The sequence below is a fragment of the Jaculus jaculus genome, chromosome 8 (genome assembly GCF_020740685.1).
Source record: "Jaculus jaculus isolate mJacJac1 chromosome 8, mJacJac1.mat.Y.cur, whole genome shotgun sequence".
In the NCBI taxonomy this organism is placed as follows: domain Eukaryota; kingdom Metazoa; phylum Chordata; class Mammalia; order Rodentia; family Dipodidae; genus Jaculus; species Jaculus jaculus.
In genome coordinates, this window is record NC_059109.1 from 85,193,658 (window position 1) to 85,337,836 (window position 144,179).

At 40.9% G+C, this 144,179-nt stretch overlaps 1 protein-coding gene, 1 non-coding gene and 2 pseudogenes across 4 annotated transcripts; 1 reads left to right on the top strand and 3 right to left on the bottom strand.

Moving 5' to 3' along the window:
• Nucleotides 1-14,948: 14,948 nt before the first annotated feature.
• On the bottom strand, nt 14,949-112,082 carry Gpcpd1 (glycerophosphocholine phosphodiesterase 1). Of its 3 annotated transcripts, none has more exons than XM_045156440.1 (20): nt 112,029-112,082; nt 98,783-98,858; nt 97,155-97,251; nt 90,442-90,526; nt 80,998-81,073; nt 79,257-79,298; nt 77,088-77,211; nt 74,365-74,596; nt 64,712-64,874; nt 64,100-64,232; nt 61,386-61,440; nt 50,202-50,294; nt 46,805-46,882; nt 46,038-46,077; nt 43,040-43,101; nt 39,651-39,716; nt 37,705-37,841; nt 36,712-36,847; nt 35,814-35,974; nt 14,949-16,308 (listed from the first exon to the last, which is right to left on the bottom strand). In XM_045156440.1, the coding sequence occupies exons 2-20, from the start codon at nt 98,829-98,831 to the stop codon at nt 16,119-16,121; spliced, it is 2,019 nt and encodes a 672-aa protein (XP_045012375.1). In that variant the 5' UTR covers nt 98,832-98,858; nt 112,029-112,082; the 3' UTR covers nt 14,949-16,118. The 3 variants fall into 3 exon arrangements, with proteins under 3 accessions (XP_045012375.1, XP_045012374.1, XP_045012376.1); XM_045156439.1 differs by lacking the exon at nt 112,029-112,082 and adding an exon at nt 111,716-111,870; XM_045156441.1 differs by lacking the exons at nt 80,998-81,073; nt 98,783-98,858; nt 112,029-112,082 and having other exon boundaries at nt 97,155-97,208.
• Nucleotides 31,682-31,732, bottom strand: LOC123463252. Its single transcript, XR_006638840.1, has one exon. It is a non-coding gene; the product is annotated as a small nucleolar RNA SNORD77 (small nucleolar RNA).
• A 22,640-nt stretch (nt 112,083-134,722) lies between the features above and the next one.
• Nucleotides 134,723-137,142, bottom strand: LOC101618213 (annotated as a pseudogene).
• A 4,985-nt stretch (nt 137,143-142,127) lies between these two features.
• On the top strand, nt 142,128-142,876 carry LOC101593622 (annotated as a pseudogene).
• The last annotated feature ends 1,303 nt before the right edge of the window (nt 142,877-144,179 follow it).

Here is a 144,179-nt window from a genome sequence, read left to right on the forward strand (position 1 = left end):
ATAAATAAGACATATGGAAACCTACTTTTTTGGACAATGGTACACTCAGAAGCCATAGATTGTTACTAGAAAATTTTCAGTGCCAGAAATGGGATACCTTCCATTGAGTTGTTGGCCAAGGAGGTCCCAGACACCCCAAAACATTACAGGCTATTGCCAAGGTCCTTGGTTTCCCACCAGGAATAGATTGTAAGACCCTACTACTGAAGACTACACATACTTGGGCTGCAAGGTCACTGAGAAATCCTGCTGGAGCTGAGCTGAAAACCTCCTCCATGTAAACCAGCTGACAGTAAATTGGAAAAAGCCACACTGCATGCAGTTTAATGGGAGAGAGAGAAATTGCCAGGGAAGATACCAAACAGTAGATACTGTAAGCCTTATATTTGGCCAGCCAGACCAAATGAGCCAATGGGTGCAATAGTGGCATGTCTGTCATGGGGGAAACCATCCATTCTCTAATTGTACTGGAGGCCCACTCCATGAAAGGAAATACTTCCCTGATACTGAAAACCTACAACAGAAGTAGTCATGGGCCCTAGGGGTGTAATGTCTGCTGTTGTCTGGCTAAATGTATATAGTATGATCCCCAAACTGCCCAGTAAGCACTTTTCTTAATGTTCATACCCATATATTAATGCTACTCTCACTTTTGGTTAGAGAAGCTTCTCCTTTCAAATGGCAGTGACCTTGGGATGACTCAGAAGGTACCATGGTGCTGAGAAGAAGTCACAGAGGTTTGCTTAGCACTGAAATATCTCTGTCATACCTTCCTAGGCTCAGGGTCCATTGCAGAAGAGGCGACAGAAAGAATTTAAGAGCCATAGGAAGGTAGGACTACTTATAACAATCTCCTTCAGACACAAAATGGCCTGGATATCCATGACCTTGAAGTTCCTGACACTACCTACATAAGACAATCATAATAGGATGAAAAGATCATGACATCAAAAAAAAAGAGAGACTGACTGAGAGGGGGAGGGAATATGACAGAGAGTGGAGTTTCAAAAGGGAAAGTTGGGGGGGGGTTACCATGGGATATTGTTCATAATTATGGAAGTTGTCAATAAAAAATTAATTATTAAAAAAATCACAAAGCAAGGTACTGTAGAGATGACTTAATGGTTAAGGTGCTTGCCTGCAAGGTCAAAGGAATAGGTTCAGTTCCCCAGTACCCATGTAAGCCAAATACACAAGGTGGTGCATGCATCTAAAGTTCCTTTGGGATAGCTAGAGCCCCGGTATACCATTCTCCATCTAACTACCTGCCTCTTTGTCTATAAAGTAAATAAATAAATAAAATATTTTTTAAAAAATCACAAAGCAAACCTGGCCACAGTGGCCCACATCTTTAATCCCAGTATTTGGGCAGCCAAGGTAGGAGGACCACAGTGAGTCTGAGGCCAGCCTGAGCCCACATAGTGAATTTATGTCAGCCTGGTCTAGAGTGAGACCCTCAAAAACAAACAACAGAAAAACAAAAAGCCAAACAAAAAAAATCACAAAGCAAGGCTGGAGAGATAGACCACCAGTTAAGTTCCATGCCTGTAAAGCCTAACAACCTGGGTTTGATTTCTCAGTACCCACATAAAGCCAGATGTACAAAGTGGTGTATGCATCTGGAGTTCATTTGCAGCAGCTGGAGGCCCTGGCATACCCATTCACTCTGCCCCCTCTCCCTGTGCAAATAAATAAAATATTAAAAAATCAGAGTTGGAGAGATGGCTTAGCAGTTAAGGGACTTGCCTGCAATGGCTAATGTTCTGAGTTTTCTCCCCAGTACCCACATAAAGCCTGATGCACAAAGTGGCACGAGTGTCTGGAGTTTGCTTGCAGAGGCAGGAGGCCCTGTCATGCATATTCTCCCCCCTGCCCCAAGTAAATAAATAAAATATTTTCAAAAATCACAAAGCAGCTGGGCATGGTGGTGCCTTTAATCCTAGCACTTGGGAGGCAGAGGTAGTAGAATCACCATGAATTCGAGGCCACCCTGAGGCTACATAGTGTATTCTAGGTCAGCCTGGGCTAGAGTGAGACCCTACCTCGAATTTAAAAAAAAAAATCAGAAAGCAAAGGAAAATATTACAAAAGTGTAATTACTGTAGATCTTGGTATGAAAGTCGTTTATGTTTAAGTTATGTCTTCAGGCATACACTACATATAAGAACCCATAATACCATGTTCCTTAGGTTACAATGCTCAATAGTATACTGGATACAGTGAAATACTCTGTGTGACAATGACCAAAAGAGAGACAAAGAGGGCTAGAAAGATGACTCAGTGGTTAAAGGCACTTGCTTGCAAAGTCTGCCAACCTGAATTCAGTTCCCTAGTACCCACATAAAACCAGATACACAAAGTGGTGCATGTGTCTGGAGTTCATTTGCAACAGCAAGAGGCCTTTTTGTTCCTATATTCTCTCTCTCTCTCTCTCTCTCTCGCTCTCTCCTCCGTCTCTCTAGCAAATAAATATTTAAAAAGAGAGAGCGAGAGAGAGAGAGAGAGAGAGAGAGGGCTGGGGAGATGGCTTAATGTTTAAGATGCTTGCCTGTGAAGACTAAGGATCCATGTTCTACTCTCCAGATCCCACATTAGCCAGACACACAGGTGAGGCAAGCACAAGGTCTCACATGCCCACTAAGTGGCGCAAACACCTGGCATTAGATTTCAGTGGCTGAGGTCCTGGCATGCCAATTTTCTCTCTCTAAAATAAAAATATTAAAAAAGAAAAAGAAGAGAGAGAGTCAAAGAAAGCCTTCAATGATATTTAGAAAGAGAGAACATATGATGATTAATCTTCATAGTCAAATTAACTGGATTTCTAATTACCTAGTAGAAAGACCTCTGGATGTGTCTATGATAGCATTTCCAAAAGAGGGTAACTGGGAAAAGACCCACTCTGTATGTAGGTAGCACAATCCCATGGGCTAGAATCCTTAGCCAAATGTAAAGGGTAAAAGGAGAATGTGAGCTTGGCATTCATCTTTCTACCTCCAGATTGCAAACTCAATGCGACTAGCTGTCTTCCCCTGACCTACACCATACCTGCTTCTACAGCATGACGGACTGTACTCCCTCAAACCAGGAGCCAAAATAAGTCACTCCTTCTTTAAGTTACTCTTTGTCAGTTATCTTAACATGGAAATGAAAGAAAAATTCCAAAAACTGGTACCAAGGAATGGGGCTATTGCTGTGATAAACCTAATTATGTGGTATAGTAGTTTGAATGTAAATTTTTCCCATAGTCCCAAGTTGTTGTTTTTTGCTTGTTTGTTTGTTTTTGTTTTTTGAGGTAGGGTCTTGCTCTAGCCCAAACTGACATGAAACTCACTCTGTAGTCCCAGGCTGCCCTCAAACTCACGGTGATCCTCCTACCTCTGCCTTCTAAGGACTTGGATTAAAGGTGTGTGCTTCTATGCCTGGCTATCCCAACGTATTTTTTTAAAATATTTATTTATTTATTTGAGAGCAACAGGCACAGAGAGAAAGACAGATAGAGGGAGAGAGAGAATGGGCATGCCAGGGCTTCCAGCCTCTGCAAACGAACTCCAGACGCGTGCGCCCCCTTGTGCATCTGGCTAACGTGGGTCCTGGGGAGCCGAGCCTCGAACCGGGGTCCTTAGGCTTCACAGGCAAGCGCTTAACCGCTAAGCCATCTCTGCAGCCCCCCAACGTATTTTTGATGAAGCTTCCTTGTTAATCCTTAACTGGTGGAGCCTTTGGGAGGTGCTGTTTTGCTATAGGTGGTGTGTTGTTGGGGGAGACCGTGGAGTTGAGGAACCCAGCCTACTGTGTGTTCAGAGCCAATTTGTGCTTGCTGTTCTCTCTGCTGTGGATGCAAGATGAAGTGAGCCAGCTTCCTCTGCCATGGTGAGTTTCCCTTGAAACTGTAAGCCTGAAATGTTAATCCTTTCCTCTCATAAGCTACTTTTGCTTGGGTGTTTTGTCCCAGCAATGAAAAATTAACTGTAACATGTAGTTTGTAGGCCCTGGGAACTGGTTTGCCAGAGGAATGTTGAATAGTTTGGAGCTTTGGGACTACAAAAGCCAAGAGTACTATCAGCAGAGCTTATTGGGGCATTCTGGTGGGAATTTGAAAGGCCAAAATGTCAAGAGCAATGTGTACAATTGAGGTCCACCTCATGAAATGTCAGAGGAAACAAGGAGTCCATCAGGAACTGGGCATGGCATTTTCATTCATGAAGTGATGTGTTTTTTTAATTAAAAAAATTAAACACTTGTAACTGCAATTAGTTAGGAATAATATGGTTGAACAGTTTGCAAAACTAGGAAACTACTGAATTATACATATAAAAAAGAAGGTTGGAGTTGTGTGAGACTTGAACTAAATGCTTAGCTTCTCCATTTCAAATCATGGCACATAGTCACATTATTTTTCCAGAAAATTTCCCTAAGAACAGTGTTTTTCAAATGATTGCACTTAAATCTAGCAGGCTTGGTGTCTTCTGGGAGAAAATGCCGAAAGCATCTCAGCACTGGTCAGGACAAGGTGGGGTGGAAGGAAGAGGGGCTGGGTGGCAGTTTGCGTCACAGTCTTCTCCGTGCTCCTTCTGGTGTGCACAAAGGAGATAGATTTAAAGGACAGTCATCATCTGGCTGCAACAGTGTGGAAATCCTCAAATAGGCAAAGATGGCAACTCTTGCATGCTTTCAGCTTAATGGCACTGCGCTCATCCTCTTACCTCAGAACTTGTCTCAGTGCGATCCCAAGAGACGTAGCAATCTGGTTCCAACACTGCACTGGATTTATTCTTGCTGCCCTTTCTTGTTCCTAGGTGGGCCCTACCAATTTTCATCTGTATGAATGGGTCCCACTAATCTAATCACCATCTGATTAGACCAAGTGCTACATCTTCTCATGCCTCCAGTGTCCTATCTCAGTGTACCTGAGCTTTATAAACTATGTTTCTGTTGTCCTTCATGAAACAACCTGGTAAAGTTGGGCGTTGTGGCACACACCTTTAATCCCAGCAGTCAGGAGGTAGAGGTAGGAGGATCGCCATGAGTTCGAGGCTACCCTGAGACTCCATAGTGAATTCCAGGTCAGCCTGTGCTAGAGTGAGACCCTACCTCAAGGAAAAAAAAAGAAAGAAAGAACCTGGTAACATGGGCGTTATTTGGTTTCCTTTCCCGAGTAAGCTTTGCCACCTGATCTTCATAGACCTGTGAGTAAAGTGAATCAGATAATGTGCTGCTCGTCCTGGGAGGGATTTATCCCAGTTAAGATTGGTCAGAATACATGCCTCTGCTGGAGCGCTCACAGGACCCCATGTTAACAAAGCCTTGGTTGGATGAGGGACTGGAAGCATTTCTGCATGCTTTAGAGGCTGAGCAGTTGCTAACCAGTTAAGATGCAAACCAGGCGTGGTGCGCACACCTTTAATCCCAGCACTTGGGAGGCAGAGGTAGGAGGATCACCATGAGTTCAAGGCCACCCTGAGACTACATAGTGAATTCCAGGTTAGCCTGAGCTAGAGTGAAACCCTACCTCAAAAAAAAAAAAAAAAAAAAAGATACAATCAGGAGTGGGCTGCCCTTTTGGAAATCCTAGTGCCTTACTCTCTAAAGTGCAACACGATCTGGAAGACACACTGTTGGATAAGCAGGCATTAGATTTCCAGGTTAGGAGGTCACATACGCTGGGCACACAATGGGACATGTGGTCATCTGTGGAAAAATGGGAAGCATGACACGGAGATTCACTGTTTCCACAGGCCCCGAAGGCTCAACACTGCCAACAAGTGTGCATCTCCCTGAGTCACATTACTTCCTTCTTCATAGAACTCAGGGAAAACACAACCATTGACAATTGCGAGATTCAATTGTGATAAAGATTCAGAGGAGCTGGGTGTGGTGGCACACTCCTTTAATCCCAGCACTCAGGAGGCAGAGGTTGGAGGATTGTCATGAGTTTGAGGCCACCCTGAGACTCCATAGTGAATTCCAGGTCAGCCTGGGCTACAGTGAGACCCTACCTCAAGGAAAAAAAAAAAAAAGATTCAGGGGAAGAGAGAGAGGCTCGTTTCTTCTGGGTCACTAATTATGTCAGGTAGGCAGGAATCTGCTGTGATTAAGGCAGTGAGCAATGTAACAAGAGCTCTGTCTTGTTAACTGAGTACAGGGATTGGGTTGGCAACTGCTACTGAAAGAATTCATGGTATGTTATGGCACACAAAAAAAAAAAATCCAACTGCACTCTGTCCATATCCTAAAAATGTTAGTGAGCTTGAATTCAAACATAATAGAATAAGTTGTTAGGCAGAAGAAATTAGAAGACAGCATAACATTCAGGTTCTTGTTCACAGCATTTATGAGAATTCAAAGTAGTAAGATATGAAAAATGTGCAATTTGGTGAGGGAAGGAACACAAGTGAGTTCAAAGTTGTGGGCAAGGAGGGGCCAGACAAAGCATCTGTAATTTTAAAGAGATTATCACAATTAAAGAGAACCCTCTCACTTGGCACTGGGACACAGGACAGGACAAGACTCACCTAATGAAGGCTGTAGCTTGTAAAAGTGAAAGTTTATTTGAAAGGAAACTCAACTGAGAACACCACTGGAGTGGTTCCTTATCCATAAACAACTACCTAGGGATGTACTTCCCAGGTTCAGACATAAAGGCATGCAAAAGCCACTACAGTTATGGTAGAAGGGACCAGACTACATCTCTATCTGGAAGCAGTGTGGCAGCATTGCCTGTCATTTTGCAGGCATGCAAACTGTAGCAGTTATGGAGTAGTCATAGAGTCTTGAACTAAGATTCCAGAAGTTGCTGAGACCAAGCAAGCATGGCAGAGTAGGATTCCCTGCAATGTGGCCCTGAGATGCTATGTGTGAAGCTGAGAAGATGAAGCTTAAGTTGCAATGGATACACCAAGAAGTTGAGAATGGAAGAGCTGTCAAATGTCTGCCAAAGAAAGCTATAGACATGGAGTGGAGCCAACTCAGAAAGGCAACCATAGGTGGCAGAACCAGAGGGATAACTGTTGGAGCCCAGATAATGCCAAGAATTCCAAATGCTGACAACAGAGCTCCAGGATCTGGTGTTTGCTCTGCTATGCTTTGGCCTAATCCTTCCTTGCTATTTCCCCGTACCATCCCTCCTTTATAGAATGGGAATATGTATTCTGTGCCACTATGTATTGGAACTAAGTAACTTTTTTGATTTTAGGTGGTCACAGTTAAGCCTTGAGTTTCAGATGAGCCTTTGGACTTTAGAACATTGTTAAGACTGTTAAAGACTATGAGAACTTTTAGAGATAGACTAAAGGCACTTTGCATTATGAGATGAACATGAGACTTTGGGGACTAAAAGTGGAATGTATTGACTTAAAGTGATGTGTTTGGAAGTCAAGTTGACAGGAGGTAGGGCTGTGATGGTTAATCTTTATTATCAACTTGACAGGATTCAGAATCTCCTAGGGAAACACATCTCTGGGTCTCTATGAAAGATTGTTTCCAAAGAGATTTAATTCTGTATGTGGGTGGCACCATCCCACAACCTAGGGTCCCAGAGTGAATAAAAAGGAGAAAATGAGCTTAGCACCATTCACCTTCCTCTACTACCTGAGTACAGACACAATGTAATAGCCATTTTACAATCTCCCTGCATCACTTTCTTTACCATTATACTGTACATCCTCAAAACAAAATCCACTTTCCTGCAAAACTTGTCTGTTGTCAAGTATTTGACCACAACAAGAAAGGTACTAATACAGAGCACTGTGTGAGACAGAATAGAATATTCTATGCTGATTTCTTTTTTAAATTTTTATTTATTTACAGAGAAAGCGGGGAGGAGGAAGGGAGGGAGGGGGAAGGGAGGGAGGGAGAACAGCCACTGCAGATGAACTCCAGTGCATGTGCCACCTTGTGCATTTGGCTTACATGGGTCCTGGGGAATTGGACCTGGGTCCTTTTTGGCTTTGTAGTTAAGTGCCTTAACCACTAAGCCATCTCTCCAAGAGCCCTCTATGCTGATTTCTGATGGAACTATTTTTTTAACTCATAGCTCTGCTGAGAGAGCTCTAGAACACGCGGGGGTACGGGGTCCAGCTCGGCTCTACGTGGAGGGTTTCTGAGCCTTTTGAACCTTTAGCACAGCTCCTGTGCTCTTCATTCAACTACATATAGACTCCTTGTTTTTTCCTCATTTCTTTATAATGGTTTAGAAACATAATATATACATATATATATATATATATATATATATATATATATATATATATATATATATTTCACTCAAGACCACAGGCTCTCTAGGAATCTTCTAGGCCTTCAGAACCAGATTGGGCTGCTGAGGTATCCAACCTTGAGGACTGAGCAAGCTACCAGGTTCTCTGACTCTCTACTCTGCACACAGCTAGAGTTGGACTGCCAAGCCCACATTCTGCTTGCACAGGAGCTGTGCTGAAGGTTCGAAAGGCTCAGAAACCCTCCACGTAGAGCCGAGCTGGACCCCATTCCCCCACGTGTTCTAGAGCTCTCAGCAGAGCTATGAGTTAAAAAGACAGTTCCATCATTCGGTAGGCTAATCCGTAAGCTAATTCTTTATAAAGAAAAGATACTCATTTTATCATTTTTATTCCTCTAGGAAACCCTGCAGAGTACAGCCCTAATCATGACTCTTCATGTTAATGACACGTGGAGTGTATGAGTTCTCACAGAGGGAGGCTTTGCTGGTCCGTGAATCCCAGTGGTGCCTACCTGCCAGCCAGCAGTCCCAGGAGTAGCTGCTGCACAGTCCTTACTTGCACGCCAAAATATATGGGACTTTGTAAAATGTATTATTACAACTAATTTTACCTGTTTGTTTTAACATGGCTACTATAAAACTCATGTACACATATACACAGTGTCATTACATTTCTATTGAGCAGTGCTGGCCTAGAGAAGAAAGACAAAGGAACTCTGGAGAAAGGTTGAGCACAAGGCATTTCACTGACAAGGACCAAGTGACAGAGAGAAAAGCTTTATGAGTGGTTGAGGCTGGAGAGAGAGGTCCAAGTGGAAGATGCATAGTCACATGGGGATAAGGGATCCCAGAGTCTGGATTGAGTCAGGGACCTGTTAGTTCTGTTAAAGGAGGCAGGGAGAAGCATCCAACAGGAGATGAGCCAAACTGCTCCAGCTCAAAACCGGTCCTAGGGCTGGGAAGCAGCTCAGTGGTACAGAGCTCATCTGGCTTGCCTGAAGCCTTCAGCTCTGTGGGAATGAACTCTAGGAATGAAATATGGAAATGAACTACAGGAAGGAACAGTAGGAATATTTTATATGGACCTTACAAATAACTTTTCTGAGAATATTGCCGTGACATGCTTTTCTGCTAAATTTCCTACTTAAAACTTGCTGTTAATTTAATCTTCCAACCATGTAATCCACCCACTTAATGCAATGTGACTAGGTTTCCTCTGCCTTGGAGTACCTTTGGCCTGAACAGCACAGAGGACCAATATTGACAAGCAGTGTGTAGAGATGCTGACTGATCTTAAGCTATGCACTCTGCTCAATTTCCTCGATGGCCTGGTTGCACTACTGACCCCAGACAAGTGTGCATGTGTGAGAAGTGCTGACCATAGTGTTGAAAACAATGAGGTCAGTAACGAATTGCCCACAGAACTGCTAGAGATCTGTTGAAGACAACAGGTGGTCTTTGTGTGATTGCATTTATGAATGGAGCGTGTGTGTGTTCTGCATCAGCAGAGTCCAACAAGTCAGACCCCTAAGTCCCTTCCTCTAATAAATGTTAAAGATTATTCAAAGTCAAATGTTCTTAGCCCTTTGCCCATACAACGTTCAGCTTGTTCACATATTCCTATTTGGACTGTTCAATAAAAACACCACGCTGGGTGTGGTGGCACACGCCTTTAATCCCAGCACTTGGGAGGCAATGGTAGGAGGATCGCCTTGAATTCGAGGCCACCCCGAGACTACACAGTGAATTCCAGGTCAGCCTGAGCTAGAGCAAGACCCTACCTTGAAAAAACCAAAAAAAACCCCAAGTAAACAAACAAAAAAACCAACAAAAAACAAAACAAACAACAACAAAAATCCCACCCCCGAGTGCCTGTGAGTGAAAGCTCCAGCAGAGAGATTCAGAGCAGTGGCAACAGAAGATGCAGGGGGCTCACCCTTGGGTTTATATGACTCTAGGGTCAGCTGGATCAATGACCCCTAGAATTACTTTCTGTAATTCCAAGGCTGAGCCCCTGAGAGGGAGTCAGATAGCTCTTTTAGGCAGTTAGGGTGACTGAGGCCCTGAAAGTAAGAAACAGCAATGTCTTTGAGCCTATCCTTGCAGTCTGCACTTGCTGGAGATCAAAGGATGATCTGACTTCTTATCTCTTATCTCTTGCCTAGTTCCCGAGACCTGTTTTTCCACAAACAATTTGGGCCCCTTCTGGAAGGGCAGTTTTTTCTAGGAGTTAAATCTAATCCTAACATTGTGGTTGGTTAAGCTTATACCCTAGAACCTGACATCATGACCAGCCTCTTCCTGAAATAGCATGTAGTCCAAACCAATCACTCCTCACTCTGGTTCACCTGAGCCAGAAGGTAGGGCCTACAACCATAAAGTCATAAATATGTTTGCGAGGGGAGATCAAGCTCTCTGAGCTGCCTGACCACCTGGGAATCTCTAGCTGCTGGTGAGAGCCAGGCCAGCCAGGCTGAGACAAAGAAGAGCCCCATAGCCCTTCCTCTCCACACCGGTTTTTTCCACATGGCAGGAGCTTTTTGAACTCTCTTCTCTGTCCTCTATGGTTTTCCAGGTCTACCACATGCGTTCTCAAGCCCAGTGGGTGTGTTCATTCTCCTTTCCTTGGTACTGTACTTCCCTCAATAAATTTAATAATTATATTCTTCTCAGTCTTATTTTACTCAATGCCTTGCTTAAGGCAGACATGTACCTAGGGTTTAGCATTCAAGGACTTTCTTGAACCCTTAGCAGCCCATTACACCCAACTGAGCATTTGGTTCCCTCATGTGATGACACATTGTGTCCAATACCATAAACAAGTTACTGGCAGAATCAGAACCAGGTCTCAAACCCACTTTCCTTTTTTTGTTATGGTAAAATTACAAAAAAAAAAAATGAAAGGGACAAAATATATACTTATCACTGAGCAACAATTGTAATAATTACCAACACATTACCAATATTGTTTTATCTATCCTCATCCTTCAGTAATATTGGAACATTTCAAAGCAAATATAAGTATCTTGATATCACATTTTTTGTAAATACTTTTAACATGATTTTCTAACTAATAAGAATGTTTTAAAGAAATACAAATGCCCATAAAGAGTTGGGCAAATTAGGCTAGAGAGATGGCTTAGCAGTTAATTGCTTGCCTGTCAAGCCTAAGGACCTCAGTTGAGGCTCGTTTCCCCAGGACCTACGTAAACCAGATGAACAAGGGGGCACACGCATCTGGAATTCGTTTGCAGTGGCTGGAGGCCCTGGTGTGCTCATTCTCTCTCTCTGCTTCTTTCTTGCTCACTCTGTCACTCTCAAATAAATAAATAAAAATTAAAAAACAATTACAAGGAAAAAAAAAGAGTTAGGCAAATTACTCAGTCATTAAAATACTTGTTTGGCAAGCATGTGGACCTGTGCTCAGCCCCCAGTACCCACAGAAACATTAGGTATTGTACATATCTGTAATCGCAGTGCAGGGGAAGTGGAGAGAGGAAGAACCCAACTTCTGTCAACACTGATCCCTGATTATCTCAAAAGTATCTTTGTATAGCTGGGAGGTTTGAATCAAGATTAGAGCCAGTCATGATGGTGCACGCCTTTAATCCCAGCACTTGGGAGGCAGAGGCAGGAGGATCGCCATGAGTTTGAGGCCATCCTGAGACTTCATAGTGAATTCCAGGTCAGCTTGGGCTAGAGCAAGACCCTACCTCGAAAAACAAACAAACAAAAAAACAAACAGAATTACATTTGGGCTGGAGAGATAGCTCAGTGGTTAAGGCTCTTGTCTGCAAAATCTAATGACCTGGGTTTGATTTCCCAGTACCCATGTAAAGCCAGAACAAGGTGGCACATACATCTGGAGCTTGTTTGCAGTGGGTGGAGGCCCTAGCATGCCCATTCTCTATCTGTATCTTTCTCAAATAAATAAAACAAATAAATGAAAAAAATATTTTTTTAAAATTTATTTGAGAACGACAGACACAGAGAGAAAGACAGAGGGAGAGAGAATGGGCGCGCCAGGGCTTCCAGCCTCTGCAAACGAACTCCAGACGCGTGCGCCCCCTTGTGCATCTGGCTAACGTGGGACCTGGGGAACCGAACCTCGAACCGGGGTCCTTAGGCTTCACAGGCAAGCGCTTAACCGCTAAGCCATCTCTCCAGCCCAGTATTTTTAAAAAGAATTACATTTGAACATTTGTACACATGTAGATGCATGCATACATGTTTAAAGGTTTTAAACTGGGTTGCAAACTAATTCTAGCAAAAAGGACTTTACTGGGGTGGGGGAATGAGAGCATCTTAGAGAACTGGAGGAAAGACCAACTGGCTAGGTCAGAAAGTACAGGAATCAGGAATGCTAATGGACTTGACAATGCCCAATACTTATGGGATGTTCAGCCTTTTGAGACTGATACAACTTGGTCATCTACAAGGCTCACATTCAAGAATTGTGTAATCAACCAGTTCCACAGCGATGGTGACAGATACAGTGATCACTGAAAACCCATTAGAGCAGAAATCCAGAGGCTACAGAGAACTCAACAATAAGTCAGACTGTCAACAGTGGAACAGAAGATGGAGAGATTGTAAGAGCCCCAGGTGGGAAGAAATACCCTGAGGTATGCCCCCCCCCCACTACCCTAAAGGAACTTACTAAGGTCTTCATGTTCCACAGTGAAAACCATCACCCACTGAGGAGGGCCCAGCTGGGTAACAGGTGCTGGGCCAAGGGGATAAAATGTATGACCTGTTATAATTTATATAAAAGAAAAAAAATAATTGTAATCAGGATTGGAGGGATGGTCAGCAGTTAAAGTGCTTGCTTGCAGAGTCTGATGGCCTGGGTTCAACTCCCCAGTACCCATGTAAAGCCAGATGTACAAAGTACAGCATGCATCTAGAGTTTGTTTGTAGTGGCAGGAGGCCTTAGCACTCCCATACCCACTCTTTCTCTGTCTCTCTCAAACACAGAAAAATTTAGAAAAGGAAGCTCAAGAGAATGTAGTTAAAAAAAAATAAAGCCTCACTTTTATTTCCAGAAAGCATAAATAGTTTAACATAAAGTTCTACATGTCTTAATTTGCAGCAACATCTATCTGTCCCAAAGGTCAGTGTAACATTTCCAAGAACTTGCTTTCATAGTAAATGTATGCAAAGCTCTTAATTAAAAAATACAAGATACAAATTGTATCATTCCAATAATTTTATTTTCTATTGTATCCATATACTATGGAACTAAAAATGAGTGAGGGCTGGAGAGATGGCTTAGCAGTTAAGGCATGTGCCTGCAAAGCCAAAGGTCTCAGGTTCGATTTCCCAGGACTCACATAAGCCAGATGCACAAGGTGGCATGTGTCTCAAGTTCATTTGCAGCGGCTAGAGGCCCTGATGCACCCATTCTCTTCCCTCTCTCTTTCTTCTCTCTCTCAAATAAAAAATTTTAAAAATTATTTTAAAAAGTAAGTGAGATCCCTGCCTAGCAGGTGAGACTTCTCTGAAATGCACATTAAGGTCCAGTAGGAATGAGGTGCAAACACAATGCTGAGTCAAGACAAGTCCCTTGGTTTTGAAGTTCTGGCAGGAACACAGAAGAGCAAGGTAGATGGAAAGCACACAGGCACAGAGCAGGGGGCTGGTCACAGACATAGCAGGTCTGCAGCAGAGTGAAAAGGTGATACAGTTTATGAATATATCAGTCATCTACTAACACTGGTTTCTATGTCAGGAAAAGACAGGACAGTGGCAAGGTTCTTTGCTGTAGTAAGTAGTATTCTAAACTCTTGTTTGCACATTAAATTGTTTTGAAGCCCACACCGCCCCACCACCAATTCCTTTGCTTATTTTCTTCTGCATCCTCTTCCTTTATGAACTGCTTCCCTCTGTCCTGAGATGATCTTTATCACAAAGCTACAAATGGAAAGGTATGAGAAGGAGTAATGGAACAGAACCAGAAATGTATACATGGCTGATCAAGTCACCATATGGGAGTGGTCCCTCTACTACAAAGGTAAGGGGGAAAAACCTTTTCTTTAAAATATTTTTGTTTACTCATTCATCTATTTATTTATTATATTTGGATGTGTGTGTGCATGTACCAGGACCTCTTACACTCCAAAGATATATCAGATATTACTGTCATATTTTGAGTCCAGCTTAAGTGGATGGCTTAGGAACTGAGTCAGCAGGCTTTGCAGGCAAGTGCCATTAACTGCTGAGCTACCATCCCAGTCCCACTTTTTCTGTTTTTAAAATACATTTGCAGAAGATTCTATTTCCTAAACTATGTTCAAGTAAATTTCAGTGTTACAGATACAGTGTCATAGGATTTCAGACCTATCTTTATGCAATGAAGACCTGGATAAAAACTGCATGGTTAAATTAAGACACAAATAATATAAATGCATCTGTAAGTCTTAGGTTCTCTGCTACTACTAAAATGTATCAATGCAGGAGTAAACTGCCTCAGGAAGAATGCACCATAAAAGGTGCAAATACACCAGCGTTAGGATGAACAATAAACCTCTAATCTCAGAGTAACATAAAACCATTCTTCATAAGTAACACTGCTTTAATCCTAGTACTTGGGAAGAAGAGGTACAGATTGCTATGAGCCTGGGAGTACATAATGAATTCCAGGTCAGCCAGGGCTAGAGTAAGACCCTACCTCAAAAACAAATAAGAAATAAAAAAAGTAACACCTTCTTAAAATTCCATGTTATAATGAAGAAAATAAATCTGTCATTTTATTTAACATTCATTCTTAAGTTACAGTTATGTAAATACAATCTGCTTCTAATGAATTTTAGCAGAATCCCAAAAGCATGCATATACATATGGTAATATCTACATTCCGAATAAATTACATACATGATATAAATTAACCAATAAAGAATTCCAATTTTAGAATTCAGGACATTTATTTTTCTGCATGGAGATTTAACTACCATATCATACACACCAAAACACACAGAGAAAAGTTCTCAAAGTAATAGTGTGTAATAGGTAGTGAAAGACACTAAATGAACAGATTAGATTGCCTGCAAACAGACCTTTTTGTTTTAGGCAACAAGACAGTTCCTGTCCTTGGATCTTCTCACACTCACCTAGCACCACAGATGCAAGGACTTGACTTAACAGTAAACACGTACAGACCTAAAGCAAGCATTGCATCAACTTTACACATTGTGATCTACTCTACTATGTGTGCAAACATACTTCTCACTAACATTTTTACATTAAATTACCCTGCGGCATTCTGGAATTTTAACATTTATGCATACCAATTTTTGAAAGATTTATGAAGCAAACTTCAAGGTTCATCTCCAGGCTGGCTGGTTAAGTGGGAAGATGGCAGCAGTCTGAGGTCACAGTGAATGACAATGGTGCAATTCATGTCAGTCCACGTAAAAATACCTATATACACACGGATGGCACAAAGATCTGTGCAGCTGGAGTCACTAGTGCAAATGCATGCATCTGAGGTACTTAATTTTTCCATGGTCAGGTATAATAAATTATACACAGTCATTTTCCCCAAGTACTAAAGATTGCTGACCTAGTCTAATGAAAAGCTGGAATAACTATAAATAAGAGATTTTTTAATAATTAATTTTAAAGCACTAAGCTTTTAGTGAAGATTTACTTAACATTATAAACTTAACATTTTTAGTTGAAAATATTTCCTAATACATTTTCTCACTGTGGAGAATGACTGGCAATTATACCTGGCCAAGTGGTAAATAGCATACTTGAAATTCTCGCAAGAACTGTAGTGAAAGACTGAAATACTTCATTATTGCTTCATTGGACTGAGAAACCCGAAAAGCAGAGCTCAACAAGGCTCAGTGGTGGAAACTGAGTATCAGGACAGCGTTGTGACCCCAGCAGTCTGCACTAACTAAGCATGCTCCACGTGATCAATGCCGTTGGCATCCACGTGGATATCGGGCTCCCCACACAAAGAAGGGGGGGTAAAGTGGCTAACAGTGGGACATAAGCAACTCTTAAGTTCTGGTAATTCTTGCTTCAGGCGCTCCAACTGCTCCACTTGGAATATATTTGGCTGTTCAGGCATCCAATCATATATCCTATGGTGAAACAAACACAAAAAATATAAAAGTGTAATTTCATGATTAATTTAAAACTGCTTGACTCATATGTTCAAGACACTTCACTTACAAATGCCTAGGGGCTGGAGAGATGGCTTAGTGGTTAAGGTGCTTGTCTGTGAAGCCAAAGGACCCAGGTTCAATTCCCCAGAACCTATGTAAGCCAAATGCACAAGGGGGCGCATGTGTCTGCAGTTTGTTTGCAATGGCTGAAGATTCTGGTGCGCCCCTTCTCTCAGTGTCTGTCACTCTATCTCTGTCTCTCTCTCTGCTTGCAAATAAATAAATAAAATTAAAAAATTTTTTAAAAATGCCTGGGACAATTTTTAAAAATCTTGGGTCCCTTTGGCTTTGCAGGCAAGTGTCTTAACCACTAAGCTATCTCTCCAAACCCTGGAACATCTTAATTATGGAGCTTTTGCTTTGCTCTATTTTTAAAGATGAAGTTCTGTTATATTAAGTTTTTTCTTTTTCCTAGCCTTTCTAAAATTGTGTAGAGCAGCACTGGCTTTTTGTAACCCTGCTTAGAAAAACATGAAGCAGAAAAGAGATCTGAAGTTTTCTAGTGGTTTGAAAGCACTGCTTCCCCAGTCAAGCTTTTGTAATACCATATTTTACAAATGAAAAGGTATTAAGAGCTGAACTATCCCGAGATCTGACTTCCAAGTCACTAAGTGTCAAAATCCAGAATGGAAAGACCAGGAAAGCCACTGGCAATCCATGGCAGCAAAGGCACTGCCAATCAGCACAGCCAGCCTTGCATGCCACACTGGAAAAGCCAGGCAACAATGCAGGGCACTACAAGAGAAATCTTTATGGCATCACACAGGAAAGAAATTCTTAAATAAGATAAAACAGGCTGGGGAGATGGCTCAGTGAATAAAACTCTTGCCATACATGTGTGAGGACTGAATTTAGCTGTGTAGCACTCACAAAAATGCAAGGATAGCGGGGAGGGAGGGACTATCTGTTAGCAGATCCCCAGGGGAAGCTAGCTAGTTAGACTAGCTGAACTACTGAGCTCTGGGCTGAAAGAGACACCTCAGGAAAATAAAAACCAAGGAAGGCACAACAGCAACCTCTGGTTTCCAGATGTGCACACACATGGATGTGTAACACCCCACATGCACACACACATACACATGCAAAAAGAAAAGAAAAAAAAATAGAAAAATTTCAAGGTCATCCACAACTTTATACTAAGTTCTAGGCCAGTCTGGGCTATGTCACACTCTTATCTCACAAAAAAAAAAAAAAAAAAAAAAAGGGAGGAGGGTACTGAATAGATTAGTATTGTATATATGTAAGTAGAATGATTAAGATGGGGAGATAATATGATGAAGAATGGAATTTCAAAGGGGAAAGTGCAGAGGGGGGTATTACCATGGGATATTTTTTTTTTAAATCATGGAAAATGTTAATAAAAATTGTGAAAAGATTAAAAAATAAATAAAGCTGACTGTGGTGGTGCACGCCTTTAATCCCAGCACTCAGAGGCAGAGGTAGGAGGATCACCATGAGTTTGAGGCCACCCGGGGACTGCATAGTGAATTCCAGGTCAGCCTGGACTAGAGTGAGACCGTACCTCAAAAAACCAAACAACAACAACAAAAATAATTTAAAAAAATAAAAATAGAACAGGACTGGAGAGATGGCTTAGCATTTAAGGCGTTTGCCTGTGAAGCCTAAGGACCCAGGTTTAACTCTGCACAACCTACATAAGCCAGATGCACAAGGTGACACAAGTGTCCAGAGTTCGACTGCAGAGGCTAGGGGCCCTGGTGAGCTAATTCTCTCTCCCCTAGAAAAAAAAAAAAAAGGCTGTAGAGATGACTTAGCTGTTAAGGCACATGCCTGTGAAGCCTAAGGATCCAGGTTCAAATCTCCAAGTCCCATATAAGTCAGATGCACATTGTAACACATGCATCTGGAGTTTGTTTGCAGTAGCTAGAGGCCCTGGCATGCCCATTCTCCTTCTCTCTCTTTCTGAAATAATTTTTTTAATAAAGAAAAAAAAAAAAACAGAACAAAGCTATACATTCTATCAAAACAAAGGTTTTCTATTAATGTTCCAATCTGGCCTCTGCAGGTGAGTTTATGGGGTGCTGCAATGGCACATAGAGGTGCATACACCACACATATAAGGCTTTGGTGGCAGTAAGCACTGTTTGCTTCCCACTGGACCTTAAGAACTGAGTAAGATGTCTTTCAGAATGGAAGATGACAGGACCAGGTGAGAGTCTGAATATTTAACTTGTAAGATTACCACCACTATGGCTGAAGAGAAGGCTCAGTAGTTAAGGCATTTGTTTGCAAAGCCTAATTACCTGGGTTTGATTCCCTAGTACCCACATACTCTTAGATCCAAAGTAGTGCATGTGTTTGTGGTTCGTTTGTAGTTACAAGAGGCCCAGATGTGCCCATTCTCTCTCTCCCTCTCTCCTTACAAAGAAATAGAAATTTTTTTTTAAAGATTACCACCACTGCCACCAGCAATAAGTGAATTGAGAATTGTGAACTAGACCAAATTTAACAACAGAAGCCCCTTCCTATGCCAGCTCTTCCATTCCTCATGTATATTTAAGTATGGATCAGCCAAAACGTGAAGTTTTGTATCACCAGTGTCAGAAATGTGAACAAGCAGCTAAGATCCTCCCACGGTGAAGTGCAAAACAATCCCATTCTCACACTTGGAGCTTCCAACATGCTTATAGTGCTCAACAACAAAGGAAACCTCCAAAGACAAAACAAAATAACCAATCTAAATAACTTGAAAGTGATAGTATTTCCATCAAAAGAATTATAGAATATTCCGTATAGCATAAAAGATACTTTCAGAAAATAAAAGTCCTTGGAAATTAAACAACAGTAAATGGTGAAAAAGTTTAGGAGTTAATTAAAGTAAATTGAAAGGAAAAGAATTAGAAGTCTGGTGTGATGGCTCACAGCTATAATCTCACTCAGCACTGGGAGGCTGAAGTTCAAGGCCAGTCTTGTTAATTAAAGTAAATTGAAAGGAAAAGAATTAGAAGTCTGGTGTGATGGCTCACAGCTATAATCTCACTCAGCACTGGGAGGCTGAAGTTCAAGGCCAGTCTTGGCCACGAAGTGAGTTCCAGGTCAACCTGGCTACAATGAAACCCTGCCTCAAAATAACAACAAAACAGGGATAAAAAGAATTACAGTTATAGCCTAAGTGAGATTAGGGAAAGAGATTGAGTAAAGAAAAGGTAGAGGGAGAGCTAATCAAAAATCTAAGAAGATATAAATAAGTCATATAGAAACATACTTTTTTGGATAATAGAACACTCAGAAGCCATAGATAGTTGCTAGAAAATTTTCAGTGCCAGGGATGGGATACCTTCCACTGAGTTGTTGGCTAGGGAGGTCCCTGATGCCCCCAGAACATTACAGGCCATTGCTGAGGCCCTTGGTTTCCCACCAGGAAACCCTATTGCTGAAGACTCCACATACTCAGTGACTGCAAGGTCACTGAGAAATCCTGCTGCAGCTGAGCTGAAAGCCTATTCCATGTAGACCAGCTGACAGAAAGCCAGAAAAAGCCACACTGCATGCAGTTCAATGGGGGAGAGAGAAATCACCAGGGAAGATACTAAACAGTGGACACTCAAGCTTTGTATTTGGCCAGCCAGGCCAAATGAGCCAACGGGTGCAATAGCAGCATGTCTGTTATAGGGGAAACCAACTGCCCTCTAATTTGGCCTGCTCCATGGGAGGGAATACATGCCCAATACAAAAACCTAAGATGGGGGTATTCTTGAGCCCCAGGGATGTAACATCTGCTGCTGTCTGGCTAAATGTATATACTATGCTCACCAAATTGTCCAGTAAGAACTTCTCTTAATGTTCATACCCATAGATTTATGCTACTCTCACTTTTGGTTACAGAAGCTTCTCTTTTCAGATGGCAGTGACCTTGGGATGACTCAGAAGGCACCTTGGTGCGAAGAAGAAGTGACAGAGGAATGCTCAGCATTGAAATATCACTATCACACCTTCTAAGGTTCAGGATCCATTGCAGAAGAATTGGCGGAAAGAATGTAAAAGCCAAAGGAAGGGTAGGACTCCTTACAACGTGCTCTTCCAGATGCAAAATGGCCTGGATATCCATGACCTCATAGTGCCTGACACTACTTATACAAGATCATCATAAGAGGAGGAAAGGATCATGACATTAATGGAAAGTGGGAGGAAGGAGGAAATTACCATGCGATATTGTCTACAATTATGGAAGTTGCCAAAAAAGGGGGGCGCTGGAGGGATGGCTTAATGGTTTTGTTTGCCTGCAAAGCCAGAGGACCCAGGTTCGACTCTGCAGGACCCACATTAGCCAGATGCACAAGAGGGTGATGTGTCTAGAGTTTGTTTGCAGTGGCTGGTGGCCTTGTTGCACACATTCATATTCTCTCTCTCTCCCCCTCTTTATCTGTCAAATAAACAAATTAATTAGAATATAATATTTTAAAAATCCAAAAATAAAATCACTACTTAAAAAAAAAAAAAAGCTGGGTTGGACTTCCGGTTAAGATGGCGGCGTAGGTAACATGCCAAAGCAGCCTAGGGGGGAAAAAGACCAAAAAACTCAGCAAAATACACGCTTTTACTAAAAAGTGAGGTGTATAGGAAGTTGAGGCGGCAGCGGAGAAGTAGAAGAGTTATAGAGCATCCAGAGTCCGCACAGGCGGGATAAGCGGCTCCAGCGGCTCAGGCAGCTCGGCCAAACGCCGCAGCCGCGGCGCAGCAGAAAACCGCCAGACCAGCTTGAGCCACAGGAAAAGCCAGGTGCGGGATTTTCCCCTCACACCACGCTCTCTGCAACTCGGGAAACGTGAGGGGAGAGCGGCAGCGAGCAGCGGAGAAGACCGCGAGTTAGAACACGTGGAGCAGCGACACAACCAGAGCAGCCGCGGCTCCCTCCCCTCCCCCACCGCCTGAGCCCAGCTCCAGCGAACACAGCAGCGGCCCGGGACCGGCCACGCCAACTTGGGCTGACAGCGGGACCCAAGCAGGAGCAGAGTTCGGCAGCAACTTCAGCGGCTCCAGCACCGGTACCAGCGGCCCCAGCAGCAGCGGACCCAGTTGTGGCAGCGGTGGCTTGGGGGGGGGGGGGAGCAGCGGCGGTGGTCACGGCAGCGGCAGCTTCAGCAGCGGTGGTGGCTCCGGTGGTGGCAGCTATAGGAGCAGCAGAGGCAGCAGCAGCGGCTCGGTTTGCCCCGTAGGAAAAGCAAGTGCCCAGCTCCAGAAATCAGAACAGCAGCCCGACGACCCAGGCAGCAACTTGACTGAGACCAAAATCACCCAAGGTAACTGGGATTGCACCAGGGAAGGGTCTCACTTGGTCACAAGCTGACTTGGATCCCTCAACAGACCAGAAATCTAAACCTCTTTGCTGATAGAAGATCTGGTCATTATAATAACTACTCTTGCATACATACTGGGGGCTGTTTTTGATTGAATGTGTTCAGTGTTTAGTTAAATTTTAGAATCTACCTGTATTTTATTCCACTCAGCCTGCTTGAATACTCCTATAGCAGGGAATCTCAACCCCTAAGAACATCTTTGTAGATACTCTGAGAGTCTTAAGAGCAACACCTAATACCTTAAGGTCCTACCCTGAAAATATATTACATCAAATCAATTGATACAGCTAAGAATACACAGCTAGCTAGAAAATCCAAGCATAAACTTAATCCAAGATGCAAAAATATATACATTATAACACAAGAAACACTAAAAAGCAAGATGATATAAATCCACCTAAAAGTATTAATGCATCAGAAATGTCCTCCAGAGAGAAAGAGTTAGAGGAAATGCCTGAGAAAGAGTTCAAAAGAATAATTATAAATATGTTCAAAGAGGTCAAAGAACACATGAAAACAATCAAGGAAGAAATCAAAGAGGAAATCAAAGAGGAAATCAAAGAGGAAATCAAAGGAATCAAAGAAGAGGCAGGACACCAATTTAATGAAATAAAGAAGGCAATACAAGACATAAATAGGGAAATAGAAATAATAAAGAAAAACCAGTCAGAATTACTAGCAATGAAGAACACAGTTAATGAAATAAAAAACTCTGTAGAAAATCTCACCAGTAGGATGGATGAGGGAGAGGACAGAATATCTAAGCTAGAAGACCAGGTGGCAGACCTAATGCAGTCCAACAAAGAGGAAGACAAACTTATAGAAAAGTATGAGTGGGAACATCAAGATATTCGGGACTCTATGAAAAGATCCAATATAAGAATTCAGGGCATAGTAGAAGGAGAAGAACTCCACTCCAGAGGCATAGTAGGCATCTTCAACAAAATCATAGAGGAAAATTTTCCCCAAATTGGGAAAGAGGTGCCAATACAGATACAGGAAGCCTTTAGAACCCCAGCCAGACAAAACCCAGAAAGAAACTCTCCTCGCCATATTATAATCAAACTTCCAAACACACAAACCAAAGAAAAATTATTGAAAGCAGTTAGAGAGAAAAATCAAGTTACCTACAAAAGCAAGCCCATCAGGATTACAGCAGATTATTCAACACAAACTTTTAAAGCCAGAAGGGCTTGGAGTGAGATATTCCAAGTTCTGAAAGATAACAACTGTCAACCAAGGTTACTTTATCCTGCAAAGTTATCCATTCAAATAGATGGAGAAATAAAGACATTCCATGACAAAAGCAGGTTAAAGGAGTATTTGAAGACAAAACCAGCTCTACAGAAAATACTTGATAGAATCCTCCATGCTGAACAAAAGGAAAAGCACACATATAAGGAACCTAGAAAAAACAAGCTATACTCAAATACCAGTTAACAGAAGAGAGCACAGGTAGAACCAGTAACACACACACACACACACACAAATGGCAAACATAAATACACACCTTTCAATAATATCTCTTAATATCAACGGTCTCAATGCCCCAACGAAAAGACATAGATTTGCAGACTGGGTTAAAAAGCAGGATCCTACAATTTGTTGTCTCCAAGAAACTCACCTTTCTACAAAGGATAGACATTATCTTAGGGTGAAAGGTTGGAAGACGGTGTTTCAAGCAAATGGGCCTAGAAAACAAGCAGGGGTTGCTATCCTAATATCAGACAGGGTAGACTTTAGTCCGACGTTAGTCAAGAAAGATAAGGAAGGTCACTTTATATTGATTAAGGGCACACTCCAACAGGAGGACATTACAATCCTAAACATATATGCACCTAACATGGGGGCTCCCAAATTCGTCAAACAAACACTATTAGAACTAAGGTCACAGATAACACCAAACACAGTGGTGGTGGGTGACTTTAACACCCCACTCTCATCAATTGACAGGTCATCAAGGGAAAGAATAAACAGAGAGGCATCTGGACTAAATGAGGTCATAGAAGGAATGGACCTAACAGATATATACAGGACATTTCATCCAAAGGCTGCAGAATATACATTCTTTTCAGCAGCACATGAAACATTCTCTAAAATAGACCATATATTAGGACATAAAGCAAATCTTAACAAATTCAGGAAAATTGAAATAATTCCTTGCATTCTATCTGACCACAATGGAATTAAACTACAAATCAGTAGCAAGAAAGGCTATAGAGCATACACAAAATCATGGAAACTAAACAATACACTACTAAATGATGAGTGGGTCAATGAAGAAATCAAAAAGGAAATCAAAAAATTTATAGAGTCAAATGATAATGAGAACACAACATACCAAAATCTCTGGGACACAATGAAGGCAGTTCTAAGAGGTAAATTTATAGCCTTAAGTGCCTATATTAAGAAATTAGAAAGGTCGCAAGTAAACGACCTAATGCTTTGCCTTAAAGCCTTGGAAAAAGAAGAACAAGGCAAACCAAAAAGTAGTAGACGGGAAGAAATAATAAAGATTAGGGCAGAAATTAATGAAATAGAAACAAAAAGAACAATCCAAAGAATTAATGAAACAAAGAGTTGGTTCTTTGAAAGGATAAACAAGATTGATAAACCCTTAGCAAATCTGACCAAAAGAAAGAGAGAAGAGACACAAATTAATAAAATCAGAGATGAACAAGGCAACATCACAACAGATTCCAGAGAAATTCAAAAAATCATAGGGACATACTACAAAAGCATATACTCCACAAAGTATGAAAATCTGAAAGAAATGGATGATTTCCTTGATCTATATGACCTACCTAAATTAAATCAAAATGAGATTAATCACTTAAATAGACCTATAACAAACATGGAGATCCGAACAGTTATCAATAATCTCCCAACTAAAAAAAGCCCAGGCCCGGATGGATTCACTGCTGAATTTTACAAGACTTTTAAGGAAGAGCTAACACCATTGCTTCTTAAGCTTTTCCAGGAAATAGAAAAAGAAGGAATTCTACTAAACTCCTTCTATGAGGCCAGCATCACCCTGATACCAAAACCAGGCAAAGATAGAACAAAAAAAAGAAAATTACAGACCAATCTCCCTCATGAACATAGATGCAAAAATTCTCAACAAAATATTGGCAAACAGAATACAAGAGTATATCAAAAAGATCATTCACCCTGACCAAGTAGGCTTTATCACAGAGATGCAGGGATGGTTCAACATACGCAAATCTATAAATGTAATACATTACATAAACGGGTTGAAGGACAAAAATCACATGATCATCTCATTAGATGCAGAGAAAGCATTTGACAAAATCCAACATCCCTTCATGATAAAAGTCCTACAGAGACTGGGAATAGAAGGAACATATCTCAATATAATAAAGGCTATTTATGACAAGCCTACAGCCAACATATTACTAAATGGGGAAAAACTGGAAGCTTTTCCACTAAAATCAGGAACAAGACAAGGGTGTCCACTGTCCCCACTTTTATTTAATATAGTTTTGGAAGTCTTAGCCATAGCAATAAGGCAAGAGACACACATAAAAGGGATACAAATTGGAAAGGAAGAAATCAAGTTATCATTATTTGCAGATGACATGATTCTATACATAAAGGACCCTAGAGACTCTACTAGCAAGCTGTTAGAGCTGATCAAAACCTACAGCAATGTAGCAGGATACAAAATAAATACACAGAAATCAGTAGCCTTCATATATGCTAACAACAAACACACAGAGGATGAAATCAGAGAATCACTCCCATTCAAAATTGCATCAAAAAAAATAAAATACCTTGGAATAAACCTAACCAAGGAAGTAAAGAATCTATACAATGAGAACTTTAAAACACTCAAGCGAGAAATTGCAGAAGACACTAGAAAGTGGAGAAACATCCCTTGTTCCTGGATTGGAAGAATCAATATTGTGAAAATGGCAATCTTACCTAAAGCAATCTACACATTTAATGCAATCCCTATCAAAATTCCAAAGGCTTTCTTCATGAAAATAGAAAAAACAATCCAAAAATTCATTTGGAATCACAAAAAACCTCGAATATCTAAAATAATACTGAGCAACAAAAAAGAGGCTGGTGGTATCACCATACCTGATTTTAACCTATACTACAGAGCCATAGTAACAAAAACAGCATGGTACTGGCACAAAAACAGACATGTAGATCAGTGGAACAGAATAGAGGACCCTGATGTAAGCCCAAGTAGCTATAGCCACCTGATATTCGATAAAAATGCCAAAAATACTCATTGGAGAAGAGACAGCCTCTTCAGCAAATGGTGTTTTGAAAACTGGATAAATATCTGGAGAAGGATGAAAATAGATTCTTCTCTCTCGCCATGCACAAGAATTAAGTCCAAATGGATTAAAGACCTTAACATCAGACCGGAAACTTTGAAACTGCTAGAGGAAAAAGTAGGGGAAACCCTTCAACATATTGGTCTTGGCAAAGACTTTCTGAATACAACCCCAATTGCTCAGGCAATAAAACCACAGATTAACCACTGGGACCTAATGAAATTACAAAGATTTTGCACCGCAAAGGACACAGTGAAAAAAGCAAAGAGGCAACCTACAGAATGGGAAAAAATCTTCGCCAGCTATATATCTGATAGAGGATTAATATCTAGGATATACAAAGAACTCAAAAAGTTAACTAATAAGGAATCAAACAAGCCAATCAAAAAGTGGGCTATGGAGCTAAATAGAGAGTTCTCAAAGGAAGAAATACGAATGGCATATAAGCATCTAAAAAAATGTTCTACGTCACTAGTCATCAGGGAAATGCAGATTAAAACTACATCGAGATTCCATCTCACTCCTGTCAGATTGGCCACCATCATGAAAACAAATGATCATAAATGTTGGCGGGGATGTGGAAAAAAAGGAACCCTTCTTCACTGCTGGTGGGAATGCAATCTGGTCTAGCCATTGTGGAAAACAGTGTGGAGGTTCCTAAAACAGCTAGAGATTGATTTACCATATGACCCAGCTATAGCGCTCCTAGGCATATATCCAAAGGACTCATCTCATTTCCTTAGAAGTACATGCTCAACCATGTTTATTGCTGCTCAATTTATAATAGCTGGGAAATGGAACCAGCCTAGATGTCCCTCAACAGATGAGTGGATAATGAAGATGTGGTACATTTATACAATGGAGTTCTACTCAGCGGTAAAGAAAAATGAAGTTATGAAATTTGCAGAAAAATGGTTGGACCTGGAAAGTATTATACTAAGTCAGGTAACCCAGGCCCAGAAAGCCAAGCGCCACATGTTCTCTCTCATATGTGGATCCTAGCTACAGATGACTGGGCTTCTGCGTGAGAATTAAAATACTTAGTAGCAGAGGCCAGTAAATTGAAAAGGAGACATAAAGGGTGGAGAAAGGAGGGGAGGAGGATACTTAATAGGTTGATATTATATATATGTAATTACAATGATTGTAATGGGGAGGTAATATGATGGAGAATGGAATTTCAAACGGGAAAGTGTGGGGGTGGGGAGGGAGGGAATTACCATGGGATATATTTTATAATCATGAAAAATGTTAATAAAAATTAAAAAAAAAAAAAGCTGGATATGGTAGCACATGCCTTTAATCTCAGCACTCAGGAGGCAGAGGTAGGAGGATTACCATGAGTTTGAGGCCACCCTGAGACTACATAGTGAATTCCAGGTCAGCCTGGGCTAGAATGAGACCATACCTCAAGAAACAAAAACAAACAAACAAAAATACTTGGGCGTGAGAGATGGCTTAGCAGTAAGATACTTGCCTGCAAAGCCAAAGGAGCTTGGTTCGATTCTCTAGGACCCACTTAAGCCAGATGCACAAGGGGACACATGCCTCTGGAGTTTGTTTGTAGTGTCTGGAGGCCCTGGTGCACCCATCCACTCTCTCTCACTCTCTACGTCCTTCTCTCAAATAAATAAATAAAACATATTTTTAAAAACTAAAAAATAAAATGAGAGCTGGAGAGATGGCTTAAGATGGTTAAGCCCTTGCCTGTGAAGCCTAAGGACCCCAGTTCAAAAAGGCTCCATTCCCCAGGACCCACACAAGGGGGCGCATGCACTTGGAGTTCCTTTGCAGTGGCTGGAGGCCCTGGTGTGCCCATTCTCTCTATCTCTATCTGCCTCTTTTCTCTCTCTGTCACTCTCAACTAAATAAATAAAAATGAACAACAACAACAAAAAAAATAAATAAATAAAATGAAAACAAAAAAGAATTATAGTTGTAACAAAGGACTTTTATAAAGAAAATCAATCCAGGGCTGTAGAGATGGCTTAGCAGTTAAGCGCTTGCCTGTGAAGCCTAAGGACCCTGGTTTGAGGCTCGATTCCCCACCACCCATGCTAGCCAGATGCACAAGGTGGCTCATGCATCTGGAGTTTGTTTGTAGGGCTGGAGGCCTGGAGCGCCCATTCTCTCTGTCTCTCTGTCATTCTCAAATAAACAAACAAACAAACAAAAAAAAAAGGAGGAAATCAATCCAGAAATATGGGTCAATAATCACAGAATTACTTTACAAATGTTCCATGTATATATATAAATATATATATATATTGGTTTTTCAAGGTAGGGTCTCACTCTGGTCCAGGCTGACCTGGAATTAACTCTGCTGTCTCAGGGTGGCCTTGAACTCATGGTGATCCTCCTACCTCTGCCTCCTCAGTGCTGGTATTAAAGACATGTGCCACCACGCCCAGCTGAATGTTCCATATCTTTTCTTTCAGTGCTAAGGATAAGTCCAGGCCCTGTGTGCATACAATGGCAAGTACTCCATCACTGAGCTACTCCTCATCCTGAAGCTACACAACTTTAAGGGCATGTATCTTCAAGGCTATAAAGAATACCACAGACTCAGAAACATGGGTGAAACTGTCTCTAGCATTTAAGAACACCAGTGACAGAGACAAGATTCTCTGTTTCCACAGGAGAAACAAATTATACTTGAGGGAACAGTAACCAACATGGCCTCACAAACCTTCGTGGCTACATTACAAATGGAAAGATGGTGGAGAAATGCTTGTAAAATTCTAATGGAAGCTCTGGGAAGACTTGCTTGCAAAGCCTGTCACCTGGAGTTCAATTCCCAAGTTTGACACACATTTGGACCTGACAATTGTTTGCAGTGGCAAGAAGTCCAGGTGCACTTATCCCCATACAAACACATGTGGCAAATAATAAAGTATTTTAAAGAATTCTAATGGCAAATGATTTCTAATACTGAGTCTGTGCCTAGCCATAGCATTTATACACAAAGACAATCTGAAATCACTTACATTACATGTCTTCCCCTCTTAGGATCATGTAAAGGATGTGTTCCATATAAATAATAGTGAATCGAGAGTTTTGAAGAAGACATGGGCCAAGAAACTGTGCAAACACAGGAAATGCCCACAAGTGGTTGACTCTCCCGATGGCTCTTAAGATGATACAAGTCACCCAATCTGTAACTGAAGTGGTCCCGGTCAAAAAGTCCACTGACACACCAGCAGCCTTGACTAAGGAGTGCACTTGGGGTGCATCTGAACCTCAACCTTGCCTGGATATTGTTTGAACCATGGGCTCATGCAGAGTCCTCACTACCTGCCAGGATCTAAGCTTAATCCCACCGAGAACTGGTGGTAGACAACAATAAAGAAGGAAACAGATGGGTCTATTCCAGGTCATCACAAATAGTCCTGCTAAATTTTCCAATCCCTAATCCAGACACAGATGCCAAATTTGGCTGAACTAGCAACTTTGTGGGTCAAAAAATCAGTTTAGAAAGCCAAGAATTGAAGATGGGCATGGTGGCAGATGCCTTTAATCCCAGCACTTGGCAGGAAGAGGTAGGAAGATCACTGTGAGTTCAAGGATACCCTTGACTAGAGGAAGATGCCACCTCAAAAAAAAAAAAAAAAAAAAAGGTCAAGAATTGAATTTCATAAGCACATACCACATTGTAAATTTACAGGGAACATTTATTTCTATTTTGTAGACATAAATATCTCTATGTGTATGGTGCAATATAAAATGTGTTGATTACAAAAGAAAAAAAAAACAAAGAAAAAAATGAGTTAAACTTGCCAAAAGTTTCAACATTCTTAAATAAAATAGAGAAGTACTCTGTGTGAGTAGGAAGAAAACTCAGTAGCAAAGGCCAGTAAGCTAGAAAGGAGATATAAAGGGAATAGAAAGGGAGGGAGGGGTGACTTAGTAGGATGGTATTGTATATATGTAAGTAGAAGAGCAGATTAATGGGGGTGAAAAGGCCTACATGAGGTCAAAGGAAGGGACTGAGTAAACGAAAGGTGGAGGGAGTGGTAATCAAAATCTATGAAGATAGAAATAAGTCATATGGAAACCTTCTTTTTTTGGACAATGGAACACACAGGAGTCATAGATTGCTATTAGAAATTTTCAGTGCCAGAGATGGGATACTTTCCAGTGAGTTGTTGGCTATGGAGGTCCCTGATGCCCCCAACACATTATAGGCCACTGCCGAGACCCTTGGTTTCCCACCAGGAATAGATGGTAAGACCCTATGGCTGAAGACTCCATATACTCAGTGACTAAAAGATCACTGAGAAATCCTGCTGGAGCTGAGCTGAAAGCGTCCTCCATGTAGACCAGCTGACAGAAAGCTGGAAGAAGCTATGCTGCATGCAATTCAATGGGATAGAGAGAAATCACCATTGAAGATACCCAACAGTGGACACTGCAAATGAGCCAACAGGTGCAATAGTGGCACGTCTGTTATGCGAGAAGCCAACCGCCCTCTAATTTGACTGGAGGCTTGCTCCACAGGAGCGAATACATCCCTGATACTAAAAGCCTACAACAGGGGTAGTCATGAGCCCTCAGGGTGTAACGTCTGCTGCTGTTTGGCTAAATGTACATGCTATGCTCACCAAATTGCCCAGTAAGCACTTTACTTAATGTTCATACCCACACATTTAGGCTACTCTCACTTTTGGTTAGAGAATCTTCTTTTTTCAGATGGCAGTGACCTTGGGATGACTCAGAAGGCACCATAGTGCTGAGAAGAAGTGACAGAGGCGTGCTCAGCACTGAAACATCTCTATCACACCTTTCAAGGCTCAGGGCCCATTACAGAAGAGGTGGCAGAAAGAATATAACGGCCAAAGGAAGAGTAGGACTCCTTACAATGTGCTCCTTGCTTTGCAGGCAAGCACCTTAACTGCTCAGCTGTCACTCTAGCCCTAAGGTCACACTTTTTTTTTTGGTTTTTCGAGGTAGAGTCTCACTCTAGGTCAGGCTGACCTGGAATTCACTATGTAGTCTCAGGGTGGCCTCGAACTCACGATGATCCTCCTACCTGTGCCTCCCATTACCCAGTGCTGGGATTAAAGTCATGTGCCACTACACCCGGCTAAAATGACACTTTTGAAGAGAGCAGTAACTTGCTAAATGCTTGATCTGAGGGCGGTGAGGGAATGGGATTATGCCAAAGCTAATAAGGACTTCAACTCCATTTCTTTTCTACCCTACCTCCCTTCTGTTTTGTGTTGGTGATGTGATGGGAACTTAACCCAGGGCCATTCACAAAGTAGTCAAGTGCTCTGTCACTGCGCTGAGCTATATACTCCCAGCCTCTAGAAGTCAATGTTTTAATTTTTCAACTTGGAACAACTGCTGGTGTAGTGGTGTATGCTTTTAATTCCAGCACTTGGAAGGCAGAGGAAGGATAGCCGTGAGTCCAAGGCCAGCCTGGCCTAGAGTGAGACCTTACTTTGAAATACTAAAAGAAACAAGGCCAGTATTAGCTCCTATACCAACACCAAGCAATCATTTGACAAAGACCACCCTAAATGCAAAGCTTCCAACAAAATACTAGAAAATCAAATGCAGTTTATGTGAGATACTATATCACAAAACCAGGGCCAAATATATAATCTGTGTGCAATGCCTCTATTGAGAGGAAATAGGGCTTTTTTTTCCCAGATGCAAATGGTATATCTCTTTACAATTTAATCTGATGAACTATGTAACCATTATAAGAAAATAAGTTTTATCAAAGCACACACTAGTATCAACTTCACAAGAACCCCATTTAAATCCCCAGTCACTCAAAACCTTCTTTGTGTAAATATGACACAGAAAATATAGAGCATATTATTTAAAAACACAAGCAAATATAATAGCTCAAAAATAGCAGCTAGATGTCTGCTGATTTTCACTGTAAGGCTTAGAACTATTTGAATAAACAAGTACTTTGATTACATTTAGAAAGGAAATAGTAGTAGTAATAAAAACGTTTCAGGTAAAAATCCACTGTAACATAACCTACCTCGTCACTCATCATACCCTCAGTGCCCAATGCCAGGCTAGCCTTCAAAACCTCCATACCTTCAATAATCCTACCCTATATCACGCTCTGGCCTGTGCCTCAAATATGAATCCTGTCAAAGTGAACTGAACCAGCCTCAAATTTCCAGCTGCGATCTTCTCCATGAAACTGGCCAGGAATAACTTTCTTTCTTTCTTTTTTTTTTAAATTGTTTATTTTTATTTATTTGAGAGTGACAGAGAGAAAGAGACACACACAGAGAGAATGCGTGCATCAGGGCCTCTAGCCACTGCAGACAAACTCCAAATGTCTGCGCCCCCTGTGCATCTAGCTAACGTGGGTCCTGGGGAGTTGAGCCTCGAACCAGGGTCCTTAGGCTTCAGCAGGCAAGCGCTTAACCGCTAAGCCATCTCTCCAGCCCCAAGGAATAACTTCCTTTAGCACTTGTTACAGAGAATAGATTATTCTGTATTAAATGGCAACATTTGGTTTCAACCAACCAAAGCCCCTGAGAAGGGTCTAAAATTTGTATTCCATATAAAGCCACATGATATAGTCTCACACTACACTTTTCCTGGCCAAAAACATTGTAATCATTCCTTCCCCCACATACCCATATCTAGCCCATTAAACATATACATACATATACAATATAAATGTTCAAACGTGCTAAAGTTAGAATTTCCATAAAATTGTGATTTTAAAATTTTAGTTAGGTACAGAAGGTTACACCTATAATTCTAGCACTAGGGAGGCTGATGTAGGAGGATTGTCATGAGTTTGAGGCCAGCCTGGGCTACACAGTGAGTTCCTAATCACTGTGGGTTACAGCAAGACTTTGCTTCAAAAAAATCAAAACCATTGTGATGGGGAGGTAATATGATGGAGAATGGAATTTCAAAGGGGAACGTGGGGGGGGGGGAAGGAGGGAATTACCATGGGATTTGTTTTTTATAATCATGGAAAATGGTAATAAAAATTAAAAATAAATAAATAAAATAATAAAAAAAAATTAGAAAAAAAAATCAAAACCAGCCGGGCGTGGTGGCACACACCTTTAATCCCATCATTTGGGAGGAAGAGGTAGAAGGATTGCTGTGAGTTTGAGGCCACCCTGATACTACATAGTGAACTCCAGATCAGCCTGGGCTAAAGTGAGACCCTACCTGAAAAAACAAAAATCAAAACAAGCCATATGTGGTGGTGCACACTTTTAATCCCAGAACTTTAGATCTAGCAACTGCCATGAGTTCAAGCCCACCCTGAGACTATATAGTGAATACCAAGTCAGCCTGGGCTAGAGCAAGACCCTTCCTCAAAAAACAAAAAACCAAACCAACCAAACAACAACAACAACAAAAGGCTGGGCATGGTGTACACCTTTAATCCCAGCACTCGAGAGGCAGAGGTGGGAGGATCACTGTGAGTTCAAGGCCACCCTGAGACTACATAGTGACTTCCAGGTCAGCCTGAGCCAGAGTGAGACCCTACTTCAAAAAACTTAAAAAACAAACAAACAAACAAAACAGGAAAAATGATAAAGAAACCAAAAACTAAAACTTTAACTTTACATAACTAGTTTAAGACACCTATTAAAAGACAGAGTGCCAGGCATGGTGACACATGCCTTTAATCCAGGCACTTGGGAGGCAGAGAGATAGGAGGTTCACTGTGAGTTCAAGGCCACCCTGAGACAACATAGTGAATTCCAGATCAATGTGGAGTAGAGACTATACCTTAAAAAGTAGACAACAAAAAGACAGAGAGCAAGGACAAAAGAAGGTAATGAGGGGGGATTATGATCAAAGTACATTATGTACATGTTTGAAAACTGTCAATAAAAAGTTTTAATAGGGGCTGGAGAGATGGTTCAGCAGTTAAAAGTGCTTGCTTTCAAACTTGAAGGCCTGGGTTCAATTCCTCGTAAAACTAGATGCACAAAGTAGCATGAGTCTGGAATTTATTTGCAATAGCAAGAGAACCTGGTGCGCCCATGCTCACTCTCTCTGTCAGCTCCTCTCTCTCTTTGCCTCTCAAATAAATAAATTTAAATGTATACATATGTGCATGTGTGTGTGTATACACACATACACACACACACACACAGTCAATGAAGTGAGGAGGAAGAGCTTTAATAAACAAGAATAATAAAATAATAATAAAAAGACCTACAGGTCATAGCATTTTATGAAAAATTAACCAAATAAGAAGGGGTAGTCAAGCGGACACGATGTGGGCTACAAATGAAACTCTAGGACGAGCCAAACATGATGACATAGAGCTGTAATCCCACTGTGCTGGAGGCCAAGAAAGAAGGATTACAAATTCCAGGCTAACCTGGGCTACATAGCAAGATTAAGGCCAGCCTGAGCTACATAGTAATACTCTCCTTGTCTCCAAAAATCAAAACAAACAACAAACAAATCAGACTAATTCAGACAAAATAGTGGAGAAAGTCTTTATTAAAAAAAGTGATAATGTTTCAGGACAGAATAATGTGAACTAGATCCATGTAAACTATTTATAAAGCAGGTCTGATGAGAATTTCATCCCTTCCTCTCTGTATGACATGCAAGAAATTCTGCCAGCAAGTAAATGACATTGTTTCCAACCCAAATTTTCTTTCTAAAAAACCAGCGATTTTTTGTCTCTCATATTAGCACCAGTTAAACCTATATCCTAAATACTCAAAGAGCAGATTTAAAAAAATTTAACAAATACTTGAGTTCCTACTGAGTATTATACATCATGCTAACATCTGGAGACAGTGAAGAAAATAGGCAAAAGCATTACCCTGGTGCCTCATAGGTTCTTGTTTGTAAATACAAAGAAGGGGCTAAGGAAAAACACCAGGGAGAAAAGCAGACAAGTCATGTACATGTTGGTGTCAGATGGCGATCCGGAAGCGGTCTGTGAACAGAGGAAACTATTTAAAATAAGCTATTCACTAGAGGCCTCATGGAGGTGACTTTTCAGTCTTTACAAGTCTTTCTCAGAAGCAAAGAGAAACAGCAGATGGGAAAAAGTTGTGGGAGAAAAGGTCAGAAAGGTCAATAGTGTTGGGAGGTGGTATGGGGAACAGTAGGGATAGGAATCACCTTAGAAAGATTGTGGCCTCTCCTCTAGGGGGCACAGAGAGCCACAGGAAGTTCTGAGTAGCAACATCATCTGGCTGCAGTGAGCACACAGACTGGAGGCAAGGGTGGAGTGGCCACCAGAACCAGGCCTCTTCAGTGTGTGTGAGATGAGGTAGCTTAGCCAACAGTAACAACTGTGCCCAGACTTGACTAGATCTTGAAGGCAGCATCAGTAAGATTTTCTAACTGGATATAAGGTATGAGCTAATAATAAGCAAGAGTCATAGAAGGCTTACTGGACTTGGCCTGAGAAACTACAATAACTACAGTGGCCATTTATGCTGAAATCAAGATAACAGAAAGAACAGCTATGAAAGTGTTGAGATGAGGGGAATGATCTGACATACAATGGTGGGAATGCAAAAGGATAGGAAAAAAAATTAGATGGAATCACAGAGAAAATTTGGAAAGACAAAGAAAAAGTCAGACAGCTTCCTTGGTTCCTTGATGACTCAGTACATCTGGGTTAGGGCCTATTTATCTGGTTTCTCAAGTGACTGATACTTCAATGTTTGATAATACATGTTAAAGAAACTTGAGGCTAAACTACAAAATTTTAACTTACCTACATTTAATTTTATTCAATAGTTTATAAGATGAAAGCTACACTTTTTCTAACATTTCATGAATTTTTTTTACAAAAAAAAAATACCTATCATAAATTAGACCATTAACTCCGAATTCCTTCAACTTCCTTCTGTTTTCAGGGTCATTGGTATCATCGCCCCAGCAGAATATGACCAGTCCCTTAGCTTTTGCCTCTTGGATATAGGATGGGTTTCTGAGCAGGTCTTCAGTGTGTGCATTTATCCCCTAAAAGAAGAAATAGCAGTTTACAAAGTCACATACTGGCTGTAAATGCTAAATGATCATACTCTAGGCCAGTACTCTCTTGAGTAGACCTTGGAAGAAAAATAGGACTTTTGCCGGGCGTGATGGCACACGCCTTTAATCCCAGCACTCGGGAGGCAGAGGTAGGAGGATCACTGTGAGTTCAAGGCCACCCTGAGACTACAAAGTTAATTCCAGGTCAGCCTGGACCAGAGTGAGACCCTACCTCGGAAAAAAAAAAAAAAAAAGAAAAATAGAACTTTTCTTTCTTGTAAGCTCTTAATGGTTACTTTGTATATACACATATTCACAACATATTACTAATCTAGTAATTCAACTTATAAACACAGGTATGTTGAATGTATATTCACCCTCACTGCTAAGTAGAGCTACTTGTGTGTTACACAATCAAATTGTTAACTATCAGGTGTAGAACAATATAAAATCTTATTTAGTACTTATCTTAAACAATCATAAGTTTAAAAAAAATGAAGTACAGGACTGGAGAGATAGTTTAGCCATTAAGGTGCTTGCCTGCAAAGCCTAAGGACCCAGGTTCGATTCCCCAGTACCCACTTAATCCAGATGCATAAGGTAGTGCATGCATCTGGAATTTGTTTGCAACGGCTGGAGGCTCTGGCACATCCATTTTCTATCTGCCCCCCCCCCTCATAAATAAATAAATAAAATAATTTCTCAAAAAGTTAAGCATAACTTACCAAGAGATTTTCAAACTGGGCGAAACTCATTGCAATTGGGGTTGTTCGAGATCTGAGGTCCATCAGTTCAGGGTAAATGTCAGATTTTCCTTGGGTCAGAAATAATATGGGATATTTGTTCTGCTTTTGCCGAACCCTAAAAGACAATTTTAAATTTTGAATTTGGAGATTAGTTGGAAAGAAGGGATTCATTGGGGGGTGGAGGTGGGAGAGGAAAAAGGGAAGGTAGGAGGAGGAGTTTATGATCATGTATGTTGTCAATGTGTTAGAAGTTGACAATAAAAAAGTTATAAAAAGTAGGGCTAGAGAGATGGCTCAGTAGTTAAGGCACTTGCCCATAAAGCCGAATTAAACAAGTTTAATTCCCTAGTACCCATGTAAAGCATACACATGGAGTTCATTTGTAGCACCTAGAGACTCTGGTGCACCCATTTTCTCTCTTTGCCTGGTGTGGTGGTGCATGCCTTTAATCCCAGCACTCAGGAGGCTGAGATTGGAGGGCTGCTGTGAGTTCGAGGCCAGCCTGAGAACTAAATAGTGAATTCCAGGTCAGCCTGGGCTAGAGTGAGACCCTACCTTGAAAAACAAAACAACAAAAAAATGCCTCTTTAGAAAAATATTGTTTTGAAATTTTAGAGAATACTAAAATACAACCCAGTAATAATGATGATGATGATGATGATAAAGAGCCAGGTATTGTGGATTATGCCTATAATTCCTGAGCTAAGAAAAGTGAGGCAGGGAGGAGAGATGGCTCAGCAGTTAAAGGTGCTTGCTTGCAAGCCTGCCAGTCTGGGCTCAATTCCTAGTACACATGCATAGCCAGATGCACAAAGTGGCACATGCATCTGGAGTTCTTTTATAGTGGCATTCATATTTTCTCGCCTCATTCTCTCCTTGCAAATAAATAAAGAAAAATACTGAAAAACAAAAAGAAGGGTGAGGCAGGGAGGGGACTGCTATGACCTCAAGGCCAACCTAATTTTTACTCACATGGTACAAATATCTGCATCAAATGAAGAAAACACTATTCTCCTGTTCCCAGAATTTTCTAAGACAGTTTTTAAAATTATATCCAAAAACAGATTCATGTCAAAATATGTTGATAAGTTCCCATCCCACACTCCATCCTGTATGGAAGCAAAAGGAAAATGAAAAACCATTACCACAGAGTTAGATAAAATTGAAGGACTTGTTCATCCTCTGCATCTACTATTTGTTCACTTGGACCTCCATGTCTTTTACTCCCTCTGTCCCTAGTAACCAGTGTTGTTCTCTATCCATTTTACATTTAAAATTATTTAGATCCCACAAATAGGTGAAATCATGCATTTATTTTTCTCTGTTTGGCTTATTCTCCTTAATAATTTTTTTCCTCCAAGCTCATCTATGTTGTAGCACAAGGCAAGAACTCATTTTTTCCATTAATGGACACTTAGGTTGTTTCTTTATCTTGATTACTTGGCAAAATGCTGCAAAGAATATGAGAATGCAGTTATATTTTACAAGGTAGTAATTTCATTTCTTTTCCATATATGCTCAGAAAAGAAAATGCTAGGACATATGGTACTTGTTTTTAATTTCTTTAGAAACCTCCTTATGCTTTACAAAGCTATGTTTCTACCCAACATTGTTTAAGTTCCCTTTTTACCATGCCCTGGCCAACATAAGTTATTTTCTTTTTTTAATTGAGTTATACTTACAGACAATAAACCATGATAATTCCCTCCCCTCCCTCATTTTCCCCTTCAGAAATACATACTCCATCTATTTTTGTTGTTTATTTTTGATCTTTTTTCAAGGTAGGATCTTACTCTAGTCCAGGCTGACCTAGAATTTACCACGTAGTCTCAGGGTGTCCTCAAACTCATGGCAATCCTCCTGCTTCTGCCTCCCAAGTGCTGGGATTAAAGGCATGCACCACCATGCCTGGCTATTTCTATTTTTTTGATAGTGGCCATTCTAAAGGGGTATGGAGGGATAACTCATGGTGATTTTGACTATCATGTCAAAGAAGCAGAAGCCAAAGGCCAGGAAAAATTGATTTGCTCAAAGCCACAGTATTATGTAGCACACATTCATAGTTTAGGTACTGAGACTATACAATGAGAAATTAACTAAATCTCTGCCAGGCAAAATTAAAGCTAAATTTATAGAAATTTGCAATCTACTGACTTTAAAATATTCTGATACAGCTGGGCATGGTGGCACATGCCTTTAATCCCAGTACTCGGGAGGCAGATGTAGGAGGATCACTGTGAGTTTGAGGCCACCCTGACACTACATGGTAAATTCCAGGTCAGCCTGGGCTAGAGTGAGACCCCACCTTGAAAAAACCCCCAAAAACAAACAAAAAAGAAAAACCAGAAATAAGGCCCATCACAGTTTCTCAATAAATATTTGAGGACAAATGAATGATTAGATCTAGGAATGACTACAAATATGTCTGTGGAAATTACTTTTCCTGAGTAGTTATAGAAAGAGTGCTCAGAAAACTATGTAAAATATATGTTTACATGGGGAATTGGAAAATAAAAGCTTAACTATAGAGTTTTGACTATAAGTATATCTGGAAACAATTCATATCCAGGCATGGTGGCACACGCCTTTAATCCCAGCACTCAGGAGGCAGAGGTAGGAGGATCACCATGAGTTTGAGTGAGACTACATAATGAATTCCAGGTCAGCCTGGGCTACAGCAAGACCCTACCCACACCTCAAAAAACAAAACAAAACAAAGTAAAAGGTCCCATACATTTCTGTACGAATAAGGTATGCTTTACTTAAAAATCTAGTAAGCACTATCCTTCAATAGAGGAAGCTACATAATTTCAGTTTTCCTTAAGCCAATTTAAACAAAAGGGTAGTTTTAATATAAGAATTAAGAGAAGAATTTTTAAAGTGAGGGTAAAGAGGGATAACTGGAAAGAATTACTTACCCTTTGTTGGCATATCCATTTTATTTCGATGTTAAACCCTACATCTTCTGGTAATGACTCTAAAACCTGCAGTTTGTTGTTGTCATTGTTGATGATGATGATGAATTGTGTTTTGTTTTGGTAAGATAGAGGACAAAATAAGAAAACAAAGCCAGAATTATTACTATAATCAGTAAGCATATAGTACCAGTACAAATAAAAATGTTTTGTGTCTTTAGTGTAAATCATCACTCAAGCTGAAAACCTGGTTGATGAGTATAATGTTAAATAAAAAAGTCAAAGAAAGCTGGGCATGGTGGTACACACCTTTAATCCCAGCACTCTGGCAGTACAGGTAGGAGGATTGCTATGAGTTCGAGGGCAGCCTGGGCAAGAGTGAGACTCTACCTTGAAAAATAAAAAAAAAAAAAAAAAAACACCAAGAACAACAAAAAAGTCAAAGAAATTAAATGGCAAAAGCAACAGTTTCATGAACTATCTGTGATAACTGAAAATTTGCACCACAAAAATGGATACTAAATGTAAAATCCTTTCATTGATCCTTTTAAACATGAACTGTAGGCAACATGAAGATTCAAGACATCAGTCACCGTTTTCTGAGTGACATTTAAGTAGGTTGATATATTTGATTAAGATATAATAGCTACATAAAAACCATGAGTTTTAGCTTGTCTTGAAGGTAAGGATACGTAACAAATACCATGCTGATAATCCCCAGAAAAGATATTATGCTACCTGCAAGTATGCTAAGGTCCATAAATCAAAAGACTGTAAAGAAATTGTTCATTTTAAAGAAAACTGGGCTGGAGAGATGGCTAAGTGGAGAAGGTACTTGCTCATAAAGCCTAAGCCTAAGGACCCAAGTTCTTTTATCTTTTGTTTTGTTTTTTTGATGTAGGGTCTCACTCTAGCCCAGGTCGACCTGGAATCCACTATGTACTCTCAAGCTAGCCTCGAATTCACAGCAATCACTCCATCACATCTGGTTTGATGATCCAAATTCTATTCTCCAATACCCACATAAAGCCAGATACACAAAGTGGTGCATGTATCTGGAGTTTGTTTGCAGGATCTAGAAGCTCTGATATGCCAATTCTCTCTTTCTCTATTGGGTATGGTGGCACACACCTTTAATCCCAGCCCAAGGTAGGAGGATTGCTATGAGTTCAAGACCACTCCGAGACTACATAATGAATTCCAGGTCAACCTGGGCTAAAGCAAGATTTTACCTCAAAAACAGAAAAGAAAAAGGCAAAAAGAAAATTTCCCAGAACTTTTGCCAGCAGATTATTTTGGCTGCCATGACTAGAAATATAGACTGAAAATATGAAGCTTGATTACTGACCTGGGGAGATAACTAAGTAGTAGTGAACATGCCTAGCATATATGAGGTCTTAGGTTCAATTCCAAATACAAGGTAGGGGCAAGAACTAACTTGGTTACAATAAATAACTGCTTTGGTTATGGTTAGGCCAATATATAACCACAGTCTGAACATACATACTTTAGCATGTATGATAGTGCTTATTACTATAGCACCAGCTAAAACAGCACAGGAACAGCGGCAGGAATACTGCCTGGGAGTGTGGTGCCAGAGCTCCAGCCCGGGGTTACAATAATCAGGTACTTGTAAAGCACGGTGCCTGAAACAATTTGTGCTCAATTTTGTGGGGTACACTTTTCCTCCTACATGTTATTTATATAATGCACTGTCACGTTTTCAAAACAAAATTAGGAATATGAGGCAAAAGTGTTGAGATTGTGAAACATGAAGTTTACCAAAAGACTATCCTCACAAAAAGATTATAAATTGGGGTGGGGGGTAGGGAAATGGCTTAGTGATTAAGGTGTTTGCCTGTGAAGCCTAAGGACCCAGGTAAGCCAGATGTACAAGGGGGAGCATGCATCTCGAGTTCATTTACAGTGGTTGGAGGCCCTGGTGCATCCATTCTCTTTTCTCTCTTTCTCTCTCTGTCTTCCTCTCTCTCTCTCTCAAATAATAACTAAATAAAATATTAAAAATGTTTTAAAAATATAATTGGCATTTTTTGAATTTTAATTTTTTCAGATTAAATAATGGTGATGGCCCAGTGAATGAATTGTTTATGAATATATAACTCATAAGGCTAAATAAAGTTGCCAAGTACCTAACATATAATTAAAAAAAGGTTTTGTTTTAAGAATTAAAATTCTTGAGAACCATAAATTTTGAGAACCAAATGATTTTAAAATTTGGAACTGGAATGGCACTGTTAGGCACTATAATTATATGAGAAGTTATAAATGCAGTTTCAAATGTAGAATGGCAATGTCTACTTCACTCTTCACTGAGATCTTTTATGCAGAATAGCTACTTAAGTTTATACTTTAACCAATTAACATTTTCTTTAATAATTTAAACTGTTTTATTAACTCCTTGCGCGATACATACCTGAAGGTTTCAACAAAATAACTTCAATAAATATTGTCATTTCCTTCCTTTCTAAATCATATGCTTTCTTAGGTCCTACACTCAGACATTCCACCTCCCCTAAATACATTTCCACACCATGAGAAGCTGAGATCACAACCTCCAAAAATAGCCGTGAGGAAGGCAGACATTTGGAAGAGAGGTTCTGGGGAGTCAGACCTAGTGTCTCTTTAGCACCTGTTTGGGGATTTCTGACGCTGTAACAGACTCCCATATGCACTGTGTCTTTTTTTCTCTCTGTTTCACAAGTAAATAGATAAATAAATCTATCTCTCCCATATCCACTCTTTCTGTCTAAAATGTGTCTAGTTTCTACATGCCCATGCTAGTCTTTGCTTAGCTCTTGCTTGTCTCTTATTTTAAGTAGTCAGGATGCTTTTTCAGTTGGAAAATATTATTTCACCCCCAAAAGATAAGGAAGTTTTATATCCTATAAAACACCTCTCCTACACATCATTCTGTGCTAGCTCCTTTCTGTTCATGAGTATGTGAACTTGCTGCTGTGCATGGGAGGTGGAAGTAGGAGGATGAGTCGAGGTTATCCTACAAGGTGAATTCAAGGTCAGCCTGAGCTACAAGAGACCTTGCCTCAAAAAATTTAAGAAGCAGCCAGGTGTGGTGACACATACCTTTAATCCCAGCACACAGGAGGCAGAGGTAGGAGGATCACTTTGAGTTTGAGGAAAGCTTGTGACTACAGATGAGCTCCAGGTCAGCCTGGGCTAGAGTAAGATACTATATTATGCAAACAAAAACAAAAACAAAAAATAAAACTAAAAAGCATCCTTCCCGACAAACCTGCACGAAGGATAACTTTACCACAATCTCTTTAGTGCCTAGTTAAAAGAGCAAAATAACTCATTCAAGCAATATGAAAATTAATAAGACAGCTTTGTTGGGGTTTTCCTCAAGAACTTACCATTTTCAGAGAAGGAAATGGCTGGTTTTCAGACAAAGAATTTTCCTCTTCAATCAGAGATTCTGAAATTTCAAATTACAAAAGTTCAGTAAATAAAATGCCACTAGATCATAAGTTTCCCTAAACCCTAAGGAAGAGATGAATGCTGAAGTAACTATGAGGTCAGGACTTTTTATGTTTAGTATTTCAGAAAGCTCTTGAATCTATTATCTTTAACTATGATGAAACCCATTTTCTAAATAACTATTCTTCACAAAGACTAACTTGTAACACTTAAATGTAAATGCCACCCTTCACATTATACATGTTTTTATAGAAATGAAACTACTATTCTCTGAACAGCAGTCACAAGTAGTGATTTATTTCTCCAGGGAGTTTAGAGCCGTTCCATTTGTTAAGACTTCTACTAGAAACACCAAAATCAGCTAAGAAGTTAAGATTAAAGATAATCTATAGCTACTTCTGTTAGCATCATCATTTATTCCAAAATAGGTAACATCTTAAATGAACAACAGGGTCTGGGGAGATGGCAAAATCAGTAACATGCTTGGTTTGTAAGCATGAAGACATGAGTTTGATTACAAGAAGCCATGTCAAAAAGTCAGCATTGGGGCTGGAGATATGGCTTAGTGGTTAAGCGCTTGCCTGTGAAGCCTAAGGACCCCGGTTCGAGGCTCGGTTCCCCAGGTCCCACATTGGCCAGATGCACAAGGGGGCGCACGCATCTGGAGTTCGTTTGCAGTGGCTGGAAGCCCTGGCGCACCCATTCTCTCTCTCTCCCTCTATGTGTCTTTCTCTCTGTGTCTGTAGCTCTCAAATAAATAAATAAATAATGAACAACAACAACAAAAAAAAAGTCAGCATTGGTGCTGAGTGATGGTAATGTCAGGGCAGTGTGGGAAAAGAGAGGAGGTGAAGACAGGTAGATACCTGAGGCTTATTGGCTAGCCAGACTAGCCCAATTGGCTAATTCTAGGTAAATAAAAGACCAGAGATTAAAAAAAAAAAAGTTGGAGGGCTGGGGAGATGGACATTGGTTAAAGGGGCCTGCCTGCAAAGCATGCTAGCATGGGTTCAATTCCCTAGTACCCACATAAAGGCAGATGCATAAAGTGGCACAAACTACTAGAATTCATTTGCAACAGCAAGAAGCCTTAGCATGCCCTCTCCATCCGCTCCCATCTCTCTCTGCTTGCAAATAAATAAAAATATTTTTAGCTGGGTATGGTGGTACATGCCTTTAATCCCAGCACTCTGGAGGCAGAGGTTGGAGGCCACCCTGGACTACATAGTGAATTCCAGGTCACTTTGGGCTAGAGCAAGATCCTGCCTCAAAACAACATCAATAATAAAATTATATATATATATATATACATACATACATACATACATACACACACACACACACACACACACACACACACACACACACACACACACATAATTTTTAAAGGTGGACCATGCCCGAAACTAACAATACCCGAGGTTGCCCTCTGGTGTCCATATACACAAAAAATTGTTTCTGCGACTAGAGAGATGGCTTGGTGATTAAGGCAATCCCTGCAAAGTCTAAGAACTTGGGTTTGATTCTCCAGGACCCACTTAAAGCCGGATGCATAAGGTGGTGCATGCATCTGGAGCTTGTTAGCAATGGCTAGAGGCCTTGGTGCACCCATTCATATTATTTCTCTCAAATAAATAAATAAAATATTTAAAAAATTATTTTTAAGAAAGAAAAAAGTTGAAATAATCAAGTTTTTCATTCCTTTTTTTGTTTGTTTGTTTTTCAAGGTAGGGTCTCACTCTAGCCCAGGCTGACCTGGAATTCACTATGGAGTCTCAGGGTGGCTTCGAACTCACGGCAATCTTCCTACTCTGCATCACGAGTATTAGGATTAAAAGTATGTGCCATCATGCCTGGCTCATTTCTTTCTTTATATAAGAGAGCGAGGGGACCAGATAGACAGAGACAGAATGGGTGCACCAGGGCCTCTAGCCACTGCAAACAAACTCTAGACATGTGCTACCTTGTGCATCTGGTTTCATGTGGGTACTGGAAAAATCAAACCCAAGTTCTTAGGCTTTGCAGGGATTGCCTTAACCACCGAGCCATCTATCCAGCCCAACCTTTTTATTTCTTAAGTCAATTTATATGTATTATAAATGATAAGACTAAAATTATGTTTAAAAACAGTAAGATGCATTTAACAGTTTATAGTCATGAAATATATATAAACTCTATCTCATCACAATTTATTTTAGACATACTCTTTGGAGTCTCAAACATCTCAAAGTTCCTTCACAAAGGTATTCAAACTTTTGCAAAACAACTAATAAGTACTGACCTGTTACAGAGCACAGTGTAAATCTCTAACCCTATATATAAAATCATTTTCTTACCCTTGAAAGGCTAACATTCTAGCTGAAGAAAGAGACATAAACAAAAATAAAAGGTTTTGAAGGAGGTACACTAAGCCTCAAATAAACAGTAAAACTATTAAGCTCTATGGTGTAAAAGGGAAGTAGATTTACAAAGGGATGTAGTAGGCAGAAAATTCTTTGAAGAAACTGATGCACAAAGTAGGCAGTCAAACAATCTAAGCTGGGTGTGGTGGTGCACAACTTTAATCCTAGTACTTGGGAGGCAGAGGAATGAGGATTGCTCTGAGTTTCAGGCTACCTTGAGACTACACAGTGAATTTCAGATCAGCCTTACCCTACCAGGAAAAACCAAAACAAACAAAACAAAACAAACGCCCAAGGCCATAGCAAGTACATGATAGAGCTGATTCAAATTCTAGGCACTATAGCTACACTCTGTAGTCAATGGGCTCTCTAATATGTAATGGTTAAAAATGTTTGGAAAGATTAACAAGTGCAAAAGTATAAAGAACTCTGATTATCAAGCTAAGTAAAGTAATAAAAATGTTTTCTGCATATATGGCATATATTCAGTTGAAAATTTGTGTAAGACAGCATTTCTATACTGGCACCTTACCTTTCCGATCTTTAGATTTTAGTGCAGTCACATGAGTAAGCTAGAAAACACAAACACACAAAATCCAATTAGAAAAAAGGCCATACTTATGTAGACAGTTAATTCAGTAAGGTAGAAATGACATAAATGTAGAATTATCAGTTTAATAAGAATAAGCATTAGCTATTATATATATTAGTGCATACATATACATAAAAACATGACGAAATACAGAGAGAAAAAGAAAATAAAAAATTTAAGTTTGGAAACTAATTATACTCAACTATTTAGACACCTAAAAGTTCTGAGATAATGAATCATGTAAAATTACACAAGGCAACAAAATATACAAAGATCCTAGAAGTAACACATATGAAACCAACTACGACATAAAAGGACTGTTGCAAGCAGGAAAGGTTATGCGACAGCTGGTAGGACCCATGCAAATAGTACAGTGCAAAATGATTTCACCAAATGAGAAAAGACAACAAAAGTATACTCTATGCATGCTGAATGCATAGTCATTCTTATGCAAAGAAAATATTAACTACATTAAATAGTAAATAATAAGCTGGGCGTGGTGGCACAAGCCTTTAATCTCAGCACTCGGGAGGCAGAGGTAGGAGGACCACTGTGAGTTTGAGGCCAGCCTGAGACTACATAGTGAATTCCATGTCAGACTGGGGTAGAGCAAGAACCTACCTTGAAAAACAAAACAAACAAACAAACAAACAAAAAAGTATCAATAAAGCTAGAGGAAAATTCACACTTTATGCTACTGTTAATACCTTTAACAACTGGAGCTGGTCAAATGTCAATTCTTTTACTGGGATTTCAAATAATTCAACTGGATCAGCATCAAATTTCTATTAAAACAGAGACAGAAATGGACCTTATTTCATTATTTCTGAATGTATACACTAAGGAGACCTACATTTCAATTTGCTGATGGTTGAAAATAACTATTAGGTTGCCATCATGACCCCATGCATACAAACCCTTCTAATCTAACACTATCTCATACAGTCTTTTTTTTTTTCTTATAGGACTAAGATGAAGGCCATGACCCTGTGCATGTGGGCAAGGGCTCCAACACTTACACCCCCGCCCCTGACTTGTGGTTTTACTGCAGGCAGCTGAGTGTCTGGAAGTGGTAGGGTGGTGACAGAGCATGGTGTCAGACGTCATTTCCCTGCCTTCTACATGCGGTATACATTTTATTTGACATACATTCATGCCACATGCCTAGGAAATCAACATGCAAGTCTTAGCTTAGAGATTAACTGCTGCCTGTAAGCTTCTAAATTTTTTGAAGCCTTTTAAAATTTAAGCTTGACTAAAATTAGCAGCCACATAAATAAATTGCCACAAAACTTGCCTGATTAGCTATAAGCAATATTTAAGAACAACCCTGATCTACCATGCTTCCTCCACAAGCAAATTTACTTCCAGGTTTTAATGCCATAGCAATTGTCACTGTTAGAAGTACTACTGTCCTGGGACTGGACAGATGGCTCAGCAGTTAAGGCACTTGCTTGCAAAGCCTGCCAGTCCCGGTTCAACCCACATAAAGCCAGTGGACATTCACTTGAAGCAACAGCAAGAAACCCTAGCGCATCCACACGCACAAACACACACATGTGTGAATAAGTAAAAAAAATTATGAAAAGAGAAGTCCTACTATTTTAAGGCAGTCAGTTAAGATACCACCAATAAATCATCCGTTCAACAAGCACATTGAAAGCCACTGCACACATATATTCACTCATGAACAGTGGTACAAACCTGTGTATGTAAAAAGTTTTTCTGGAATGATACACAAGAAACTATTTAGAGTAAGGGAGTGAAACCAAGGAAAAGGGGAAAGGAAGGTTTATTGTTCATTTCATAATCTTTTGAACTACGTGCATTTTCCCCTAAAAATGGTTGTTTTTACATGAAAAATTCCAGCTTGAAATTAAAACTCAATATAAAAATGCATAAATGTTGAGCATGGCCGTGCACATCTATAATCCCAGCACTCAGGTGGCAGAAGAAGGAGGGCTGCGTGAATTCAAGTTCAGGGCCTGCCTGGGATTACACAGTGAGTTCCAGATCAGCCTTGGCTAGAGTGAGACTCTACGTTGAAAAAGCATATAATTCCTTACTTGAATTTCTCAGTGAACTCATTCAAGTTCAACTTCAGAGAAAGACAGTCTGGTCAATAAAAGTGATCAGTAATACTCTTCAATAAACCCTCTATGATATTATTAGAAGTAACATTCTTCCAAAGCAACCTGCTCCCTTTCTCTTTAGTTATTCTGTTTCTGTCATATGAATATCTCCTTCCTTCCCACACTCCTGATTCCATTTAATAGGTAGAAGCATCTTTGTCTAACAATCCTAGTAAACCAAGCCCCAAGGAGCATGCATGGTATCTTCTGATGCTCTATTAGACAACATGTGCAACATGATCTGATTCAGGTGTCCCCCATAAACTTAGATGTTCTGAATGCTAGATCCCCAGCTGATGGAGATTTGAGAATTAATGCCTCCTGAAGGCAGTGTATTCTTGGCAGTTGGTTTATGGATGTTCTAGCCAGTTTCCCCATGCTAGTGTTTGGCACACTCTCCTTTTGCTATTGTTCACCCGATGTTGGCCAGGGGGTGATGTCCACCCTCTGCTCATGACATCATTTTCCCCTGTCATCATAGACTTTTCCCTCAAGTCTGTAAGCTAAAATCTGCTCTTTGTTGGGTGATTTCTGCCAGCAATGCAAACCTAACTGCAACAGTAAAGTTGGTACACAGAGTGATGTTGCTGCTAGACACCTGACTGTGTGGCTTTGGCCTTTTGGAGCTGATTTTCAAGAGGAATGTGGAATGATTTGAAACCTTGGACTAAGAGATGCCTTGCAGGGGTGGAAGGTGGTGGTGTGATCATAAACTTAGGTGTTTTGGATGTTAGGTTCCTCAGTCAACGAAAATTGGAAATTAAAGCCTCCTGAAGCCTCTGCTCATGCCATCATTTTCCCCTGCCATCACGGAGCTTCCTCTTGAGTCTGTAAGCCAAAATAAACCCTTTTGTCCCAAAAGCTGCTCTTGGTCAGGTGGTTTCTGTCGCCAATATGAACCTGATGGCAACACCATGTTGGCACACTGACCTGAATTTCAATCAAGTCGCTCAAATATGAGATGAACCTTCCTAACTGAAGTCCTTGAGAAATCACCTGGACAATTTGCACACTAAAATTTAACAGTTATTTAAAAAAAAAAACACTAACAAATTCTAATTTAGATGCATTTTAAAATCTCGTTCTGGTGGCTGAAGAGATGGCTTAGCAGTTAAGGTTCTGAAAACCTTACGTTCAATTCCCCTGAACCTATGTAAGACAGATGTACATGGTGGCACATGCATCTGCAGTCCATTTGCAGTGGCTAGAGGCCCTGATGTGCCCATTCTCTCTCTCAAATAAGTTAATAAATAAATACATAAATAAATAAAATAAAGTTGGGCAGCTGGGCGTGGTGGTAGTCCAGCTTGAGCTGGAGTAAGACCCCACCTTGGAAAAACAACAAGTTGGACAGTGCCACACTTTGTGTCCCTGATTCTACTTCACCTGTGGCCTCTATTACAGTGGGCATCTACTCTGTCTCTCTAGAACTCTTACTACGTCAGCTACCAAGAACAATTCTCTGAAGTTTAGTTCTAAACATTTCCCTTCTCATTCACAAAGTCATTCCTACCTCCTGAGATAGTCCAACTTTCCTTCAATGAGGCTTTCAATTTACCGACTGACTCCTTACCCTTTTCTTCAATTTTTCACTGTGATATCTCCATTTTTCTAAATCATGCTAACTGAAGAGGAAATAGGTTAGAGCAGAAACAGATAAGGGCCTACAGAAAATAAACACCGGTAACTTCTCCTCTTCTGCCTCAACAAAGTGACAGTGGCAGGCTGATGCACAGAATACCTGGAGGGTTGCTTTGTTGGTAACATAAGAGAGCACATTCAGGAATAATGAATACACCAGGAAATCAGTATCTCTATTCCTGCTCTCTTCAGTACTGCAAGGACTTCACAGAGAAAGGTGATTCATCAAGAAAAATGAACTAACTCTAATTAATACCTAAAAATATCACAAAACTTATTGTTTAACTTTCTTATCTAATATTAAGTTTACAATGAAAGAATTTCAACATACCTTTTTCATTGTCAAACAACAGGTAAGGTCATGATATACCACAGGTACAAAGTCCTTTGATAGATGAACATCAAATTCTACAAATGCTGCACCCTGAGAGAAATAAACAAGGCAAATATTTGAGAATCATTTTCAGGAGTAAACCACATTCAAGATCAGTGTAAAATTATAGCTCTGTATACAAAACCAAACATTTCTTCATGAATACCACATTTCAAAATTTTTCTCATTTTGTCTTCCAACAATTTTTCTTTTTGCAAAAGCCCAACTTTTTCTGGGGGGAAATGAGCACCAGGGCATCTGAGAGGCAGTGAGACAGTTTATCATGTTATCTCTGACAATGCTACAAACAAAAGTGGATTCCAATAGTAGGCACATTCTAATCAGCATATCATCAGAGAGAAGGTGAGGAAAAGAACTGGCTGAGACTTCCTGTTAAAAAAAACAGCAAAATATACTCTACTACTAAAACGTGAGGTGCATAAGAAATTATCAACTATAGCAGAGAAGTAGGAGAGATCCAGAGCATCTAGAGCCCACAGAAGCAGGAGAAGTGGCTCCAGCAGCAGCAAAACCAGGTTGGTGCAGCTGTGGCCACAAGGCTAGGCTTGAGCCACAGGAAAAGCCAGGTGAGGGGACTCCCCACTCACACTGACTTCCTGCAAACTCAAGAAATGTGAAGGGAGGACCTCAGCGACCAACGGAGGAACTGCTTGTGAGGCAGAGGGTCACACAGACCAGCGAGAGAACTAGAGCCACAATCCACAGCCTCTCCCCAACCCACCACCAGTGCCAGCAAGTACCAGAGACCTGAGGAATGGAGCATACCTACACAGCACCCTGCACCAGCAATGAGAGCAGTCATCCAGCAACCCAGCCAGCCTAACTGAGGCCACAGTGTAAAAAAGAGGTAACCAAGCAAAAGCACACCATAACTGAGACCAAAACAATCCCAAAAGGTAACTGGGATTACAGCAGGTCAGTACCCACCAAGTAAGCCTGGTGTATAAACTTTAATCAGAAGTGCTAATTTTACCTTCCATGTCACAGAAACCTGATGGATGGTCGGATCTGCCATTCTTAAATAAGCTATATTTGGGGCTTGTCATTTGCTGCTGAATGATTTATAATGCTTTGTTTACTCTTCTGTTGTTTATTAGGGAAGGGTCTCACTTGGTCACAAATTGACTTGGAACCCTCAACAGACCAGAAATCTTAGCCTCCTAGTTGACAGATTAAGGGTGTGGGGCAACATACATCCTAAGGGGCAGTGACTTTGTTAAAGGATCTGGTTGTCATAATACCTACTCTTACATAAATACCTGTGCTGTTTTTCATTGAATGTGTACATCGTTTAGTTAAATTTTAGAATCTGCCTGTAGTTTGATCCACTCAGCCTACTTGAATATTCTCTTAGCAGGCAAACGCAACAACTAGGGTCACTTCGGTAGATACACTAAGAGTCTTAAGAGCCACACCGAGCACCTTAAGTTCCTACCCTGAAGATATATAACATCAGATTGATTGATACATATAATAACACTGCAGGTAATTAGAAAATCCAAGCATTAAAAAAATCCAAGATGCAAAAACATATACATTATAACATAAGAAACAATAAAAATCAAGACAATATAAACCCACCAAATAGTATTAAAACATCAGAAATGACCTCCAGTGACACTGATTTAGAGGAAATGACTGAGAAAGAGTTCAAGTGAATTTATAAATATGTTCAAAGAAGTCAATGAGGAAATGAAAAACAACACAGGATACCAATTTAATGAGATAAGGAGATCAATACAAGACATAAATAAGGAAACAGAAATAAAGAAAACCCAGTAGGAATTAGTAGAAATGAAGAACACAGTCAATGAAATTAAAAACTGTAGAAAATCTCACCAGGAGAATGATTGAAGGAGAGGACAGAATATCTAAACTAGAAGACCAGGTGGCAGATCTAAGAGTCCAACAAAGAGAAAAACTAATAGGAAACAAACTAATAGGAAAGTATAAATGGTAATTTCAAGATATTTGGGACACTATAAAAAGATCTAATATAAACATTCAAGGAATAATAGGAGAAGAATTTCACTCCAAAGGCATAGTAGGCTTTTTCAACAAATCCTAGAAGAAAACTTCCCCCAATTTGGGAAAGAGATGCCAATGCAGGAAGACTTTAGAACACCAAACAGACAAATCCTGAAAACAACCTTGCCTCGCCATATTACAATTAAATTACCAAACATACAAACCAAAGAAAATATATTGAAAGCAGTTGGAGAGAAAAATTAAATCATATACAAAGGCAAGCCCATTTGGATCACAACAGATAACTCAACACAAACGTTAAAAGCCAGAAGGGCTTGAAAGGATGTATTTCAAGTTTTGCAGGATAACAACTGTCAATCAAGATTACTTTATCCTGCAAAGCTATCCATTCAAATAGATGGAGAAGTAAGAACATTCCACAACAAAAGCAGACTAAAGGAATATTTTTTATTTTGTTTTTTTTTATTTTTTAATTTTTATTAACATTTTCCATGATTATAAAATATATCCCATGGTAATTCCCCCCCCCCACCCCCACACTTTCCCATTTGAAATTCCATTCTCCATCATATTACCTTGCCATTACAATCATTGTAATTACATATATACAATATCAACCTATTAAGTATCCTCCTCCCTTCCTTTCTCTTCCCTTTAGCAGACTAAAGGAATATTTGAAGACAAGACCAGCTGTACAGAAAATACTTGACAGGGTCCTCCATGCTGAAGAGAATGAAAAGCACACATATAAGGAACTTGGAAAAAAACAAACCATACTCAAATACCAGTTAATACAAGACAGCAAAGTTAAAACTGGAAAAACTACAAAAGAAGAAAAATGGCAAAAATAAATACCTTTCAATAATAACTCTTAATATCAAAAGCCCCAATGCCCCAGCCAAAAGGCATTCAGAGGTATATACAGATTGGGTTAAAAAGCATGATCCTTTTAAATTGTTGCCTTCAAGAAATGCACCTTTCTACAAACGATGGACACTATCTTAGGGTGAAAGGTTGCAAAATGGTGTTTCAAGCAAATGTGCCTAGATAACAAGCAGGAATTGCTATCCTAATATCTGACAAAGTAGACTTCAGTCTAACATTAGTTAGAAGAGATAAGGACGGTCACTTTACATTTTTTCAAGGTACATTCCAAAAGGAGTACATTACAATCGTAAACATATATGCACCTAACATGGGGACTCCCATCTTCAAACAAAAGCTATTAGAACTAAGGTCACAGATAACACCAAACACAGTGGTAGTGGGTGACTTTAACACCCCACTCTCATCAATTGACATATCATTCCGGGAGAAACTAAACAGAGAGGCATCTGGACTAAATGAGTTCATAGAAGAAATGAACCTAACAGATATATACAGGACATTACATCCAAATGCTGCAGAATACACATTCCTTTCAGTAGCACATGGAGCATTCTCTAAAATAGACTGCATATTAGGACACAAAGCTAATCTTAAACAAATATGGAAAACTGAAATAATCCCTTGCACTCTATCTGATCACAATGGGATCAAACTACAAACAAGAGCAAAAAAAAAAAAAAAAAAAAAAAGCCATATAGCATAAACAAAATCATGGCAACTAAATAATACACTACTAAATGATGATTGGGTAAATGAAGGAATCAAGAAGGAATTCAAAAAATTCATAAAATCAAATGATAATGAGAACACAACGAAACAAAGAGTTGTTTCTTTGAAAGGATAAACAAGATTGATAAACCCTTAGCAAATCTGACCAAAAGAAAGAGAGAAGACACACAAATTAATAAAATTAGAGAGGAAAAAGGCAACATCACAACAGATATCAGAGAAATTCAAAAAATCATATGGACATACTATAAAAACATATCCTCTAAGTTTGAAAATCTGAAAGAAATGGATGATTTCCTTGATTTATATGACCTACCTAAATTAAATCAAGATGAGATTAACCACTTAAATAGACCTATAACAAGAATGGAGATCCAAGTAGTAATTAAAAAAAAAAATCTCCCAACTAAAAAAAGTCCAGCCCCAGATGGATTCATTGGGGAATTTTACCAGACCTTCGTGAAAGAACTAATACCATTGCTTCTTAAACTTTTCCATAAAATAGAAAAAGAAGGAATCATACCAAACTTCTACAAAGTCAGCATCACCCGGCTAACAAAACCAGGCAAAGATAGAACAATAAAAGAAAATTACAGACCAATCTCTCTCATGAACATAGATGCAAAAATTCTCAACAAAATATTGGCAAACAGAATACAAGGATATATGAGAGAGATCATTCACTCTGACAAAACAGGCTTTATCCCAGAGATGCAGGAATGGTTCAACATACGGAAATCGATAAATATAATATGTTATACCACATGATCACCTCATTAGATGGAGCAAAAGCATTTGACAATATCCAACATCCCTTGATGATAAAAGTCCTACTGAGACTGGGAATAGAAGGATCATATCTCAATATAATAAAGGACAAGTCTACAGCCAACATATTACTAAATGGAGAAAAACTTGAAGCTTTTCCACTAAATTAAGGAACAAGACAAAGGTGTCCACTGTACCCACTTTTATTTAATATAGTACTAGAAGTCGTACCCTTAGCAATAAGGCAAGAGACACACATAAAAGGGATACAAATTAGAGAGGAAGAAGTAAAGTTATCATTATTTGACATAGATGACATGATTCTGTATATAAAGGACCCTAAAGACTCTACCAGCAAACTGATAGAGCTGATAAATACTTTTAGCCATGTAGCAGGATACAAAATAAACACTCAGAAACCAGTAGCCTTCCTATATGCTAACAACAGACACCCAAAGGATGAATTCAGCGAATCACTCCCACTCCCACTTGCATAAAAAAATAAAGTACCTTGGATTATAAACCTAACCAAGGAAGTGAAGACCTCTACAATGAAAACTTTACAACACTCAAACAAGAAATTGCAGAAGACACTAGGAAATGGAAAAACATCCCTTGTTCTTGGATCGGAAGGATCAATATTGTGAAAATGGCAATCTTACCAAAAGTAATCTATACATTTAATGTAATCCCTATCAAAATTCCAGTGGCAATCTTCATGCAAATAGAAAAAACATTCCAAAAACTCATTTGAAAGTACAAAAAAATCTCGAATACCTGAAACAATTTTCAGCAACAAAAATAAAGGCTGCTGGTATAACCATACTTGATTTTAACCTATACTACAGAGCCACAGTAACAAAAACAGCATGGTACTGGCACAAAAACAGACATGTAGATCAATGGAACAGAATAGAGGATCTAGATGTAAGCCTGGGTAGCTACAGACACCTGGTATTCGATAAAAATGCCAAAAATAAGCATTGGAAAAAAGACAGCCTCTTCAGCAAATGGTGCTGGGAAAATTAGATACGTTATCTGCAAAAGGATGAAAATAGATTCTTCTTTCTCTCCATGCATAAGAATTAAGTCCAAATGGATTAAAGACCTTAACATCAGACCTGAAACTCTGAAACAGCTAGAGGAAAAAGTGGGGGAAACCCTTCAACATATTGGTCTTGGCAAAGACTTTCTTAATACAACCCCAATTGCTCAGGCAATAAAACTACATATTAACTGCTAGGATCTCAGGAAATTATAAAGATTTTGTATGGCAAAGGACACTGTGAATAGAGCAAAAAGGCAAACTACAGAATGGGAGAACATCTTTGCCAGCTATACATCTGACAGAGGATTCATATCCAGAATATACAAACAACTCAAAAAATTAATACATAAGAAATCAAACAACTCAATTAAAAAATGGGCTATGGTATGAGTTCTCAAAAGAAATACAGATGGCATATAAACATCTAAAAAAAAGTTCTACATCCATAGCCATTGGGAAATGCGGATTAAAACTATGTTGAGAGTCCATCTCACTCCTGTCAGATTGGCTACCATCATGAAACAAATGACCATAAATGCTGGTGAGGATGTGGATAAAGAGGAACTCTTCTATACTGTTGGTGGGAATGCAATCTGGTCCAGCCACTGTGGAAATCAGTGTGGAGGTTCCTGAGACATCTAAAAATAGATCTACCATATGACCCAGCTATACCACTCCTGAGCATACATTCTAAGGACTCATCTCACTACCTTAGAGATACTTGCTCAGCCATGTTTATTGCTGCTCTATTCACAATAGCTAGGAAATGGAACCAGCCAAGATGTTCCTCAACTGATGAGTGGATAATGAAGATATAACACATTTATTCAATGGGGTTCTACTCAGAGGTAAAGAAAAATGAAGTTATGAAATTTGCAGGAAAATGGATGGATCTGGAAAGGATTATACTAAGTGAGGTAACCCAGGCCCAGAAAGTCAAAAGTCGCATGTTCACTCTCATATGTGGATCTTAGCTACAAATGATTGGACTTCTGTGTGAGTAGGAAGAAAACTCAGTAGCAGAGGCCAGTAAGCTAGAAAAGAGAATAGAAAAGGAAGGGGTACTTAAGAGGATGGAACTGTATATATGTAAGTAGAACAGATTAATGGGAGTGAAATGGCCTAAGTGAGGTCAAGGGAAGAGACTGAGTAAAGGAAAGATGGAGGGAGGGCTAATCAAAATCCAAGAGGATATACATAATTCATATGGAAATTTACCTTTTTGGAAAATGGAACACTCAGGAGTCATAGACTGTTACCAGAGCATTTTCAGTGCCAGGGGTAGGATGCCTTCCAGTGAGTTGTTGACCAGGGAGGTCCCTGTTGCCCTAAAACATTATAGGCTATTGCTGAGGCCCTTGGTTTCCCACCAGGAATAGATGGTAAGACCCTATTGATGAAGACTGCACATACTTGGGCTGGAAAGTCACTGAGAAATCCTGCTGGAGGTGAGCTGAAAATCTCCTCCATTTAGACCAGTTGACAGAAAGCTGGAAAAAGCCACACTGCATATAGCTCAATGGGAGAGAAAGAAATCACCAGCAAAGATACTCCACAGTGATCACTGCAAGCCTTCTATTTGCTCACCAGGCCAAATGAGCCAACAGGTGCAATAGTGGCATGTCTGTTATGGGGGAAACCAACTGGAAGCCCCCTCTATAGGAGGGAATACATCCCTGATACTGAAAACCTACAACAGGGGTAGTCATGCACCCTAGGTGTATAATTTCTTCTGCTGTCTGGATTATGCATAAACAATGGTCATCAAACTGTCCAGTAAACACTTCTCTTAATGTTCATACTTATGTATTAATGCTACTCTCACTTTTGGTAGAGAACCTTCTCTTTTCAGATGGCAGTACCTTTGGGATGACTCAGAAGGCACCATGGTGCTGAGAAGTGACAGGGGTGCTCAGTACTGAAATATCTCTATCACACATTCCAAGGCTCAGGGTTCACTGTGGAAGAATTGGTGGAAAGAATGTAAGAGCCAAAGGAAGGGTAGGACTCCTTACAACATGCTCCTCCAGACACAAGATGGCCTGGATATCCATGACCTCACTGTGCCTGACACTACCTACACAAGACCGTCATAATAGGAGGAAAAGATCATTACATCAAAATAAAAGAAGAGACTGATTGAGAGGGGGAAGGGATATGATGGAGAATGGAGTTTCAAAGGGGAAAGTGGGGGAAGGGAGGGAAATACCATGGGATATTATTTACAGTCATGGAAGTTGTTAGTTGTAAAAAATAATGAAAATAAATAAAAAAGGAAAGAACTGGTTATGGAGGAGCAGAGAGATGCTTCACTGGTTACAGACATTTGCTTGCAAAGCCTGATAGGCCAGATTTGATTCCCCAGTACTCATGGAAAGTCAGATACACAAAGTGGCACATACGTCTAGAATTCATTTCAGGTGGTAAGAAGTTCTGTCACACTTACTCCCCCTTTTTTTTCTACCCCCTCCGTGTGCTTGAAAGTAAATATAAAAATAGAAATAGCTATGGAAATGGAGTTTTATTCAACTCTAAAGAAAGTTGAAAATAAGAAATTACATGGGATGGATGGATTTAAAAAAGATTTTAGCACATGAGGTAACTCAGGCCTAGAAAGTCAAATGCAGCATGTTTTCTCTTTTAAGTGAATCTTAGTTTCCAAAGTCAGCAGTAGAGGCCAGGAAGCCAGAAAGGGCCCATGAGGGAGGGAGGAAAAGGGAAGGCTTTAAGGGGAGGGTATAGTAAATATGTAAGTAGAAGGGCAGGATACTGGGAGTGAACTGGTCTAACTAAGTGAGATCAGAGGAGAAGGTGGAGGAAAAGAGTGGGTGGAAGGAGGGTTAATGAGAATTAAAGATGGACCAGGCATGGTGGTACACGCCTTTAATGCCAGTAATCAAGAGGCAGAGGTAGGAGGAATGCTGTGAGTCTGAGGCCAGCCTACAACTACAGAGTGAGTTCCTGGTCAGCCTGGACTAGAGTGAGACCCTACCTCAAAAAAAACCAAACAAAAATAGCTAAATAAATTTAGAAAAAAAGAAGCAATAGCTATGGGATGTGTTCACTCTGCTCCCAGATAACAATAATGATATACATGTCAAATTTCTATATGGAAGCCAAAATATAGATGAAAAGGAGTACAAGGACTATAGTTGAGAACATCAATTGTAAAAGCACATCCATCTGTCCTATGAATTAATCCAAATACAGATCAGGAAGATAATTGACACACAAATGTCACATTACTAACTGACTGTGGTCCACAGAACTGCTGCCAAAGAACAGAGAGACGCCTGCCCAGCCCTGCGGTGGTTCTAAGTCATATGCGGACCGAAGTGTAGGAATGTACATCAATCCAGACTAGGAGCAAAGAGCTCCAGCATCTGGTTATGATGCCTGACTTCCTATCATTTCTAAAGCAGAAAACAGCAACTTCTATGACTTTCTTTTTCTTTTTGGTGGGAGGGAAGAGTTTGAGCTAGGGTCTCTCTCTAGCCCAGGCTGACCTGGAATTCTAAAAATTAAAACTCTAGCCCAATGCTTTGACTAGGTATTATTCTAATCCTAGCACTTGGGAGACTAAAGCAGGAAGATGGTGCATTTGAGGCAAGACTCTTGTCTCAAAAACAAAACCACCTCTGTAGGCTACTGGAGGAGAAAGTCAGTCATACCCACTAATAGACTCCAAGAACTACACAACGAACCAGGCAGTCACGATGTTTAACAGTGGCATGGCTGTAATCAGGTAACCAACTGCTTTCTAGCTGGTTTTGAGGCCTGCTCCATAGAAAGGAATTCATGACTTGTATTGAAAACAAAGTCAAAAGCTGGGGAAGTCATAGGCCCAGGGGAGGGGGCAGGGATATAGTTACTACTGTTGTTTTGGTCAAATGGTTATGGTATGCCTATCTAATTACCATCTAAATATTTATGTTTTTGCCCAACAGACCATTGTTGACCTTTGGTCAGAGAAACATCCTTATGCAGTTGTTAACAAATGCAGAGATTCAAAAATCTGAGTGCTAAAAGCCAAGTGAGTACTGAGTGTTTAGCACTAGATGAGACATCTATATTTCTCCCTCTAAGAATCAGGGAACAGTGTGGGAGACAGGTTATGGAAGACCAGTGCATTCGTCAACTCATAGCAGCTGTGGTTACCTGTACAAGATAAGGCCAATCAATATTCTTCCATGGATAGGAGGGGCTCATGAGACCCACCCCACCCCTCCTCAGGAGCTAATGGCAGTTAATGAATGCTAGGGGAAGGGAAGTCATTCTCGTCAGTGGCTGTAGCCACTGGTAAGTGGTGGGAAGAAAGGGTGCAGATGGAGGTGGATTAAGAGAGTAATAAGAATATATATGATCAAAATACAACATATTTATATATGAAAATGTTTTTTAAAAACCCTAATACTTTATAATTAGATAAGAAATTTAGGGCTGGAGAGATGGCTTAGCGGTTAAGCGCTTGCCTGTGAAGCCTAAGGACCCCGGTTCGAGGCTCGCTTCCCCAGGTCCCACGTTAGCCAGATGCACAAGGGGGCGCACGCGTCTGGAGTTCGTTTGCAGAGGCTGGAAGCCCTGGCGCGCCCATTCTCTCTCTCTCCCTCTATCTGTCTTTCTCCCTGTGTCTGTCACTCTCAAATAAATAAATAAATAAAAATTAAAAAAAAAAAAAGAAATTTAACATAATCAAGTTGGTATGCAGAGGGTACTTTATTTTTGGTGTACAAAATAATATGCTTCACTATGATTTTTTTTATATAAACTGGTGTACCTTAAAGTATTATAAATAACTACCATCACAGCTTTCTATAAGCTTTATTTTCAAAGTGAAATCAGTCATTAGTAGGCACTTTCTCTTTTCCCAATAACTCAAGAGTATGGTAAGCTGGACATGGACATGGTGGTTCACAGCCCTCAGTCGTAGCACTTGGGAGCTCAAGGCAAGAGGATAGCTTTGGGTTTGACTGGGCTAAATAGTGAGTTTCCCCTAAAATTATTGGTTATGGTTTTTTGTTTTACACTTGAATTTTCACCAGAGATCTAAATAAATCCCCCCAAATATTTTACTTTCACTGAGAAAGGCTCAGAACAAGGATAAATATAAATAGTTCCCCTTCCCTTTTTTTGAGGCAAGCCCAACAGATTGGCCTTTTCATTCTTTTCCTTTTTTAATGAGAGAGAATGGGGTGGGGGAGGAGAGAGAATTGGCACATGAGGGCCTTCAGCCACTGCAGTCAAACTCCAGACACATGCACCACCTTGTGCACCCGTGTGACCTTGCATGCTCACACCACCTTGCACAACTGGCTACATGGGACCTAGAGAGTTGAACACGGCTCCTCAGGCTTTGCAGGTAAGCACCTTGACTATTGAGCCATCTCTCCAGCCCTTAGCCCCACGTCTCTACATCAAGAATCCAACGTTGTTTAAAGAAAGGTTACTCGGGCTGGAGAGATGGCTTAGCGGTTAAGCGCTTGCCTGTGAAGCCTAAGGACCCCGGTTCGAGGCTCGGTTCCCCAGGTCGCACGTTAACCAGACGCACAGGGGGCGCAGGCGTCTGAAGTTCGTTTGCAGAGGCTGGAAGCCCTGGCATGCCCATTCTCTCTCTCTCCCTCTATCTGTCTTTCTCTCTGTGTCTGTCGCTCTCAAATAAATAAATAAATATTAAAAAAAAAAAAAGAAAGGTTACTCACATGACTAGCAGCATTTCTTAAAGAAGCAATGGTATTTTCTTGTACTTTAGCCAGCCTGAAATACATAAGAAATAGTTAACGTGGAATAAGGAAACAAATGTCATAAAGAAGCCAATTATATTTTTAATCATGATAAGAATATACATTCTCTGTTTTGCTATCCCTAAAATATGACTATGAACACTCCTGGCTGGTATATGCAATTATTTCACAAGCAATTTCTACCAGCTACAGGTAGACATGTCCTATATGTGTACATATACTCCTTGCACTTGGGCATTTGGAGTTCTCTTCCTGGAGACAAGTGAGATGAATAAGGAAACCAAACTATTCAACAGCATGAAGAAGCAGCCACAGTAATGTGCTATGTGGATATGATTCGATACTGGCAAACTATGGGGGGAAAAGAGAAAGACTGACACACAAACAGGGTAGATGTTTGAAAATATGGCTAAGAACAAGAAGGAAAAGGAAGAAAACTCATTGTGATTAGGGACTAAGGGTGCTTCTTATTTAAATGCAAACTGTATTATAGACCTAAAATATCATAATGACAAGTCCTAACAGCATGCTAAAACAGGAGCGGGGGGGGGGGGAATTTTACAGTAGGAAGCCTATAGTATGGGGCTTGGGAAATAGGATAGCACTTGCTTCACACGTCTGAGAACCAGAGCACTGTCCCCATCATCTATGTAAAAGACTGGGCATGGTCACACCACAAAGTGCAGAGACAGGAGAATCACTGGAACTTACTGGTCAGCCAGTCTGACCAAAATATAACAGCTCCAGGTTCAATGAGAGCCCATCTTGAAAGGAAAAAATACAGCAAGAGTGCTAAGAGAAAGACAGCAGATGTTCTCCAAACATCTGGCATCAGCACCTCTGTGCACACATGCATACACATACCATATACACACGCATCACAATTCAGAGTTTAAAAAGTACTATAGCAGCCGGGCGGGGCAGTGCACATCTTTAATCCCAGCACTCAGGAGGCAGAGGTAGAAGGAGGGGCAGTGCACATCTTTAATCCCAGCACTCAGGAGGCAGAGGTAGAAGGATCGCTGTGAGTTCAAGGCCACCCTGAGACTACACAGTGAATTCCAGGTCAGACTGGGATAGAAAAAAAAAAAAATCCTTTAGCAATAAGCCATGGCACTGATTATTAACTAGGTTCAAAACAGGAAGGGAAAGACAATTTCACCAGGCTGGAAGCTGTGTCTCTTAAGGAGAGAAAAGGCACCTTTCTGATGAGGTCTAAGGTGAGCACTTTCCATTTTATAGATGAAAAAAATTGAGACCTTAAGAGAACAACTTAAAAGACAAACAAAAGGCAGACACAGGGCTGGAGAGATTGTTCAGCAGTTAAAGGTGCTTTCCTGTAACCCAGGTTCAATTCCCTAGTACCAACAAAAGCCAGATGCACAAAGTGGCATGTGTCTGGATTTCATTTGCAGGAATTCATTTACAGTGGCTAGAGACCCTAGTGCACATTCTCTCTCAATTTCTCTCTCTCTCTCAAATAAAAACTAAAATAAATTAGGCAGGTGTGGTAGTGCATGCCTTCAATCCCAGCATTTGGGAGGCAGAGGTAGGAGGAGTGTCATGAGTTCAAGACCACTCTGAGTCTACATAGTGAGTTCCAGGTCAGTCTAGGTTACAGTGAGACCCTACCTGGAAAAAAATAGTAATAATAAAATAAAGACAGACAAAAAATTTCCACTAAAGCTTTCTGCATCAAGCTTTCTTTCCTGACTTACAACTTTTAATATATTTCTCATTATCCATTTAGCTAGCACATTATTAAAAAGACTCCATATGATGGACAGTAGATTTATGAAGGGACAGTGGAAGAGGGGAGGGAATTATCATGGTTTACTGTCTATAATTATAGAAGCTGTCAATTTGAAAATGTTCAAAATAAAATAAAAAGACTCACTAGAAAGGGTAATCCCTACTGTCAATTTTAAGTCTTAGGATAATAATAAAGGCATCACCAGGGTTGGACAGATGGCTCAAAAGTTAAGGCGCTTGTCTGTAAAGCCTAAGGACCCAGGGTTCAATTCCCCAATACCCAAATAAAGCCAGAAGCTAAAGTGGTACATGTGTCTGGAGTTTGTTTACAGTGGCCAAAGGCTCTAATGCGCCCATTCATATTCTCTCTCTCTTTGCCTCTTCCTCTTAAGTAAATAAAATAGAGTATTTTTATTTTTATTTATTTACTTGAGAGAGAAAGAGGCAGAAAGAGAGCAAAAGTGAGAGCACGAAAGAGTGGGCATGCCAGGCCTCTAGCCACTGCGAACGAACTCCAGACACATGCTCCACCTTCAGCACCTGGATTACATGGGTCCTAGAGAACTATACTGGGTTTTTGGCTTGCAGGCAAGTGCCTTAACCATTAAGCCATCTCTCCAGGCCAAAATAGAGTATTTTTTTTTTAAAAGGAATTATTGCCAGGTATGGTGGCACATGCCTTTAATCCCAGGACTCAGAAGGCTGAAGTAGGAGAATCACTGTGAATTCGAGGCCAACCTGAGACTCTGAGACTACATAGTGAATTCCATGACAGCCTGAACTGAGAGACCCTATTTTGAAAAATAAAATAAATAAATTAATTAATTAAATTAAATTAAATAAAACCAGCATTATCTGACCTTCTAATTTCATCAAGCAAAAGCTATAGAATGGTAATCATATCCAAGTACTCAACCTACTGGGCAGTTGTTGTTGAGTTCCCTGCACCTCGATGTCCAACATCCAATGGTGTCCTTGGCTTCCAGTACTTGGAAAACGAAGACTTCATAGAACAGCTATATCCTGGTAATGGCTTAATGATGATAAAGTCAACTTTCATAGAAAAAAAAGGGGGGGGGGACAGACACAAAGATAAAAACTATTTAAAGGGTCATCATGAGCTCAGAAATACTTAAATAGCACTTTTAATACAGTTTTATTAATCCTCATAAAATAGAAAAGGATTAAGGCAAAATTGATTCAAAGTAAATCCAGAAAATTCAATGAATATGCTCCTCAAATTATACTAAATGTAAAGTTAATTGTAGGACCTAGAGAGATGGAAGTTAAGGAGCTTGCCTGCAAAGCCAAAGGACCCAGGTTCAGTTCCCCAGAACCCATGTAAGACAGATACACAAAATGGCTCATGTGTCTGGAGTTTGTAGTAGCTAATGATCCTGGCACACTCATTCTCTATCTGCCTCCCCCATAAATAGATCAATAATTTTTTTAAAAAAATTAATGTGTTAATTTAATCTTCACCATTCTCAAATGTATAATGTAAGCTAATGAAATTTTTATCTTAACCTTACCTCTTACTTTGCCTATGGTTTTCCTGGAAATTCTGCTCATGATGGGAAGAGTGAGGATGCCCGCGCTCTTCCCACTCTCAGCAATGGTAGATGACAATAGGCATGCTGTACCCACATGTCCAGGAAGGGCATCACCCTGAACTACATGCTCACCAAGATCTTCCTAAAAAATGAGGTGAAAAATACCCTGAATTTTTTAACACTGTCAATTTTAAAACTAAGGAACTCTTTAATGTCAGCTCAAGAGTACAGGGAGGCATGTCAGAGCTGGAGGATAAGACAACCTCAGATGTTGTTCCTCAGGAATGTCATCCACTTTTGTTTTTGAGACATCTCTATTGGCCTGGAACTCGTCAATCGCCATGAGGCTACATCGGCTGGCCAGTGAACCCCATGCGTCCACCCGTCTCCTCCTCGCAAGTGTCAGATTCAAAGAAGCACTTACCACTAAACCCGGGCATTTTCACATCAGGTCATCATGCTTGCAAGGCAAGCCCTTTACCGACTGAGCTATCGCCCAACACTGCGTTTAGTAGTTTAAATCAGCTATTAAATTTAGACATACAGGCAAAGGGCAAAGTGGCTGATAAACTAAGTAGGAGGAACTTGCAAGATAACATGTGGCACTGGGCTTGAGAGATGGCACAGCGGTTGAAAGCACCTGCTTGCATCTCCTCCATGTAGACCAGCTGACAGAAAGCTGGAAGAAGACACTCTACATACAGTTCAATGGGAGAAAGAGAAATCACCAGTGAAGATACTCAACAGTGGACACTGCAAGCCTTCTAATTAGCCAGCCAGGCTAAATTAGCCAATGGGTGCAATAGTGGCACGTCTATCATGGTGGAAACCAACTGCCCTCTAATTGGACTGGAGGCCCGCTCCATGGGAGGGAATACATCCTTGATGCTGAAATCTTAAAACAGGGGTAGTCATGAGCCCTAGGGATGTAACATCTGCTGCTGTCTGGCTAAATATATATACTATGCTTATCAAACTGAAAAAAAACTAAAACAAAAAAAGAGTACAAGGAGGAAGACTGAGTACAAAGAGTCAAGCATAGTGGCACACCTGCAGCACCAGCACTTAATCTAAGTCTGAGGCCAGTCTGTCTCAAAAAGATATGAAAGGTGGACGTTTTAATCACAGAAAACTTTCAAGAAAGTCTGAAGATACAGGCAGAGACTGGTTTTAGACTTAAGGTGCAATTAAGCTTACTATTTTCCCCCCAAAGTAGGCTCTCTCCCTAGCACAGAGTGACCTGGAACTCACTGCAATCACAAGCTTGCCTCAAAGTCACAGTGACTCTCCTACTTCTACTTCTGAATACTGAGATCAGAGGAATGTGCACCACACCTAGCAGCAAATTTTTCTTAAATCAAACAATTATATAAAGTAAATGAGCCAGGTGAGGTGCACACCTTTAATCCCACCACTCAGGAGGCAGAGGTAGGAGGATTACTGAGAATCTGAGGCCACTCTGAGATTATACAGTGAATTCCAGGTCAGCCTGAACTAGAGTAACACCCTACCTTAGAAAACCAAAAAAATAAATAAATAAATAAATAAATTAAAAATAAACAAATAAATAAATGGACCAAGGCTGTCCAACTGTTTTGCACTAGCTATGAGGATGAACCATGGGTTATCATGGATACCCAAGGAATATGAGGATATCAGGACTATGGGACGGACAGCTGCCAAGGAGAGCTGCAAGCTCAAGAAGGAGTTTCCCTAGGTTGTGAGCAGACCACATCAAGGGTGGAATTGGAACCCAAAAGACTTTGTCACTGGTTATAGATGCTTGATATTTGTGTGCTAGTTATAGATCTTGCATTGGCCCAGTCTTTCCTTCTAATGTCTTCTTTGTGCAGTGGGAATGTTTACTCTGTGCCATTACGGGCTGGATGTACTTGTGTTTTCATTTTAGGTCAGCCTGAGATAGAAGGAGATCCTACATCACAAAATCAAAAAGAAAACGACAAGACTTCAGGGAAAAAAAAATGTATGTATTGTAGATTCTTAAAAATAAATGGAATTAAGACTGGAGAGATATGGCTTAGTGGTTAAGGTGTTTGCCTATGAAGCCTAAGGACCCAAGTTCCATTCCCCAATACCTCCAGATGTACATACTTCTGGAGTATGTTTGCAGTGGCTAGAGGCCCTGGCATACTTATTCTCTCTCTCTCTCCCCAACCCTCTCTCTCTCCCTCCTTCCTGTCTCTCTCATATGACTAAATAAAAATAAATAAAATAAAGTGAATTAGCTGGGAATGATGGCACATGCCTTTAATCCCAGCACTTGGAAAGCAGAAGACAACTGCTGTGAGTTCAAGGCCAGTCTGGGCTAGAGTGAGACCATACTTTAAAAAACCAAAACAATTTAGCCAGCCAGGCCAAATGAGCCAATGGGTATAATAGTGGTATGTCTGTCATGGTGGAACCCAACTGCCCTCTAATTGAACTGCAGGCCTGCTCCATGGGAGGGAATATATCCTTGATACTGAAAACTTAAAACAGGGGTAGTCATGAACCCAAGGTGTTTAACATCTGCTGCTGTCTGGCTAAATGTACATACTATGCTTATCAAACTGACCAGTAAGCATTTCTCTTAATGTTCATACCCTTATATTAATGTTACTCTCACTTTTGGCAGAGAATCTTCTCTTTTCAGATGGCAGTGACCTTGGGATGACTCAGAAAGCATCATGGTGCTGGAAAGAAGTGACCGGAGTGCTCGGTACTGTAATATTCCTATCACACCTTCCAAGGCTCAGAGTCTAATGCAGAAAAGGTGGCAGAAAGAATCTAAGAGACAAAGGAAGGGTAGGACTCCTTACAACGTGCTACTCTCAGAACAAAATGGCCTGGATATCCATGACCTCACAGTACCTGACACTACCTACACAAGACCATTGTAAGAGGAGATCATGAGATCATGAGATCAAAATAGAAGAGAGACTGATTGAGATGGGGAGGGGATATGATGGAGAATGGAGTTTCAAAGGGGAAAGTGGGGCAAGGGAGGGTATTACCATGGGATTATTTTTTATAATCATAAAAGTTGTTAATAAAAATTTGAAAAAAAAAAAAACAAGAAAAGTGAATTAATTTTTAAAGGTGTGGTAGCACACAACTTTAATCCCAGCACTCACAAGGCTGAGGCAGTAGGAATGAAATGAGTTTGAGGCCAGCCTTGTGCTACAGAGTGAGTTCTAGGTTAGCATGCATTAGAGTAAGACCTTACAGCAAGCAAACAAACACACACACACACACACACACAGAGAGAGAGAGAGAGAGAGAGAGAGAGAGAGAGAGAAAGAGAGGGAGAGAAAAGAAACAAAAACAGACTACAGGGTAGGGGCATAGTTTGGTTGGTAACATAAGTAAAGGCTTAGGTTAAATTCCCAGCTGTGCATAAACCAGGCACAGGCACAAACCCTATCGACAAGAGGTAGACATAGTAGGGTCAGAAGCAGGGTCAGCTACGAAGACTATGAGGGGCCCAGACAGACTGCTTAGCAGTTAGGCACTTGCCTGAAAGCCAAAGGAGCCAGGTTTGATTCCCCAGGACCCATGTAAGCCAGATGCACAGGGGACACATGCATATGGAGTTTGTTTGCAGCAGCTAGAGGCCACTGGCATATCCACTGTCTCTTTCTCTCACTCAAATTAAAATAAGAGGGTGGGGGGCTGTAAAGATGGCTTAATGGTTAAGGTGTTTGCTTGCAAAGCCAAAGGATCTCAGTTCTATTCCCTAGGATGCACATATAAGCCAGATGTGATGCATGTTTGTTTGCAGTGGCTAGAGGCCCTGGTGTGCCCATTCTCTCTCTTTGCCTCTTTCCTTCTCTCAAATAAATAAATAAATTTAAAAAAAAAAAAAAAACAGCCAGGAGTGATGGCACATGCCTTTAATTCCAACACTCAGGAGGCAGAGGTAGGAGGATCATTGTGAGATCAAGGCCACCCTGAGACTACATAGTGAATTCCAGTTCAACCAGTACTAGAGTGAGATCCTACCAGAAAAACAAAACAAAACAAATAATAATAATACAAACACAGTAGCCTAGAATGGTTGCACACAACTTTAATCCAAGCACTTGAGAGGCAGAGAAACCCAACCTTTAAACTCCCACTCTGCCCCCCCCCAAACAAAACAAACAAACTAACTAGCAAACAAAAAAAAAAAAAAAAAAAAGAGTATGAGATCAGCATGGTCGGAGACCCTGTCTGAAAAACCAAGAAATGGCCAGGCATGGTGGCAACTTTAATCCAAGCAGAGGTAGGAGGAGTGACATGAATTCAAGGCCATCCTGAGACTACATAGTGAATTCTAGGTCAGCCAGAGCTAGTGAGAAACCCTATCTTGGAGGAACAAACAAACAAACAAGAAACTAGGCCAGGAGTGATGAACATGCCTTTAACTCATCCCAGCACTGGGCTGCAAAGGTAGAATCCCTCTGAGTTTGAGGCCACCCTAACACTACACAGTGAATTCCAGGTGACCTTGGCTACACACAGCAAGACCTTATCTCCAAAACAAAAGAATACAAAACAAAACAAAAAAACAACCAAACGAGACTTCTACTATAAGACACCCAAATCATTTGAGCTATACACAGTTTGTCCATCAAGGAATACTCATGGACTTCCACTTAAGACGGAGGGAGGGAGGGAGGGAGGGAGGGAGGGAGGGAGGGAGGGAAAAAACCCATAAAATACACTCTTCTACTAAAAAGCGAGGCATAAGAAATTATCAACTGCTATTTTTCATTGAAAGTGGAAATTGTTTAATAAAATTTTAGAATTTGCCTGCATTTTGTTCCACTTAGCCTACCTGAATACTTTCATAGCAGGCAAACCTAACACCTAGGATCACTTTTGTGGTTACTCTGAGAATCTTAATACCTAGCATCTTAAGCTTGTACCCTGAAGATACATAACATCAGACTGACTGACACATCTAATAATACTGCAGATAATTAGAAAATTCAAGCAATAAATTAATCCAAGATGCAAAAAATCTCTATCAAAACAATATAAATCCACAAAAAAGTACTAATGCATCACAAATGACCTCCAGTAAGACTGATGTAGAGGAAATGCCTGAGAAAGATTTCAAAAGGATTATAAATATGTTCAAGGAAATCAAAGACGACACAGGAAACCAATTTAATGACATAAGGGGTCAATACACGACATATAAGGAAATAGAAATAATAAAGAAGAACCAGTCAGAAATACTAGCAATGAAGAACACAGTCAGTGAAATAAAAAAACCCAGTAGAAAATCTCACCAGCAGAATGGATGAAGGAGAGAACAGAATACCTAAACTAGAAGACCAGGGGAAGATCTAATACAGTCCAACAAAGAGAAAGACAAACTAATAGGAAAGCATGAATCGAATTTCAAGATATTCAGGACAGTATGAAAAGATTAAACATAAGCATTCAGGATGGGGCTGCAGGGATGGTTTAGCGGTTAAGGCATTTGCCTGCAAAGCCAAAGGACCCAAGTTTGATTCCACAGGACCCATGTTAACCAGATGCACAAAGTGGTGCATGCATCTGGAGTTCGTTTGCAGTGGTTAGAGGCCCTAGATTAGTCATTTTCTCTCCCTCATTCTTTCTCTGTCAAATAAATAAATAATAAAATTTTAAAAAAAGGAATTCAGTGTATAGTAGAAGGAGAATAATTTCACTCCAAAGGCATAATAGGCGTCTTCAACAAAATCAAAAAAACTTCCCCCAAATTGGGAAGACTTTAGAACACCAAACAGACAAAACCTGAAAAGAACCTCTCCTTGTCATATTATAATTAAACTGCCAAACACACAACCAAAAAAAATATATATATTTTGAAAGCAATTGGACAGAAAAATCAGGTCACATACAAAGGCAAACCTATCAGCACAAACTTAAAAGCCAGAAGGACTTAGAAGGATGCATTCCAAGTTCTGAAAGATAACAACTGTCAACAAAGATTACTTTATCCTGCAAAGCTATCCATTCAAATAGATGGAGAAACAAGGACATTCCACAACAAAAGCAGGCTGAAGGAATATTTGAAGACAAAACCAGCTGTATAGAAAATACTTGAAAGGATCCTCCATGCTGAAGAGAAAGAAAAGCACACATACAAGGAACCCAGAAAAAACAAACCATACTCAAATACCAGTTAATACAAGACAGCAAAGATAAAACTGGAAGAACTTCAAAAGAAGAAAAATGGCAAAAATAAATACATACCTTTCAATAATAACTCTTAATATCAACAACCTCAGTGCCCCAATCAAAAGACATAGATAGGATTGCAGATTGGGTTAAAAAGCAAGATCCTTCAATTTGTTGCCTCCAAGGAACTCACCTTTCTACAAAGGATGGACACTATGTTAGGGTGAAAGGCTGGAAAACAGTGTTTCAAGCAAATGGGCCTAAAAAACAAGCAGGGGTTGCTATCATAATATGTGACAAGGTAGACTTCAGTCCAACATTAGGAAAGATAAGGAAGGACACTTTATATTGATTAAGGCACATTCCAACAGAAGGACATTAGAATCCTAAACCTATATGGAGGCTCCCAGCTTCATCAAACAAATGCTATTAGAAGTAAGATCACAGAGAACACCAAACACAGTTGTAGTGGGTGACTTCAATACCCCACTCAATTGATAGGTCATCCTGGCAAAAAATAAACAGAGATGCATGTGGATTAAATGAGGTCATAGAACAAATGGACCTAACAGATACATACAGGACATTTCATGGAAATGCTGCAGAACACATTCTTTTCAGCAGCACATGGAACATTCTCTAACCAGACCATACATTAGGACACAAAGCAAATCTTAACAAATACAGGAAATTGAAATAATTCCTTACACTCTCTCTGATCACAATGGGATCAAACTACAAATCAATAGCAAAAAAAAAGCTATTAGCAAACAGAATATATCAGAAAGATCACTCACCCAGAACAAGCAGGCTTTATCCCAGAAATGCAGGGATGGATCATTATACACAAATCAAATGTAATACATTATATAAATGGACTGAAGGATAAAAATTACATGATCATCTCACTAGGTACAAAAAAGCACTTGGCAAAATCCAACATCCTTTCATGATAAAAATTCTACAGTGACTATAGAATAGAAGGAACATATCTCAACATAATAAAGGCTTTTGATGATAAACCTACAGCCAATATAATAGTACATGGAGAACTTGAAGCTTTTCCACTGAAGTCAGGAACAAGACAGGGTGTCCACTGTCCCCACTTTTACTTAATGTAGTACCAGAAGTCTTAGTCATAGGAATAAGGCAAGAGACACACATAAAAGGGATACGAATTGGAAAGGAAGCGACCAAGTTATCATTATTTCCAGGTGACGTGATTCTATACCCTAAAGACACTACCAGCAAACTGTTAGAGCTGATAAACACCTATAGCCATGTAGCAGGATACAAAATCAACACAAAGAAATCAGTAGCCTTCCTATATGCTAACAACAAACACATAGAAGGAAATGGAATGAGCCTAGATGTCCCCAAACTGATAGGTGGATAATGAACATGTGGAGAATTTACTCAATGTAGTTCTATTCAGTGGTAAAGAAAAATGAAGTTATGAAATTTGCAGGAAAATGGATGGATCTGGAAAGGATTATACTAAGTGAGGTAACATGGGCCCAGAAAGCCAAATACACATTTTCTCTCTCCTTATGTGGCTTCTAGCTACAAATGATTGGACTTCTGTGTGAGTAGGAAGAAAACTCAGTAGAAGAGACCAGGGAGATATAAAGGGAATAGAAAGGGAGGGAGGGGGGACTTAAGAGGATGGTATTGTATATATGTAAGTAGATTAATGGGGGTAAAACGGCCTACGTGAGGTCAGGGGAAGAGACCGAGTAAAGGAAAGGTGGAGGGAGGGCTAGTTAAAATCTAAGAGGATATAAATAAGTCATATGGAAATCAACTTTTTTGGACAATGGAACACTCAGAAGCCATAGATTGTTACTAGAAAATTTTCAGTGCCAGGGATGGGATACCTTCCAGTGAGTTACTGGCCAGGGAGGTCCCATATACCCCCCAAACATTACAGGCCATTGCCAGAGCCCTTGGTTTCAAACCAGGAATAGATGAGAAGACCCTATTGCTCCACATACTTAGGCTGCAAGGTCACTGAGAAATCTTGTTAGAGCTAAGCTGAAAACCTACTCCATGCAGACCAGCTGACAGAAAGCTGGAAAAAGCCACGCTGCATGCAGTTTAATGGAGGACAGAGAAACCACCACGGAAGATACCAAACAGTAGACACTGCAAGCCTTATATGTGGCTAGTCAGGCCAAATGAGCCAACAGGTGCAATAGTGGCTTGTCTGTCATGGGGGAAACCATCTGTTCTCTAATTGGACTGGAGGCTCACTCCATGGAAGGAAACACTTCCCTGATACTGAAATCAAACAACAGGGGTAAGTCATGAGCCCTAGGGGTATAACATCTGCTGCTGCCTGGCTAAATGTATATACTATGCTCACCAAACTGCCCAGTAAGCACTTTTCTTAATATTCATATCCATATATTAATGTACTCTCACTTTCAGTTAGAGAAGCTTCTCTTTTCAGATGGCAGTGACCTTGGGGTGACTCAGAAGGCACCATGGTGCAGAGAAGTGACAGAGGAGTGCTCAGTACTGAAATATCTCTATCACACCTTCCAAGGCTCAGAGTCCATTGTGGAAGAGGTGGTAGAAAGAAAATGTAAGACTGAAGGGAAGGGTAGGACTCCTTACAATGCGCTTCTCCAGACACAAACTGGCCTGGATATCCATGACCTCCCAGCACCTGATATTACCTACACAGAACCATCATAATATATTGGAAGAAATGATCATGACATCAAAATAAAAGAGACTGATGGGTGAGGGAAGGATACGATGGAGAGCAGAGTTTAAAGGGGAAAATGGGGTGGGGGATTACCCTGGGATATTGTTTACAATTATGGAAGTTGTCAATAAAAATGAATAAGAATAAAGATTAAAATATTAAAAATAGCCAGGCGTGGTGGCACATGCCTTTAATCCCAGCACTCGGGAGGCAGAGGTAGGAGGATCGCCATGAGTTCGAGGCCACCCTGAGACTCCATAGTGAATTCCAGGTCAGCCTGGGCTAGAATGAGACCTTACCTTGAAAAACCAAAAAAAATAAAAATAAAAATAAATAAATAAATAAATAAAAATTAAAATTAATAAAAAAGCAGTACTCATTCACCAGATTTCTATTAATCCTTAGAGGCTTCTTTGGTTACAATTCAGTTATATTTAGACTTATTGAGCAGTTATCAAGACATCTACCCTTGATGTGATACAATTCGACTCTTGTTTATATATATATATATTTTTTTTTTCTAGGTAGGGTTTCACTGTAGCCCAGCTGATCTGGGATTCACTATGGAGTCTCAAGGTGGCATTGAACTCACGGTGATCCTCTTACCTCTGCCTCCTGAGTGCTGGGATTGAAGGCATGCACCATCATGACTAGCTGTAACCTCAAATTTTTCTAAGAAGCAAACCTATAAGTTTTATGAATCATAACTTTACCCAAGTTATTCCTGCATTCTTTGTCAACCTCCAACAAAATAACTACTTACCTCAAAAAAGTCAAAGATTAATTCCAGGTTATCTGGTTCCATTGTCTGTATGCTGTATTCCGTCCAACGGTCAGGCTGTAAGCCATACCCACATTCTGGCTGTGAATGCCTGCATTTGAACTCATTGTCACTTATTAAGGATATCTCCAGGCTATTGGACATTTTATGAAGAACAGTGGGAGACACCCTATCATCGTCATCTTCCTCCAGACCCTCTAGTGTAAGCTTTACCCTACATTAACAAGAGAAAAGAATGAAATATGATAAGAAAAATGTATAAGAATGTACTTCATTGCAAATTTAAAGCATGTCCACTATGTTCAAAAAGCACAAATAAGAATGCATTAAGTACCTTTGATCTAAATATAGAAATTTCTTCAGGTATTAAGGTAATATAATTGTTCATTATGCCTACTTAAGTTGTTTTAGTACATTTGCATTTAAAAAAAATGAATCCAGTAGCCGGGTGTGGGTGGCGCACGCCTTTAATCCCAGCTCTTGGGAGGCAGAGGTAGAAGGATCACCATGAGTTCGATGCCACCCTGAGAATTTCAGGTCAGCCTGGGCTAGAGCAAGACTCTACCTCGAAAATAAAAAAAAATAATAATAATAATCCAAAGAGGTATTTACTGTTGTCCAAATTGATGTGGGCTACCTCAATTTCTTATCTGTCAAATAACTGTAACTCCTGTTTACAAGTTTTATAAATATGTATCAACCACAAAACTGGGCCATACCCCATTAGTATACCATAAAATGCACATTGGGTTTGAGGGTTTAAATTAAACATTTTTTTTCTTTTTTCTCTACCTTGTCACAGTAAAAACAGAGATACTTTGTGAAATGTAAATTACTTGAGAAAATGATTATAAGGGAACAAATATATTTTTACCTATATATGAGTCTCTTTTTCTGTCTGTCCGTCTGTATCTCTCATTTGCTTTAAGATATGGTTTTGCTATATACCTCAGGACGGCCCGGTACTAAGCAATCCAGTATGGCCTTGAATTTGAAGAAACCCTCCTGCCTTAGCTTCAAATGCTAGGATAATAGGCATGTGCCACCACACACAAATTTATATACAAACACTTTCTCTATATCTGGACTTTTTATAGTGAAACTACCTAAGAATCTGTAACTCTTAGTCTTCATAGCCATGAAAAAAGACTCAAGCCAAAGGGATACAAAGACCCATCTACTTTCAGTGAGAATAAATTACTTACACAGGCACTTGTAATACTTTTTTAAAAAGCAAACTCTATTTTGATTTATTCCATCAATTGAAAGGAATAAAAATTAAATAACCTTAGTAGTATGAATTTATGAAGCAAATTACTACAAATGAGTCATAAAAATTTTTTATTCAGATCTGTATTTATTCATTCATTCCTTCATTTGCTGTATAGGAGATTGAACACAGGGCTTCAAGTATACCTACTTTCTCTTTATAACCCCTGCTCAGCCATATAAACCGAGGTCTCCCCATGGAATCAACTGTATAGATTAGAAATTACACCGTTCTGATACTGCATGCTAGTATGAAAAGTAGCATTTCAATAACTCAAAACAAAAATTATCTCTTCTCAGAAACCCATCTCCTAGAAAAATTGATCCTGTGTTAACCTGAAAAAAAAAATCTACTAGTGTACAAAGACCACAAATATACAAAAATGAGCAGTCAAGACAGCCATTCAAAAGGGAAAAGGGAAACCTGAAGCAAAGGGATACATGACAGAACTTATATTCATTTTAGTTATGTTAAATACTTTTTAGGGGCTCAGTGATTAAAGGCATGTGCTTGCAAACCCTGTGAGCCAAGGTTCAACAACCCCACACATACATAAAAGCAGAATGCAAAGTGGTGTACACATCTGCCCTTCACTTGCAGCCAGAGATGTTGAAGCATGGATGCACATATACTCGAGTGTGCACACATACATAAGTTTTTTACAAAAAGAGCAGTCTGGGCTGGGAAATGGCTTAGTGGTCAAGGCCTTTGTCTGTGAAGCCTAGGGACACCGGTTCAATACCCCAGGACCCACCTAAGCTAGATGCACAAGGGGGCACATGCGTTTGGAGTTCATTTGCAGTGGCTAGAGGCCCTGGTGCACCCATTCTCTCTTTCTATTGCCTCTTCCTCTCTATCTCTCAAATAAATAAGTAAATAAAATATTTAAATAAATTTAAAACAATTTAAAAAGCAGTTTTCAAATAGCTATATCATCTATCATACAGAAATAATCAAAATTTTCCAACTGTTTGTCAATTAAAAAAAGAAAAGTAAGGGACTAGATTAGATTAGAGATGGCTCAGCAGTTAAAGGTGCTTGCTAGTAAAGCCTGTTGCTCCAGATTTGATTCCCTAGTACCCTGGTAAAGCCAAATTCACAAAGTGGTACATGTGTCTGGAGCTTATTTGCAGCAGCAAGAGACCCTGGTGTACCCCCTACATACACTCCGTCTCTCAATAAATTAATACATGTAATTTTAAAAAATAAAATTTTCTGGTTCCAAATTTACAGGCTAAGGTGAACACAGATATGTGTGGCGGTAGCAATTAAAGGAGAAAAATAATTCACTATTACAGAACCCTACAGATACTAGAAAATGACAAATATGTGTATATTTCATTTACACACTTAGGCTAAAATCAAATAGATCAGAAATCTACAGCAACAATAAAAACAAATTGTATAAGTAATGAAATCACATGGCCATACCTACCTAAATCTAGATTTCTTAAATTTTTTCTTGGTAATTGAGACTGGAGGTTTTTCAGAATAATGCAAGCGTAATCTTATTTCAGTCTGACATGTTAGCCATCCAGAATCCAGAGTTTCAATACCATCTGGTAGAGTAAACATGAAGAACAGTAATTATACATTTTTAAAACCATCTAGTAAGTATAATACACATTAAAAATCACAGTTTACATTTATATTTTAATATATAGGAGACATACATATATATATTCCCCCCAAGCAAATATACTGGTCATCTTTTATTTGTCACAAAGAAGGAACATTTATGTAAGTTAGGGAAATGACCATTAATCATTAGCTATATGTTAGCAGCTTAAGTAAATTAAAATAGTCTTACTGAATCCATCTGAATCACCATTATACCTCAAAAAGCTTCACATGAGAAGCCCAGCTACAAGTAGCTATGCTAGTAGTGCTGAAGGTTTGAGGTCTGAAAAACTAAGAACCAGACTATGAGGCAATTAACTCTGCATTCCTACACTGACACGTTCTACCATAAACAAATGGCATAATAATGTTAACATTTTGTTAGCACTGTTTATCTTGGGGTTACTAATGTAGGCAATAAAATTTTCATCAATACCAAAGAAGTGATTTTAGACCTAAGCTTTTAAATCAACAGGACTTAAAATTTCTCTCAGGGGCTGGAGAGATGGCTTAGTGGTTAAGCGCTTGCCTGTTAAGCCTAAGGACCCAGGTTTGGGGCTGGATTCCCCAGGACCCATGTTAGTCAGATGCACAAGGGGGCACATGCATCTGGAGTTCGTTTGCAGTGGCTGGAAGCCCTGGCGCACCCATCCTCTCTCTCTCTCTCTCACTCTCTCCATCTGCCTCTTTCTCTCTCTGTCTGTCGATCTCAAATAAGTAAATAAAAAGAAAAAATTTCTCTCAGGCAAAACATAAGAATGATTTAGTAACTGTCTAATTTTAAATACTGGTTTCTTTTGGGAAATGAACAAAATCAGAGAAACCGAACTTAGTATAAAAAGAAAAGAAAAAATGAGAAGCAAAAAATGCTGCATTTAATGCCCATAATAAACATCTAACATGATACAAACATACATGTATTACAGCTAAAGAAAAAAAACCTATTCTTCATACATTCTCTATAATGTAGAGCATAAATATTTTCAGTAAACAATAGGACAAGACTCAAAAAAAAAAAAAACCCCATTAAGCTATTCAGGTATTTTACACTATATTATAATGCAATATAAACAATTTCAAAATTACTAATGGGGAAAAGTTCAATTCCTATTCAAACACTGCCATAGCTTACACATTACTAATTTGTGCAAATAAAGATGGGGTGAAACCACAACCCAAACAGTCACATCCGTTGTTGGCCAGGAAAGCAAAGTAGTCATCAGCAATTGATCTCAGGCTGAAAGTCAGTACACTACAACCTGTCCAACTTTAGATTCCTAAATTCTACTATCTATAATGGGAATACAAGTTAGCATGGTAACTTTGATGCACTGAAAATCATAGTCATGGACAAAAATTTGAATTCTGAGAATAAAGTATTTACCAAAGCATAAAATATTGAAATATGTAATATTTAATATATTTTAAAGTTATGACATCTCCTACTCTACTACAAATCAATAACGACTCAGCCAGAAATACTAGAACATTCCAGATAATTTGGATTTTATTGTAAATGCCTTATTTAAATAGAAAATGCTCAATCTTAATCTAGGAGCAACATTTCACTCTAAATATTTAGGACCATCACTATAATTCTCAAGCATAATAATGTTTAAAATATATAATAAGAATATTACACACATATAATTTCTACTTTAATGTTTGTACTTATTTATGGGGCACGATATTATAGCTCAATACAAACACACAATGTATAACTCAATTCAGAGTGATTAGCATTCCAGCTCTTCTAGGAAGTATAAACTTCTGAAGCAATTACATAGCTCATATACTTGAAACCACTTAACACTAAATGGTTAAGTCTGAAGCCATTTAAACTACTTATCTAATAGAATAAATGTATTGGATCCAGTCTCTTTTTTTCAAAATCATGTTGTATTCCATTCCCCTCACCTCCAATGAGATGTTAAGGTAACAGCTCCTTCATATCAATAAGTTTTAAAAACTCAGTCTTACTTACTGTGGATTCCAAATTGTCCATCATCAATAATAATTTCACTTTCTAGAATTCAAGGAAAATAAAAAGAACAGTTAATACTCACGACATATACAGAATGTACAATTGAAAAATTACCTTAAGGACTCTTTACAATATTAAATATGTAACTTACAAGCAGCCTAAAGTGAATAAGCATATTTATTGTAGCCCTCAATGATGAATTCCCTCATGAGGAGGCTGCCAAGCAGTACCTAGTTCTCAGAGACTTTGGTGATTGCTCACCATCATGAGAGAGGAAGCTCGTCAAAGGGTGCTCTCAAGACTCTAGAGGTATGGGATGAAAATCTGCACCCACCGAGGCCTGAGGCTGTACAGGGCAGTGGTCGCTTGTTTAGCTTTTGGTACAATTAAAATGCTTATTCTTAAATAATGCAAATTCAGAATTTTTCTAAAAGGTGATGCTTTCCAAGTCCCAACTATTCTTGCAGCCAGCTAAAAGCTTTACCAACAGCATTAACTTACCTGTGCACAGAGCTGTGAGGAGCAGCAAAAAAGAACAAGTGCTAGCATATCCCTTCTCCTGACAATTCAGTCCACGGAGAAAAGCCACAGAGCCGTGTCTCTGAGAAAAACACTAATGAGCTTTCTTTCTTAGTACTCTGCAGCTGAAATAGCTGTTCAAGTAATATGACAGCTCCTGATAAGACTCCCTGGCAAGCTGTAAACCTTGTAAGTTTAATAGCTCTATTTCCCAAAAGCAGAAAAGAATTTTCTAAAGAACAGAAATAAAATCATCGCATTTCTCACAACTCAAAACTAGATTTTAACTTCAAGATGCTTAAAATGCAAGGGATTATTGTAATTCTAAGTAGGCCAACATAAAAATTCTAAATATATTAAAATATATAAAACATATAAAAAGAAATCCAGTAAGGGGCTGGAATGAGACATCTGTTTAAACAGGATGTTTCCTTAAAATAAAGTAGAAATTCCTACTACTTTCTAATCTAAGCTGAAAAATTAGCAAGTCAGATCTTCTTAAATTTTAACTTTACCTAGGAACTTAAATGTGTTTCTTAGCAGTAAGTCAATTTATAGATATAAATGAATAATTTAACATACATAAAATGAACTTCAAAAATTCTATATTCCATGCAGAGAAGTAAAGTCAAAAACATTTGTATGAAGAGAAATGCCATTTTGGCACAAGCAAGTTGAATGTTTAAAAAAGAAAAAGGAAAGCCTAAACATCATTTCTATCACAGTCAAGAGGAGTTAAAATTAGACAGGATATATGTCAACTACAAAGAAACATAAATTCATTCATGCGAGTTTATTTAAGTATTTATAGTTTAAAAAAGTACTCTATTGGTATTCGAAGCTGAAATTTAAGAGTGTTCATTTTAGATTCTTTTCTCAAATGTTTCCTAAACTTGAGCAAGAAATCAAATAAAGCCATGAATCAGCCAAGAAGAGTATCTTATAACTTTTCTAATCACTCCAAATTAAAACAAATATAACATAATCCCCCACAAATAATAAAAAATAGGCAAGCATTTGTAATAAAGTGTATAAAGAAAGGCAATTAATAACTGTTTAGTTTTGAAAGTAAGATCCAGGAAATGCTAAGTGAAATTTGTAGCACTGATAGTGCATTGACTTTAAACTTTAGAATAAAGTTCATTAAAACCCACTAAGCCACTGTGCAGCATATTAGTAACTTTATGCATATGCCTCAAACAGATGCAGTTAATGCCCATACCTAAAGGGGTTATTGATCGTGGTTGTAGATGAGTCTCCCACTTGTGAACTATGACTTGACATGGACCACCGATAGTCTGCAATTTAAAAGTTAAATGTCTGCAATAATTTCTTATATCTTATTTTCTACCCATGACTCCATTAAATGTTCGTGGCCTAAGTCTTACACTAACTATGAGCCCAAGAAATCTTGCTAGTTATCAGTGCTATATGTCCCAAATCAGGAATGTACCCAGGTTACAAAACATGATGAAAATGCTGAAAGAAAATGAGTAAGGCAATAATAAAAAGAATTTAGATGTACTGGCACACTCTCATAAACCCATTTGTAAATGGATCTACAATACTCATATCTTCAAAGAAATTCTAATTTTGTACTAATACTAAATACTAAATACAGCGAATGTACTTCAGTATGTCAATAGTCAAATGAGTATTGTTACAGTATTCACTGGCTCTGTTTAAGATGGATGTCCTGGGTGTTCAGAGAAGGACTACCTAAGCCTACAACAGCGGAAGAGTAGGAGCAAGTACTTCAGGAACAATTGTCACAAGTTCCTCCAGACACTGTGCCATAATAAAGTCCTGTGTTTGAGTTACTCAAGATTATCAGTGAGAAGCAAGAATAGCTTTTTCTCTCTCTTTTTTCTGTTTTGGTTTTCTTTTTTCTTTTTTAAATACCATATTTTATTCAGATTTTACAAAAGAGTGCAAAAAGGTGAGGATGGGCGGTACGGGGAGATAATAGAAGGAAGAAGTACAACCAATGGAGCCCAAAAGCCCACGTGGGCCACGTGTAGCCAAGGAGTCCATGTGACCAGATAATGGATCCAGAGCTGGAAGTTCCCAAATGGTCTCTGACCATTGGTTTTTTGAAGTAGGTTCATACTGTAGCTCAGGCTGACCTAGAATTCACTATGTAGTCTCAGGGTAGCCTCAAACTCAGGGCAATCTTCCTACCTTTGCCTCCTAAGTGCTGGGATTAAAGGTGTACGCCACCACACCTGGCTAAGAACATCTTATTTCTTTAATTACCAGGACCTCTAAAAGACACAGGAAATGCTAAAAGGACACATGAGCTAAATTTGAGGAAAAGGGGCATCAAGAAGAAAACTAACATAAGTTTGAATCTTGGGTATCCCAGTTTATATATTCAAAGTGTAAATATTCCTCAAAATTGCTTCTGTTGTCAAGTTACCTTACAAATAAGAAGATAAAGCTGTACATGTTGCTAAAGACATGTAACGCCACTTTTAAACAAAGGTATCCTGAAGTCTAAACACATTCTGATTTTACATGAATCACTAAATAAATTTAACTAATTAAAATGATATGTCAAAGCTGAGCATGGTAGTGCACACCTCTAATCTCAACACCTGAGAGAGGCAAAGGTAGGAAGATCACCACGAGTTCTAGGCTTGGGACTACAGAGCAAGTTGCAGGTCAGCCTAGGCTACAGTGAGATCCCATCTCGAAAAAAAAAAAAAAAAAATTATATCCAAGACCTTAAACACATTTTGAAAGCAAAATTTTCAAACTGCAACCTTACAAGATACCTTAAATTTGCATTACATGTCTTCCAAATTTTAAGTAAATGCAGAGAACCAAAAAGAAAATGTAAAACAAACCATTACATAATTTCAGGGTATACATTATCAACATTGGACATATCTTTGAATCCTTTTCTCTATATATTACATGTTCACTTAAAACTCTGAGATATGTAAGCTTCACGGTACATCATTAGATGACATTATATATTCAACTATACAGCTTATTGGGTTTTAATTATTAAGTTTGGTAAGTGTGCCAAATGTCCACAAGTATGTGACAAATAAGGCACACCATAATTCTATGATTAATCATGTTAAATTCCCCTTTAACTTTTTTTTTGTTGTTATTTTTGACTCTCACTCTAGCCCAGGCTTGTCTTCAACTTACAGTGATCCTCCACCTCTGCCTCCCAAGTGCTGGGAATAAAGGGATGTATCACTTCGGCCAGCCTAATTTTCCTGTTAAAGATTGAAAACTGACTGCCCTCTAATTGGCCTGGAGGCCCGTTCCATGGGAGGGAATACATCCCTGATACTGAAAACCTATGAAGGGGGTAAGTCATGAGCTCTAGGGTATAACATCTGCTGCTGTCTGGCTAATATATATACTATGCTCACCAAACTGCCCAGTAAGCACTTCTCTTAATGTTCATACCCATATGTTAATGCTACTCTCACTTTTGGTTAGAGAACCTTCTCTTTTCAGATGGCAGTGACCTTGGGATGACTCAGACGGCACCATGGTGCTGGGAAGGGACAGAGGAGTGTTCCATCGCACCTTCCAAGGCTCAGGGTCTATAGAATATAAGAGCCAAATGAAGGGTAGGACTCCTTACAATGTGCTCCTCCAGACACAAAGTGGCCTGGATATCCATGACCTCATAGTGTCTGGCACTACCTACACAGACCATCAAAATAGGAGGAAAAGATGATGACATCAAAATAAAAGAGAGAATGATGGGGGGGGGGTTAGGGGGTAAAATGTAGAATGGAGTTTCAAAGGGAAAGTGGGGGAAGGGAAGAAATTACCATGTGTTATTTATAATTATGGAAGTTGTCAATAAAAAATTAAATAAAGAAATTTGAATACTGTCATGAGCTCGAGGCCAGCCTGGCACTACAGCGTGCACAGCAAGTCAGCCTGAACTAGAAACTCTACCTCAGAAAAATAAAAATAAAAATAAAAAAACTGAGATACTAAATGAAATGCTTTTTTTCCTCTGGCTAAATACCTCTTTGTCATTAGGGTTCACTCACGAACTGAAGGTGGAGGAGGAAAAGACGGAAAAGAAAGAAACAAAAAGGGAGAGAAACATACAGCCAGGCATGGTGGCTCATACCTGTAACCCAGCTGGGAGGCAAAGGCAGAAAGATTGCATGTTCAATGCCAGCTATCTCCTTCTCCTCAACCCACAACAAACAAACAAACATACATGGTGGTGCATGCCTATAATCCCAACACCCAGGCACACAGGTCTATTGAGTCTGAGGCTATACTGGACTACATATTGAGACTGCCTCCAAAACAACAACAACAACAACAAAAAAAAAACAAAAACAAAAAACAGGAATGTCAAAGGATTCTTCATAAAATACAGGCTGGGAGTGGTGGCAGAAGTTAGGAGGATTGCAGAGAGTTAAAGGCCAGCCAGATACTGCAAAGTTCCAGGTCAGCCTGGGCTACAGTAGGACCTTACCTCAAAAACAAACAAAAAATATGGTGAATATCATCTTTTACATTACACTAAAACATAGGCACATTTAATCACTACATCTGCTAAATGTGTAAATTTCTTTTTTAAGCATCAATCTACCTTTCTAATCCTCAAAAGAAGCTGATGTGTACATTATACATAGGTATGTTTCTCAACAATGATAACCATCCTGACCAAACTTTCTCAATTGGTACACCTTATCCAACCTCCTCCACCAGATCCTCTTCTGCACAAAGATGTTGTGGACTTAGGTTCTTACAGTAATTCCTAATCAAAGATGAACTGAAATAGGTGCATGGGCTTAATATATTAATAGAATAAAAGGCAACTGGAGATAAGATGAAGGGTTGGTTTGCCCTAGTTTAATACAGAGTTTGACTCTAGTCCTATGGATAAAATATTTGTTAGTAAACCTATTTTAGTTGTAATTCTAACATCTTCACTGGCATCCATTTTAGTGCAAACCCACTGGGTAGTTTGATGATAAAATTGCTGAAACTTGAGGAAGAACATGTGAAGAATAATCCCAACAACCAGGTCAGCAGCACTTACAACTGTGCAAATGGGTGTTTACACGAGGACCCATGCTGGCTGGCACAAGGGATGTGGTGGAAAAAACGAGCTTCAAAATTGTTATCACTGTCATTTTGGGGGGGAGGGTACAGGGGTTCAAAGTAGGGTCTTGCTCTAGCTCAGACTGACCTGGAATTCACTATGTAGTCTCAAGGTGGCCTCAAACTCAAAGCAATCCTCCTACATCTGCCTCACTGTTAGGATTAAAGGCATGAACCACTATGCCCAGCAATTATGAAATACATATATATGTGTATGTATATGTGTGTGTGTGTGTGTATGTATGTATGTGTATGTATGTATGTATGTATGTATGTATGTATACACACACACACACATATATCCATATATACAATTTTTTGTTTGTTTCTTCAAGGCAGGGTCTCACGCTAGTCCAGGCTGAACTGGAACTTACTACTTAGTCTCAGGATGGCCTCGAACTCAAGGTGATCCACCTACCTGTGGCCTGCCAAGTGCCGGGCTTAAAGGTGTGCACTACCACACCTGTCTTTATTTTTTAATTTTTTAATATTTATTTATTTGAGAGAGAGAGGAAGAGGCAGATATAGAGAAAGAATGGGCATGCCTGGGCCTTCAGCCACTGCAGATGAACTCCAAACACATGAGACACCTTGTATATCTGGCTTACCTGGGTACTGAGGAAATGAACCTGGGTCCTTATGCTTTGTAAGTAAGCTCCTCCTTAATCACTAAGCCATTTCTTCAGCCCAACAATGGCTTTTAAACTGTAGAAGATGGGCTGGAGAGAAGGCTTAGTGGTTAAGGAACTTGCCTGGAAAGCCTAAGGACCCAGGTTCAATTCCCCAGTATCCATGTAAAGCCAGATGCACAAAGTGACACATACAACTATAGTTTGTTTGCAATAGCTAGAGACCCTGGTATGACCATTCTTTCTTCTCTTTCTCTCTCTTTCTGCTTGCCAATAAGTAAATAAAAATATTAAACTGTACAAGGTAATCTTGAATTAAAAGTATTTTACTCGTCTGGATATCCATGACCTCACAGGGCCCGACACTACCTACACAAGACCGTCATAATAGGAGACAAAGATCATGACATCAAAATAAAAGAGAGACAGATTGAGAGGGGGAGGGGATATGATGGAGAATGGAGTTTCAAAAGGGAAAGGTGGGGGAGGCATTACCATGGGATATTATTTACAATCATGGAAGTTGTTAATAAAAATTTTTTGAAAAGAAAAAAAAATAAAATGAAAAATTATTTTAGTACAGTACCATCAAAAACAATAGGTTGGGGGATGAAGACATGGCTAAATGGTTAAGGCAATTGCTTGCAAAGTCAAAGGACCCAAGTTCAATTCCCCAGAACCCATGTAAGCCAGATGCACATGGTAGCACATGCATCTGGAATTCGTTTGCAGTGGCTAAAGACCCTAGTGCATCCATTCTCTCTCCCTCTATCTACCTCTCTTTCTCAAACAAATATTATAAAATTTTTTAAAAATTAAAAAAAAAAAAGTCAGGGCTAGAAAGATGACTTAAGTGATTAAGGTGCCTGTCTGCAAAGCCTAAGGACCCACGTTCAATTTCCCAGTACCCATGTAAAGCCAGATGCACAAGGTGGTCCATGAGTGGAGTTCATCTAAAGTGGACAGAAGCCGTGGTACACCCATTCTCCACCTGCCTCTTTCTCTCTCTCTTTCCTTCATAAATAAACAAATAAATAAAATATATTAAAAATAAGGTATTGGGCTGGAGAGATCGCCTAATTAGAGGTTAAGGCACTTGCCTGCAAAACCTAAGGATCCAGGTTCAATTCCCCAGAACCCACATAAACCAGATAGATGCACAGGGTAGTGCATGTCACAGGAATTCACACAGTGGCCCTGGAGTGCCCATTCGGGAAAACAAAGAGAGAGAGAAAGAAGAAAAAATAAGGTATTTTAAATAAGTAAATTAAAATAAAAAAGGTTATTAGGAAGGAACACTGGGAAATTCAAAACCCAAAACATAAATTTATTGTGAGTAATGAAATTTTACTATTCATCTTTTTTCTTCCATATTTTGCACATGCACCTGGAGTTCATTTATAGTGGCTGGAGATCCTGGTGTGCCCATTCTTTCTGTCTCTCTAATTAATAAATAAAAATATTTTTTAAAAAGACTATTTTCAGTAAGGCCAATAAGAAAAATGGTCATGTGATAAGTGAACTAAAGGAAACTAAGTTAAAACTGAAAAAAGTTCCAATCTTCAGTTAACAAGTAAGTGTACTTGCATCTAGAAGAACTTCACTATATAAAGAAGCCACTGTACAAAATGATAACCCAGACTATTTAAAAATTAATTATCAGCCAGGCACGGTGGTACACGCCTTTAATTCCAGCACTTGGGAGCAGAAGTAGGAGGACTGCTGTGAGTTCAAGGCCATCCTGAGCCTACATAATGAATTCCAGTTCAGCCTAGGCTAGAATGAGATCCTACCTTGAAAAAACAGAGAGAAAAAAGAAAAAATAAATAAATTCACTATCTCACAGATGGCTGGTTGTTTTATTAAAGGAATTTTTGAAAAATCAAGGAAGACTATGATCAAAATAAGAGTTCATGATGAATCTAATTATGAGTAAATGTTAAAACTATGAAGGAAACAGATGTATTACTGAAAAATAAAGGCCTATTTCTAAGTAAATGAAAATATTCACAAAGCATAATTAAAAAATAGAAAATGTTTCATTGTGAAAAAAATCCCTTAAATCTAGCCACAAATAAAGATGAGATAGACATGGATTTTGAAAAGTTGAAGTTACATAACTAATTCAAAAGGTATCTTTTGAGGATGGGGAGATAGTTTAGTGGTTAAGGCACTGCAAAGCCAAAGGACCCAGATTCAATTCCCCAGGATCACATAAGCAAAATGCACAAGGTGGCACATGTGTCTGGAGATTGTATGCAGCACCTAGAGGCCCTGGCGCTCCCATTCTCTTGGGGCTGGGTGTGCTGACACTCAGGAGGCAGAAGTAGGAGGACTGCTGTGAGCTGGAGGACAGCCTGGAACTACAGATAAGAGTTCCAGGTCAGGCTAGGCTACTACAGTGAGACCATTCTTCGTCAAAACTAAAACACAGCGTCTTTGGGTAACATGGTGGAATATGCCTGTAATCTTAGCGCTTGGAGGCTACAGCAGGAGGCTTTCAAGTTTGAAGCCAGTCTGGGCAACACAGCAAGACCTTGTCTAAAGAAACAATAATCACAGAGCTGTAGAGATGGCTTAGCAGTTAAGGTGCTTACCTGCAAAGCCAAAGGACATCAATTTGATTCCCCAGGACCCTTGTAAGCCAGATGCACAAGGTGGTGCATGCATCTGGAGTTGATCTGCAATGGTTGGAAGCCCTGGCGTGCCCATTCTCTCTCTCTCTCTCTCTCTCTCTCTCTCTCTCTCTCTCTCTGCCTCTTTCCCTTTCTCAAATAAATAAATAAATAAAATATTTTTTTTAAAAAGAAACAATAATTAAAGGGCTACTATACATTCCCACCTAAATTTCCATTCCAGGAATACTTACTACATTGTTATGTTTAGACAAGATGACAGTTGCTACCTGCAAATTATTTTTAAATTCAACCTATTCACATCTCATTCTAATTTTAAGATGTAAGAGAAAACTCAGAAAGTAAACTAAAAGAATATGCCAAGAAAAAGCAAAATATGGAAGAAAAAACATGAATAGTAAAATTTCATTACTCACAATAAAATTTTATTAATAAAATGGCCCTAAGTGTCATCTTCATGTAGTAGAGGAAGAAGCCAAAGCCTAGCACCCAGCTGCTTATCTCCAAGACCCACGACTGCCTAGTTAGTGACCTTCTAGCCCTTGCAGCTAGTGACTTTACCTTATCTCCCTGTGCAGGCTTTAAGATTTCTATATTACTTTACTTTCACTCTTTATACTCATAAAATATATAGTCTATTAACTTATAATACTGTCATGATTTAAGATTCCTTGCACAATTCTATCATTTGACAATGAACATTTAACAAACTTTCATAGTAGTTCTAATAAAAATGTTTCATTTCAAAAGAGCCACCAACTTTTAAGATAAAGTGTCACTTTAAGCTGGCATGTGGAAAAATCTCTAGCCACATGCATGGAAACTGATGTAGCCACTTACTCTATTCCATGAAAACATACTTACCAGGGCAGCCCCTGCATCACACGGTACACGTGTACACGATACAGAGCAAGCACCTACTTAAAGAAACACACTCACCAACACATACTGTAAACTTTTGCAAGGATTATAAGGAGGGAAACCAGGTTTGCCTGCTGTTGGCAGACTTCATGCCAATTTTCCAAAAGGCATTTTGGGCCATCTGCTGCTTTGGGTTACATTTTTTAATAAAAAAGAAAAATACTAGGGGCTGGCTTAATTTGACCTATGTTGACAATAGTCAACTGAACTGTGCCCAAAGGACACATGGTGATTTTTTGTCCAAATTTCTCCTTTCCAAGTAAATTTTAATTGATCTCACATGATAGAGCTAACTTCATATACAAGAATTCTCAAGCTTCCATGCCATGAAGACACCCATACACTTCTCTTGATGCTAAAGGACCTTGCCATGATTCACCGAAGGCCGTGTTTCTTCTTTTAGTTGTTAAAGTGAGACCATTGTTATGGGGAACCAACACAATCACCAGTCATAATGGAATTGAAGTTCAAATACTGAGTACATGCAAAATATTCTTAGAATAAAGAAAGTAATAGGTAAAGACAGCTGACGTGGATCTGTCAGTTTTTGTTCCTGTTTATAGCGATGGCTAAGGGAATGAGTTGGCAGTGGCTACTTGCATTTTTCCTATGTCACGAAAGTATTCAATGACTTTCAAGGGCAATCCAGTTTTCAAAAAGGTCTAATCCATGTTTTGTCTCAGAGACCCCTGCCTAAACCCTTATTCACATGCAGCCCAAATGAGGTAAAGGTTTAAAAAAAAAAAAAAAAACCTAAAGGAAAATAATTCTTTCAATAAATAAATATCTGTAGATTCAAAGGAAATAAATCAACTTTTTCTTTCCTAAAAATGAAAATAATCCTGAAATAAATTACTGTGATTCGTCAGTTCAAGAACGTATAGAAAAGATCCTGGATGAACAATACCATATATGGAGAAATTCCAGAGGAATCTCTCAATTCTGATCAGTTAAACAGTACAGCCATGAAGAGGTGGCTGCTGTGAAGTAATCAAAAACAGTAACTCACTTAAAGCTGGCTTTAACACTCCTGCTACATGTTTACACCACATAGAATTAACAAACAAAAAGAAAATCTTGCTAACTAGTTACTAACTAGTTTACAGGCTTACGGGAAATGCACATATGTAACTTTTATCGTTAGAACAATTTTATCATAATACTACAGGACATACTTACATTACTCCAAAACTCCATGGCAGGCACCGTCTGCCTATAAAGTGGCTACTTACTTGTCTTTGGTTTTGGCGCTAAAATGTTATGTAGAGTTCTATTCCTTATTTAATCAAAACATACTCATTTTACTTTTAATGTTTTCAAACTTCAGTTGATTTTGAAAGTGTTAAAGAATTTGGAAACGACATAAGGAAAACATACCTTTGGTTCTAAAAAGCACCCTCTGAAGTAGCGATACTGAACTGATACTCCTCTACTGAGAATAACTGCTGCTTTCCATAACATGCTGAGAGGAGAAAAACAAAAACAGTACTATCAGTACCTAATTCAAATGCATTAAGAGTTCACTTGTGCTGGTTATGGTAACTAACGCACACCTTTAATCCTAGCTATGAGTTCGAGGCCACCCTGAGACTACATAGCCAATTCTAGGTCAGCCTGGGCTAGAGCAAAATCCTACCTCAAAAAACAAAAATAAGGTTGGGTTGGTGTGGTGGTAGGCAGAGGTAGGAGGATCACCGTGAGTTGGAGGCTACCCTGAGACTTCAGAGTGAATCCTAGGTCAGCCTAAGCCAAAGTGAAACCCTACCTCGAAAAACCAAAAAAAAAAAAAAAAAAGTTGGGAATCACCATGAGTTATTGTCTACAATTATGGAAGCTCAGGGATAACTTCCATCCCAACAAGGAGGGTCCCTTTGGAAAAGGGGCAGGAATGAGGGAAAAGATGGTACCAACATGTGCTGTTTACATACTAAGTATGTCCATAACTAATAAAAAAAATTATGGAAGCTGTCAATGAAAAAGTTAAAAAAAATTAACAAAGGGGGCTGGGGGTACAGATCAGCTGGAGTTCTCCAGCATACACGGGCCCTGGGTTTGATCACCAATACTGCATACAGCAGGAATGCTGGGACACTCCTGTAATCTCAACACTTGGGAGGTGAAGGCAGAAAGATCAAGAATTCAAGGTCATCCGCAACCACAGAGTATAAGGGGAGTCTGGGCTACATTGGTGGGTGCTTATTACCAAGCCCGGCCCACTTCATGTCTTTCTGAACTTGCCTCTAGAATAGTCGATTTCAGCCAGTCTTGCACAGTGATGTAAACACAAAGAGACTTGCAGTCAGCTTCAGGCTGCTGGGATGATCATCCAACCCAGGCATAGTTTATAAGGGGAAGGAGATTATCTAAACCTCACACATCTAGGGGAAGTTACACAGATAACAGAAAAAACTGGCTCCTATTTACAGATCCAAGCAGAGAAGACTACAGTAAGCAAAACATACACAACAAAAAGCAGTAAGCACAAAACTTGCAGCAAGCAGGACCCTGGCCCACATACCTTTATATGCCCCCAAACACAGCTTTAGGGCTGGACCCCATGTTACAAGCTTAATGCAACACTTGAGTCTATAGAGGAACACACATTCAAACTATCAGAGACCATACTTACACTAAATTTTAAGAGATCAACCACTTACACATTCTGTGAAATAGTTGGGGCTTACACAACATAAACAGCACTGCCCAGGGAGAAAAGAAGTACTCTTTCAGAGTGCAAGAAGGCCAGGCATGGTGGCACATGCCTTTAATCTCAGAACTCAGGAGGCAGATCATAGTGAGTTCAAGGCCACTGAGACTACATGGCAAATCCCAGGTCAGTGAGATCCTACCTCAAAAAAAAAAAAAAAACAGCAACAACAAAAAAAGTCCGAGAGCATCTGCTTTAAAAGCACATTCCTGTTTATTTAAGGTTGTGCCTCCCTGGGATTTCAGTTACTCTACGTAAGTCTTCTGTTCCTCTCTTGGCCAGAAATCTTTTGTTTTCTAAATATGTTATTTTATTTTTTGGTTTTTCAAGGAAGAGTCTCACTGTAGACCAGGCTGACCTGGAATTTACTATGTAGTCTCAGGGTGGCCTTGAATTCATGGTGATCCTCCGACCTCTGCCTCTGGGATTAAGGGCATGTACCACCATACCAGAGCCCTTAAATATTTTATTTTTATTATTTATTTATTTTGGTTTTTCAAGGTAGGCTCTCACTCTAGCCCAGGCTGATCTGAAATCACTATGTAATCTTGGGATGGCCTTGAATTCATGGCTATCCTACTTCTGCCTCCCAAGTGCTGGGATTAAAGGTGTGCACCACCACACCCAGCCTAACAATTTTATTTTTATTTATTTATTAGAGACAGGGAGTGGGGAGAGTGAGAATGGGCATACCAGGGCCCCTAGCCACTGCAAATGAACTCCAGATGCATGTGCCACCATGTGCATGTGGCTTATGTGGGACCTGGAGAATTGAACCTGGATCCTTAGGTTTCACAGGCATGTGCCTTAACCACTAAGCCATCTCTCCAGCCCCAGAAATCTTGTTTTCAGCCTCCTGTCTGCTCTCCATACCACAATGGCAGCAAGATCTTGGCTGAAATGTTTTTGTACTTAAGGTTGTGATATTGTTTCCTGATGTGTAAAATGTGGGTCACTTTATTTCTGTATGTTTTATGATATTTTTGGAGACAAACAGGCAATTCATAATAGGCAATTACACTTGGCCACCTCAGTACTCTTCTTTCCTATTCTTTCTTCAGTCTGATTAGATTAAGGTCAGTCTTGAATTCATTAGGCACTTCTGGTTCCTTCTTAACTTACATTTTCTTAGAGGCCCCTGCTTAGAGTAGAGTATAAAGACTCAATTCTCTGCTTTTGCCATGTCTTTCTTTTATGGTTGCTTTTCATTTTTATTTGAACACACAATTTGTGCACGCCCATGCCCAAGGCATGCCTCTCAATCTCTTCCTACTACAAACATCTAGCCTTATGTGAGTGCTGAGGAACTAACGTAGAGCCTGCAAAATCATTTTCCATTTTTTCTCAGCTCTTGGGGAAGCTGGGATGGGAGGATCCCATGAATGCAGCTCAAGGACAACCTGAGCAACATAGCAAGACTTTGTCTCACTAAAGAAGATGAAGGCTAGGCTAGAGGGATTGCTTAGCAGTTAAGGCATTTACCCACAAAGCCAAATGACCCAGGTTTGATTCCCCCAGGGCCTACATAAACCAGATGCACAAAGTGGGACATATGTCTGGAGTTCATTTGCAGTGGCCGGAGGCCCTGGTGGGTCCATTCTCACTCACACTCTTCTCTTTCTCTCTGACTCTGTCTCTTTCAAATAAATAAACAAAAAGATAAGGGCTGAAGAGATGACTCAGCAGTTAAGACATCTGCCTGTGAAGCCTGATGGCCTGGGTTCTCTAGTCCCCACAACCAATGTAAAGCCAAACCATAAAGTGGCACATGTGTCTGGAACCTGTTTGCAGCGGCAAGATGCCCTGGCACGTCCATTCCCTCTCTCATTCTCTCCCCACTCCTCTGTCTACTTGTAAATAAATAAATTAAAAACTAAAAAAAAAAAAAAAAAAAAAAAAAACAAAACAAAAAAGCTAGGTGTGGTGGTGCAAGCCTTTAATTCTAGCACTTGGAACAGTTAGGATGTCTGTTGGGCCCTGAAAGGCCCAGGCGTGAGGTCTAGTGGAACTCCCTAGCCTGGCTAAAGTTTGGCGACCTGTCTCTGGCCAGCTAGGACTCAGCGAGACGCCTGATGGCTTCTTGCCTGCAATTGTAATTACCATTTCAATAGCTACAGTTTACTATTGGCCCTTACCTCCCGCCTCCTCCTAAAATGCCCCCCTTCGTCCCCAACATTACATAGGCAACTGCTCATAGTAATAAAGTTTTTTGTGAGTTCCTGCTTTGAAAAGACTCCCGACTCAGTGTGGTTTTTCTCTGATGGCTAGAAGTTTCTGAGTCTTCGTATGCTCATCTTCCTCCTCAACCCCTTGGGAGGAACCAGCAGGCCTGGTCCTTCCACAGCAATACCTGCGCCCCCACCGGGGAGGAGCCCGGCAGATCACCATGAGTTTGAGGCCACCCTAAGACTACATAGTGAATTCCTGGTCAGCCTGAGCTAGAGTGAAACCCTACCTCAACCCCCCCCCCCAAAGACAAAAGAAAAAAAAAGATGCAAGAGTGGCATATGTTGCATGCCTTTAATCCCAATACTTGGCACTTGGAAGACAGAGGTAGAAGGATCACTGTGAATTAAGCCACATTGAGACTACACAGTGAATTTCAGGTCAGCCTGGGCTACAGTGAAACCCTACCTTGAAAATAACAGAAAAGAAAAGAAAGGAAAGGGAAAAGATGAAAGACACGAAAAGAACAACAAAAGTTTCACCTCAGGTAAGACTGGCTACTAGGAAAATCAAAGAAAAATAGCCACTGGAGAGGAATATACATTTCTGTGCAAGTCTAGTAAAGAAAGAGTGTATCTGAGCCAAGTGTGGTGGTATACTCCTATAATCCCAGCACATGGGAGATGAGACAGGAGGAGTGAAAGTTCCAGACCACCTGAGACACCACTGAAACCCTGTCTGGGCTGGAGAGATGGCCCAATGGTTAAGGAAACTTGTATGCAAAGCCAAAGGACCCAGGTTCAATTCCACAGGACCCACATAAGCCAGATGCACAAGGTGGCTCATGTGTCTGGAGTTGGTTTGCAGAGGCCGGAGGCACTGGTATGCCCATTCTATCCCTCCACACCATGGTCAAATAAATACATTTTTAAAAAATTTGTTTAAAAAAGAGCAGACACACGACTATCCTTTGCCAACAGAACTCAGAGGACTGGTAGTTAGCATGTCCTGCTGACTGACAACAACACAGGGGTGTTCTCTGTGCAGTCCTTTCCTTCTCCTTAGCTCACACCACTAGTGACTCCCTTTCCTTTTTTGTTTTCCTTAGCTTTGCTATAAGGGCTCCTCAAACCACCTACTGTTTAAGACTAGGTTTTGTTGTAGCTTATGTGTTTATCAAGCAGTAATGATACTGGTTTACATACTCAAGTTCAATGACATGAGTCTACAGCAGCATGTATAGATGTCCCAACAAGGCCAAACTGCTCTAACCATTACTTATCACAACTGATGAAGTCTTCTGGAATAGGACTACCCACCAGCCATATCCTCAGTAGCAATGCTCTCTAGGAAAAGTGAACTTGAGCTGGGCATGATAGAGCACACCTGTAAGTCCAGCATAGGGGAGGCAGAGGTAGGAGGATAGGTATGAGTTTGAGGTCAGCTACATAGTAAATTCCAGGTCAGCCTGGACTAGAGTGAGACCCTACCTCAAAAAATAAAATCAAGCAAACAGAAAGTGAATTTGACCCCAAAATGTCTTAAAAATTTGTCTAAGGACTGGAGAAATGGCTCAATGGTTAAGGCACTTGTCTGCAAAGCCTAAGGACCTGTATTCAAGTCCCCAGTACCCACATAATGCAGATGCACAAGTTGGCCCATGTGTCTGGAGTTCAATTGCAGTGCTTGGAGGCCCTAACATGTCTGTGTCTCTCTCTCTCTCTCTCTCTCTCTCTCTCTCTCTCTCTCTCAAATGAATAAATATATAAACAAAACATTTTTTAAAAAAGAAAAATAGAAATTCACCTAAGCTGGTATTTCTCAGTATACTTGATAAAGATGCATGCTACTTAGGATAATCAATAACACTTCCAAACATGTACAAATGGGTTAAATGCCACCTGTGCTGCCATTTCCTGATTCTATCCTAACCCCCTTGCTATGCAGATTAGATAATTATGGTCTAGAGCCATGAAACCTGCCCAAGATGACAGTTAACTGTGTACTGGTGAACTCCTTCCAGATCTTCCCTTTCCTAGTTCACTCCACTACATTTCTGCTGAACTTAATGTTGCTAGTGAATGCATTTCTATATGTAGCAAAGTACTTCTGCTCCTTTTCATTAATAGCATATACTTCTCAAGAAAGTCATTTCAACCAGGCTTGGTGATACATGCCTGTAGTCCTTGGCACAGGAGACTAAAGCAGGAGGAGGAAAAGTCCAAGACCTGCTTGGGCAACTTAGTAGAATCTTGTATCAGGATCAAGAGGACTGGAGAGATGGCTTAGTGGTTAAGGCATTTGCCTATGAAGCCAAAGGGCTCAGGTTCAATTCCCCAGGACCCTCATAAGCCATAAGCCAGATGCACAAGAGGCATGTGTGTTTGGAGTTTGTTTGCAGTGGCTAGAGGCCCTGGTGTGCTTATTCTCTCTCTGTCTCTTTTCTTTACCTCTCTTTGCTTGCAAATAAATAAATAAAATTTATTCAAATAAATAAATAAAAGAATCAAGAGAAAAAGGACTAGGAATACAAGTCTGTAGTAGAGCACTTGCCTAACATGTGAAAGGGCCTGCATTCAATTCTCTGTTCATTCCCTATCACCTCACCACAAGATAAAGAAAGGCTAATAAGGACCAAAATAATTAGCCACAAGTTTGGAGTGGTTGAGAAAAGTTTTGTCATGCAAACTTTGTAAAACTAGTTCAGTCTTTAAAGGTATGTATCTGTGAGAACTCTGATAAAAAAAAAAAAAAATTAAAGGTTGGGCGTGGAAAAAAAAAAAAAATTAAAGGTTGGGCGTGGTGGTACACATCTTTAATCCCAGCACTCAGGAGGCAGAGGGAAGAGGATCACCATCAGTTCAAGGCCACCCTGAGACTACATAGTGAATTCTAGGTGAACCTGGACTAGAGTGAAACCCTACCTTGAAAAAACAAAAAAACAAAACATCACCGGAAAAAAAAATTAAAGAAAAATAAGTCAGGCATGGTGTAGCACATGTCTTTAATCCCAACACTCAGGAGGCAGAGGTAGGATCGCCATGAGTTCAAGGCCAACTTGAGACTACACAGTGAAATCCAATTCACCCTGGGCTAGAGAGACCCTATCTTGAAAAAACATACACACACACACTTACTTACTTACTTACTTCAGCAGTCCCTAAGTTTACAATGTGAATGTCACAATTACTTGCAACCTCACATTCCTTGTGCTCACCTTTCACCTGTCTCATTCTCTGGTTGAAGAGTCACAGCATTTTGAGGATTCCAGTTTCCCAAGGCATCACAGTTTCCACAAATCGCAAAAACCTCTCCTAAGGAAACAAAATAATTAGTCTTTTCCAAATAGGAAGGTTTCACAATTTCATTTCAGAAAGCAAGAAGAGATCAGTCACTTGTGCTAGTTCAAGTGGCTTCAGAGCATCCTTAGCCAAGGTGGAAGAGCCTCTCTGGGACATGGGTCTGACACAGACCACAGTAGCCCCTACAAATCAATTTGACTTACATCTTCAGGACCAAAGGCAAAGAAAAGGAAACACAGGGACGAGCTTGTCTTCATTTGTCCAATTTATGGGGTCAATAACAAACACGCCAAAAAGCAAGGTGGTCAAGCCACAGTCCTCTCAACGTCACTTCTAATGTAAAGAGGCAAACACTAAAAGAAATATTAACCAGGGGCTGGAGCTTAGCTTAGCAATTAAGGCACTTGCCTGTGAAGCCCAAGGGCCCTATTTGATTTCCCAGAAACCATGTAAGCCAGATGCATATGGTGACACATGGGTCAACTTTGCAGTGGTTACAGTGCTAACTCAAACTAAAATTATTTCATAGTGCTTCAAGAGAGGGCTGGAGAGATGGCTTAGTGGTTAAGGCACTTGCCTGCAAAGCCAAAGGACCCAGGCTCAATCCCCCGGACCCACATAAGCCAGATGCACAAGGTGAGGCATGCATCTGGAGTTCATTTGAAGCAGCTGAAGGTCCTGGCACACCCATTTTCTCTCGGCCCACCCCCTCACCCATATACACAATGAGGCTAAGAAAAAAAAAATTTAAGTAACAAACAAGTAAACTTTAGTCAAGTATTTTATAAACTTCTGACACTAGCACAATTTGCTCATTTCATGGTATATTAAAAAACAGCTTCCCCCAAAATAAAAAAATAAAAAAAAAAACAAAAAAACAGCCCAGCAGCACTTGGGAGGCAAAGGTAGGAGGACTGCCATGAGTGCAAGGCCACCCTGAGACTACATAGTGAATTCCAGGTCAGCCTAGACTAGAGTGAGATCCTACCTTGATAAAACAAAAAACAAAAAAACAAAACAAACCAGCCAGGCATGGTGGCACACACCTTTAATCCCAGCATCCAGGAGGCAGAGGTAGGACAATCAAGGTGAGTTTAAGGTCAGCCACAGCTATAGAATGAGTTCCAGGTCAGCCTAATGTAGAGTGAGACCCTACCTCAAAAGGAATCCCCTTCCAAAGAAAATTACTCACCTACCTTTGTCCTGTGCAAAATAAGTCCAGTTTTCTTAACAACAAAAAGATACCATGGGGAGCTAGAAAGATGGTTCAACATATAAATACACTTACTTGCAAAGCCTAATGGCCTGGGGAATTGAATCTGGGTCCTTTGGCTTGGCAGGCAAGAGCCTTAACTGCTAAGACATCTCTCCAACCCCCATATAGAAAATACTTTTAAAATACCAATCTAATTGTATGTTTCTGACATACAAGGAAGGCATGAAGATGATTTTCACCTAGTAATTAATACATATTTAAAATAACTTAGTAAGTAAAATTTTTATTTAATTTTATAAAGTATTTTAGAATAAAACTTCACCATACCTGGTAAGAGAGTCCCTCTTATTTCAAAGGTAACCTGAGAAGGTGTCATTCTGATGGATTTATTTTAGGTTTCTTTCTAGGAAGAAAAAGAAAAGCTATCATTAACAGTACATGTGGGGCTGGAGAGATGGCTTAGCGGTTAAGCACTTGCCTGTGAAGCCTAAGGACTCCGGTTCGAGGCTCGGTTCCCCAGGTTCCATGTTAGCCAGAAGCACAAGGGGGCGCACGTGTCTGGAGTTCGTTTGCAGTGGCTGGAAGTCCTGGCGCACCCATTCTCTCTCTCTCCCTATCTGTCTTTCTCTCTGTGTCTGTCACTCTCAAATAAATAAATAAATAATGAACAAAAAATATTTAAAAAAAAAATTAACAGTACATGTGGTATTACAGTCCTGTAACAGTATTAGTTACCATCAAGAAACATGGAGATGAATGTGGAGGTGCACACCTTTAATCCCAGCACTTGGCAAGGGGAGGTAGGATTGCTGTGAATTTAAGGCCACCCAGAGACTAGAGTCAATTCCAGGTTAGCTTTGGGTAGAGTAAAATCTTACCTCAAAAACCAAAAACATAAACAAACAATAAGGACGAGTGAGGAGATGGCTCGGCAGTTCAAAGAGCTTACTTGCAAAGCCTGCCAACCTGGGTTCAATTCCCCAGTACCCACATGGGGCCAGATATGCAAGGTGACACATGTGTCTGGAGTTGGTTTGCAGTGGCAGGATGTCCTGGCGCACCCATTTTTCTCTCTTTCTTTCTCTCTGAATAAATAAAATTTGCAAAAAGAGAATAAAAAAAAATCAAGTGCTGGGGAGATGACTCAGAGGTTAAAGTGCTTGCCTGCAAAGCCAGATCCAAGTTTAATTCCCCAGAACCCATGTAAGCCAGATGCACAAGGTAGCACATGTATCTGGAGTTCATTTGCAATGGCTGGAGGCTCTAGTGAGCCCATTCTCTCCCTCTCTCTCAAATAAATATTTTTTTAAAAAATCAAGGAGGCAAGGGAGGTAGCTCAGTTGGCAGAGTACACACCTAGCCTATACAAGCCCTAGGTTTAATCTCCAGCACCAGAAAAACCAGGACTGGAGATATACACCCGTATATCCTAGAACTTAGAGGGAATGGCAGGGGGACCAGAAGGTCAAAGTCATCCTCAACTACACAAAGAGTTCAAGTCCAGCATGGTATAATGGGACCTTGTCCAAATATAATAACAAAAAAAGAAACAAGTTAAACCAAGAACTACAATTGTATTAAAAAAACAAAACAAAACAGTATTTGTAGCTGTATACTGGGTTTTATTTTTTTAATTTTTATTATTGACAATTTCCATAATTACAGACAATAAACCATGATAATTCCCTCCCCACTCTCCCCTTCACAACTCCACTCTCCATGATATCCCCTCCCCATCTCAATCAGTCTTTTATTTTGATGTCATCATCTTTTCCTATTATTCTGGTCTTGTGTAGGTAGTGCCAGGAGCTGCAAGGTCATGGATAGCTAGGCCATTTTGTGTCTGGAAGGGTGCATTGTAAGGAGTCCTATCCTTTCTTTGGCTCTTATACTCTTCCAACTACCTCTTCCACAATGGACCCTGAGCCTTGGAAGGTGTGATAGAAATGTTTCAGAATACTGGTTTTTGTTTTTTTGTTTGTTTGTTTTTCAATTTTTCGAAGTAGGGTCTCACTCTAGTCCAGGCTGACCTGGAATTCACTATGGAGTCTCAGGGTGGCCTCGAACTCACAGCAATCCTCCTACCTCTGCCTCCCAAGTGCTGGGATTAAAGGCATGTGCCCTCATGCCCAATTTAAAAGTTTTTTTTTTTTTTAAACCCAGTATTCACCAGGAGTGGTGACACATGTCTTTAATCTCAGCACTTGGGAGGCAGAGGTAGGAGGATGATAGGCAGAGGTAGGATGCTGCTGTGATTTTCAGGGACTACAGAATGAGAACCATGCCAGCCTGAACTAGAGATCCTACCTCAAAAAAAAACCCTAAAAAACCATAAGCAAACAGAAAAGATGGCTCACTAGGTAAAATGCTTATAAGGCAAGTACTGAGGACCTAATTCAGGTCCCCAACACCCAAATAAATACCAGGAATAGCCACATGCACCTGTAATCCCAGTACTTGGAAGGCAGAAAGGCAGATCCCCAAAGCTTGCTGGCTGGCTAAACTAACAGAAACCATGAGCTTTAAGTTAAGGAAGGTGGAGAGCGATTAAAGGTGATGTTGACCTCTGGCCCACACATGTGCATGTGCACGTACACACATGTACTCACACAAAGGAACACGAACACATGCATGCACACATGCATGCACACATGCCACACACACATAAAAAAGAATTAATGAAAAAGGTTTAAAAAAATGAAAGATTCAACTATAAATAAAACATTCATTTCAGAGTCCTTATATACAAACTGACTGCTTTTAATGTGAGTGAGGTATCTAGTAAGATTCCAAAACTTTATTTTAAGAATACATGCATGAGTGTGGCACACTCCTTTAATCGTAGCACTATGGAGGCTGAGATAGAAGGATTGCTGTGAGTTTGAGGCCACCCGGAGACTTCATAGTGAATTCCAGGTCAGCCTGTGCTAGAGTGAGACCCTATCACACAAAACAAACAAACAAATACATTAATCTGGAGCTAGAGATGACTCAGCAGTTAAGGCACTTGCCTGCAAAACCTAAGGACCCAGGTTCAATTTCCTAGTATCCAGGTAAAGCTGGATGCACAAGGCAGCACATGTATCGAAAGCCAGATGCACAAGGTAGCAAATGTATCTGGAGTTGGGTTTACAGTGGCTATAGACTGGCGTACCCACTCATTCTCTGTCTCCATCAGTCTGCCTCTTTTTCTTACTCATCTAAAATAAATAAAATGCTAAAAAAAATTAAAAAAAAAAAGAATGTATGGATAAGAAATACTACAAAACAAGTGCCTGAACTTTATATATTTATTTTATTTTATTTTATTTTTTTATTTGAGAGCAACAGACACAGAGAGGAAGACAGATAGAGGGAGAGAGAGAGAATGGGCGCGCCAGGGCTTCCAGCCTCTGCAAACGAACTCCAGACGCATGCGCCCCCTTGTGCATCTGGCTAACGTGGGACCTGGGGAACTGAGCCTCGAACCAGGGTCCTTAGGCTTCACAGGCAAGCGCTTAACCGCTAAGCCATCTCTCCAGCCCTGAACTTTATATTTTTAAAAGTCAAAATTCTCTTGCAATATACTTTCTCTTTTGATAAGCAGCTGTGCTGAATTCAACCTATCTTTCCTGACCAGGCACACGCTTAGGTGAGGGGGTGGGGGAGGAAGAAAAGAAATATAAAAACAGAAAAGCTTGACCCAGAGGATTTCTACTTAGTAACAAGAAAGCACCTAAAATTTAGACTTAAGTATCATGATCTCCCAAAACAAACTGGTAATGTTGTGTAACAAAAGTCTGAGTATCCACTTCTAGAATACAGGGTAACTGACCAAGCATACACACAAAATCCTTCCCTTTAAGTACATTTTCTAGATTTTCTCTTCAAAATCCCATCATTACTCAAGTTCTTTAAATTTACTCTCAAGTATAAGCTATTACCCAATCCCCTTAATCCTAATGTTTATACATCCACACCATGTTTTCTGGTTATCAACTTCATCTGAAACCATACATCTACATGGATTTCTTTCTAAATCAATCCCCAATGGCATATTACTTCTTATCAATGAGCATATTCTCCTCATCTAAGACCATACCACCCTGAGCACGCCTGGCTTCCTCTGATCTTGGGAGCTAAATGGGGTGGGGCGGGGCCAGCCAGTACTGGGAAGGGATAAGATTCTTCTTTGCATACTTATATGGAGTCACATTATTTACAGAAATCTAAAACACGAAAGCTTTGAAGTCTTTTACCACTTTAGTCATGTTTTTTCCTAGCTATTTTTTCCTTTCTTACCAGTCTTAGTTTTTAGTGTGTGTGTGTGTATATGTGTGTGTGTGTGTGTGTGTGTGTGTGTGTGTGTGTGTGAGAGAGAGAGAGAGAGAGAGAGAGAGAGAGAGAGAGAGAGAGAGAAAATTATGTGGAGGTCAGGACAATCCCAGAATGGTTGTCCTCTCTTTATGCCTTCTTCTAGAGACACTGGGCAAGTCCCAAGGGCTTCTAGATTCTCCTGGCTATAACTCCAATTGCCACAGGCACATTGGGATCATAGATGTGTGCGTCACTTTGCAATGGCTTTACTTAGGTGCTAGAAAATAGAAATCAGTCCAACAGAGTTGTAAGCAAGCACCTTTACTGCTGAGCCATCTGCCCAGCCCCCTTCTGTCTTTCTTAGCCAAACAAATCTGTTTAATCACAATTTAACTTCAATAACTGAGGGAAGACAGAAAATTCACTTTAAAGAGGGAGAGAGAGAGAGAATGGCCATGCCAGGGCCTCCAGCCACTGCAAACTCCAGACACATGTGCCCCTTGTGCATGTGGCTAACTTGAGTCCTAGGGAATCAAACCTAGGTCATTTGGCTTTGTAAGCAAACACCTTAACCATTAAGCCATCCCTCCAGCCCCAGAAAATTCATTTTAAGTACATACATACACAGAGAGAGAGAGAGAAGGAGAGAGACCTCAGGACAGTTATATAGTTTAAGTGAAAAACACTCTCCACATAAGAACACGTATCATACATAACATTTTCCACTTCTAAAAAGACTTTTGTACCTTTACCAAGGTCCCTAAAAATTCTAAAACATGTGGCTTTTTTATATTGTTCATTAATTTACCTACTATATTTCATTTACATTTATAGATTGCTTTGTAAAATAACTCTTAAGTACCTTTCCTATCCATTCTATTCCTTTTGCTTCCTTCCCCTCCCTTTGAACTCTGTAATGTTCATTTAGTAAATACAGCTACCCAGCAGTTACCTACAGTTCTGAGTCAAGGTAGATTTGTTTATATCAGCAATTTTCATGGAGAGCAACTTTGTACTCTAGGGGATATTTGGTAATGTCAGGAGGAAACTGGTTGAAACAGTTATTTAAAATTCATAAACAGGGGCTAGAGAGATGGCTTAGCGGTTAAGCGCTTGCCTGTGAAGCCTAAGGACCCCGGTTCGAGGCTCGATTCCCCAGGGCCCACGTTAGCCAGATGCACAAGGGGGCGCAAGCGTTTGGAGTTCCTTTGCAGTGGCTGGAGGCCCTGGCAGGCCCATTCACTCTCTCTCTCTCTCTATCTTTTTCTTTCTCTCTTTGTGTCTGTCACTCTCAAATAAATAAATAAACCAAAAATATTTTTTAAATTCATAAACAGTTAAGACAGGGAGAGATGCTCCTAGCATCTAGAGGGTAGAGGCCACAATGTAGTAATCAGGTCTCTACCAATAACACCCAACTCCAAACAAAAAAAGGCCAGAGGTTCAGATATCTGATCTGTAGTATGTATAGGGCTGGTAAGTAGGATCAACAGTCCAAGCCCAACGTCTGTCATGGTGGAAACCAACTGCCCTCTAATTGGACTGTAGGTCCACTCCATGGGTGGGACTATATCCCTGATACTGAAAACTTAAAACAGGGATAGCCATGAGCCCTAGGGGTGTAACACCTGCTACTGCCTGGCTAAATGTATACACTATGCTTATCAAACTGCCCAGTAAGCACTTCTCTTAATCTTCATATCCTTATATGCTACTTTCACTTTGGGTAGAGAATCTTCTCTTTTCAGACGGCAGTGACCTTGGGATGACTCAGATGGCATCATGGTGCTGGAAAGAAGTGACAGGAGTGCTCAGTACTGAAATATCTCTATCACACCTTCCAAGGCTCAGGGTCTATTGCAGAGGAGGTGGCGTAAAGAGTTTAAGAGCCAAAGGAAGGGTAGGACTCCTTATAACGTGCTCCCCCAGACACAAAATGGCCTGGATATCCATGACCTCACAGTGCCTGACACTACCTACACAAGACTATCATAATAGGAGGAAAAGATAATGACATCAAAATAAAAGAGACTGATTGAGAGGGGGAGGGGATATAATGGAGAATGAAGTTTCAAATGGGAAAGTGGGGGGAGAGGAAGGGCATTACCATGGGATATTTTTTATAATCATGGAAGTTGTTAATAAAAAAAACTTGAAAAAAATAAATTTAAAAAAAGGTGTGCAACACCATATCAAAAAAAAGAGTCCAAGTTCAGGGCTGGAGAGATGACTCTTAAGGTACTTCCCTGCAAAGCCTAATGACCCAGGTTCAATTCCCCAATATCATGTAAAGCCAGATGCAAAGTGGTTTATGCACCTGGAGTTCATTTGCAGTGGCTAGAGCCCTGGCGTTTCCCCAGTTTTTCCCCTCCCCCCGTGCCTCATGTGTCTTTCTCTGCTTACAAATGAATAAAATTTTTTATTAAGAAAAAAAAATAAAAAAGAGTTCAAGCTCAGTATTAATTACAAACCACCTATCACCACGTTTACACCAGTTAGAAACTATAATGGTGACATTATATTCTATAAATGTATATTAAGTATATATAAATACAACACTACCACCAATCAGTATGATGCCATGTGACTTCCATATTTGACAACTTTTATTTTTTGTTAAAACATCTAAAACTGGCCAGACATGGTGGTGGACCCCTTTAATTCTAGCACTCAGAGGACAAAGTAGGAGGATCACTGTGAGTTTAAGTTCAAGGCCAGCCTGAGACTACACAGTGAATTTCAGATCAGTCTGGGCTAAAGTGAGACCCTATCTTAGAAAAAAAACCAAAACCTAAAACTGGGGATGGAGAGATGGTTAAGGTGCTTGCCTGCAAAGCCCAAGGACTGGAGTTCAATTCCCCAGAACCCATGTAAAGTCAGATGCACTAAGTGGTACATACATTTGAAGTTCATTTGCAGTAGCAGGAAGCCCTGGTGTGTCCATACTCACTTTCTCTCAAATAAATAAATATTTATTTTTATTTATTTATTTGAGAGCAACAGACAGACAGAAAGAGGGAGAGAGAGAGAGAATGGGCACGCTAGGATCTCCAGCCTCTGCAAATGAATTCCAGATACATGAGCCACTTTGTGCATCTGGCTTATGTGGGTACTGGGGAATAGAGCCTCGATTTGGGGTCCTTAGGCTTCACAGACAAGCGCTTAACCACTAAGCCATCCTTCTAGCCCCTAAATAAAAAAAAATAATAATAATAATGTAAGGGCTGGAGAGATGGCTTACCGGTTAAGGTGCTTGTCAGCAAAGCCAAAGGACTCAGGTTCAATTCCCCAGATAAACAAGGTGGCACATGTATCTGGAGTTTATCTGCAGTGGCTAGAAAAAGTTAAAATCTGGGCCGGAGAGATGGCTTAGCATTTAAGCACTTGCCTGTGAAACCTAAGGACCCTGGTTCGAGGCTCAATTCCCTAGGACCCATGTTAGCCAGATGCACAAGGGGGAGCACACATCTGGAGTTCTTTTGCAATGGCTGGAGGCCCTGATACGCCCTTTCTCTCTCTCTCTCTCTCTCTCTCTCACTCTCAAATAAATAAAGAAAAATAAACAAAAGCCGGGCATGGTGGTGCACGCCTTTAATTCCAGCACTTGGGAGGCAGAGGTAGGAGAATCACCGTGAGTTCGAGGCCACCGTGAGACTACACAGCGAATTCCAGGTCAGCCTGAGCTAGAGTGAGACCCTACCTCGAAAAACCAAAAAAAAAAATAAATAATAATAATAATTAATTAATTAAAAAAATTAAAATCTAAGAACTGGAGAGATGGCTTAGCAGTTAAGTCACTTGCATGCAAAAAGCCAAAAGAGCCGGGCGTGGTGGCGCACGCCTTTAATCCCAGCACTTGGGAGGCAGAGGTGGGAGGATCATCGAGAGTTCGAGGCCACCCTGAGACTACATAGTTAATTCCAGGTCAGCTTGGACCAGAGTGAGACCCTACCTCGAAAAAAAAAAAAAAAAAAAAAGCCAAAAGACCCAGGTTCAATTCTCCAGGAACCACGTAAGACAGATGCACAAGGTGGCACATGCATCTGGAGTTTGCTTGCAGCAACTGAAGGTCATGGTGCACCCATTATCTGTCTCCATCTGTCTGTCTCTCTCTCTCAAGCTCACAAATAAAGTAAGGGCTCGACATGGTGACACATGCCTTTAATCCCAGCACTCAGGAGGCAAAGGTAGGAGGATCACCCTGAATTCGAGGCCACTCTGAGATTGCATAGTGAATTCCAGGTCAGCCTGGGCTAGAGTGAGACCCACCCTCAAAATAAATAAATAATTAAAAAATTAAATCTAAAACTAGACTGGAGCAGGGCATGGTAGCTTACGCCTTTAATCCCAGTATTTGGGAGGCAGAGGTAGGAGGATCTCTGTGAGTTTCAGGCCAATTTGAGATTACATAGTGAATTCTAGGTCAGCCTGAGTTAGAGTGAGACTCTACCTAGAAAAACCAATAAATAAATAAACAAACAGTAAAACTAGAATGGAGAAGTATCCTTGATAAAAATAATTTATAGGAGAACTTACTTGACCTTGTATGTTTACAAGTAAACATAATCTATTTAACATACATACATCCTATTCTGAAAGTGCTAAAGAATGTTCTCAACATAAAAATAGTGCTAGATTGTTACTCCCGCATTGACTTGTTACTTGAGTACCTTAACAGTTCTTTTAAGATATCTGATATGAACCTGAGTAAAAGGACTTTCTAGTAAGTGAAACAGCTTACTGAAGCACTCACTGTAGCCTTATGTCTAGCAGATCTAAATTACCTAATGAAACTGAAGTCTAGCAAAAATAAAAATTTTTAAAAAAGCCTTTAAGCTAGTGAATTAATTGTAAGACAGCCTAAACCTATCATCACTCAGCAAAATTGCTGAATAATCAACTTCAGTCTCTTTTTTAAATTTTATTTTATTTTTATTTATTTATTTGAGAGTGGCAGAGAAAGAGGCAGATAGAGAGAGAATGGGCGCAACCAGGGCCTCCAGCCACTGCAAGCAAACTCCAGATGCGTGGGGCCCCTTGTACATCTGGCTAACGTGGGTCCTGGGGAATCGAGCCTTAAACCGGGGTCCTTAGACTTCACAGGCAAGCGCTTAACTGCTAAGCCATCTCTCCAGCTCAACCAACTTCAGTCTTAAGCTATGACTTGTACTTTCACGTAACATTTACTGCCACAATTCTATACTAAAGGCAATCTTACTATAAGACTGTGGAGTAGGTACTCAGATATTCATCAGCAACTTTATTTTCTTTTCACCCTCCAAAGTAGGGTCTCACTCTAGTCTAAGCTGACCTGGAATTCACTATGTAGTCTCAGGGTGGCCTTGAACTCACAGCATTCCTCCTACCACTGCCTCCCAAATTCTGGGATTAAAGGAGTGAGCCACCACACCTGGCCTATTCAACTTTAAATAACTAATCAACCAATTTGGTCAAAGGTGGTAATTATTCTTATGTATTAAAACCAACAGCTGATACAAAAATTATCTCTAGATTTCTGCTTCATTATAACAAACAGGAAACTTATGCAAATTTAATGGAAAAAGTATTCATCCCTAAAGTTGTTTATAAAGTAGCTACAGTAACTTAACAATAAACATTTGTAGTAAATGCACTATATAAGGAAATATACATTCAAGCACAAAATTAACCCCAAAGCAGTCCCCCAAAGATAGCAAAGTGTCATCTTCCACTAGAAAAGTCAAAAGTCAGCAACCTAGTTCAATTCCCACCACTCAACAAGGTAACAGGACAAACGAGAGGCTGGGAGCTGGCTGCTTCGGTGGCTGTTTACTTGTGGTGGACAGAAGCCAGATTTCTGGTGCAGAACTGACGTGCACAGCTCTGGCACCCAGCTGCCTATCGAAACAGCAGGGAAAGTTAAAAAAAAATCTGTTCTACTGTGGGTCTCAAATTTTACACAGCTACTCATCTCTCTTCTTCTAAACAAAAAATATCTCCCCCCTTGGATGTGGACCTTCCAGATACATGCAAAGCAACAAGATGAGGAACACTTGTCACTGTCTGGGCATGACTGAGCACAGAGAACCAACTCCCCCCTCCCCCCCTCAGAATTCAGCTCTTGAGACTGTTTTCTGATCTTTTTTTTCAATATAACCTCAATTTCTATTTTTTAAAGATAAATACTAAACAGCACACTCATCTGAAATTCTGAGTAGTAAACATTTTGGCATTTTTTTAAAGTCTCAAGCAATTTGAAAACCAACATTGTATTTCACTTACTTCAAATTTTTCAAAGTTGAGCTGGGTATAGTGGCCACACCTTTAATCCCAGCAGGGGGGCGGTGGCAGAGGTAGGAGGATTGCTGTAAATTTGAGGTCACCCTGAGGCTACATACTGAATTCCAGATCAGCCTGGGCTACAGTGAGACCCTACCTCAAAAAAAAAAAAGTTGAGCTGGGCATGGTGCCACACGCCTTTAATCCCAGCACTCGGGAGGCAGAGGTAGGAAGATGACTGAGTCCGAGGCCGCCCTGAGACCACTAGTGAATTCCAGGTCAGCCTGGGCTAGAGTGAGACCCCACCTTGAAAACAAACAAACAAAAAAAACGACCAAAAAAATGTTAAAACTTCATGCTACCTGGCAAAGTAAACTTTATTGTATTCTGTTTGTCAAATTAACATTTCCAATGTGAGACCTTATTGGTTTAGCAGATAGGGAAACAAAAGGGAGATTTCAACAAACCAAAGTACAGGAATGTTTAGTTCAGAGCTGAATTAAAGTCAAGATATTTTTAGCTAACATGTGTATTTCTGGCCAAAACAGAACATCTCTTTCTTTTCAAGAAAAAAGCTATTTCCAGGTCTTATTGCTTTCTTTGGACTATAGCAGCTTGGAGCCTCATAATCAGCTATAGTACATGAATAATGAAATGCCTTACGAATTTGGGCTCATATTGATGAAGGATCCTTTTGACCCCACTTTTCTGACCTCCATATACTTTAAGCCAGGATTTGAATTAGGCATATTTAGACATATGGATTCCTATTAAGAAAGCACTTCTGAGCCAGGCAAGGTGGTGCGTACCTTACATTCTAGCACAAGGAAGGCTGAGGAAGAAAGATCACCATGAGTTGAAGGCCAGCCTGGGCTAGTGAGACTCTGCCTCAGACAAAGGGGGTTGGCTAAGCAGCTAAAGATGCTTCCTCACAAAGCCTGCAGGGCCTGGGTTCAATTCCCCAGAAAGCATGACCCATCAAGTGATGTGTCTAGAGTTTGTTTGCAGGGCAAGATGTCCAGCCAAACCCATTCTCTTGGAGCTGGGAAGATGGTTTAGTGGTTAAGGCGCTTGCTTGCCTGCAAAGCCAAACAACCTCAGGACCCACGCATGCACAAGGTGGTGCATACATCTGGAGTTTGTTTGCAGCGGCTGGAAGCCCTGATGTGCCCATTCTCTCTCTCTTTCTCCCCGGCCCCTCTCTCTCAAATAAGTAAGAAAATAAAATACTTTTTTTTAAAGTTTAGAATTGGCGAAATGGCTTAGCAGTGAAGGCCCTTGCTTGCAAAGCCAAAGGATGCAGGTTTAATTCCTCAGGATACATGTAAATAAACCAGATGCACAAGTTGGCACATGCATCTGGAGTTTACTGCGGCTGAAAGTCCTGGCACACCCATTATCGGTTTCTCTCTCTCTCTCAAATAAAAAATAAAAAAAAAAAAAATTAAATACAGAACAAGCTGGACATGGTGGTGCACACCTTTAATCCCAGCACTTGGGAGGCAGAGGTAGGAGGATCACCATGAGTTCGAGGCCACCCTGAGACTACATAGTGAATTCCAGGTCAGCCTGGGCTACAACAAGACCCTATCTCAAAAAAAAAAAAAAAAAATACAATATTTGGTTCATTAGCCTACTTTGTGGATGCATCAATTCTTTTCTTTTGAGGTGGAGTCTCACTCTAGCCCAGGCAGACATGAAACCAACTCTGTAGCTCAGCCAGGAACTCAAGGTGATCCTCTTATCTCAGCTTCCCAAATTCTAGTACTATGGGCGTGAGCACCTGTTTACAGTCAGATTTTACTGTCAGTTTTCTTTATATACATATATGGTTTATTTTTTAGTTATTTGAGAGTGACAGAGAGAGAAAGAGGCGGACAGAGAGAGAATGAGCACGTCAGGGCTGCAGCCTCTGCAAAAGAACTCCAGATGCACGCATGTGCCCTCTTGTGCATCTGGCTTACGTGGGTCCTGGAGAATGGAGCCTCAAACCAGGGTCCTTAGGCTTCACAGGCAAGTGCTTAACGGCTAAGCCATCTCTCCAGCCCATACTGTCCTTTTTCTTTTATCATTTCTGAGTCCAACTTTCCTGCATCTTTCAATTTTGTCCAGAACACTTGGTTTTTCCTAGTACTTCTCGAAGAGGGCAGGACTAAGCCATTGCACCCAGTTTACCAGTTGACTCTGTGCTACTTGTATCCAGAATGCAAAGCAGCGGAAAAAACGGATAGTAACTATTAATTTCTTAGTTATGTAATAACTGTTAGAAATGTAGCAAGATGCATTAAGGGTAGAGTAAGTGAGCAGGAGCAAGGCAGAAAGCAAGAGGGCAACAGAGGACAGGAGACTGGAAAGGAAACATCAATTCCAAACAAGCTGCAGCCTTCCCATCAGTTGCTGTCAGATTTACAGCAGATTCTAGGGGGTCAGGGAAGCGGGCCGACGTGGTACCCATCAGGCCAGGCTGGGAAGAAAGGGGGCAGCAGTCCTAAGATGCGACCGAGGGCACTGCTGACCGCCCCTGGCACTGGACAGTCCTAGGAAGCCCTGCGTCCAAGTTACACAAGACTTTTTGGACGTATCAAATTCTACTCTGCCGCTTTCTTCTGTGGTCACTATTTTTAGGCCAATTTGAGAAAATAAGCAGCTGTCAAGGCAGTGTGAGTTTCCCGGGCGGTGGGCGAGGGGAGCTGTGGAAAGGGGTACCTCGGTTCCATCTGTCTGGGTGGGCTGCTTTGTTCCTCGTGCCCTACTCTACTTGCGTGGTGGTCCCGGGCTCTGGAAATCCGAACTCCCGGCTTTCGGGGGGAAGAGGAGCCAGGCAGCGCGGAGGGATCGGCGGCGAACAATGAAGGAGGAGGCAGACACAGCCATCCCCTTCCCGGAGCGAACGGCAAGGCCGCCGGCCCCGAGCGACGCCCGCCGGGCCGGGCCCCCCGCCCTCGTCCCGGCCCCGGCCCGCCCCGCCCGGCTGACACCTCGGCCGCCACGCGAGCGCCCGCCCGTCCGCCCGCCTCACCTGCCGGTGCAGGGGCCGCGCCGCGGAGCCGAGCGCCGCGCTCCGCGCCTCGCCAGCGCTCCTCCAGGCAGCCCGCGGCAGCGCCGAGCGCAGGGAGAGCCTCCGCTCAAACCGGTTTTAGCTGCTCCGGACCAAACTGCCAGGCCGCCCCGCGGGCGGAGCTGCAGGGCCGCGGGGCGGGGCCTGACGTCACACCCGGTCTGCCCGGACCAATCGGCGGCCGCGCGGGTGGGAGTTCCTGGAAGGGGCACACCCGAGCGAGCGAGGGTGGCTGGGCATCCCCGAGTTCTCCGCCCCGGGCTTTGTCTTTCCTGAGGCCTGGGGACTTGGATACGCTTCCAGAGCTACAATGGAGACGGGCTAGTGTGGAGGCTAAAGCTATAGTTGCAAAAGTTAACATTGTTTCCCCTTACATGACGATACAGGGTGCAGGGCTTAGTGGTTAAGGCGTTTGCCTACAAAGCCAGAAGACCCAGGTTCGATTCCCCAGGACCCACGCTAGCCACTTGCACAAGGGGGTGCGCCTGTCTGGAGTTTGTTTGCAGTGGCTGGAGGTCCTGGCAGGCCCATTTTTTTTTTCTCTCTCTCTCTCAAATAAATAAATATATTAAAGAAAATACATGCATGCCTATGAGCTGAGCTATTTAGAGAGCCTGCGGCAAGAGGCTTGCAAGTTCTAGGTAAGCCTGAGCTACAGGATGACAGCCAAAGCTGGAGAGACGTCTGAATCCCAGCACTCACATAAACGCCTGGCCTAGCCGCCTTACTGTCCCTGTTATCCCAGAGCTGGGGAGGTGGAGATAGGTGAATCCCCTAAACAAGAAACCCTGCCTCAGTAAATAAGGTGGAGAGCAATTGAAGTAGACAACCAACATCGACTCTGAGCTTCCACGTGCAGGTGCTCCACACATACATAGGAATACAAATGTACACCCCAGTGCAAAAAGAAAGAAGGCGAGCGGACTATTTCCTGGAAACTTGCTCCCTTTACAAAACAATGACACGGATCAAATCATTAAAGTTGAAATAAGTATTAAGCAACTTAAAATGGTCAACAGCTGATACCCTTGCTGTGCAGAACATGGCCTCCACTGAGCAGCATCCTTCAGACTGGCCTAGTTCCAAAGGTAGATAGATCATTGGTCTACAAACTGAAGTTGAAAGGAATTTTTCTTAAAAAAACAACAAAAAAGCACAAAAGGCTGGAGAGATGGCTCAGCAGTTAAGGTGCATGCCTGCAAAGACTAATGGCCTAAGTTTGATTCCTCAGTACCCACATAAAGGCAGATGCACAAAGTGGCATATGCATCTGGAGTTCATTTGCAGCTGTTGACAGCCCTGGTACACCCACTCTCTCCCCCTCTCTCTGTCTCCTTCCCTCTCTCTCCTCTATCTCTCTCAGCTTGCAATAAAGAATGAAAAATATTTTAAAAAGAAAGGAAGAAAATTCTCCACTCCTGCATTGTCCTTTATATTCAAAAAATGGGCCCTGGTTTTTAAAGGGCATTTTCAGGAGGCAGAAATAGGAGGATCACTGTCAGTTCAAGGACATCCTGTGCCTACAGAATGAGTTTCATGTCAGCTAGAACTAGAGTGATACTCTGCTTTAAAAAGAAAAGGCATTTTTTATGACCCCCCCCAAAAAAAATCAGCCACTCTTTTTTTTGTTTTTGTTTTTGTTTTTGTTTTTCGAGGTAGGGTCTCACACTAGTCCAGGCTGACCTGGAATTCACTCTGTCATCTCAGGGTGGCCTTGAACTCACAGCAATCCTCCTACCTCTGCCTCCCAAGTGCTGGGATTAAAGGGGTGTACCACCTCGCCCGGCATCATTTAAACTTTTATGTGAGTGTAGCAGACAGATTCAGGTTCGCTGAGATGAACTTCCAGACCAGGCACAGTTATGGAGAAAGGGATATTTATTGAAGCTTACAGATCCAGGGGAAGTTCCATAATGGCAGAAGAAGCTGGCTTGCCTAGCAGAGAGAGAAGCACAAGCCTAAAGGTCAAAAGCCACAGCACACTTTAGGGACTCCTGCTAGGCACACTTTGCATATCTTTAGATTGAAATCTGAAACCCACCACCACACCTTAAGATCACCCAGTGACACTGCCTCCAGCCAGGTGGCTACAGATGCAAACTACAAACCACTGAATATATTGGGGGCCATCTATTCTATTCAAACCACCACAGTGAGATAGTGAAAATTTAAAAGAATTGCCTTTTCCTTTATGGGGAGATATTGAAGATCTTCAGTAAGAGCTCCTGTTGTAAACTGGTTCCAGTGGCATCAGTGGATTTTTGCTGTTACTTACTTATTTATTTGTTTGTTTATTTTTGAGGTATCACTCTAGCCCAGGCTGACCTGGAATTCACTATGTAGTCTCAAGGTGGCCTCAAACTCACAGTGATCCTTCTACCTCTGCCTCCTGAGTGCTGGGATTAAAGGGGTGTGCCACCAAATCCAGCTCTATATTTTATTTAAGCATAGAGATTAAACCCGGGCCTTGATCCTGCTAGGCAAGTACAACACCACTGACCTATGCTTTTTCTTTTCTTTCCTTTCCTTTCTTCCTTCCTTCCTTTACTTACTTCCTTTCTTGTTTCTTCATTTTCTTTTTTGAATCAGGTAATTGGGGGGTAATGGGGAGGAGCAGTTGAGATAGCAATGTAATGCAGGATGTAGCAATGCCAACCAGACTGTCATAGAAGTATAACTGCCCTCCTCCTGCTTGCCTCCCTAGTGCTGAGATCCCCTGTGTGTAGCCACCATGTCCTGCTGAGCTCCATTCAGTCATAAATCAGACTGTTTGTGACATTTGCTTGGGAATTTAGGAAACCTCCCAGAGCATTTTTGACAAGATCATCCATTTAGTTAATAAATGATTGAGAGCCTGCTTACTTTTGGGAACAGGATATAATGTCAGTTTTATTCTTTTTTCCCCCTTTTAAATGTTTTTTCTTTTTGCAGGAAGGGGGTGGCTCCAGGTAGAGTCTCATTCTACCCAGGATGACTTGGAACTCACTCAGTAGGCCCAGGCTGCCCTCAAACTCACAGTGATCCTCCTATCTGTACCTCTTGAGTGCTGGAATTAAAAGAGTGCACCACTATGCCCAACTCTTTCTTCTTTTTTTTTTTTGGTTTTTCGAGGTAGGGTCTCACTCTAGCCCAGGTTGACCTGGAATTCACTATCAAGTCTCAGGGTGGCCTTGAACTCACGGCAATCCTCCTACTTCTGCCTCCCAAGTGCTGGGATTAAAGACGTGCGCCACCATGCCCGGCTATTCTTTCTTCTTCTTCTTCTTCTTCTTCTTTCTTTCTTTCTTTTTTTTTTTTTGTGGTGTTGTCTAGCTTTGTGGTTTTTATTTTAAATATTTTGTCTATTTATTTGAGAAATAGAGGGAGTGAGAGCTCTTGACACATGCACCAAATTGTGTATCTGGTTTTGTGTGTGTACTAGAAAATCAAACCCAGGGTGGCAGGCTTTGCAAGCAAGTCACCTTTGACTGCTAAGCCATTTCCCCAGCACACGTTGTTTTATTTTGATGGCACTAATATTAATCTCAATTTTGTTTTGTGTGGTTGGATAGGCTTTTTTGTTTGTTTTGAGGTAGGGTCTCACTCTCACCCAGTCTATCTGGAACTCACTTTGTAGCCAGGCTGGCTTTGAACTCAAATGATCAGCCTGCCTTAGTCTCCCAAGTGCTGAGGTGTGACCCACCAAGCCTGGCCTTGTTTGTTTCTTGAGACAGGCAGGCTCTTACCATATATCCCAGGCTGAGCTGGAGCTCTATATTTCCCCATCTGGCCTGGAGCTGGAGATTCTTGTGCTCCCACTGCTAGTGCTGGAATTCTGGGCATTCAGCCCCCAAGGTTCTTAAAGGACTAGTTTCCCTCTAGGATTGTCCCACTCTCTGCTTAAGTCAGCTGATGTCCACATCCTCGTCCCTCGAAGTCGAGTTCACCCTCCGCAGTTAGTCACGCTGTAGTGATGAATTTTTCTAAAGCATTTGCTTCCTTCAAATGTTCATAGTAGATCTTTATTTTTTTGCCATCACCATTTAGCCAAGCTATTCTCTGCCTAAGGTTTAAAGCTGGGGATACCAGACCTGAGCCCTGTCTTTTCCTAAATTCTCTTGAAATACTTAACAAAGTGGCTGGGCATAATGCTGAGGGGAAAAAAGGCCCAACCTGGGCTACATCATGACATCCAAGCCAGCCAAAGCTACATAGCAAGACCTTATCTCAAAACAACAAAAATTTGCTTAGTCCTCCTTGCCCTTGGATTCCATATCTGCAGATTCAACCAACCACACATAAAAAGTAGGGGAAAAAATGGGCTGGAGAGATGGCTTAGCAGTTGAGGCATTTGCCCTCAAAGACCCAGGTTTGGTTCCCTAGGGTTGATATAAGCCAGATGCCCAAGGTTGCATAAGTGTCTGGAGTTTGTTTCCAGTGGCTGGATACCCTGGTATGCCCATCCTCTCCTTGTCTCTTTCTTTCTCTCTCTCTCAAACAAATAAATAAATAAATTTAAAATAGAAAAAAGGGAGGCTGGAGAGATGGCTTAGCGATTAAGATGTTTGCCTGTGAAGCCTAAGGAACCGAGTTTGATTCACCAGCACCCATGTAAACCAGATGTACAAGATGGCACATGCATTTGGAATTCATTTCTAGTGGATAGAGGTCTTGGCACACTCACTATCTCTCTGCTTCTCTTTCTCAAATAAATAAAATATTTATAAAAATAGAAAAAACCACTGCATCTATACTAAACACATACAGAGTTTTTATTGTCATCATTCATAAATAATATAACAACTACTTATGGAATATTTACATTATACCATGTGATGTAAGTAATTAAGAGATGACTTAGATAGAAGGGAAGATCACTGGCTCTATGCAGACATTATGCAATCAATCCCCTAGAATACTGAGATGTAACTCTATACACAGAATGCTGCCCTCATTGGGTAGGTGGGAAACTCAGGATGGCCTTGAACTCACAGCTATCCTCCTACCTCTGCTTCCTGAGTGCTGGGATTAAAGTCATGTGTCACCATGCCTGGCTCATTTATTTATTATTGTTATTACTTATTTTATTTTATTTATTTTATTTTTGGTTTTTGGTTTTTCGAGGTAGGGTCTCTCTCTGGCTCAGGCTGACCTGGAATTCACTATGTAGTCTCGGGGTGGCCTCGAACTCATGCCATCCTCCTACCTCTGCTTCCTGAGTGCTAGAATTAAAGGCATGTGCCACCATGCCCGACTTTCATTTTGTTATTTTTATTTTTTTGTTTTTTGAGGTAGGGTTTTGCTCTAACCCAGGCTGATCTGGAATTCACTATTGTAGTCACAGGGTGGTCTTGAACTCATGGCGATCCTCTTATCTTGGCCTCCTGGGTGCTGGTATATTTTTTATGTTTTGATTTTTCAAGGCAGAGTTGGTCTCACTCTATACCAGGCTGACCTGGCACTTGAAGGACTCAAGAACCATATGGACACCATGACAGGCTTCAGAGTCCTCAGTAGGCCTAAGTTTCTGTTTCTTAGCAAGATCTAAGTTTTTATTTTCCAGTAAGGGTGGGTTTAACAGTTACTGTAAACTGATTATGCCATACGTTCCTGAAGTCATAAAGTTCAATTCCCCTAGCTCCAGCCCACCAACCTTGCCATAAGGGTAGGCTTAACAGTTACATTGATTATGCCATACATTCCTGAAGTCATGAGACATTCCTGTAGTCATAGATAAGCTCAATTCCCCTAGACCTAGCCCGCCAACTTTGCCTGCCAAAATTGTAAGCCAACCAGAAGAGTACACTGTTTAAACCAACCAATCACGTACCCATCCCCTTCTTCTATGTTCAAATCCCTATAAAAACCCTACCCTCCCACTACTCGGGGCTCTTGCATGGATTCACTGCATTGGTGAAGTCAAGAGACCGAGCTTAAGCCCGAAATAAAGCTCCTTGCCCTTGCATACGTGTTTGGTTCTCCTTGGTGGTCACTGAGCGTGCCAAGAACAGGGCATAACAGCACTCTGTAGTCCCAGGTTGGCCTCGAACTCACAGCGATCCTCCTACCTCTGCCTCCCAAGTGCTGGGATTAAAGGCATGTCCCACTACGCTGGGCATTTTAATTTTTTTATGAGAAAGAAAGAATTGGAGAGCCAGGGCCTCCAGCCACTGTGATCTTTTATTTTAGCCTTTTAACAAATGTTTTTAAGCTGGGTGTGGTGGCTTTAATCCCAGCACTGGGCAGGCTTAACTAGGAGTTCAAGGCCATGATTCTTCCACATATGTCTTGTATATCATTTGGTGTACCTTGGTAGTTTTACCTATGATCAGCTTTTGTTTTGGGCCATTCTTCTCTCAGATTACTAACTATGACTTGGATAAGGGACTGATGACTATTATTTGTCTCTTGTACAATCTAAAAATATTGTATTCTCCTTAGATATTCTACAATTGCTCTCCTGTCCAAATATGTAAAAACACTCCATGTTATCAGTTTTATGTGCTTTGTGTCATTCATGGGTGTCTGTCCAACTGCAATGGGTTCCTAACTATACTACTTAGGGCATTATGCAGATCCGGGCTTCTTGAACTTTACCCACTTACAACCCCATTCTGCTAAGAAATTTTTATGAGATTTACAATATGTAGGTATATAAAGTAAGTAAACAAATCAAGTATTTACTAATAATAAGTCATAAAGTAATTGATTTTTAAACAATTCTTGGGTACATATATAATTTTATCATTCATTAAAGACCAAAGCAAGTTTGCATACTAAGGAGATAATTGTGCTTGTTTATTTTTACATAAAGAAGTCAATCTGGGCCCAGCCTGGTGATGCAAGCCTATCATCCCAACTACTTGGGAGGTTTAGGCAAGAGGATTACAGATTCAAGGCCAGCCTGAGCAATTTAGAAGACTTTGTCACAATACAAAAAATAAAACACATAAACAGGGTGTGGTGGCGCACCCCTTTAATCCCAGCACTTGGGAGGCAGAGGAAGGAGGATCACTGAGAGTTCAAGGCCACCCTGAGACTACATAGTGAATTCCAGGTCAGCCTGAGGTAGAGTGAGACCCTACCTCGAAAAGCCAAAGAAATACAAATAAAAAATAAAAATAAATAAATGAAATGCAGGCTGGAGAGATATCTCAGTGGTTAAGGCCCTTTCCTGCAAAGTCTAATGACCTGGTTTTGATTCCTCTGTGCCAATGTAAACTGGATGCACAAAATGGTGCATGCAATCTGAAGCATAATTACAGTGGCTAGAGATCCTGGCCATTCTCATTCTCCCTCTCTCTCTCTCTCTCTCTCTCTCTCTGTCTGTCTGTCTAACATCTCTATCTCTGCTTGTAAATAAATAATTAAAATTTTCTGATTTTTTTATTGACAACTTTTGTAATAATAGGGGAGATGGCTTAGCGGTTAAGCACTTGCCTATGAAGCCTAAGGACCCACATTATCCAGATACACAAGAGGGTGCATGCATCTGGAGTTCATTTGCAGTGACTGGAGGCCCTGGCGTGCCCATTCTCTGTCTCTCTCTCTCTCTGTCTCACTTTCTGTCTCTCTCTCTCTCTCTCTCTCTCTCTCTCTCTCTCTCAGCCTCTTTCTCTCTGTGTCACTCTCAAATAAATAAATAAAAATAAAACGAAAAAAAAAATTTGAAAAGAAACGAAACCATGATGATTCCCTTTCCTCCCCCACTTTCCCCTTCACAATCCACTCTTTATCACATCCACTCCCCATCTCAATTAGTCTCTCTTTTATTTTACTTTATTTATTTGTGTTTCAAGGTAGGGTTTCACTGTAGCTCAGACTGACCTGGAATTCACTATATAGTCTCAGGCTGGCCTCAAATTCATGGTGATCCTCCTACCTCTGTCTCCGAGCTGGGATTAGAGGTGTGCGCCACCACACCTGGCTGGATCAAAATAACTTACCAGTGCTATCACCATGCTCTAGGCTCAAACACCCAGCTGCCAACTGCAGGCTGGAAGCCAGCCAGAGCAAGCTGGGACTGGACTCAAGGAGACAGGGCTTCTTGGCAACTGTGATGCATTAATTATGTGGACAATTTTGATGAGAATACTAGAAGCCATGATTCTATTCCTGATTTGCAGACTCACACCCTACCTTTGTTATTTTACCTACAAAAACAAAAATAAGAGTGAGAACTGATACCTTACTATCTTTGTCCAGAATATCTGTAATTTGGCCATCCTATACCCAGGCTTCCAAGGGTGAGTACTATGACATGGGTCTTCACACTAGGTGTGATACCTTCCTCATAGGAGGTATCAACATTCTTAGACAAAATACTGAAATTTTCAAGAAAAAGGATTAATTCTAGCTGTCAATATTTTACTTCTTGTTACAACACAGTGCTATATGGATTCACTGGAATGATTTTAAAAGATAATTTTGAATGCATTGCCCCACCCAACACAAGCCTCCACTATGCCCTGAAAACTCACCCACTGTCTTACCCAGACATTCCACAGTCCCTGCTTGGCCTGACTCGTCCTCTCTCTAAGTTTGGATTGCATGCCAATGGAACAAACTCCTGATTATCCCTGTACTGCCAAATTAAAGGGAACCTCACCCTTTTTTCATAGACGAGTGCCATGGCTATAGTTCCTTATTACATTTTCCTGTTAAAAGAACAAATTAAGTCCCAATCCAAGGAGCTTGGAGAGAATAGGAATTATCTAAAACTCTTGGGAAACATCAATGTGACCACACAATAAATCAATGTGACCGTATATGAAAATACAAAGGAGGGCTGGAGAAAGGACTCAGTGGTTAAAAGTGCTTGCTTGCAAAATCTGATGGCCTCAATGCCTATGTAAAGTCATACGCACAAAGGGGTACATGCATCTGGAATTTATCTGCAGAGGCAAGAGGACCTAGCATGCCCATACTCTCCCTCTCTCTTTCTTTCTCTATCTCTCTCTCTCTCTCTCTCACACACACACACACACACACACACACAAATAGTTTTTGTTGTTGTTGTTTTGTTTTCTGAGGTAGGGTCTCACTCTAGCTCAGGCTGACCTGGAATTCACTATGTAGTCTTAGGGTGGCCTCGAACTTGATGATCCTCCTACCTCTGCCTCCCAAGTGCTAGGATTAAAGGTGTACGTCACCACACCCAGCCTACAAATACACTTTTTAAAGAATTATTGACTTTATTTAAGGAGAAATCACAAGGTTTACCTAGGGGAAATTAATATCTTGGAAAAGTCTGGGGCCATTCCACACATATGGGAGATGGAACATAGAAACCCCTTCAAATAACAGACCCAAGAGGATTAAGAAATAGTGAAGGACTCAGAGATCAAAGGAAACTTACATATGACCAAAGTGAGGCAGTGCCCTCAAAGCATGACACAGATAGAAGGCAAGAAATAAAACACCCATTCCAGGTAAGTATTCACCCACCCCACTTCCCAGCCAGCTGGAAGGAGAGACAGACTCACATGGATGCTCAGGCCAGGTCACAGGGCAAGAGGAAGAAGAGAAACACTGTATCCAGGCAGAATTCACAGAGCAGAAATATAATAGAATCACAAATAAAGTAATTAAAATATTTTCCTAAAGCAAAAGAAGGCTAGGACTGGTGGCACAGGCTTGTAATCCCAGCTGCTCAGGACACTGAAGCAGGATTGAAAATTCAAGCCTTGCCTGGGCTTCAGAGTTTTAAGGTCCCCTAGGCAATTTAGTGAGACTCTCTCAAAGTAGGAGGGGCTGGAGAGGTGGCTTAGCAGTTAAGACACTTGTCTGCGAAGCCTAAGGACCCAGGCTTGATTCCTGAGTACCCACATAAGCCAGATGCACAAGATGGCACATGTTTCTGGAGTTCCTTTGCAATGGCTGGAGAGCCTGCTGTGCCCATTCTTTCTTTCTATTTACCTCTTTCTCAAATAAACAAACAAATGAATAAAGAGCTAGGGCAGGTGTGATGCCAGCTCTCAGGAGGCAGAGGTAGGAGTATTGCTGTAAATTTGAGACTAGCCTGAGACTACTTGTTAAATTCTAGGTCAGCCTGGGCTCGAGTGAGACCCTACCTCAGAGGATAAAATGAAATCAAACAAAGGAAGGCTGGAGAGATGGTTCAGCAGTTAAGGCACTTGCCTGCAAAGCCAAAGGACCCAGGTTCAATTCCTTAGTGCCCACATAAATACACCTACAAAATGCACAAGGTGGTGCATGAATTTGTTTGTAGTGGCTAGAGGCTCTGGTGCACCATACTTTTGCTCTCTCTCTTTCCCTCTCTCTTCTTGCAAATAAATAAAACAAAAAAATTTATTTTATTTTATTTTGATTTTTCGAGGTAGGGTCTCACTCGAGCCCAGGCTGACCTGGAATTCACTATGGAGTCTCAGGGTGGCCTAGAACTCATGGCGATCCTCCTACCTCTGCCTCCAGAGTGCTGGGATTAAAGGCATGCGCCACCATACCCGGCTTCAAAAAATGTTTTTTAAAAAAGAATAATACACACAACATTCCCATCTAGCACATTGCCTGGAATGAAATCATTTGCTATTTGAAAGACAATAAAGACAGGTGGTAGATCATGACTGCAATTCCAGCACTCAGGAGGCTGAGGAAGGAGAATTGCCATGAATCTGAGGTTAGTCAGGGTTCCAGAGTGAGTTCCAGGCTAGACTAAGACAAGAATTGTGACCCTGCCTCAAAAAAAAACAAAGACAGCTAGGTGTGGTGGCACACACCTTTAATCCCAGAACTTGGGAGGCAGAGGTAGGAAGATCACTGAGTTCCAGGCTACCATGAGACTGCGTAGTGAATTTCAGGTCAGTCTGGACTAGAGTAAGACCTTACCTCAAAACAATCAAACAAACAAAAACTTTGAAGAGGAAGCCAGGTGTAATCCCAGCACTCTGGAGGCAGAGATAGGATGATTGTTGTAAGGATTGTTGGAGGATTGTTTGAGGCCACCCTAAGACTATATAGTGAATTCCAGGGAAGTCTAAGGATCCAGGTTCAATTACCCAGTACCCACAGATGACAGATGCACAAGGTGGCACATGCATCTGGAGTTTGTTAGCCCTGGCTAGAGGCCCTGGGGTGTAATAAAAAAATTAAAAATAAAATTCATAAAGAAGAGAGGAAGAGCAAGTAGAAAGAGGGCTGTGGAGATGGCTCAACAGTTAAAGGCACTTGCTTGTGAAGCCTAATGGCCCAGGTTCAATTCTCTAGTACCCATGTAGAGCCAGATGCTTAAAGTGGCACATGAATTTGGAGTCCATTGGCAAGGGCAAGAGGTCCTGGTGTGGCCTCTCTCCCTCTCTCTCTTTCAATGCAAATAAATAAATTAAATTAAAAAGAAAAGTCTTGGGCTGGAGAGATGGCTTAGCAGTTAAACGCTTTCCTGTGAAGCCTAAGGACCCTGGTTAGAGGCTCGATTCCCCCGGACCCATGTTAGCCAGATGCACAAGGGGGTGCATGCATCTGGAATTCGTCTGCAGTGGCTGGAAGCCCTGACGTGCCCATTCTCTCTCTCTCTCTCTGCATTTTTCTCTGTCTGTCGCTCTCACATAAATAAATAAATATAACCCCCAAAAAAATTTTTAAAAAAAGAAAAGTCTTTTTTTTTTTTTTTAAAGAGGGTAAAGAAATGGCTCAGTGGTTAAGGCTGCAAATCTTGAAGACCTGGGTTTGATTCACCAGTACCCATGTAAAGCCAGATGCACAAAGTAGTACAGCATCTGTAATGTGTTTGCAGTGGCAAGAAGTCCTAGCACACCCATTCCCTCTCTTTCTTTGCCATGTGTAGATTCCCACACCTTTAATCTCAGCACTTGAGATTAGAGGCAGAGGTAGGAGGCGGATCACTGTGAGTTCAAGGCCAGCCTGGAACTACAGAGTTCCTGGTCAACCTGGGCTAGATGAGACCGTATCTTAAAAAAAGAAATCAAAATGGGAAAGTGTGGGGGTGGGGAGGGAGGGAATTACCATGGGATATATTTTATAATCATGGAAAATATTAATAAAAAGTTAAAAATAAAATAAAAAAGGGCATTTAATTTTGCATAAAAAAAAAGAAATCAAGCTGGGTGAGGAAGCAGAGGTAGGAGGATTGCTATGAGTTTGAGGCCGCCCTGAGACTACATAGTGAATTCCAGGTCACCTGGGCTAGAGTGAGACCCTACCACAAAATAATAATAATAATAATAATAACATTCTCTAAAACAGACCATATATTAGGACACAAAACAAATAAATCTTAACAAATACAGGAAAATTTAAATAATTCCTTGCATTCTATCTGACCACAATGGAATCAAATTACAAATCAATAGCAAGAAAAGCTATAGAGCATACACAGAGTCATGGAAACTAAAAAAAAAATACACTACTAAATGATGAATGGGTCAATGAAGAAATCAAGAAGGAAATCAAAAAAATTTTAGAGTCAAATGATAATGAGAACACAACATACAAAACCTTTGGGACACAATGAAGGCAGTCTTTATAGGGAACTTTATAGCTTTAAGTGCCTATATTAAGAAATTAGAAAGGTCTCAAGTAAACAATTTAATACTTCACCTTAAAGCCTTGGCAAAAGAAGAACAAGGCAAACCAAAAATCAGTAGATGGGAATAAATAGTAAAGATTAGGCCAGAAATTAATGAAATAGAAATAAAAAAAAAATCCAAAGAATCAATGAAACAAAGAGTTGATTCTTTGAAAGGATAAACAAGATTGATAAACCCTTATCAAATCTGACCAAAAGAAAGAGAGAAGAAGACGCAAATTAATAAAATTAGAGATGAAAGAGTCCAGTAGCTATAGCCATGTGATCTTCGACAAAAGTACTCATTGGAGAAAAGACAGCCTTGTCAGCAAATGGTGCTGGGAAAACTGGATATGTATCTGTAGAAGGATGAAAATAGGCCCTTATCTCTCTCCATGCACAAGAATTAAGTCCAAATGGATCAAAGAACTTAATATCAGACCTGAAACTCAGAAACTGCTAGAGGAAAAAGTAGGGGAAACCCTTCAACATATTGGTCTTGGCAAAGACTTTCTGAATATAACCCCAATTGCTCAGGCAATAAAACCACAAATTAACCATTGGAACCTCATGAAGTTACAAAGCTTTTGTACAAGAAAAGACACTGTGAATAGAGCAAAGAGGCAACCTACAGAATGGGAGAAAATCTTTGCCAGTGATACATCTGATAGAGGATTAATCTTCAGACTATACAAAGAACTAAAAAAAAATTAAATAATAACAAATCAAATAACTCAATTAAAAATGGGCTAGGGAACTAAATAGAGAGTTCTCAAAAAAAAAAAAAGAAATACAGATGGCATATAAACATCTAAAAAATGTTTTGCATCGAAAGTGAAGCCCTACCTCAAAAAAAAAAAAAAAAACTTTTACATCTCTAGTCATCAGAGAGATGCAGATTAAAATTATGTTGAGAGTCCATCTCACTCCTGTCAAATTGGCTGCCATCATGAAAACAAATGACCATAAATGCTGGTGAGGATGTGGAAAAAGAGGAACCCTCTACACTGTTGGTGGGAATGCAATCTGGTCCAGCCATTGTGGAAATCAGTGTGGAGGTTCCTGAGACAATTAAGAATAGAGCTACCATATGACCCAGCTATACCACTTCTAGGTATACATCCTAAGGACTCATCTCATTACCTTAGAGATACTTGCCCAATCATATTTATTGATGCTCTATTCACAATAGCTAGGAAGTGGAATCAGCCTATATGTCCCTCAACTGATGAGTGGATAATGAAGATGTAGCACATTTACACAATGGAGTTCTCAGCAGTAAAGAAAAATGAAATTATGAAATTCACAGAAAAATGGATGGACTTAGAAAAGATTATACTAAGTGAGGTAACCCAGGCTCAGAAAGCCAAACATCTCATGGTCTCTCTCATATGTGGATACTAGCTACAAATGATTAGACTTCTATGTGAGTAGGAATAAAATTCAGTATCAGAGGCCAGTTAGCTAGAAAGGAGGTATAAAGGGAATAGAAAGGTCGGGGGGTGGGGGGACTTAATAGGATGGTACTGTATATATGTAAGTAGAAGAACAGATTAATGGGGGTGAAAAGGCCTAAGTGAGGTCAGGGAAAGAGATTGAATAAAAGAAAGGTGGAGGGAGGGCTAATCAAAATCTAAGAGGATATAAATAAATCATATGGAAGCCTGCTGTTTTGGACAATGGAACACTCAGGAGCCATAAACTGTTATTAGAAAAATTTCAGTGCCAAGGACAGGATACCATTCACTGAGTTGTTGGCCAGGGAGGTCCCTGATGCCTCTAAAACAGTACAGACCATTGCTGAGGCCCTTGGTTTCCCACCAGGAATAGATGGTAAGACCCTATTGCTAAAGACTCCATATACTTGGGCTGGAAGGTCACTGAGAAATCCTGGTGGAGCTGAGCTGAAAACCTCCTCCATGTAGACCAGCTGACTGAAAACTGGAAATAGCTACACTGCATGCAGTTCAATGGGAGAAAGAGAAATCACCAGTGATGATAATCAACAGTGGACACTGCAAGCCTTATATCTGGCCAGCCAGGCCAAATGAGCCAATGGGTGCAATAGTGGTATGTCTGTTATAGGGGAAATCAACTGCCTTCTAATTTGACTGGAGGCCCGCTCCATGGGAAGGAATACATCCCTGATACTGAAAACCTACAACAGGGGTAGTCATGAGCCATAGAGGTTTAATGCCTGCTACTGTCTAGCTAAATGTATATACTATGCTTATCAAACTGCACTTCTTTTAATGTTCATACCTATATATTAATGCTACTCTCACCTTTGGTTAGAAAACCTTTTCTTTTCAGATGGTAATGATCTTTGGATGACTTAGAAGGCACCATGGTGCTGAGAACAAGTGACAGAAGAGTGCTCAGCACTGTAATATCTCTATCACACCTTCTAAGGTTCAGGGTCTACTGCGGAAGAGGTGGCAGAAAGAATGTAAGAGCCAAAGGAAGGGTAGGACTCCTTACAATGTGCTCCTCCAGACACAAAATGGCCTGGATATCCATGACCTCACAGTTCCTGATACTACCTACACAAGACCATCATAATAGGAGGAAAATAATTGAGAGGGGGAGGGGATATGACGGAGAGTGGAGTTTCAAAGAGGAAAGTGGGAGGAGGGATATTGTTTATAATCATGGAAGTTATCAACAAAATCTTTTTTTAAAAAGCAAATAAAAAATAAGGGGGGGGGATACAGCTTAATGACAGTATTCCAGGATCTGTTAAAGTATTATAGAATTTTCAGACCATTCTTTTTTTTTCCTCTTGACATACTTAACAGCAACAGGGGCTGGGAGATGGCTTAACAGTTAAAATACTTGCTTGTTAAGCCGAAGGACCCAAGTTAGATTACCCAGGACCCACATAAGCCAGATGCACAAGGTGGCACATGAGTCTGGAGTTTATTTGCACCAGCTGGAGGCCCCAGGGTGCCCATTCTCTTTCTTACTTTTTCTCTGTATCTGCCCCTTTATCTCTCTATTTCCCAAGTAAATAAAAGTGGAATGTTTAAAAAAAAAAAAAACAATAACAAGAATACATCCACTAAGTTATTGAGAGAGACAGAGAGTTGAGTATGGGTGATCAGGGACTCCTGCCAGTGCGAACTCCAGACACATGTGATACCAGGGAGTCAATCTCGGGCCATCAGGCTTTGCAAGCAAGTGCCTTAACTGTTGAGTCATCTCTTCAGCCCATACTTAGTCATTTTTTAAAATTCAGAATAATGGGGTATTTTGGCCCATGTCCTTAATCACAGCAATGGGAGGCATAGGTAGGAGGATGCACAAAGTGGTTGCTGCATCTAGAGTGCCTTTATAGTGGCAAAGACCCCAGTGCCCTTCCCCCATTCTCTCTCACTCATACCCACTCCCCAATCTGTCTTTTAAAAAGAATGTCTTTCTAAAAATAAATTTAAAAAAAATTTACGTGCCAGACATGGTGGCACATGCCTTTAATCACAGCACTTGGGAGGCAGAGGCAGGAGGATCTTCATGAGTTCAAGGCCATCCTTAGATTATATAGTGCATTCCAGGTCAGCCTGGGCTAGAGTGAGATCCTGCCTCAAGAAAAAAAAAAAAAAGTAAAAATAAAATATGAGCTGGGGAGATGACCCAGAGGTTAAAGGTGCTTGCTTACAAAGCCTGCAATCAAGGTTTGATTCCTCCATACCCATAAACAAATTTTGTAAAAAAGTGGCACAAGTATGGAATTTGTTTGCAGTGACAAAAGGTATACCTATGCTCTCTCTCTCTCTCTCCCTCTCTCTGCTCCTCTCTCAAACACATAAAAATATTTTTGAAAGAACCTTACAAAAATAAAAAAATTATCAGAGTATGTTCTATCTGCTAGGGACATGTCTATTATAAACTGTATTGTGAGTCTGTGGTTTCAGATGGCTTCCTGTTTGCCCCCTGCAAGTATTTTCCCCTTTCTTGCCCTTAGTGCAAAGGAGGAAGAGAGAGGAGGAACTCACGAACGCACAGCCCTCCTTCCGCTGGAGAAGCCCCACAGTCCTTTCTGCACAGCACCTACCAACAGACCCAGAAATGCATTTGCACGCCCTGTTTATCTGGAAATTTGTTCTGCTCCGTTTTCTCCTGTCACTTGCAGCGCTCATGAGAAACAGCTGCAGACAGCACCGTGTCCCTGTGTGTGTTCTGTGTGTCGTCAGCAAATGCCCAAGATTTTGGCTGCATCACATTTCCTCACAACCCACCTCAGAGAAAGCATCATAGCCCAGTAATGACAATGTGACAATTACCTTTCCTCTAAATTATTTTTAAAGGTAATTTCTATGCATCAGTACACAAACCAAACTTATTATGGTGCCAACAGAATTGCGATCAATGGTGGCTCCATGCTTTATTACTGAGAAAGCATTTCATCTACCAGAAGTCACAATAAAACAGCTTGGAATTCTACATCAACAATGCTAGATTTTTTGTTTTGCAGGGGGGTTGATGGAGTGAGTTTGTGGTAGAGTCTCACTCAAGCTCAGGTTGATCTGGAAATCACTATGTAGTCTCAAAGTGGCCTCGAACTCACTGTGATCCTACTCCCAAGTGCTGGGATTAAAGGCATGTGCCACCACACCCAGCCTTCTTTGTTTTTATGTATTTGTATTTATTTATTTATGAGAGAGAGAAAGAGAGAGAGAGAGAGAGAGAGAGAGAGAGAGAGAGAGAATGGGCATGCCAGGGCCTCCAGCCACTGCAAAGGAAATCCAGACTCATGTGCCCTCTTATGCATATGGCTAAGCACCTGGACCTGGAGAGTCCAACTGGGATCCTTTGGCTTTGTAGGCAAACGCCTTAACCACTAAGTCATCTCTCCAGTCCCCTTCTTTGTTTTTTTGAGACAGTGTCTTAATTTGTATCTTAGGCTAGCCTGGAACTCACTATGTAACCCTAGTTGGCCTCAGATTCATGGCAATCCTCCTGCCTCATCCTCCTGAGTGCAATCATGATGAACCTACCACCTGTCTTTATTGCCTTTCAAATAGCGAATGATTTCATACTAGGCAATGTGCTAGATGGGAATGTTTTGTGTATTATGCTTTTTTGTTTGTTTGTTTTGTTTTTCACAGTAGCATCTTGCTCTAGCCAAGGCTGACCTGGAATTCACTATGCAGTCTCAGGTGGCCTCGAACTCATGGTGATCCTTCTACCTCTGCCTCCCAAGTACTGAGATTAAAGGTGTGCACCACCACACTGGCTTTCTCCCTCTTCTTCTTTATCCTCCTCCTCCTTCTTCTCTTTCTCCTTCTTTTTTTGAGGTAGAGTTTCACTCTAGTCCAGGCTAACCTGGAATTTACCACTATGTAGTCTCTGGGTGGCCTTGAACTCTCAGTGATCCTCCTATGTGGGCCTCCAGAGTGCTGGGATTAAAGGCATATGCCACTATACCCAGGTTTTTTTTTTAATTATTATATGTAAAAAATAGACTTTCACTGGCTGTGGTGGTGCATGCCTTTAATCCCAGCACTCGGGAGGCCCACATAGGAGGATCACCATGAGTTCAAGGCCACCCTGAGAGTACATAGTGAATTCCAGGTTAGACTGGGCTAGAGCGAGACTCTATCTAAAAAAAAAAGCCTTTCAACAATGTCTTTCACCACCTCAGAAATGATTTTTGCAACTTTCTCTTATAGCTTTTCCCATGAGGTACATAGCTTTTCACAAGCATTGTAACCATTATGATTACACAATTTCCATGCTCTATTTAACTGTCTGATTTTGCATCCATTATTCTAATTAAATCCTCGAAACTATCTTTGGGGGTGGTGCTATCAATCCACTTCACAGAGAAGGAAAGAAGCAAAGGCCACTGAGGTCAAATAACTTACCTGGTTACACTTGGCCGCTTGGCTTTCTACAAACTGCTCATTCTATTGGCATTTCAGTCCCGTCTGGAAAGCCAAGATATTATCTGCCTTCTCGAATACAAAATCAAACAGGAATGCCAAGTGTGAAGTTCTGGTGTGAAGCACCTGGTTTAGAGAAAACAATACTTTATTTAATTTTTTTTTTTTTTTTTTTTTTTTTTGTGGACTGGAGAGATGACTTAGGGGTTAAGGCACTTACCTGCAAAACCAAAGGACCCAGGTTCCCCAGGACCCATGTAAGACAGATGTATAAAGTGGTGCATGTGTCTGGAGTTTGTTTGCAGTGGCTAGAGGCCATGGTGTTTCTCATTCTCTCTCTCAAATAAATAATTAAAAATAAAAATATTGGGCTGGAGAGATGGCTTAGCGGTTAAGTGCTTGCCTGTGAAGCCTAAGGACCCCGGTTCGAGGCTCGGTTCCCCAGGTCCCACGTTAGCCAGATGCACAAGGGGGCGCACGCATCTGGAGTTCGTTTGCACAGGCTGGAAGCCCTGGCGTGCCCATTCTCTCTCTCTCCCTCTATCTGTCTTTCTCTCTGTGTCTGTCGCTCTCAAATAAATTAAAAAAAAATAAATAAAAATATTAAAAAATATTTTTTGCCACACATGGTGGTTCATTACCTTTAATCCCAGCACTCAGGAGGTTGAGGTATAAAGATCACTGACAGTTTGGTTCAAGACCAGTCTGAGACTAAATAGTGAATTTCAGGTCTGCCTGGCTTAGAATGAGACCCTACCTCAAAAAAGCAAAAAAAGCCGGGCGTGGTGGCACACACCTTTAATCCCAGCACTCGGGAGGCAGAGGTAGGAGGATCTCCGAGAGTTCGAGGCCACCCTGAGACTACATAGTGAATTCCAGGTCAGCCTGAGCCAGAGTGAGACCCTACCTCGAAAAACCAAAAAAAAAAAAAAAAAAGTTTTTTTTTTTTGTTTTTTGTTTTTTGTTTTTTTGAGGTAAGGTCTTGTGGTAGTTCATTACTGTCCTGGAACTCTCTCTGACATCCAACTGGCTTCAAACTAACTAATACTTCTATCTCTGCTTAAGTAGTGGTACTATAGGGTTGCACCACCAAGCCCAGCCTTGAAAGGTTTTTGTTTTCTTTTTACAGGTGTCCAATGTAATTAAACTGAGTACTCAACAACAGGGTGGAAGAGGTAGCTCAAATGCTCACTGACCATGCTTCCTGACTTCATGTTCACTCTCCTCACCTTGGGGTCTTGGAATTGGTCCCATTGGGGTCTGAAAACAGAAAACACTCCAAAGAGCCCTTCTTTACTTTTATTTATTTATTTTTACTTTCTTTTTATTTATTTATTTTTTATTGACAACTTCCATAATTGTGAACAATATCCCATGGTAATTCTCTCCACCCCCCACTTTCCTCTTTGAAACTCCACTCTCCATCATACCCTTTTCCTATCTTAATCAGTCTCTTTTTTATTGTGATGTCATCATCTTTTCCTCTTATTTTGATGGTCTTGTATAGGTAGTGTCAGACACTGAGAAAATAGATATCCAGGCCATTTTGTGTCTGGAAGAACACGTTGAAAGGAGTCCTACCCTTCCTTTGGTTCTTACATTCTTTCAACCACCTCTTCCACAATGGACCCTGAGCCTTGGAAGGTGTGATAGAGATATTGCAGTACTGAGCACTCCTCTGTCACTTCTTTCCAGTACCATGATGCCTTCTGAGTCATCCCAAAGTCACTGCCATATGAAAAGAGAAAGTTCTCTAATGAAAAAGTGAGAGTAGCATTAAGATATGGGTATGAAAATTGAGAGAAGTGCTTACTGGGCAGTTTGATAAACATAGTATATACATTTAGCCAGACAGCAGCAGACATTACACCCCTAGGGCTCAAGACTACCACTGTTACAGGTTTTCAGTATCAGGGATGTATTCCTTTCCATGGAGCGGGACTCAGTCAAATTAGAGGGTGGTTGGTTTTCCCCATAATAGATATGCCACTATTGCACACATTGGCTCATTTGGCCTGGCTGGACAAATATAATGCTTGCAGTGTCTACTGTTGATTATCATCACTGGTGATTTATCTCTCTCCCTCTGAACTGCATGCAGTATAGCTTTTTCTAGCTTTCTGTCAGCTGGTCTACATGGAGGAGGTTTTCAGCTCAGCTCCAGCTTGATTTCTCAGTGACCTTGCAGTCTAAGTATGTGGTGTCTTCAGCAATAGGGTCTTACCATCTATTCCTGGTGGGAAGCCAAGGGCCTTGGCCATGGCCTGTAATGTTCTGTGGGCATCAGGGACTTCCCTGGCCAACATTCACTGGAAGGTATCCCATCCCTGGCACTGAAAATTTTCTAGCAACAATCTATGGCTCCTGTGTATTCCATTGTCCAAAAAAGTAGGTTTCCATATATCTTATTTATATCCTCTTAGATTTTGATTAGCCTTCCTTCCACCTTTCCTTTACTCAATCTCTTTCCCTGACCTCACTTAGACCTTTTCACCCCCATCAATCTATTCTTCTACTTACATATATACAATACCATCCTATTAAGTACCCCCTTCCTCCCTTTCTATTCCGTTTATATCTCCTTTCTTTTCTTTTTTTCTTTTTTTTTAAATTTTATTTATTTATTTATTTGACAGCGACAGACACAGAGAGAAAGACAGATAGAGGGAGAGAGACAGAATGGGTGCGCCAGGGCTTCCAGCCTCTGCAAACGAACTCCAGACGAGTGCGCCCCTTTGTGCATCTGGCTAACGTGGGACCTGGGGAACCCAGCCTCGAACCTGGGTCCTTAGGCTTCACAGGCAAGCACTTAACCACTAAGCCATCTCTCCAGCCCTATATCTCCTTTCTATCTTATTGGCCTCTGATACTGAGTTTTCTTCCTACTTACACAGATGTTTATTTTTTCTTTTTAGTTTTTTGACATAGTCTCAGGGTGGCCTTGAACACACAGTAATCGTCCTACCTCTGTCTCCTGAGTGCTGGAGTTAAAGATGTGCACCACCCTACCTGGTTTCAAATTGGAGCCATTCTCTCTGAAGAGCTTATTCTTCAATTTACTGGCATCACACATACTTCCTAGATTGAGAGATGAAGGGCTACTTGGCTGGCTCAAATTTAGGCTTTATTTATTTATTTTTTCTGACTTCATTATTTATTAAGTAGGTTTCCACACATGGCTTTTTAAATAATCCAGGCAGGGGGAGCAGGGACAGGAGGGCACACTTGTAGCTCTCTTCTACCTCCAGCACACAACTATTTACATTTTAGCAAGTGGACACACCTAGCTAAGGAGGAGACAATAAAGTTGGGAGAGGGAGGACCCCAGGAGAACAAACAGCAAGGCTTCTTTCCCTCAGCCCATCCCCTCCCCCCAACCATCCAAGTCTCTGGTGGTGTCCGGTGGTGTCCAGCTCCCATTCCTTCCCCAATTTATGGAAGTAAGGTTCTTCTCACCAGAACAAGAGCACTTGGGATAACAATAGGGTCCCCTCACCAAAAATCACCAAAAGAAACACACACACACACACACACACACACACACACACACACAGCCCTGGAATACCAATAGGGTATTACCTCCTCCAGAATAAGCAATTCTGGGCTGAGGCAGAAAAGCAGCTTGACGACTATGGGACCCCATGCTAGGATTAAGGGCCCTTTATCTAAAATAAGAGCTGCTGGAGTATTTTAAGGAAAGCATCCTTGCCCAAGTGAGAGCTTTTGAACTAAGTGGCTAAGTTTGTGGTGGTAGTGTTAAGAGGTGCCAGTGTAGGGACTACAATGTCAGAATAAGAGTCCTAGGGCTCAGAAGGAAGGAACTCCAACCAAATACACATCTTTAACAGAAGGAAAGAATTCCCCTTTTCCAAATAGTGGATCACAGGTTCTGGGAGTATCAATCACAGAACTGGGATGGGAATTGGGAAGACCTGGCTGATCTTTTGAGCCCTGATCCCTAGTCCCTGATCTTAGCAATACTGGGATTTTATTTTATTTATTTATTTTTTAAATTTTTATTAACATTTTCCATGATTACAAAATATATCCCATGGTAATTCCCTCCCTCCCCACCCCCACACTTTCCCATTTGAAATTCCATTCTCCATCATATTATCTCCCCATTACAATTGTATATATGTAATTACAATACTGGGATTTTAAACAAACTGTATAATCAGGTCAACATATACACATCTATCCCTTGTGGCATAACCATGGGATTCCAAGTAGTAAGATCCTGGCTGGGCCTAGGGAAGCAGGGACCAGGGCAAAGGGTTGGGGCTTCCTTTGAAGGGGCTGATGGCTGCTTTGTCTGCTGGCGTTTGCATCCAGCGGTCCAGCAGAATCACTTCCAGTGTGGGTGGGAACAAGGTTTAGGGGCCAGACACTGGCGGATTAGGGCACAGCAATCTGAGGAGGCATGAGCAGGGAAGTGGAGCTCAGCCTCCAGAATCTCCTGGTTCCTCTCAAATGGAATGTCCCCGCACACCATGTCATAGAGGAGGACACCCAGTGACCAGACAGTGGCTGGAAGGGCATGGTAACTGGTGTCAAGAGATCCACTCTGCAGGGTTGTACACTCTTGTCCCATCAAAGTCCGTGTAAGGTTCATCATGAAGCAGTGCACCAGAACCAAAACCGATGAGTTTTATACAGCCCCGGCACAGGTCTATCAGGATGTTCTCATCCTTGATATCGCGATGGGCAACTCCATGGGCATGACAGTGCTGTACAGCTGCGACCTTTCTCAGTGATGTAGTCAACAAGACCCTGGGCAGGCATGGGTGGCTCAAGGACCAGCATGAAGCCTTCTGGTGTTTCAAACCAGTCAAGCAGATGGATCACACCAGAATGCCCATTGCCTTTACCCACTTTCTACAGCAGTGCCACTTCAAGTGGGCATGTGACTGAGTCTGACAAGGTGGACCAGCCCAGCACATGATTCCGGGAGATTACTTTGATGGCCACCTGGTGTCTATCTGTGACGTGGTGTCCTTCAAAGACAGCTAGGTTTTATTTATTTTATTAGATGGACTGATTCATAACTTGGCTGTGCATATCATGAGGCCTACTTCTCCAGCTTTTTTGTTTTGTTTTATTTTAAGTTTTGAGCTTCAGTCTCACTTTCGCCCAGGGTGACATGGAATTCACCATGTAGTCTCAGGGTGGACTCTCACAATCATCCTACATCTGCTTCCCAAGTGCTGGGATTAAGGGTGGGCCCCACCACGCCCAGAGAAATAGCTATTTTATTAGCCAGACAATGTTTCTTCTTTAATGGGATCATGCTTTTTTTCTCAATTTTTATTAACACTTTCCATGATTTTAAAAGGATCCGTTGGTAATACCCCCTACCCTCCCACTTTCCCCTTTGAAATTCCATTCTCCATCATTTCCCCTCACCATCTCTATCAGTCTCTCTTTTATTTTGATGTCATGATCTTTTCCTCCTCTTATGATGGTCTTGTGTAGGTAGTGTCAGGCACTATGAGGTCATAGATATCCAGGCCATTTTGTGTCTGGAGGGAGCACATTGTAAGGAGTCCTACTCTTCCTTTGGCTATTACATTCTTTCCGCCATCTCTTCCGCATTAGACCCTAAGCCTTGGAGGGTGTGATCAAGATATTACTCAGTACTCCAGTCATTTCTTTCCAGAACTATGATACCTTCTGAGTCATCCTAAAGAAAAGAGAAGATTCTCTACCCAAAGTGAGAATAGCGTTAATATAAGGGTATACATATTAAGAGAAGTGCTTACTGGGCAGTTTGATAAGCATAGTATATACATTTTTCCAGACATCAGCAGATATTACACCCCTAGGGCTCATGACTACCCCTGTTTTAAGTTTTCAGTATCAGGGATGTGTTTCCCCCCATGGAGCGGGCCTCCAGTCCAGTTGGAGGGCAGTTCGTTTCCATAATGAAAGACATGCCACTATTGCACCCGTTGGCTCATTTGGCTGGCTGGCCAATTATAAGGCTTGCAGTGTCCACTGTTGAGTATCTTCACTGGTGGTATTTATTTCTCCCATTGAACTCGATGTAAAATGGCTTCTTCCAGCTTTCTGTCAGCTGGTGGGATCATGTTTTTTTTTTTTTTAAATATTTATTTATGAGAGAGAGGCAGATCAAGAAAGAATGGGCATGCCAGGGCCTCTAGCTGCTGAAAATGAACTCCATGTGCATGTGCTTTCTTGTGTATCTGTCTTTACATGGGCACTAGGGAATCAAATCTTGTGCATCCTTTGGCTTTGCAAGAAATTGCCTTAACTGCTAAGCCATCTCCAGCCCAGGATCATGTTTTATAAGCATTATTGTCATAGAGAAATTAAGATAGTTTATCAAGCCAGGTGTGGTGGACTTTAATTCCAGCACTTGGGAAGCAGAGGTAGGAGTATCACTGAGTTCTGGGCAAGCCTGGGACCACAGAACGAATTTCAGGTCAGCCTGGGCTAGAGTGAGATTCTCTCTTGAAATAAACAAACAAACAAACAAACAAAAAGATATTCTATCAAAATAATCCCAGTATTGGTGAACGTTAGTTCAGTAGTTGGTATCCACCCCTGAGAAGTACACCTGCCAACAATGAAGCTCCAATCCAGCAAGGGACTGAAGGAAGAGTCCTGTTTCCCATCCCCATCTAATATCTTTACCTCCACTGGCCATTCTCCAGAGGATCCATTCCGCCAGTTTTTCAACATTCAACACTATAGATCTAACAACTTCAACCACAGTGACCCACACTTGGAAGCAAAGCTAGGTTGGCTTCTAACTGGCCTTAGAAGTAGCCATGGATCAAAAGGAGCCATTCCCTTCTGGGGAAATGGCTTAGCGGTTAATGTGTTTGCCTGCAAAGCGTAAGGGCCTGTGTGTGATTCCCCAAGGCCCACATGAGCCAAGTGCACAAGGGGGAACATGTGTCTGGAGTTCGTTTGCAGTGGCTGGAGGCCCTGGCACACCCATGTTCTCTTTCTCTCTATCTGCCTCTTCCTCTCTCTCTCTCAAATAAATAAAAATATATATATGTTTTAAAAGGAGCCATTCCACTTACCTCCAAAACTTCAACTGGGACACTGCATAGGCTTCCTAGGACTCCTGTAACAAAGTTTCACAAACTTAGTGGTTTGAGACAAAAGAAATTTATTTTGTTTCAGAGGCTGAAAGTTCAATATCAAGGCACCAGTAGCACCAGACTCCCTCTGAAGGCTCCCAGAGAGAATCTGCTGCCTGCCTGTGTTTCAGCTGCTGGTAGTGATTCCAGCAATTTCTGACATTCCCTGGTTTGTAGGAGCATGTCTCTGCCTCTGCCATTTGATAGTGTTCTACCCGTGTGTTTTGCTTTGTGGTGTCTTCCCTTGTGGTTTTTCAAGGCAGGGTCTCACTTTAGCCCATGCTAGTCTGGAATTCACTATTTAGTCTCAGTGTGGCCTTGAGTTCATGGTGATCCTTCTACCTCTGCATCTCAAGTGCTGGGATTAAAGGCATGCGCCACCTCTCCCAGCTCCTGTCTTCCCTTCTAATAAAGATACGTGCCATGCTAAATATGAGCTCACCTAATGGCCTAACTTTAACTTGATTACATCTGCAAAGACCCCTATTTCCAGATAAAGTCACATCCACACGTGTGGGAGTTAGGACTAGAACAAGACCCAATTCAACCCATAACAAATACTAAGGGATTCCTCAGTAAAGGCTCTATTTTGGGGAAGGAGGTTGAAAATAATCAGGCCAACTCCAAGATGAGGGGGGGGAGAGAGAGAGAGAGACAAAGAGAGAGAGAGAGAGAGAGAGAGAGAAAGAGAGAGAGAGAAAGAGAGAGAGAGAAAGAGATTGAGAGAGAGAAAGGCATACCAAAATGGTGAGGAAATCAGGGTGAGAATGATCCTTGAATAATGGAGAGTGTGCTGGTCACTGAAGCTCTTCCACTGGTTCACTCTTTCCCCCTTTATTAGTGGTCAGCTGAGTGACCTGCTTCTTCCACTGGGCCCTATGTCTACTGCTTTCAAGTTGTTGTGATCAAAATACTTAATAGAACAACATAAGGGAAGAGAGGTTTATTTTGCCCCTGGTTTCAGAGGGCAGAGTCTATTGTATTGGGGAAGGTATGGTGGCAGGAACAATTCCATCAGTGGCAGTGGGGTGAAGTCTAGTTCACAGGGCAGCAGCTCAGGAAACAGAGGGAGTTAGGCCAGAACCAGGGAAGAGTATAACCTTCCAAGGCTTACCCTTAATAACCAGCCAGCTCCAACTCCTAGAGGTGCTACAGCATTCAAAACTTCAGATGGAAGGCTGAGCCTTCACGACATAAGCCCATGAGGGACATTTCAGATTCAAACCATAACAGGCTCTGACTGGAACTTTCTTGAGGTCAGTGTAGAACAGGTGGTGACCCCTGAGGACAAGCTCCCCAGCCAGGAGGTGAATGAGCAGTACACAGGAGTGGCAACATGTTCTCCACGAAGGCAAAATTCTAGCATGAAAGTTATCCTTCAATAAGCGTCATTTATTTCTACTTGGGAAAAGTGTTGTTTGTTGGTAATTATTTGAGACAAGATCTCTTAGATTTCCCATGCTGCTCTTGAACTTGTGATCCTTCTGCCAGGGCCTCCTGAGAGGTAGGGAGATTACAAGCAGTGTTTGATTTATCTCAACTTAATTTTTTTTTTAATTTATTTGAGAGAGAGAAAAGAGAGAAAAAGGCAGAAAGAGAGAGAGAAAAGGGGCACACCAGGGCCTTCAGTCACTACAAATGAATACCAGACACATGCACCACCTTGTGCATCTGGCTTACATGGATCCTGGGGAACTGAACCTGGGTTCTTTGCTTTCGCAGGCAAGTGCCTTAACCACTGAGGCATTTCTCCAGCCCTTAAATTTATTTTATTTACTTTTTTATTGACAAATTCCATAATTACAGACAATAACCCATGGTAATTTCCTCCCTCCACCCCACTTTCCCCTTTAAAACTCCACTCTTTATCATACCCCTTCCCCCTCTGAATCAGTCTTTCTCTTATTTTGATGTCATAATTTTTTTCCTCCTATTATGATGGTCTTGTGTAGATAGTGTTGGGTACTGCAAGGTCATGGATATCCAGGCCACTTTGTGTTTGGAGGAGTGCTTTGTAAGGAGTTCTACCCTTCCTTTGGCTCTTACATTCTTTCCACCACCTCTTCCACAATGGACCCTTAGCCTTGGAAAGTGTGATAGAGATATTTCAGTCTGAGCACTCCTCTGTCACTTCTTCTTAGCATGAAGGTGCCTTCTGAGTCATCCCAAGATCACCATCATCTGAAAAGAGTTTCTTTTCTCAAAAGTGAGAGTAACATTAGTATATGAGAACATTAAGAGAAGTGTTTACTGGGCAGTTTGGTGGGCATACTATATACATTTAGCCAGACAGCAGTAGACGTTACACTTCTAGGGCTCATGACTACCTGTGGTAGGTTTTTGTTTGTTTATTGTTGTTTTTTAAGGTTCTTACTCTGTAGCCCAGGTTGACCTTGAACTCAAAGTATTCTTCCTGCCTCCATCTCTCAAGTGCTGAGGTGACAGGTATAAACCATCATGCCCAGCTTCAGGAGGCCCTGGCACACCCATACTTACTCCCTCTCTATTTGTCTCTCTCAAATAAATAAACAGTTAACAACAACAACAAAAAAACTAGTGATAGATAACTGAGTGTGATGGTGCATGCCTTTAATCCTAGCACTAGGAGGCAGAGGTAGGAGGATCACCATGAGTTTGAGGCCACTCTGAGACTACACAGTGAATTCCAGGTCAGCCTGGGCTAGAGTGAGGCCTAACCTCGAAAAACCAAAACCAAAACCAAAAAAAAAAAAGACACAAAAGCACTTAAAATTTTTATTTATTTATTTATTTGCAAGCAGAAAGAGACAGTGAGAATGGGTGTGCCAGGGCCTCTTTGAGCTCTTGTGTGTGTACCAGTTTGTGCATCTGGCTTTACATGGGAACTGGGGAATTACATTCTTTTTTTTTTTTTTAATATTTTTTTTGTTTGTTTTTATTTATTTGAGAGTGACAGAGAGAGAAAGAGGCAGAGAGAGAGAGAGAGAATGGGTGCGCCAGGGCCTCCAGCCACTGCAAACGAACTCCAGACGCGTATGCCCCCTTGTGCATCTGGCTAACGTGGGTCCTGGGGAATCGAGCCTCGAACCGGGGTCCTTAGGCTTCATAGGTAAGGGCTTAACCGCTAAGCCATCTCTCCAACCCTGGGAATTACATTCTGGTTGTTAGGTTTTGCAGGCAAGTGCCTTAACTGCTGAGACACCTCTCCAGCCCCTCCCCTCCTTTCTTTGGTTTGTTTTTTTGAGGTAGGGTCTCACTCTGGTCCAGGCTGATCTGGAATTAACTATGTAGTCTCTGGGTGGCCTCATACTCATGGTGATCCTACAATGACAGACCACCCGAGCTGGGATTAAAGGCATGCGCTACCACACCCAGATTTCCAACCCATTTTATTATTACTATTATTTTGGTTTTTCAAGGTAGGATCTCACTCTAGCCCAGGCTGACCTGGAATTCACTATATAGTCTCAGGCTGGCCTCAAACTCACAGTGATCCTCCTACCTTTACCTTCTGAAGTGCCATGATTAAAGGTGTTCCCTACCATACCAGGTGGATTTTTTTTTTTTTTTTGAGATAGGGACTCACAATGTAGTCCAGGTTAGCCTTTAACTCCAGACAATTCTCAGCTTTCTGAGTGCTGAGATTATAGGCATTGGTCACCATACCTGGCATACTTCTTAATTTAATTTTTTTTTTAAAGGTTGAGAGTTGTAGCTCTGAGGAGCCCTTCTCTACCATGCTCAAGGCCTTGGGTTCCAGTGCTAGCCTCCCCCCACCCCACAATTTCTTTTTAAAATAGCTTTAAAGGTAAATGATTCCAGGTTGTGGAAAAACTTTCAGAGTGAGGATACATTGTCTTTACTTGTACATAGGGGGCTGGAGGTACAGCCCAGTGTGTGTATGTTTATTTAGCATACATGAAGTCCCCAGCACCTCCTAAACAGGGTGTGATGGCACATGCCTGTAATCTGGGCACTTGGGAGGTGAAGGCAGGGGGATCAGGAGTTCAAGATAATCCTTAGTTAATATGAATGAAGACCAGCCTGGAATGCAGAGACCATCTCAACAAAAATAGCTGGGAGTGGTGGCTCACACCCTTAATCTCAGCACTTGGGAGGCTGAGGTAGAAAAATCACCATGAATTTGAGGCCAGTCTGGGCTACAGGGTGAGTTCCAGGTCAGCCTGAGTTACAGTGTGAGACCCTATCTTGAAAAAAAGCCACAGACAATTTGAGGCTAGGGATATTGCTCTGTGGTAAGCACTTGCCTAGCAGTCCCAGCACCTGCCCCCACCCAAAGGAAGGATTAAACCAACTCCAGAGAGGGGGCTGATTGATTAAGTTTAGAGAGGCTGCTGGCCGGAGCAGGGCTTTCTTACCCTAAAGTGAGATCAGAATAGAATAGATTATCAAGGCTGGTGACTTGGGTGGAGATATTTGCATCTAGGCTTGGCTTTGGAAAGCCTACCTTCTTCCCTGCTTTCAGACAGCAGTGGTTCTCAGCTCTTTCTTGCAGCTCCCAGAGGATGCCAGCAGCTTCTGACTACTGTCTTTCCAGACCATGGCTCCTTGGCCCAATCCCAACAGACTCATCATAGAGACCTGGAACCCACAGTCCACTCCACCAACTGAGGACGAGAAGCCCAGCAAGAAGACAGACCCCCAGGGGAAGATCCCCTGTGCCTTCCAAGGGATTGGGAAACTCACTGTGCTCCTGGGGCTCCTCTACTTGCTCATGTGCTCCTTTGACAACCCTCAGCAGTGCCTTTCTGCTGGTTGGAGGAAAGATGGCTGGAAAGTTCCTCAGCAATAACTCCATCATGTCCAACCCTGTGGCGGGGCTGGTCATCAGAGTGCTGGTGACTGTCATGGTGCAGAGCTCCACCACGTCCTCATCTATCATTGTCAGCCTGGTGGCCTCCTCATTGTTGCTGGTGTGGGCTGCCATCCCTATCATCATGGGGGCTAACATTGGGACCTCCATCACCAACATCATCGTGGCATTCATAGCGGTGGGAGATCGGAATGAGTTCAGAAGGGTTTCTTTTCAAGAGCCACTGTGCCTGACTTCTTCAACTGGCTCTTTGTGTTGGTGCTCTTGCACTTGGAGGCTGCCACCCACTACCTGGAGCTCCTCACCAGCCTTGTAGTGAACACCTTCAACTTCAAGAATGGAGAAGATACCCAGCTCTTCTGAAAGTCGTCACTGATCCCTTCACAAAACTCATTATCCAGCTGGATAAAAAACTGATCCATCAGATTGCAATGAATGACAAAACAGCTCAAAACAAGAGCCTGGTCAAGATCTAGTGCAAAACTTTTGCCAACATGATGTCAATGAATGTCACTGTCCTCTTGCTTGATAACTGCACTGCTCCTTCTCTCTGGTAGATGGATGGCATGGACACTTGGACCATCAAGAAGGTGACTTACAAGAACACTGCTGAATGCCAGCACACCTTTGTGAATTTCAACTTACTGGATCTTTCTGTGGGCCACATCTGGGTAGTAGGGGTAACACAAACCAAGAGAATTAACTTGAGGTACTATATTGATCCTGTCTATAAAAATCAATGTTGAATCCATAGCTGTTTGGACATCATCCACTGAGCAGCCTAGAAAGCTCAGCTGCTAGCCCCTTTTCATCACACATGCCATCTTCTTGTTAGCCTCAGACCTTCCTGAAACCACATATTGAAAACAGGTATCCTAGCCAGGTGTGGTGGCGCATGCCTTTAATCTCAACACTCAGGAGGCAGTGGTAGGAGGATCGTTGTGAGTTTGAGACCACCCTGAGGCTAGACAGTGAATTCCAGGTCAGCCTGGACCAGAGTGAAACCCTACCTCACAAAACCAAAAAAAAAAAAAAAAAAAAAAAAAAAAAAAAAAAAAAAAAGTATCCTGTCCTTCCCTACCTTCTGGGATACAAACTTTTTAAAAAAAATATTTTTTTTATTTAAGAGAGAAGCAGAAGATATATAGAGAGAATGGGCATGCCAGGGCCTCCAGCCACTGCATACAAACTCCAGATACATAAAACACCTTGTGCATCTGGCTTACATGGTTACTGAGGAATCAAACCAGGATCCTTAGGCTTCCCAGGCAAGCACCTTAACTGGTAAGCCTTCTATCCAGCCTGCTTTTTTTCCTGTTATTCCTTGGCATCCCAGATTAATGTATTTGACTTTGAAAATAAAGAGTTATTCCAAGGACAGGAGCTATATATGACCTAGAGGTCTCCAAATGACGGAAGAAAAGGACTGGCAAATATCTCACCTAGCATGTGTAAGGCTCTGGGTTCCATTCCTAGTGCCACCAGAAAATCCTAGCCCATAGCTGGGCATGCTGGCACATGCCTTTAATCCTTCAACCTCCTGAGTATTGGGATTAAAGGTATGAGCCACCACGCCCTGCTTATTGATGTTTTCTGACAATTAAACTATTAATATTAATAAAATGATAAAAACTATTAATATTAATAAAACTGGACCTAGAGACTAACATTTGCTGAACTTCTTTTCTCACTCTCTCTTTAAATTATTTATTTGCAAGGAGAGAGAGAGAATGGATGCATCAGGCCTCTAGCTACTGCAAATAAATTCCAGATGCATGT

What these genes read in the sequence shown, in the direction of transcription:
- Gpcpd1 (XM_045156440.1), bottom strand. Translation starts at nt 98,831, where the DNA reads ATGACACCTTCTCAGGTTACCTTTGAAATAAGAGGGACTCTCTTACCA. An exon ending in ACGATCAATAACCCCTTTAG is followed by an intron (nt 79,299 to 80,997) that starts GTATGGGCATTA and finishes CTTGAATTCTAG; the next exon opens with AAAGTGAAATTATTATTGAT. An exon ending in AAAATCTAAAGATCGGAAAG is followed by an intron (nt 43,102 to 46,037) that starts GTAAGGTGCCAG and finishes TTGAAATTTCAG; the next exon opens with AATCTCTGATTGAAGAGGAA.